This window comes from Phodopus roborovskii, unplaced genomic scaffold (genome assembly GCF_943737965.1).
Source record: "Phodopus roborovskii unplaced genomic scaffold, PHOROB, whole genome shotgun sequence".
Classification (NCBI taxonomy): domain Eukaryota; kingdom Metazoa; phylum Chordata; class Mammalia; order Rodentia; family Cricetidae; genus Phodopus; species Phodopus roborovskii.
Window position 1 is genome coordinate 20,178,107 of NW_026126549.1, and position 121,896 is coordinate 20,300,002.

Genomic DNA, 121,896 nt, shown 5'->3' on the forward strand with positions numbered 1-121,896 from the left:
AAAACCAATGTAAGATTCTACCAAGTTCACCTTGGGGAACAAAGGAGTTCATTGGACTTACTTATATGAGTGAGAATTACTTGCCAGAGCAGCTGCACTGGAGAGTCTTGACCCAGGATGGATGATAGCTTCCCCATAGATGGAGTTCTCCTTGGTTAACCTTCCCCAACCTACATACTTTTGAACCTCCAGATGCCCCAAGAGCATGTATGATCAGGACAGAACTGCATGCAAATGACTAGGATGAATGGATGGGAATTCGGGAGGGTCCTTCTTGGGGGCAATGGCAGGCCACTGGTGAGGGTCTCTTGCAAGTAGGTACAACTGGTCTGACAAAGATGGCGGCTGTTTTGCTTCAAGGATTGCATCCTGCCCGTCTCTCTCCCAAACATGTGTTGTAGTGCCAACTCTAGCAGTGTCTGTAAACCTAAGGTAGCCTGTAGAAAGGATACTGTTGTATTGGATCCGTGGCTGTAGGAGTTAATCCAGCATGACTAGTGTGATGACTGTCTTCACAGAAGAATAAAGCTGTGATGTCAGGTCAGTGTCACACAGGGAGGACATGGTAGAACAGCAGAGGCAGATGGAGGCTAGGCTGAAAGAATACCTTCCTTTTGCTTTGAGACACCCCATTTATAGAGTCCCGTGATAGCAGCTCACATAAACTAAGACCCCTGTGTGAAGGTAAATAATTGACTGTCAACCCAGCAGGATCTACACTCACCTAAGAGACAAACAGGCCTGTCTGTGAGGGAAGTTTCTAGACTGGGATAATGTGGGCAGCACCGTTCCATGGGCTGGGTTCAGACTGAATAAAGGAGAAAGTCGCTGAGCGCCAGCACTCGCTGGTCCGTTTCCTGACCGTGGATGTGATATGAGTGGCTGCTTCAACCTGCCGTCATCACTTTCCTGTCATTATAGACCGTAACTTCAAACGATGAGCCAAACCCTTGCTTTTGCTGTGAATTTTGTATGAAAAGAGCACCTGGCTCCTGGCTTTTCCACCTAGTAACCAATGTGAACTGCCAGGTGTTAGGGAGAAGGTCACAGGCCCTGATGCACCCATGTCAGGAGGTTCCTGCCCCCAGGGAAAGCCAAGACCCAGACTCCTCATTCTTTATTTAGTCCTACCGTGTGCAAACGTGACAACCCCCGCCCCCAGCAATCGGTATGTTTAGTGGGAGGCAGGGGACAGCACGGTGACGACACTGCTCTGTTCACACCAGATGATGGGAAGGGTCTGCGGAAGGCCTCATAGAATATGAGCAGAGCTCCAAAATATGGGCATGGCTTTGCTAAGCAAAGATAGTGCACATAGTTAAAAGCATGACACCTCATTGCGTATTTCCCGTTTGCTGCTCGCTGTATCCTTGTCATAGCTCTGCGTGCAATGGAATCACACTTCTGCTTCCATTCTACAGCTGAGGAAACAAGCCCAGGGAGGTTAAGGACTGGTCCCAGAGAACAGAGCAGCTGATAAGGCTCTGACCCCAGCACAGGAAGTCTCATTATAAATAACCCTGGGTTGGGCAGAGTGAGAGGTTCCTGGCAGGTGGGAGCAGAAACAGCACCCTAGGAGAGGAGTGTCAAGGGCATTTGGGGGAGGTGGGTAGTTTTCCAAGGCAGTGGTTTGGGGGAAGGAGACAAAAGAGAAGCTAGCATTCTCCAAGGAGCCAGAAGGCTCTGCTGCAGTCTTGGCTTGGCGGGTGTTCTAGCACAGTGCGGTAATTAAGACTGTGGGCTGTGCTGAGGGGGGCTGTATCTTCGGTGCGATTCTGGATAGCGTGCTGCATTCAGCAGAAGAGCTTCCATTATGCTGCAGTAAATAAACATCTGAACTTCTTAACCGCCCTAACATCCAGGCTTATGCCTCTCTGGGGTTACATAACCAGCGCAGCTCAGCCGAGCGCTCTCTCTCTCTCTCTCTTTCTCTGCTCTACACTGGCCTCACTGGGATGCGGTGCCCAGAAGGGAGATTGCTGGACAACCTCACGCTATGAATTACATGTTCTAACTCAGAGTCAGTGTGCAATTGAGGAAGGGCTGGAACTTATCATGTGACCTCACTAGTCACGAAAAAAGTTGGAGATGGTGTCTTTCCAGGAGATACTGAGTCAGAGATCCGGAAGAGTCGATTGGATAGCACTAATGATGTCCATATGCTTAGCAACAGCAACCTAACCTTACCCTGGGTGATTTTGTGGAGGACTTAGTTCATCACTCCTGGCCCACCAATACCCCTCTCACACCCATGCATAGGTGGATGCATATGGAGGCTGGAGCTCCTCAGGAGACAGCCACTTAGTGTTTTGACACAGGGTCTCTCACTAGCCTGTGGGTCACCATGTGAAGCTAAGCTGGGCCATCTCTCTTTCTCCCATGCTGGATCACAATCGGATGCAACTTAGGTCCTTGTACTCATAAAGCAAACCATCTCCCCAGATGCCATTTGTCTTTTTTTCCACAGTGGTGACAGATAGAGCTTGCAGCTCAGGTCTCAGGACAGCAGCAGCTGCTAGCCAGTAGTTATGATGATGGCATAATTGTCAAGCTTCACCTGATAAGGCAGGTGGGTGTGCTCACAGTAGTAATAATTAACTTCTTTTGACCAAGGGGATTTAATGTAGCCAGGTGGTGGTGGCTACACCTTTACTCCCAGCACTTGGGAGGCAGAGGCAGGTGGATCTGAGTTGGAGGCCAGCTCAGTCCACAGAGTGAGTTCCAGGACAGCAAGGTTACACAGAGAAACCCTGTCTCAGAAACCGAAAAACAAACAAAATAAAATAGGCTTTAGTTAGAAGGCCTGGGTATAAATCCTGACTTCTGACCTTGGGCATATAATTGAAACTCTTGACTCATCAGTTTTCTATTTGTAAAAATGCAGTCACCGGAGTAACCATACCACAGGGTGCTTGGGAAATGCTGTTTGACCTTTTACTAGATGGCTTGACCCATTAAATTCTCAGGTGGGAGGACCCACCCCTCCCTGGCCTCAGTCTCTCAGGCTCTGAAGTGGGTTCATGGGATGATCTCTGGTAGTCTTAGTCATAGACACAGTAGAATCATGCCCTTGGAGGCTGGGATAATTGGAATCCATAGGCAGAAAGAAGGTCCTAGAAAACCTGGGGATCCCTCTTTCTCTGCAGGTGCTGTGTTTGCTCACAGCTGTGTTTGCTCTGTCTAGCAAAAGCCTTAGTCATAAACAGCAGAAAGAGAGTGACCCCCCCCCCCACCAGCTCCTAAAAGCCTTGTCCTAGAGGCCTAGGCAAGAAAAGGCTCCTTGTGTCTGGGTGGGGCCAGCTATGCATTCCTCCAGTCTATCTGCTTGACGGATTGGTTTCTGGCATGCAGCTGACGGCCCTTATGAAGCAGTGAGACACAGGGCAGCCTTGGCATGGTCTCTGTTTCTTATAAGGCCCTGCTGAGAATGTGAGGGTGGGGGACACAGCAACCTGCACAGGACATAGGGTTCCACCTTGGAAGGTAGCTAAGCCTTGCCCAGCTTAGTCCTGCTTCCGGGGTTTAGGGGCTTGTTCCGGCACCTCACACTATAGCTTGGACTTACATTTCGGAAGAAGAGCAAGCATCTTGTCCTTGCCCTTATTCCTCTGACCCTCCCCTCATACCAGCCTCTGACCCTCTAGGGCAGTGGTTCTCACCCTTCCTAATGCTGAGACCCTTTAATACAGATCCTCATGCTGTTGTGACCCCCAACCATAATATTATTTCCATTGCTACTCCATAACTGTAATTTTGCTACTGTTATTACTCATAATGTAAATACCTGACAGGCAACCCCCAAAGGGGTCGAGACCCGCAGGTTGAGAACCGCTCCCCCCTGCTTGCCTTCTTGCCTTTCCATTACTGCAGTTGAAACCTCTGCCTCTTCCTGAGGATGGCTGCCTCATGTCCACCTTGTTGGCTCAGCATAACTGCCGCCGCCTCGCCTCTAATTGCTCTATATACAGTGGTCCAGACAATATCTTCTGCCACCTCTGAATTTTCTTCTTATTGGCCTGTCCCTCATTTCTCCATCTAACAAGTCCACTCTATGATGGGTCTGACCATGTCTGTAGGTGTCTGATAACATCAGAAATTGTTGGCTCCTCAGTCCCTGGAAAGCCTATTCTGAACTCTGTGCTCACTGGCAAGTACATAATAAGCACTTACTAAAAACAGAGGAACGAGCCAGGTGGTGGAAGCGCATGCCTTTAGTCCCAGCACTTGGGAGGCAGAGGCAGGTGGATAGAACTCTGTGAGTTCGAGGCCAGCCTGGTCTACCGAGTGAGTTCCAGGACAGCCAGGACCACACAGAGAAACCCTGTCTCGAAAAACCAACAACAACAACAACAGTAACAAAAAAACCAAACCAAACCAAACAAAACAAAACAAAACCAAAATGAAAAGCTACAAAGGAATGAAAGACTGAAGTAAGAGGACACAAGAAAAGACCCTGAACAACACATTCAATAATCTTAATCATAGCCACCAATTCCCCAGCACCTTCTCAGGGCCCTGTGCTGTACTCGTGGCGTATAAAGCTTCCATCTAGTTCTGTAATTCTGGAGAAGTGACCCTGGCTTTCCCTTTTTATCAGAGGCCCAGAGAAATCAAGTTCTTATCAAGGTCACACTAAGCAAGAGGCAAAGTTGAGACTGCAAGTCTAGGAACCAGGTTCTCTGTGGCAGCCTGTGCTTTTATACCCTGCTCCTGATACCCAAAGGTAGGAAGCAATCTGTCTAAGGAGGGGTGGGGGTGGGGCTAGAGAGGCTTTCTACTGCCACCACTGTCCTCTCCAGTCCTAGAAGTTGCTAGAACTTTTGCCTGGTCCACCCTCACAGAGAGCATGCAAGGTTAACAAACATCCAGACAGCAGAGGTGGCTGGGGTCTCTGAGTCATGGAATCTTTATGACCTCAGGGGTCAGTCAGCTCCCAGGCCTTCAGGCCATGACCTGAATCCACTTATCAGGCTAGCAGTTTCATCTCAGCTAGCTAGAGGACACTCCAGGCTCAACAAGACTTGCAGGAAGAGCCTGTGGCTGAGCTGGAGGGCTTGGGCTACCAGGAATGCTGCTGAGTCATGTAGCAGGCTCTCGGTGACTCAGAGGCTGCATATGCTCAGTACTCTGGAAGGGGCAGGTAAGGGTCTCAGTCTAGTACTAGACATGGCCAATGGACTATACACATCAGCAGTGGAGATTGCCTAGCTCAGAGACAGCAGGCACCTCCTCCTCTCCAGGCCTTCACTTATCTGTGCACAGGGTACATGTACACGCAGATGATGAGCCCTGGGGTGCTGCTATCTTTAATTAAGGCAATAGCATTGGCAAGAGACAGGCAAGTCGGGGCCTCAAAAACCAGAATCAAGTCGGGATGTTGTGTGTGCCAACTCTCTGGGCTGAGAGTCACAGGTTCTAGGCCCATGCCTGACACTATGAGACCTTGTGTCTGGGTGGGGTGAGCTATGCATTCCTCAGGTCCATCTGCTTGACAGACTGGCTCCTAGTGTGCAGCTGAGGGCCGTTGTGAAACAGTGAGACACAGAGCAGTCTTGGCGTGGTCTCTGTTTCTCATAAAGTCCTGTTGGGGCTGTGAGGGCTGAGGGACATAGTAGCCTGTGCAGGACTGTGATATGATGTCATCTTTAGTGCACCTACCTCCCCACCCTATTCCCACATCTATAAAGGCCAGCTTCTAGGGGACAGGATGGCCTGTCACCACCTGGACTCTTACCACAAGTCTATTCTCTGCTGAGCAGGCTCTGACCCCCATCCCTGTCTCCTGATTCTTCAAGGCCCTGTGCAATGCCACTCATCACTTTCAAGCCTTTCTGAAGCTTCCGTTCGCAATTCATCTCCCACAGATATTAAAATGATGGCAAGAATCTACAGCTGATGACATAAGAAATGTCTGAAATACATTGTAAAAAAAAATCAGACGATAGAATAAAATGCATTGCTCTCCATATATACCACTCTATAAGTAGAAACGCATAGGGAACAAAGTCTAGTGGGATATGTATATATACATGCATGTTAATTATCATAATCTCTGAGTCATGAAAATCATGTTGATCTTTACTTTTTTTGAGGTTTCAAAATTTGCATGCAACAGGAATATTGCTTCTATAAACAAATAATTGAGCTTCTTTTTAATGAAGAACTTTACCTGTCCTTCTCTGACACTGAGTTGATCTGATCTCCCCTAAATTGTCGCTCATGTTTAGTTAGATTAAGTCCCTTCTTCTCGCTTCATGGCTGTGACAAAACACCAGAGGACTCGAAGAAGGACAGATTTGTCTTAGCTCAGAGTTTCAAAGGTCTCAGTCCCTAGTCATCTGAGTCTGTCGCTCCTGGGCCTCAGTGAGGCAGTCCATCAAGGCAGAGTACACACACCCACTTCCTGGTGGCCAGGAGGCAGAGAGAAAGACGGGTCTGAGAACAAGCTGCCTCCTTCAAAGGCCAGTCCCTTGGTGACCCACTTTCTCCTACCAGGCCACACCATCTAAAACCCTGCTCAACAAGAACTCACGGTGTTTTCATGATCCAATCACCGCTCAGTCACACCCTCAGCTGGAGACCAGGGCTTTGTGGGAAGGCTTCATACAGAAACCATTAACGCTACGCCTCATTCTCTGTAAAATGATGGAGATTTTACAGTTTTGGGCTGGCCAGATAGCTCAGTGGGTAAGAGTGCTTATTGCCACCAAGTCTGACAGCCTTAGTTTTATCCCCAGGACCTACAAGATGGAATGAGAGAACCGACTCCTGAGACTGTCACACATGCATGCACAGTGGCATTTTTGCACCTGTACATGTACACACAATACAATTTTTAAATGAGCAAATGAATGTTCTAAAAGCTGAAATAGAAGTTATACATCTTTGGTGCCTAGTAAGACACTACCAGTTCTTGCAAGTGCATCAGCATCATTTAGAAATGAAACAATCTGAATCTAAGTAGCCATGCATAGCCAGAGCTACCACGCTGGTGGATTAGTGCTAAGCTCCCTATGCTTTGATAGTTCATCAAACCATCTTATTTATAGAACTCAAGTTTCAGTCTCTTTAGGCATGTGATTCCCCCGAGCCATCTACCTTCAATGGGAACTGCTATATCCTCTTTAAATCCCACCCCTAGGCTGTGTTCATTGGTCAGGATGGACACTTGACCCAAATTTAGACCATCAGAGTTCCTCTCTGGGGAATTCAAATTTTTATGTGGTAAATTGATATAACCTAAAACTCAACATTCTAAGGCAAATAGTCCAAAGATATTTAGTGCATTTATAACATACAGCTATCATATTGAGCTAATTCCAGAACCTTTCTGCCATCTCAGCGAGAAACCTTTCCTCCAATCCTTGGAAATCACTGATCCACATTCTATTGCTATGCATTTACAGACACTGGATAGTTCACACACTATGTGAACCTTTGTTGGTGGTTTCTTTTACTCAGGGTAGTGTTTTGGACATCCATCTGTGTTGTAGGTACATCAAGACTTCATTCCTTTTTATAGCCAAGTAATATTCCATTGTATGTATTCATCCCCTGAAAGGACATTTGTGTTCCTTTCACCTTTGGGCTATTATAAATAGCACTGCTATGAATATTCACATGAATGTATCTATTTAAGTCCTTGTTTTCAATTATTTTGGGTATTTACCTAGGAAGAATGTTGTGGGGTCCTATGCTTACCTTTGGGAGAGACTGTCAAACTGTTGAGCACAGTGGCTGCCCTGTTGTACATACCAGCAACCAGGCGTTTGAACATGAGCCTTCCGGGCACTCTTGAGGGTAGTTGACATGCAAGAGTGGAAGTTATCCCCAGAGTTGTGAAGGCAAAAGCTGAGCAAGTCCCAGGTACCCCTGAAGCTTGACTTTGTCCAGTGTCTTGGTTACAATGTTGCAGAATCCCTGTTTGCCTTCTTGCTGGTCTGGTTTTGTTACTCAGAGACTTCTGGTGGACTCCTTAATGCAGTGAGGTATTGATGACTCAGGTTATGCTTGAGGGGAGAATACAGCCCACAGAATACAGTCTGTGAAGACTCCACAACTTGGTCTTTTCCGGATCTCCTTACTCCTCCCCAGGCCTGGAGACAGGACCCCAGGCAGAACCTAGATGCAAACTCCAGCCCAGGCAGTTCATATGACTGGAAGGAAGGCGGAAGAGGCTTGTGGTTAAGGTGGGTAGGAGGTGGGGTGTGTGCGAGATGGCTGGGGTTCCCCTGAGGACAAGGTGGAACCAGGAAATCAGAGGGAGGCCAGAGGCCAGGCAGGGGTGTTGGGAGGTGTGGGGGGTGGAAAGGAAAACCCTGCAGGATTGCCAATGTTTAGATGGCCTTTCCTGAGGTAATTGAGACAGCTTGTCTGTGGCCAAACATGGATGCATGTTCTTCAGGTTCTGAGGAGAAGTAACTCCAGTTTCATTTTCTGCATGCAGGGAAGGAATGGAGAGTGATGGAGAGGTCAGTTGTGGAGGTAGAGACCAGGCCACTCTGCTCCTTGATTCTCCAGTCTTACATCTGACCTTCACCATCCTCTCCTCTGCCAGGAGAGATCACAGACAGTTGTTTTCTTAATAGAACCCAGGGAAGCACAGAGCCTCTGGAGAAGGGTCCCCAGAATGTGTGAAGGGCAGGCCTGGCCTAGAGGATAAGGGAAGGGCCTAGAGGGCGGAAGCAACCAGAGTCTGGAGGAGAGGACGAGGATGAGGAGGAGGAGGGGGAAGGAGGAGGAGGGGATGGAGCTACAGGTGTATGTAGGCTGTGCCTATGAGAGGAAGTGATTTCAGAGTTATCATCTATCTATACAGAGAATAGAAAGATAATCTACCCTTCCTCTTTGCATGGTGAATTGAAGTTCTCTCTAGTATTTTTAAACCGTGTGTGTGTGTGTGTGTGTGTGTGTGTGTGTGTGTGTGAGTGTGTGTGTATGTGTGCATAGGTAGAGGACCACTTACTGGCCTTGGTTCTCTCTTTCTACTACATGGGTCCAGGTGCTTGAACTCAGGAGTCAGGCTTGACAACAAGTACATTTACCACCTACACACACACACACACACACACACACACACACACACACACACACCACACACCACTAGCCTCCTTGCAGATCATCTTTTTAGTTTTGAGCCAGAACGCAGAAAACCAGGCTTCACATGGGGCCGTGCTATGTGCTCTCTCTCATTCACCCTAGTTTTCTAGGACCACCTTAACAAAGCACCTCAAATCGGGAGCCTTACCCAACAGAAGCACACTGCCTCTCAGTTCTGCAGGCAGTGAAGAAGTCAGCAGGGTTGAGCCCCTCTCAGACCCGAGTGGGGCTGGTTCCTGTCCTTCTTCTGGCTGCTGGCAGTTTTCTGGCAGTCTTCCTGTGTTCCTTGGCTTGCAGAATCCTCACTCCGTCGTCATGTGGCAAGTCTCCCTCTGTGTTTCAATTTCCCGTTTTTTTAGAAGGACACCACTCATAGCAAGCCAAGGATCCATTCTGAAGACCTTTTAAAAACCTGGTTACCTCTGTAAAACCCTTGTTTTCTAGTAAGTTCACATTTTCAGGGACTCGAGGTCCAATATATCTCTGTGTAGCCCTGGCTGTCCTGGAACTCACTCTGTAGACCAGGCTGGCCTTGAACTCACAGAGATCTATCTGACTCTGCCTCCCGAATGTTGGAATTAAAGAATGTGCCAACACCACCTAGCATATTTTTTTAGAAAATAATTTATTAATAATTTACTTTTATTTAATGTTTGTTGGTATTTTGCCTGTATATATGTCTTGTCAGGGTGTCAGAGCCCTGGAATTGGAGTTACAGACATTTGTGAACTGCCATGTGGATCCTCCAGAGGAGCAGCCAGTGCTCTTAACTGCAGAGCCATCTCTCCATCCACTCCACCATATCTTTTATAAGGGAATACAATTTAACCTATAGCATGATACTTATTGTACAGCACTATCTTCCAAGTGGAATGGCACCAATTTTTTGTTAAGACCAGCTTGTGTCTGCTTGCAAAGCATTACAAGACCCTATCACAAACAAAACAAAACAATGACCACAATTGGGGTTTGTTGACTTTTGACGAGGATACTCTCTCATAGAAGGAGGGGTTGGGGAGGGTAATTTGATCCTCAACTGAATATTCATCCACTCCTTCCAGCTAGTTGCTTGTAAGTCTGCCCTAACTGTGCATGTGCATGGTCTTGGGGGGTGTCAGGGAGAGTCTGGAGTACACAGACTAGGAGAGACTAGGGGAGAGGGGCTCTATCTGTGCAGCCATTATGAAGCCATCACCCATGCTGGGTGCAGACTGTTCGGTGCATCTGCTTAGGGTCACCCATGATCTTGCTTGTGACCCCTCACACACACTCTAGAACTCAGTCTAATAGACTCATTGATTTCCTAGAGCGAGCTTTGGTAGAACCAAACTGATTTGTCATTGGGACATTATGGAGAAGCTGTGAGCATCACGTAGTTCTTCTCCAGGGAGAAAACTCTTGAAACCCCATAAGAAAAGAGAGAGAGAAAAAAAAAAAAAAAAAAAAAAAAAAAAAAAAAAACCAACCAATTATGGCCCATTTGTAACTGTATACATTCTATTAGAGAGACGCTGATGGGAAATGCCTCCCACTGTGTCTAAGCGTCTCTGAGCACAGAGCCTTCAGCTCCCAATTTTATAGGTCTGATAACTGGAAGAATTTTCCATAGCCTAGTGTCTGTCTCCTCTGATTTCATTTCTCTTCTATTAATGTAATGGGGCATGACAAGGCAAGGTTTCCTCCATCTTGTATTCTGGCTGAGGCTGTTTCTAGGCATAGCTAGAATCTGATCTCCTTGATGGAGACTTTCACAGAAAACTACCCAACTCTGTTCTAGGAACCAAGAAGGTCAGGATGTTCCAGCTCACTCATCTTAGCTTCTGCTACAACTGCTCACTTCAAATTTCTCACTCTGTGAAGCCCCTACTGCAGCTGCTGAGTGAGATGCCTGGATGAAGGCTCTGCCCTTAAACACCTCCTGTTCTGAACACTGGGGGCCACACCTAGGTCCCTGAATACTTGAGCATGGTCCCACCCAGCTGGAATAAAGACTTTCAGTTGGCTATACACTGTTTGAATGGTCATCTCTGATGGGCTACCAGTAATGTTTGGGCCCAGTCTCTGGGATCTTGGTGGGACCTCCAAACGTTATGGGTAGACCACCATAGGTGACCATTCAGACACAGTGTATAGCCAATTGAAAGTCTTTATTTTTTTAATGTTTTTTTTTTTTTGAAACAGAGTTCTCTTTGTAACAGTCCTGGCTGTCCTGGAACTTACTCTGTAGATCAGGCTGGCCATGAACTCAAAGGTCCTCCTGCCTCTGCCTCCCAAATGCTGGGATTAAAAGCACACACTGCCACCACTTTATTTTAAGTCTTTAAGAGGCTGGGACTACACTCAAGTGTTTGGGGCACAAGGGATGGGGGAGGCAGCTGACACACTCTTTAATCCCAACCCTGTGTCTGAGTGGTCATCTCTGGTGAGCTCCCTGTAAGATCACTTCTATTACTCAGCATTGAGTAACACTCTTAGAGCTAGCACCTTTGTGTTGCTATACAATATAAAAGTCATCTTATTGGGTATCAAGAGTCCTGAGAGGGTGGGAGAGCTGGCTCAGTGGTTAAGAGTACTGGCTTCTCTTCCAGAGGACCCAGGTTCAATTCCCACCACCCACATAATGGGTCTCATAATGGTCTCTAACTCCAATTCCAGAGGATCTGACACCTTCCCACAAACATACATGCAGGCAAAACCCAAACACACATGGAATGAAACTGAATAAAAAAAAATAAAACTTAAAAAGTGCTGAGAAATAAGAATCAAGACTTAAGCATACATGAGTATATTAGTCAAGGTCCTAAAGGAAGTGATTATATATGGGATTTATTTTCCAACCATGTCTCTTGACAAAGGCCTTCAAGGATTGTTTGTTCACTCCAGGAGAGTAGATGTCTCAGCAGTCCCACTCTGGGCCTGGAGTCCCAGAGAGTTCCTAGAGAGCTGCAGTCTTCAGTCTACATTGGAATCCCTGAGAACATTGGTTCTACCACCAGCGGAGAAATGCCTCAGCTTTAAGGCTACTTATCCAGACCCTATCCCAAAATAAGAAGTAAAAAGGGGACTAGGATGAAACCCAGCAGTAGAACACTTGCCCCACACCTTGGGTTCATTTCCCAGCACCACACAAATGAGTAAACCAATCACTTTAAAAAAAAAAAACACACACACACACACACACACATTTAAACGAAAACCCAGAATTGAGTCTCTTTGGGCAAATTTTTGGATTTTTCTTTTTAAACTACCAGTCTTGAATTAGTCATTGGGGCTAGGACAATGATACTCTGATGGTCCAAGCCTGCTCCTAGAGTTGACCACCAGTGGAGGAGCTTGGAGCAGTTATCACCAGGAAAAGGGAAATGGCTGTAATAGACAACAGGTCTAGCATACTTACTGTAGCATACTTACTGCTGGACAAAAGTCTGAAGGACTGAGCAAACCTTCCTAACCTTGGTCTTCCTGTGTTTAACTGATGCTTGGAGCACTAATAAAATTCAGTCTACCCTTGCTTCCTTCTAGGAGCAACTGTGAGGTCCTAGGGAGAACAAGAGTCACAGTGTCAGTGCACATGGAGGCATTGTGAGGCAGACCCTTGATATCTTTATTTTCAATGGCACAGCCATCCATCCTGCTGATAAAAGGCAGTCTGGGAGAGGTTACAAGGCTTGAACACTGTCACAGGGCCAGGAAGGGTGGAGCTGGCGTTGAAAGCAGTGCCCTCAAGCATGAAGCTATATATAAACTGTAAATAATTTTACAGGCATAAGGGATTATTAGTAACGGCCTGTGCTGTTAATAATAGTAATTTTTTTTAAAACCCTGAAAGGGAAATTCAAATAAATTCAAACAAATGTTTGTTTAGCACCTACTATGGGCTCACCAGGGGCTTGGAAGGAGACATATAACTAACTGTGAAACAGGCTTGCTCTGATCTGTAGAACCATAAACAGGCCCCAGGGGGTGTGGAAAGGGAAGGCCGGGAGGGCTTAGAAGGCTCTCATGGAAGAGGAGGCATTTGAATTGAGCTTTAAAGTTTAAAGTGTGTGTGTGTGTGTGTGTGTGTGTGTGTGTGTGTGTGTGTGTGTGTGTAGGGGGGCACCTAGACTGATCTAAAGAGTTCTTGGATAAGGGTTCAGTCTTTCTATGCAAAATAACTTTCACACCAGCAGGATCTTCAAAAGTGATTGACTAAGTTGAGAGCAGCAGTTACCATGGGAACAGAGGCATGCTTCATCCCTGCCATTAGTGAGCATCCCTGGCTTCTAGCTGTCTAGCCAAGGCCAGGAAGGGGGTAGTGGGGAGTCTGGGTTGCAGTGTCCCTTAGAAGACAAACTGGGCAAGATTGCTGCCCTGAGGGTGTGAGTCTTTAACAGGGAGGCAGGGCTGACACCTGGGCCTGGGAAAGTCAACAAGAAAAAGCCTCTGTCTCCTTAATGACATACTGCAGGAACCCTAGCAGGCCACAAGAACTCAGGGAAAGACTGTTAAGGACAGGATCATGAGTGAGTAACTGCTCACCATGGATATCATTGAGCAAAGTAAGCTTCCCTGGGCCTGCATCAGTCAGCCCCAGACCCACTCAGTCTTCCTTTCCTAAGATCTCCATTGTTCCAGAAGGTTTGTCATCCTTCACACAAAGAGGGGACAGTGTAAGTGCAACCTCGGGTTGATAGGCCTGGCAACAGGAAGGCACTGTGAGAACTTTAATAAAGCAGGCACTGGGGTTGAGTGATGCCTAGGTTCAAATCCTAGCATTGACACCATCTAGCTGTTTGAGTTTGGGTAAATTGCCTATCTTTTCTGTGTTTCTTGGTTTGTTCTTCTGTGGGATAGTTCATAGGACTGTGTGAGAATTAAGTGAGATAGTTGATTTATAAAGAGTCACGTAGATATTTAGTGCCTGGGACACAGATATTCAATAAATGTGAGCTATTAAATTACTGTTGCTTTGTGAGTATGTGTATACATGTCTGTGTGAGAGTTTAAAATCTGTGTTGGATGCTTGCAAATGCATGTTTATATTTGTACATGTGTGCACCCCTACATGTGTGTACCCATGCATATGGAGGTCAGAAGACAGCCTCAGGCTATGTTCTCAGGCACTATCCTTTGTGTGTGTATGTTTGTATGTACTCTTGATAGGCCCACTCACTGGCCTAGAACCTACTAAGTAGACCGCCTGGCCCCAGGAATGCACTTGTTTCTGCTTCTCTGGTGCTGGGATTTTTAAGCAAGTACCACTATGCCTGACTTTTTTTTTTTTTTTTTACAAAACAAAACAAAAACACGGGTTCTGTAGATCAAGCTCCGGATCCAGCGCTTGCAGGACAATGGTTTTACTGACTGAGCTGTCTCCCCAGCTGACACTATTGCTTCTGGTATGAAATCAGAGGTCCCTGCCTCTTGCAGAACCTCCTTATAGTTTGTGCTAACAGACTGTTTCAAGTAAAGTAGACAATGATGATTAAAACAAAGACAGTGCTGGAACCCATTTGCCTCCCATGCGCCTAAGAACTCTTCTACAGAAGGGACATGGCTTGTATTGAATACCAGCCTTGATCATTCACTATAGGTACTATAGGCACATTCACTATTGGCCCATTGAAAATTTCAGAGGAGGAAAGTAATGGGATCTTGGCAATGCAATACCTTAGTATTCTCTCTCTCTCTCTCTCTCTCTCTCTCTCTGTGTGTGTGTGTGTGTGTGAGTGTGTGTGTGTGTGTGCACGCGCGCTTATACACACAGGTCTCTGCAGTGGTCAACGTCAGATATTTTGCTCAACTACTTTCTACCCTATTTTTTGAGACAGCTTCTCTCACTGAGAACCTGGAGCTTGACAATTCAGCTTCGCTGGCTGGGGAGACCCAGAGATCCTCCCATCTCTACCTTGCCATCACTGAGACCACAGGTGTGTGCTAGCATGCCAGTTTTTATTTTTTAAAACTATTTTAAATTTTTATTTTTTTAAACGGGTTATCATCTAATGAGCTCAGGTCCTCATGCTTTATAGACCGAGGCATCTTCCCAGTCTGACATTCTTTTTTACTTCTCTGAAACCGTGATGCTCTCAGGTTGGGGAAATGGGACAGGTTGGAGACTGGGGGGTCTAGAGGATAGTCTGTCAACCTCTTTCTTGGGGAAGCCTTCAATTTGTCTTGATAATCCCACTCTGCTTCTCTGGGATTTTACCTTTTTCTTTGAAAGAATGTGTGTGTGTGTGTGTGTGTGTGTGTGTGTGTGTGTGCGCGCGCGCGCACGCACACGTGTGCATGGGCATGCTCACACAGAAGAAAACTTTGGCTGACCATTGAGGATGGTGGCTTCCAGACATCAAAGAGGGCAGACCCCCGGATGGATAGGCTGGAGGGAGGCCTGAGTCCCTTTAGGTTTTCCTTCCGAAGCTGGCAGAGGCCCTGGCGGGAACTTCTAAGAGCCCAGAGAACAAGTCCTTTCATGTGGCCTCCCTTTGAGCTGGCCTCTGGGTGGGGTTGGGGTCGGTGGGTGGAGGGTGGGGTGCGTGTGGAGAGGTGAGGCCACAGTCAGGTTGGGAAAACAGATTGGGCAGTGGCTGTGAGCACAGGGCACCCATTGTGCAGCAAGCTCTTGCTCTCAATAACTGGCTCTGAAGAGTGTTTCATTGAATACCAGAGAAAGGGGCCATTGAAATGCCTGGGGCTGGGCTCCACGAAGGGTTAACGACAGGGGCTAAGTAGCTGGGGCTCTTGCTGTTCCTGGCTTAGACAGATGTTCCATACAGGAATCCTGACCATTAAGACCCGACTCTGGATTTGGGGAGACCACTCTGAAGGTAGGCAGCAAAGATCAAGAAAATATGTGAATTCCTTCAGAAATGCTAATGGGTATCTCCATATAGGGGAGGAAGAATCCCCCTTACTCCCATGAGCTACACTGCCAAGTAACACTTAATAAGCACCAGGTCCCCTTGTGGGGCTGCCTTCTGGGGACAGTGACCCCCCCCACACACACACACACGTCTACCTCTCCAGGACTTTCTGAGAGGCACTTACCAGGTGCCTCACCACTCTATCCATGGCACAGCCAGCATTCTTAAATCATCCCGCATCTTTCTAATGGTCATTAAGTATTGTAATTACCTCTGTCCTCCTGGATTGCATGGGCAGTCTGGCTAAGAACAATCCCTAAACCAAGTGGCTGAGAAAATCTGGGGCATTTCCTCTTTGGAGGGTCTTTCTCCAGAAGGAGCAGCTGGTCAGGAGATCATGGCTAGGCTGTCAGAGGGCATCAGAAGTGGGGTGCAGCATCTTATACCCAGGAAACCATGCATTGTTTGCAGCTCTGGAGAGGTGTGTGACCAGAGTGACACCTTTGGGATGCAGGCAGCTGTGTGGAAGCTACAAAGAACAGGAAGAAGGTCCATGACTGGGATGGGCACACACACTGGCTTGCTGCGAATAACTTCCAGTGTCACAATGGTGCAGCTCCTCGGTGGCCACAGGACACTTGGAGGACTTGACTGTCTTCAGAGCCCACATCTGCAGGGAGGATGTCCTGCAACTGAAAAGGAATTTCCACTGTGCACTTTCATACTAACCATTCTGGATAAAAACCTTAAAACAACAGACCAGAGGTCGGAGAGATGGCTTCTTTGGTAAGAGTTCTTGCCATGCAAGCATGAGGATCTGAATTGAATCTCTGGGACCCATGTTTAAAAGCTGGGCATGGTGATGCACTTGTGACCTGCTAGGAGGCAGAGCTAGAAGGATCCCTGAGGCTCACTGGTCAGCCAGCCTAGCTGCTCCAAAGAACATGGTGGATAGTGTCCCAAGGAATAACACTGACCTTTGAGGACACACGCATGCGCGCATGCACGCACGCACGCACGGTGAGGCATTTCCTGACTTTCTTACAGTCTCACGTCCCCCATGCTGGGAGATGACTTGGGTGAAGCCCCTGGGTCTGTTATATGGCTCCTTGCTATAGCACCACGATGCTCCCAAATTCCCAGGCTTTTGGAACTCACTTGTCTGATTTTGTTTATTCGTGAATTTCTAATGCTTTTCTGTGTGCCTATGTTACTGTAAAATAGGCAATCACCTCCAGCCACATTTACGTATGTCCTCCAAGCTGTGTATGACACTCATGGACTGGGAATAAAATGATATCCTTGCAAGAATCGTATACAAATTAAGGGGCAGAGGCTTAGAGTGAGGAAGGCTTGAGAGGCTCCCTTCCTAGGCAAGGGATTGAACTCTGCGATACTTCTGATTGTCAGAGGCCTGCTGTAAATCTTGTAAGTCTCTGATATAGTCCAGCCTTTCAAATGCCCTTCAATGAGACAATGTCAGCATGCATAATCAGTATAGGGTCTTTGCCAAGGACTATAACCAGAAGGATTGATCTAGCTACATATAAAATAAGATCATTTTAGCTCAAAGCTGACTAAATATACATATATATCTATCTGCTCCCATGCATGCATGCTGTGTATGTACATGTGTACACACACTCACACGAGCACAGATACAGCGACGACAGAGTCACAAAATAGACTCATTCTGTTTTTCACTTTACTATCTTCCTGCCCTAAGAAGATGCCTTGGAGACAAATGACTAGAATAATGACACTTCTAAGTTGGAAGGACCTTTCAAAGTCCTTTCATATTGCTTTCCTTTTTGGCTCAGGAATCTCACTTCTAGACAGGTGGGCCTCTTACTCCTTTCTTGCTTAGATCTGGGAATGGGGAACTCACTTTTTTCTGAGTCTAACTTCATGGGTGGAAATGAAATCTCTGACAGCTAGGAAGTAACAGAGTTACACCCCTGCCATGTCTGATCTGCATTTCGTGGGAAGATGTTAAGTTTCTTGCAGTGTTTTGATGTGGATGTCTTGTGGGGATAAGGGATAAGAACACACTTATGTGAATGGGAAGCAGCCATTACTTGAGTGAGGTGGGCATCCACGATGGCAGTCACCTAGGAAGCAGGTAGGTCTGGAGGCATCAGAATGTGCAAAGTCTGGCCTGGTGGCAGTGGCACACACCTTTGATTCCACAATATGGAGGCAGAGGCAGATGGATCTCTGAGTTCGAGGCCAGCCTGGTCTACAAAGTGAGTTCCAGGATAGCTAGAGCTGTTACACAGAGAAATTCTGTCTCAAAAAAACCAAACAATAACAACAAAAATGAACGTGAAAAGTCTAAATTAATCACTCAGAGAGTAACACTGAATACCTTAATATTCTCTCTCCCTCTCTCTCTCTCTCTTTCTCTCTCTCTCTCTCTCTCTCTCTCTCTCTCTCTCTCTCTCTCTCTCTGTGTGTGTGTGTGTGTGTGTGGCGGGGGAGCAATGGTGGACTTCATCCCAGGAAAGAGGGCAAGTACCCTGGGAAAGACATAAAAGATAACCTGCTCATCTTGAAAGCCATGTGACCTGGATCTCTACTACACTGTGTGTTTATTTCCACCCTGTGGCCTCTGAGCTTTTGGAAACTGCTGCACCAAATGTTCTGGCCTGGCAGCTTAGTAATGGTATTTAAGAAGGAGCCTTGGGTCTGCATTTATTTCCCTAGAGCTTTGATGGGGAACGATGACTTCTGAGACACATTCTAGGTTTCCACTCTGGTTTTAGGGATTAAAAGAAATATGAATATTGGGAAACAAGAGTTGGGCCCCAGAAGTGTTCCACCGGCTGGTCATCCATCCGTTGCTGATGTACGTTTGTTAAGCAAGCTGCCGGAGTGTGCTTATAAAAGTAATCCCTTAAATTGGCCTGGAGTCTGTGTCTGAGTGACTTTAACCCACAAGAGTCAGTTCTCAGACGTACAGAGCAGAACAATTAACCATCCACAGACACTGAATGCCGACTCTGAGAGGGACACTACACAGAATATGGCAGTGCATCTCATTTGTGTGATTATCCCATTTCACAGATAGAGAGGTTGATAGGGAGGAAAATCAAATAACTTGTTGAGGCCAGGCTCCAAGTAAGTGGAAGGATTTGAACCTAAACAGTATGATGTTGGAGCCACAATTTTGTCCTCTAAAGTATCGTCTGTACATGACAGCCCCGTGGAGATATGCAGTCTGTGATCCTATTCTCTTAGACCGTTTTTTGGGGGGCAGACTAAAACTACAGCCTGTTCACCTTGCCACCTCTTCTTTATGTATGAGCATGGGGGAAGGCCACCTTGGCCAGTGGTCTGGGACAAATGTAGAGACTGCAAAGCCCAGGTCTCTGTGACCTCTAATGACTTGTCGGCTTCACCTTGTCACCCAGGACAACCTTACTGAAGCCCCCGGAAGCACCATTTTAGCAACCCTCCCTTCAGGAGGCTGTGCTTTTCCTGTCCATCCTCAACATTTCTTTTGCCAGAACAACAGGCTGCTTTCCCTTTTGATAAATCTGGTCACCCTAAATATGGGGCTTGGAGCAAACAGGAGCACTGGCCCCACGCAGCCCTCATTTCCAAATGCAGATTCAAATTGGGCTGCTATTTTGGAGGTCTGGTTTCCTTCCATACACAGTGGTTTTCAGTAAGAGAGGAGGAATCTTGGCAGGGAAAAGGTGTTAGGAGGGAAGGGATACCTGGGAGTCTTTGTTCCTAAGATCCTGGCCCTCAAGAAGATCAAATAATAGTCACACAATAGAGGGAAAGAGTCCATGTTAAACAGCTGATGTCCTAGGAGTAGAGATGCTGCCTAAAAGCCATCAAGATGGCTAAGCAGGTAAAGGCACTTGCCACCAAGCCACAAGCCTGATGACCTGAGTTTGACTCCCACAAGTTGTCTTCTGTCCTGGCAGTCTGCAACCAACCCATATAATACACATAGAGAACTAACTAACTAACTAAATAATAAATAAATAAATAAATAAATACAGCTTAATAAAAATGGAAACTTATGCAGAGCCACATCAGGGTCCCGATCCCCTTAAAGGACAGTGTCCAAAATGACAGTCTGCGGTTAGCTCAGGCTGGGTGCTGTCAGGGAAACTGGAAGGATTGCTGGAGGAGACCAACGCCTACTCTCAGCATTCCTCAGAAAGCTGTGAAATGGGTTTCTGTCGGCCAGGAAGAGCCGCTTCCCTATTTCCCCTTCCTGTGTCCAACCGGGTATCTGGTTCCCTATTGGCATGTGCCTGCAGTATGTATCAAAACTAATGCTAACCTCCAGGCTCCTTTCCTCCCCAGTAACACATACTGTCACCAATATCAAAGTTATGGGACTCTTCCGGTCCACAAGCCAGTTCCTGGCTCTTCTTACCTCCCCCCACTCCTCCCCCACTATTTGAATTCCCGGGCTGCTACAGTCTACACCCCCCCCTCCAGGTTTCCTTTATAACAAATAAAACTTGGCTTCTCTCTGCCCCTGAGATAACCCTGGCCATCACCAGTCTGCTACCTTCTCTGCCCCGACCCCCACCCCATAGCCATGGCAGCTCCCGACTCCTTCAATTGTCTCTGGCTATTATTTTCCTACATCCTGAAAGACAGGCACTCAGTAGTTTCATATTCACAATAAACCTTTTTTCTTTGCATCCATGAAGAGGTCCAGTTCAGTGGTTTCACTGTGGCCTCTCACAAGCCAAAGTTGCAAATGGGCCCTTGGTGCTCAGCTAGATTCCTTGTGGCCTAAACAGTACTGAAATCAGTTGCAAACACTTAACAATTGGAGCAGCTACCCCTGTCTCACCATAACCCTTGGGTTGACTCTGCCAATATATCTTCTCAGAGAGGAGCTGGCCTAGGTGATCCCGAAAGCCCATTTGCCCATTCACTCATTGCATTCACTCATGAAACAGGCAGGGGTGAGACCCTACTGTACATGGCAGAAGCCCGCGGATATAAGATTTATACAACACCTCTGCCATCTAAACCAGGGCATGCACCCTACCAAGTACCCTGTGACCACCCAGTACCCTAAGAAGGGGTGTAAGGAAGGCGAAAAGTGAAGGGGAAGGGAGCTGGCAGAGTCAGAAGGGAGCTGCCACTCAAGCAGTACCTTGTTCTGTGATTTAGCATAGTTAGCTCCTTGTCATCTCAGGACCTTGGTCTCTCCATCTCTAGAAATGACCTAGTTGGCTTGGAAAACAAACACGGCTCTTCTAGAGCTGGCTTTCATAGGCTAAGACTCCATGATCAAGGAATGTCTGGCCGGACCATTCCGGAATTGTTCCACTGAATTCCAAGCAATCCCCCCTCCCTTCTCTGGCTAGTCCTGGCCAGGAGCAGGCCTTAGAGCTGGCAGCCGACCGGGCCTGGGCTCCCTGCCCGGGGGCGGGGCCCTTTTCAGAGTCCCACCCCTTCACCTGGGGCTCAGCCCGGCAGATGTTACAACTTTTTCACCCTCCCTTGGGCTGTGTCCCTTCCCAGGCCCGCCCAGCCGGTGTCTCCCTCCCCCTTCTCCTGTGGGGTCCTGCCCACCTCCCTGCGGGGAGCACTGCTTTGCGGGGACTCCGGGTGGGGTCAGAAGCACAGCTAGGGGGAATTGGGGGTCGGGGAGGGAGGAGAAAGAAAAAGCAGAAGCGGGAGAAATTAAGAGGCGGGAGGGATCAGAGGGTAAAAAGGCAGCGAAGAGTCCCGGGATGGTGGAGAGCACTTTTGGGACGCCGCCACTCCACGACTCGGGCTGGCCGGACTGAGCAGGCGGAGAGGGAGCAGAGGCTGCGGGAGGTGGCTCGGCGCGGGCCTGACCTTCCCGAGGCGCCCTGCTGTTCCTCCGCGGGTCCCGGACCAGACCTCCGGGGGGCTCTAACTGCATCCAGGAGGGCGGACGGGCCAGCGGTGTGCCCTTGGTGCAGGAGGCTCTGAGGCCCTGGGAGCCTCGCGCGCCCGGTTCGGTGTCGCGATGCATGCCCTCTCTGGATTCTCCCTGGTCAGCCTGCTCAGTTTAGGCTACCTGTCCTGGGATTGGGCCAAGCCGGGCCTCGTGGCTGATGGGCCTGCCGAAGCCAGCGATCAGACTTCGGCAGCTCCATCGCAACCTCCTCACATTATCTTCATCCTCACCGACGACCAAGGGTACCACGACGTCGGCTACCACGGCTCAGATATCGAGACCCCAACGCTGGACCGGCTGGCAGCTGAGGGTGTCAAGCTGGAGAATTATTACATCCAGCCCATATGTACACCTTCTCGGAGCCAGCTCCTCACTGGCAGGTAGGTATGGCTCAGACCCGCTGGACTAGGTATCCAAATGCCCAACGCACCAGGTTGGTAGGTTACAGACCTGCAGAACAACCCTGTGCTGGGACCCCAGAAGCAAGTGTTATGGGCTAACTTCCCCTGTGACAACCGTTAGATCATCGGTAAAACCTTCGCCTTCTTTGGGCCACAGTTTCCCAACCCTCATATTCAATGCTTGTGACCTACCCTGCTGCTCTAGGACACTCACGTTCCACACGTCTGTTCCTTTCTTCATCAGAGGAATCTTTCACTCTTATTTTGAATTCTGTGTATATTGACAGATGTGGAGCCAGTTGGAAAGTCACTTTCAGTTTCCTTCTCCATAAAATGGAGTGAAGGACAGTTTCTATCTTGAGAAGGAAGGGTGAGAGGTGAATGGATTATACGTAACCTTCCTGACTCTCAATAAATGTCTTTATCACTGGAAAGATTCTGGTCCCATGTCGTTGATGGATCCAAGGGGAGAAAACCATGGAACTAGTGAAATGAGACCTTAGCCTGAGGCTGCTTGCATCATTTTTCCAAGTTTCCAAGTTTTTCATTGGAAGAATCCTCCCAAGTTGTCTGGAGAGACCCCAGGAGTGTTGCTGTTCCCTACTGGGGGTGGAGATTACAGGAGTAAAAGAGCTGGGAACCGGAGGAGGTTGTGGAAGGCAAACTCCCTTCACTTAGGAGAAAATCCTTGGACGGGGCTGAAGCTAGTTCTCCTTGGAAGGAAGCCATGGCATGCTTTGGGATCCCTACTGAGATCTCAGGGTGGGAGCCCATCTCTCCCAGTTTCCTGGGTGAGACAATGAGGCATAGAATCAGGGAGAGGCCAGGTTGGTGCCTTTGTCCAACTTCAGGGTCTTGTTAAAGAGAGAGAAAGAGGGTTGTGAGGTCAGATGCTAGGCTGGTGTCACGGAGCTGGAAATCAAATGGCAGCGTGTTTCCTCTCTCCATCTGTATCCCAGGAACTGTGAAGAGCAGGAAGAGGGAGAGGGGGAGGTTTGTGTTGCACGTGTGGCTTGGTAGTGGTGGCAGACCCTGGCACGGGACAGGGACTAACCCCCCGAAGAGGGAGGAAAATCTGCTTTCTGAGTTCTGCCGTTGTGTTTCTCTCCCCAGAGCAACATGACTTTGGTAAGCAGCTGAATGGGCAGCCAGGGCAGTGCTCCAGGCTCTTATTGGTGAAGTTAACAGAGCATTACAGAGCCAGCCGTTGTCTGCCCTCCACCCTGGGCACTCAGCAGCTGCCTCCATCTGACAGATGCTTACTCCATAGCTTCTGCAGCCAGTCCTGTTCTGTGGACCTGGAGAGAGCCAAAGACTCTCATGTTACTCACTGACAAATGGACTTTGGCAAGGCTTAGCTGGCCCACCACATTACAAACCAGGGCTTCAGGCACCCCATCCTTATGCAGAGACACTCAGCTGGGAGTCTCTACTCTAGAATGCTTCTCCCATCAAACCCAATGGTTTCTCAGTTTGCCTGAGGCCTAGAGAAGCTGTATCATACAGAGATTTTGAGCATGAGGGTAGACCTGGGTTTAAAAACAGTTCTGTCTGTCTGCCAGCTGTCTTTGGGTCACATGGTACTCTGGGGGGGGGGTTCGGTTTCATTATTTGTAGATTGGGGATTGTGATAATCTTCCGTCCATACATATTTTACAACAAAGGTTTAGGTTGGTGAGATGTCTCAGCAGGTACAAGTGCTTGCTGTGTAAGCCTGGTGACCTGAGTTCGATTCCTGGGACCCACTGTGGAAAGAGCTGAGTCTGGAAAGTTCTCCTCTGATTTGATGTGTGCATGCATGCACATCACACACACAGCACAAACATATACACACATACCCACCTACACCACACATACACATACAACACACACACAACACACACACATCCCACATACCACACATACACGTGCACACACACCACAAAATACACACAGTGGGGGAGAATTAAATGAGATAGTGACACAAAGTTTTAAGAATGGCCCTAAGATAAGGAAAAACTGGGGTCAGATACCAAGTACTCAGACTTTGGCTAACTCAGCAGCCTAGGAGTAAGGAAAGGTATGGGATTCTAATTCCCTGCCACATTACAGTTGGCTGATTTACTCGTGACTTTTAAGATACCTTAAGCACATCAATCACATGGGTCTCTGAACAGAGCATTGGAAGATGTGATATGAATGGATAAAGGAAACCCAGGGCTCTGCTAGGCATGTACTGCTGCATCTTGGCCTGGGTAGAAGGGCTTGGGCTCACAGCAGGCACAGGTTGGGGGGGGGGGGGAGCTGGTCTCATAAAGCCTGGGTATAGAGCACTTCTTAGGGATTTCCTATCCCAGCCACTCACACTTGTAAACATCAACTGGTCCCACATGTGAGGAGGGTGGGCAGTCTACTTTGCTTGAAAACACTGCTGCTCAAGCATGGACTCCTGTTCAAGTCTCAGTGCTGCCCCTGACTACTGAGTGACCCTGAGCAAAGCCTCTTCCTTCCTCTGACTTTTGTTATTGCTTTATTTTTTTAAAAAAAGAAAATTATTTTTACTTTATGTGCATTGGTGTATGCCTGTGTGAGGATGTCATATCTTGGAGTTACAGACATTTGTGAGCTGCCCTTTGGGGGTGCTGGGAATTGAACCTGGATCCTTTGGAAGAGTAGCCAGTGCTCTTAACCACTGAGCCATCTCTCCAGCCCCTGTTGTTGTCATTGTTGTTTTTAAGCAGATGAAAAACTTAGAAGAGGACTTAGTTCACTTCTGGCTCCCATACTGTCTGAATTTATACATTCATTTACTTATCCATCCATCCATCCATCCCTAAGTAAACAAGTGAGCTTTAAGTATCACTGGGATGCTAGGAATACAAAGACAACCCTATTCTATGTCATTGTACTCAAGAGCATATACAATTGTAGTCCTAGGACAAAGTAGACACTGAAGATGTGCACCAAGTCCCTGGTGTGGGGGAGGAAGAGGACCAAGACAAAGAGTAACTCATTCTTTGGGTTTTAAGGAGGTACAGAGGGAGTAATAATGTGGTGGCTTCCAAGGAGTAAGGATTTGCCTGGGAGACTAGGACTTGGTGTACCCAGGCTCTGTTCTAAGTTTACAGCTTAGAGCTCAGGGACTCGGGTCTGGAGCCTCTCTCTGCTAGGATACCCAGCCTACTCTTCATACTAGTCATGTGAATCATCGAGCTTTAGTTTTCTTATTTGGGAAATGGGAATAATAATGTGTCCTTCCTAGTTTGTGGTGAGGAGTTGTTGAGCACGATTCAAAAGGAGCATGAAGCTGAAACACACAGCAAGAACTTGGTATTAGCCCTTCCTGCTGTCGTTAACAAGCCCGGGTCAACGTGTAATGCACTAACTTCCTGGCTGTGTAGTCCTAGGTAGCAGCTTACCTGTGCTGAGCTGCTGTTATTCCATCTCATCAATAAGCTTCACATTGATGTGAAGATTTGAGATAATTTTTATAAGTGCTTAGCCCTTTGGCAGTATCTGGTGCTTTTGTTACCGTTCGTGTTGGTGGCACCAGTCCAAGGGCCATCTCAGGTTGCTACTGGGGGTTGGTTATTGGGAACAGTGGTCTCTAGCTCACTTGTGTTTCCCATGTGCCCATCCTCTACCCCCAGGTACCAGATCCACACAGGATTGCAACACTCTATCATCCGCCCACGGCAGCCCAACTGTCTGCCCCTGGACCAGGTGACGCTGCCCCAGAAGCTACAGGAAGCAGGATACTCCACCCATATGGTGGGCAAATGGCATCTGGGCTTCTACAGGAAGGAGTGCTTGCCTACCCGCAGAGGCTTTGACACCTTCTTGGGCTCCCTCACAGGCAATGTGGACTACTACACCTATGACAACTGTGATGGCCCAGGGGTTTGTGGTTTCGACCTGCATGAGGGTGAAAGTGTAGCTTGGGGCCTCAGCGGCCAGTATTCCACCATGCTCTATGCTCAGCGTGCCAGCCACATCCTTGCCAGCCACAGCCCTCAGAAGCCCCTGTTTCTCTACGTGGCCTTCCAGGCAGTACACACACCCCTACAGTCACCTCGAGAGTACCTGTACCGCTATCGCACAATGGGCAATGTAGCTAGGCGCAAGTATGCAGCCATGGTGACCTGCATGGATGAAGCTGTTCGCAATATTACCTGGGCCCTCAAGCGCTATGGTTTCTATAACAACAGTGTCATTATCTTCTCCAGTGACAATGGTGGCCAGACTTTCTCAGGAGGTAGCAACTGGCCCCTTCGAGGACGCAAGGGCACTTACTGGGAAGGTGGTGTGAGGGGCCTGGGTTTCGTCCACAGCCCCTTGCTCAAGAAAAAGAGACGGACCAGTCGGGCCCTGGTGCATATCACAGACTGGTACCCAACATTGGTGGGTCTTGCCGGTGGTACTACATCGGCAGCTGATGGACTGGATGGCTACGATGTGTGGCCAGCCATTAGCGAGGGCCGAGCCTCACCACGCACTGAGATCCTACACAACATCGACCCACTCTACAACCATGCCCGGCATGGCTCCTTGGAGGGTGGCTTTGGCATCTGGAACACAGCAGTCCAGGCTGCTATCCGGGTGGGAGAGTGGAAGCTGCTCACAGGAGACCCAGGCTATGGGGACTGGATCCCACCACAGACACTGGCCTCCTTCCCTGGCAGCTGGTGGAACCTGGAGCGGATGGCCAGCATCCGCCAGGCTGTGTGGCTCTTTAACATCAGTGCTGACCCTTACGAGCGAGAGGACCTGGCTGGCCAGCGACCTGATGTAGTCCGCACACTGCTGGCTCGTCTTGCTGATTACAACCGGACTGCCATCCCTGTCCGTTACCCAGCTGCGAACCCTCGGGCCCATCCTGACTTTAATGGGGGTGCTTGGGGGCCCTGGGCCACCGACGAGGAAGAAGAGGAAGAAGAGGAGGAGGAAGGCAGGGCTCGAAGTTTCTCCAGGGGCCGCCGCAAGAAGAAATGCAAGATTTGCAAGCTTCGATCTTTTTTCCGTAAACTCAACACCAGGCTGATGTCCCACCAGATCTGATGGCTGGGGGTGGCAGGGAATCTCAGCTCCCACTCAGATACTGTCCCATTGCTGTGTCTCTCAGGGAGAAGACCAAGGTTAAGTCTCATCTGCAGGCATGTGGAGGGAGAACACAGAAGCCCTTAGCTGACTGGTGTGGGGCTTGTGGGAGGGCACCAAGCAGGCTGGGATGCCTGGGCCCCTATCCTGCCGCTCTCCCATTGTGTGTGTCCTGTGACCTCAGGTTACCTCCAGCAGCTTCTGCCTCGGTCTCCTCAACTCTAAAATGAGCTCTGGTGCCTGTATGACTCCAGTGTACACCTGTGACTGAGGCCATGGCAGACTTTGCTGACCTTGTCACCTTCCAGATGACATGAGTCCATGGCCTTCTTTCCAGGTCTCTGTGGTGCTCTTGTACATCAGCTGGGGCATGGCTGCTTTGTCAGAGGGATTCAACGAGAACAGATAATATAGGGTGTGAGAATCTTTACATCCCTGGACCCCCAAGATGTAGGAGCCTAGTGAAACACATTTCTTTTTGTCTCCTCCAGCATCCAGGGGAACCTGCCTGGGCCCTGAACAGTTGCATAGGAGAGGGGGAGGGAGGGAGGACGACAGCTGTGAATAGAGTCTTTGAACCAATCATCTCCTTTGCCCTTGGGCACAGTCCTTCCCCCAGGGCCTTGACTTCCCTACTTGCAAAAGGGTAGGGAAATGCTAGCCCTGGCTCGGCCTACCTCACACTGCTGTAGAAAACTGGCCAAGCTAATGGTTGTAGGAGCCTGTGAACTTGATTAAAGTGCCATTACCCACCAGCAAGAGATGCTGGTCTATGTGTGTGTGCACGTGTGTCCTGGGGACCCTGTGAGAGCTCACTGTTAGCAGAGGGAACAGGAAGGAGGGTGGGAAGGGAGTCCTGCCGTGGCTTCACTGTGGGCTACAGGCAAACCCCTGACCCTCTCAGCTACAGTGTTTCTCTGCCTACAGTGGATGAGCCAAGAGTCTTTACTTCTGGTTGTTCTGGGCACCACTGTGCACATTTGCATCTGGGGGACACAGGCTCAGTAGTGGTGAGGAGGGGGTGGTGTTTGTAAAGCTTGATTGCTGCATAACACGGCTCCATCCGCACACTGCGTTCTGCATATCTCCCTTCAGGTTCCAGTCGGCGCAGTGTGTGTAGGCGAAGGCCCTGCTGTGAATTTTGAAAATAGTTATTTTTGTCCCTGGCAAAGGAGGCCTGTTAGGACTCGTCAGCTTGTGGATGAGCAGGATAGGTGGGGTGGGGTGGGGTGAGTGCGGTGCTGTAGGGGTTTGGGTGCTGGTTGCAGGACTGCATCACCACAGCAGCGCCTGAATCCTGCATGAGGGCCTGACCAGGGCTGCAGGGAGAAGGTGATCATTGCATTCTAGGCACTGCTTTACAGCCCTGAGCTTTTTTTTTTTTTTTTTTTTTTTTTCTTCTATAAGATTTATTTTTAATGATGTGTAGATGTGTGTGTTTGTGTGTGGGCATGCACACGTGAATAAAGTGCCCCAGAGGCTAGAAGCCTCAGATTCTCCTAGAACTGGAGTTACAGGGGTATGAGTTGTCAGACACGGGTGCTGGGAACAGAACTTATGCCCTCTGGAAAAGCAGTGTGCACGTGCACTCTTCGCTACTGAGCCATCTTTCCAGCCCCAACCCTGTTCATTTCTGCCTTTTCTCGTCTCCCTTACCTGTGTGGTTTCTCTTCCTTGGTAATGTGGATGCCCAGGTGGTAGGCAGGACCCAGAACTGGCAGAGGTCTCTGGGCCCTAGGGGCTGTGCCATTTTTGCCTGCTCAGGAGGGAAGCTCTAGAAAGGACGCTTGCTAAGGTGATGTCTTAGCCTGGTGTACCCCATAGGGGTTATTCACAATGTGCCCACTGCCCCAGATGCTCCAGGCCTGCTGGGACCTATTCTGGCTATATCCAACGGCTTGCCACTCTGGTACACAGGGTGAGCTTCCCTGTAGACCCAGGCTTTAGAGAACTGTATGGATGCTTCTCTGAGGATGCCTGCCAGGGCTCTCCAAAGTCCATCCCCATCATCTACTTCCCTTCCGAGGACCTCTTTGGGGCCACAAGAGCAGGGCCATACGTGGTGCTTCCTGTTCCCCCATGGCCTCCAAGCTCTATTCCCTGCAGTCAATCTGGTCCCCAAGAATAAGGAGTAATTAATTGGTGCAAGCTGGTGTCTGTTTCTGAAGTCTTGAAGAGCAGGCTTGGCTCAAGCCTCCCTGGGTTCAGTCTTATACTCAGTGCAAAAATTAACAAAATTCTGGGTTCTCCTCAACCAGGATGTCAGCATATCTCAGGAGCTACTCGAGCTTCAGTCTGCAACCCAGTCCCCAGGAATGAGTGGGCAACTAGTGCCTGAGGGTGATGGGTATTGCACTGAGAGCCCAGCTTAGCAGTCAGCATACCTACTATCTGTTCCCTACTATGGTCTGGGTTCCCCCTCAGTGAGCACACCTGAATCTATACTATATGTCAGCTCCCAGTTGACTACTGTCTTCGAGTTATTATTGTTGTGATGAAACACCATGACCAAAAGCAACTTGGGGGAAAAGAGTTTATTTTTCACTCACAGTTTCTTACGATGGTTCGTCATTAAAAGCAGTGAGGGCAGAAATTCAAGCAGGGCAGGAACCTGGAGACCACAGCTGATGAAGAGGTCATGGAAGGGTGCTGTTCGCTGGCTTGCTCCTTGTGGCTTGCTCAGCCTGCTTTTTTTATAGACTCCAGGACTACCAGCCCAGGGGTGATGGCACCACTCACAGTGGACTGGGCCCTCCCCCATCAATCACTAATGAGAAAATGCCCTTCAGACAGGTCTTATGGAGGCATTTTCCCAGTCGAGGATCCTTCCTTTCAGATAACTCTATCTTGTGTCAAGTTGACTTAAAACTAGCTAACACAGCACCTCTAGGCTTTTGCTTACATTACCCGAGTCTCTTTGGAGAGGATAGAGTGGAAGGGCACACAAAGACAGTCCCTAGGTCAGGTCTTCTCTGGGGGCGCTGTTTCTCCCTAAACTGGAGTAGGCCTGTAATCTGGAGGAGTGAAGTTCAGGTGGGAGCCTGCTTTAGCTGGATTCCAGATATGGAGTCCTCACTTCTAATGACCAGTGCCCCAGGAGCCCTGCACCTACCTGCCTGGGCCAGGGCTGTGTCTCTTCTTCCAGGTACTTCTGGATTTCCTGTAACACAGGCTAACATCCTGGCAGTGTCAGGAAGGGACAGCGCTTGGGGAGCCAGAAGCTCCAGGCTATTTCCGTGACTACCACTAAATTGTGCACCCATGAGAGGGGCAGGCAGCCTCTACTCTCTATACCTTGGTTCCCAGCTCTAAGAGATATGTGGCCCCTAGTGGTCTTCTCAGCTCTATATGGGGGTTAATAATGCAGGGCAGAAGTGATGTAGTCCCACAGACCTGGATTTGATTCTTAGGTGTGTACTGTCATGGCTCTGCAAAATGGGACCACTGTATTTACCACATTGCTGCAAGGTTCAAACAGTATTGTGAAAAAAAAAATGCTTAGTACAGGGCCCGACCCTGATGTAGGAGTAACTGCCTCATGTCTTTGGGGCCCAAGAATGAGTGCTTTGTCCCTGACCTTCCCAGGAGGAAGTGAGACCACTTGGAAAGCCCTGTTCGCAGCCTTTCTAGCATAGATAGGAATGGGACCTTTAACTACAGGGTGTGCATCACTGTTCCCTTCAGGGAGGGCTACCTCAGAGCACAGTGCTGCTTCCTAGGCCTCTCTCAGACCTGGCATTACTCTACATACAGCCGCAACTCAGTTGCCCTCTACCCAGACCCTCACAGCATCCCTTCTCTCCTGGCCCAATTTCTACTGAGCCTGTCCCCCACTTTTGCTGCCCTTAGTGGGACAGGCCCCATGGGGATCATTCAGATGGCACGTTTTCTGTGGTGTGTGTTCAGACCCTGCAAGACCCTGTGGCATTTAGTATATGCATGAGAACACATGGAGGGGCTGTCACAGTGTCATTAGGGCTGTAATCCTCCCTCCCATCATTCCCCTGTCTCTTGGAGCTCAGCCCAGCTTCCTTCTGTCCCTCCCACTGACACGAGGCACTGTCTATGTTCATGGCCAATCTTTCTGGCATTACCATGCTGGCTCAGCAAACTTCAGGGTTCCCACCCCTGGCCACCAGCCCACGGCACACAGGCCTGTGCCTGAGTACTGCATGCAGATGGTGTGCACGTGCTGGACTGTTATGCCTACTGTGGTCCTGGGGAGTGAGAAGTCTGGCAGAAACCACCCCCCTCAACACATGCAACCAGCAGCTTAGCCTCATTGCCACACAGGCATGGCTGATTCCTGATGCCTGCCACCACTAGGCACAGCTGCCTGCTTTGAGGTCAGAGAATGTGGTGAATTAGTAGCCATGCCTCCTCATCAGAGTGGCAGTTTCCCTCAGTTTGCAAGTGTCCATCAAAGCCAGTTTCTGCACCCCTGAACTAGTCTCCAGAAGGTCCCAAGAGGTATGTGGACATGCAAGTGTAAGACACACCTCCACGGCCTACTTCTATCCAGCTAGTTCACCATCTGGTGAGCCTAAGGTCCTGGGACCTGCCCATCCCCTAGGCCTGCATGCACAGCAGAGAATGGCTCAGTGAGAGAAGGGGCAGGGCAAGGAGGGTGCCCGGGAGGAGGGCATGAGGCAGAAAGGGAGGAAAGGGAGCCGGAAATAGAACAAACAGATGTGGTCACCACATGGTGTTAGGACCCCGTGGTCCCTCTAGGAGGTAGACCAGTGTCAGGCTGGCCATGCCTTCACATGCCCCCCTGAGCTCCCAGAGTTCTAAAAGCTTTGCTGGCCTCTGAGCCAAACACTGCATTTCATCTGTGGAGAGCGACAGGAGCAGTAGCCAGGCCAGCACTGGTCTGAGAGGATGGCCACCTCTGTTTGCAGGGTTACATTTCCATGGTTACAGCTTTAGCAATTCCCTTTAGTGTTCTACTGGTTTGAAAGCAGTTGCCATGCCCTTGGGCCCTAATAAGTGAGGGTCCCAGTGACCTCGTTTTTAGTTCCTGACATTTATTTTGCAGGAATTACTGCGAATAAGGCCAATACCAGGCAATGTCTATCATGAACTAACCCCCAGCAAGGTCTCAGAGAACAGTGCTTCCATGGTTCAGGGAGGAGCAAGAAAGGATTTCTAGCTCTTCAATAATAATTCCTCCTGTGTCAGTCACTGTGTTCATCTCATTTAAGCCACAAAACAGCCTTGCAGGTGAGGAACAACATTACCCAATTTTGCACGTGAAGAGGTGCAGAGAAGTCAGGACATTGACTCAAAAATCACAGCCTGTAAGTCGTGCAGCCACGAATAATTGATCAACACTGTTTCCCCTGGGCAGTGGCTGGATGGTCCCGGGGATTTTCAAGGGACCAGGCTAGATCAGTGGTTCTCAACCCTTTGTTCACGGACTGCTTTGGGGGTCAGACGACCCTTTCACAGGAGTAGCCTAAGACCATCGGAAATCACGGGTATTTAAATTACGGTCCATGACAGAAGCAATATTTTCAGTTAGGAAGTAGCAATGAAATAATTTTATGGAGAGGGAGAGGTGGGTCACTACCACATGAAGAACTGTATTAGAGGATGGCAGCATTAGGAAGGCTGAGAACCATTGGGCTAGAGGCTCTGAGGCAGGAGGATAGAAATACAGCTCTACCCTACCTCTGCCTTCCTCTGCTGCCTCTGGCCTTGGCCATGATGTTCTGTGCCTGCTTGCTACCCACCAGCTGTGCGGCCCTGAGAGCACAGGCCTCTCTGCTCTGCCTCCGAATTGCCACGTTGGCGGCAGAAACGGGAAGCATATTGTGCACAGAAACAAAACGGAGTGGTTTTTCCTTTTCTGAAGGTGGTAATGGTGCAATTAGTGGCTAAGCCATCACCCCCTCCTCCCTGCCTTGCCTCCTTCCTTCCCCTCCACCTCCCTTTTCTTTTTTCTTTACTGGGAAACGTGGCTGAAGAGCTTTCACTCAAGCTTCCACTGACTCCAAGGAAGAGGGACCCAGGGGCCCCCTATCCTCAGTTGGGTCAGGCTCTTGTTGGTGTTGGAAAATAATTGAAGGTACCACTATGTCCACAAGTGAGGTGAATGATCCAGTGATTTATGAATTCTGATGGGTGAGAAAATTTGCATTTCCAGGTCCTTTCATCTGCCCCTTGCTCACTGGGGATAAATGTTGGCATGAGACCCCTATACAGATACCTGTGAGACATGCTAACGCATTTTTTTCCCCTGAATGGAGGAATGTGTGCTCAAGACCCAGGTGCCCTGTGGGAGTGGTCATGGGCTCACTTTAAAACTTCCTTTTTCTTTTTCTAGACAGTGAGAACTGTTCAAGTTTACCAACTTCCCAGAGCCCATTCATGGCCCTTAGGCCATTCCATCTTTATGGAGTCTTATGCAAGCGCGGCTTTCTTCCTATTGTCTAGAAAATGATGTGGGGTTCAGAGAGCTTCCTCTGTGACTTGCCCAAGCTCACACAGCTAATAAGTGCCAGAACTGGAACTTGAACTCAGACCACTAGTCTTAAAATCCATGCTTTGGGAAGTGATTTGTGGCTACAGGTATGGTATGAAGAGGTGAGGTCATCAGGGAAGATAAACAGTTTGGGAAAGAAGAGTCCAGGACAGGATACATCCATGCCACTGTCCCAGGCCTGTGTGAGCCAGGCCATGCTCACCTCATTATAGTTGCCTTTCTCCAATCCTACCTTGACACGGAGCACAAGCAGAAACTGGGACATGAGCTCCAGGAGACCAAATCTGCATGGTTCCTCTAGGGGAATGGGTGGGGAGAGCTTGCAGAAGAGGCCTCAGGAGGGCCCAGCTGCACAGTGGTGACAGGTAGGGGTGAGAAAGCAGCCAGAGCCTGGGTCCTGCTCTGTACTTCTCCCCTAAGCTGGAGTGACAGTGTGATACACTGTGGCTAAAAAACAGGGAGAGCAGCAAAATAAGGACAGAGGCAGAGTCCAAGTCAACCAGATCAATTCCCAGAGGGCGCAGTGAAACTGCAGAGACTACAAGGGGGAAGGGGAGGAGAGAGATGAATTAGCCATCATTCCCCTATAAACCTTAGAACCCAGCTGTTGCCAGGGCAACGGGGCAATACCTGTCTCTGTAGAAGAGATGAAGTTGCCAGGGTAACTACATCCTGTCTTCCTCAAGGACCATCCCAGAATGTGGCACCCACTAGCTGTTACCATAGCAACTGCCTCTTTGCCCCACTTAATCCCATCCCGTCTGCTAAAAGGGTCCTATAGTTGGAGGTGGGGGAGGTAGGAAGAGAGAAGATCACTTGTGGACTAAGTTTGTTCTCTTCCCCTTCTTCACCCCCCTCAGCACATCACCCTGGGAAAACAGGGTCCACTTGCTCTCGGGCCCACACAGTCCTGCAGTATTGTGCATATGGGGCCAGGGCAACACAGGAGCAGGTTTTGAAGTGGAAGGCAGGCAGGTGTTGGGGAGGCAGTTACCGGGGCAACGGGAACAGGGCGTTTCGGAGGTGGTTGCCATGGGGACCTGGATGCTGACGAAGGCTCGCGAGGCTGTGAGCAGCCACAGTGCCCTGCTCAGAAGCCCTGAGCTCGTCAGTCAAGCTGGTTCTCCATTTGCACTCTGGAGCGCAGGCAGGCGAGTGGCCCCTAGTTCTGGGAACAGAGCAGCAGCATCCCAGTCCTAGTTCCCAGCCTAAATCCTCGCCTGTCTGCCCAGTGCCAGGATGGCCACCATCACCTGCACCCGATTCACAGAAGAGTACCAGCTCTTTGAGGAACTAGGAAAGTGAGTCACACCTCAGGGAGTCTCGGAGGGCATGGGATCAGCCTCTCCGGGCAGGGGGCGTGTGCCTACGTGGTTAGAGCTCTCCCTTGCATGCAGAGGGAGGTGTGCTGCATGATTTGGGGACACCGTGTGTGCACAGGGTGTCCAGAGTCAGGCATTGACACATTTATGTGCCCATCTAGCCTGGTTGTGTGTGTGTGTGTGTTGAAAGGGTAACAGATTGATGGCATATGCACACAACTATGTATGCAAGTACACAAGACCTGGGTACACAAAGATTCTTAGAAACTTGGGGTTTTAAAAGGATTTTCTCACTTGGCTGAGTCCAAGCTGGAATCTTCTCTGTAGCTGAACTTCAATACCTGCAGTGATAGAGACTTCACCATCTCTCACCTGGAGATCCTGACTTTAGACACTGGACAGAGTGGCACACCCTCTCCATCTCCCCCTTTCCCAGTTCCCTACGGGGAACAAGGGCTTCAGTACTGAAGGGGTTAACACAAAAGCGATTGTGGTGTTGGGAGGAGGGGAGGAATAATCAGCAAGCTGGGGGACACCACTGTGGCAGAGGCACAAAAAAAAAAAAAAAAAAAAAAAAGGTGATCCTTTGGCAAAGTTACCCATCGCATTGTGTCTCTGTTGTTGAGAGAAGGGGGAAGTAGAAAAGAAACGGTTCCCTAGGGTAGATCAGCAGGATACAGATGTAAGGGAAGGTTTCTAGATGTTCCCAGCTGGGCTTGTGGGGGTCCTGAGATGGATCAGGAGTCGGGGAGCAGTTTGGCAGAATGCTCCACTGACGCAAAAGTGCCCATGCCAGCCCTGTTTAGTTCCTACTGGAGCAGCAGGAACATGAGGCAAGGGCCCCTGTGAACAGATGTGTGCCAGTGTGAGCGATGGAGGTATGTGTACCAGTGAACAATTTTGAGGAGAGACTATCTATGACTTCCATGGGAAGCAGATGGAGTTGTATAAGAACTGACACTGGGCACAGTGTGAACTGAAAAGGTACGCACATCCTGGTGCAAGTAAACTATGAGGAGATAGATGTGCAAGCGTGTCATCTGTGTGGAAAGCCTAAAAATGTCAGTGTGCCCTGCAAGGGTGCATTGTGTAATTATGCAAGAGATGCTCTTGGTTAGATTGCAGCGAAGGTATGGGCATGCATCTGTGTGCACATGTGTGGCAGGACAGAGCTGTGTAAATATGTGAATATCAGTGAATGTGTGTGTGTGTGTATCTTGTGGAATATGTATAGGAAATGTGTGTGTGGAGGGGTGCACACACACGCCTGTGTGAGGCCTGGACTCCTGGACTCAAGTGGGCGTATGGGTGCTGTGGGGATGTGTGAGCTTATGCTGGTGTCTGCATATGTGTGGGAGGTGGACCTATGGTTGTGCATAAGCATAGCCCCAGAATATTCTCTCTCTCTCTCTCTCTCTCTCTCTCTCTCTCTCTCTCTCTCTGACTATCCAGACACCTACACAGCTTCCTTGTGCAAATGTGTGTTTGCATATGTTTTCAGACTTCCTGCTCTTTGCGTGTCTTTGTGTAGGAGATGGGGGACAGGAATACAGTTTGAAGGCTGCTCTGGTGGACTGTCTTAACTTTATCCAGGACCCCTTTCCAGAGCATATCTAGTGTTCACCGGAACCTAAGAGTTTCCTGAATGGACTGGAGCTGCCTTTCAGGAACCCCCAAAGCCACTTCTGGCAGGACTGCGTCACAGAGCACAACGAAATGGAGTTGAGCTGTGACTTCAGTGATCAGAGTGACACCAAAGTGCTCTTTTCCCCTGATAAGAGATGGGGGATCATCTCTTAGGATTGGGCTCATTTGCCTGAGTTGGCCTTCTCAGCCCCCCTGCCTGCCCGGATGCTAAGAAGTGCTAGGGTAGGGCACAACTTTTAGGGACAGGGAACAGTAGTATGGCCGCGGCAGGGATGCCCCCAGGCCTTGTCCAATCAATTTCAGACCTCTTCCTTTCAGAACTACTGGTGCTCTTAACCTTTTCTAGGTCACTTATTCCTCCAGGAATCCGAGGAAAGTCTAAATAGACATTCCCTAGCAAAAGGCACAAATCTATAAAATGTTGCATGTGGTGGTGACAGGGCTTGTAAGACCTCAGGAGGCCATGTGTGAACCTGTGCTTGAAGATGCTGTGCGAAGGAAAGGGGCTGTGGTGGGCTGGCTTCGTGGCTTGGACATCTGTGTGACACAGACCAGGCAGGGTGCCCTGTGGAAGATGAGTCTGATGCCTTTTGCTCCCCACCTTAGCCTTAGTTTGAAGTAAGGTGGGGATGTCCAGGGAGGGGCTGTCTCACATGACCCTTAGCTCTGTGTGACACTGGGTGGACTGCCGCTCTTTCTGACCTGCAAGCTGGAGCTTTAAAGAGCTGTGAGGGTTATATAGATGGTGTGTGAAGACATAGCCTCAAGCCTCACACACAGTGGGCCTCTGCAGGACTTTGCTGAGGGAGTGGCTGTTGTCCTCAGGGATTGGGCTGGTGTAAAGGAGGAGGCAGAGCCTTCTCAATGTTTACCTTTCCTGTGGAGGGTATCCTGTTTAGGGGGAGATGTTGATCAAGGCCCCCTGGGGCTCTTCTTCCACACAGAAGCAAAGAAGAAGTCTGAGGAGTTCACCCTTCTGTTGATGAGCATGTGTCTTCTAGCCAGGACACTGTGTGGCTACCCAGATACTGAGCGCTCATCCAGAACTCTGTCCACATAACCAGCCTGTTACCCAGCTCGGCTGGGCCTAAAAAGAGACTTTGCTTGACCTATGTCAGGGCTCTGGGTTGCCACAGCATAGAAGAGGGCTCGGACTTTGCCAAGACTTACTGTTATTCTGCCCAGTGGAGACTAGCTTGTTACAAGTGGCCTTCACGGGGTCTGGGGTGTAAGCAGAGATTCCTTTCCCACCTGGATGCAGCCCTGGATAGGAGTTTTTGGAACTTCTAGATGCTATCAGACTAAAGACCCCCTCCATTCCCTGGCACTGAAGAACATGAATTCAGAGAAGCTACCGAAGTTGATTCTGGATCCCCTAGAGGCTTAGGGTGGGGCTGTTTCTAGGGACCCAGAGGTGATCCTCACTCCCCTCTCCCTCTCTGGGATGAAAGAAATGGAAGCACTTGCTTGGAGTGGGCTATAGTGCCAGCTGCAGGATCAGAGTGGTCAGGGTAGCCTTCAGAGTTCCCTTCCACTCACTCAGCCTTCTCTGATGTCAGAGCCAATAGAAAGGCAGGAAGGGTGGTGGTGGTGGTAATGGGGGGGTGGGTAGAGAGAGGCCAGGGAAGTCCTAGAGAGCTCAGGCAGGCCCTGGAGGTAGGAAGCCTCCTCCATCAGCCCAACCTACAGAGATTATTGAGGCAGAGACTTGCTCTGCAGGCCTGCAACAGCTACTCTGGACAGAAGGAACCTCAGGAGAAGATTTTACTAGAGAGAGAGAGAGAGAGAGAGAGAGAGAGAGAGAGAGAGAGAGAGCGCGCTCAGCCCACTCTTCTCTCTAGAAACAGGGATCTGAAGTTGACTCAGGCAGTGCAGGGTGGGGGAAGCTGGTGGGAGTGTGGGTGGCCATAAGGTTGACAGACACTTGGGGGCTGGCCCCTGAGCCCAAACCCCTTCCTCCACAGCTTTTCCTGCTGTACCACACTTGGGTGGGCTGATCTGTGGGCGGTGGCCCTGGCGTAGGTGCTGATGTGCAAGGCCTCTTGGAAGTGCAAGCTCCAGTACACTGTAGCATGTGCTTGGCCATTGTCCCCTGCCCTGCAGAGCTGGAAGGAGAAGGGGCAGCGGCATGTTGAGAGGACACTAAGGCACCAGAGCCCCACCTAGAGTCAGGGTTCTTCTGCACCTAAGTCTCCTAGGAGCAGTGCACTGGGCCTCATGGTACCCTTCCATCCCTTAGCTTATGCCTGAGGGAAGTGGGCAGGGCTTATTCATCCATTTTACAGATGAGCAGACTGGCGCTAAAGGAGGTGGCAGGAAAGCTCAAGGGACTGGGGCCTGGTCCCTGGGAGGTTGTGGGGAGCAAGCGAGGCCCCATCTGGTGCTGCATCTGTGAAAGAGCTTTCCTCTTGCTTATGAGCCAGGGAAAGGGGCAGGGGTCTTGGTGGTGGCAGCAGCAAGGGACAGTGAAGGGGATAACGATGCGCTTGTGTCCATTTTCTGGCCACACAACGACAGCCTGGAGTTTACGGGGATACCTTGGGTAAATCACTTTTCTTTGTGAGCTTCAACTTTGCTGTCAGTAAAATAGGGGTCCTATCCCTGGAGATGTCTGTGGCCTCCCTCAGGGCAGGAAAACTGTAGCTCCTGCACGCCTGCCTTGGGTGGACTGTGGAGACTGCCCATGCACTGCATAGATGGAGATACCTCACAGAGGGTGCTGTTTCATCTGAGGCTACAGGAGGCTACAGTGAGAGGGGCCAGAGGTGAAAGGATGGGAAATGGGGACACAGGACCTGGACGGCAGGGACAGGTGCAAGGCAGGGGAAGGGACAGCCTTTCCTGGCTTCTCTGCAACATCAGAGCAGCAAGCAGGCACATGTTCTATGCATGCTGCAGCCCTCCACCCCCACACAGGCGCCCCCACACAAGCTGAGACACACTGACACTCTCCAAGCCTCCCCCCTCCCTCTTGCCTCCCTCCCTCCAAGGCACAGTGGCAGCGTTTGTCAGCAGCCCTTATAACATCCCTCTGTGTGGTATGAGGGCAGCCTCTGCGCTAATGTGTGAGTGCACACACACCACACACACACACACACACACACATGCACCACACACATGCACACCACACACACGTACACACGAACACACACATGCACACACACACCACACGTACACATGAACACAAGCATGCACACACACACACACATTCATGCACACATGCACGCATTCACACACGCATGCACGCACTCATGCTGGCACAAAACATATAGCAGGAATTCACCTTCCAGTGAAGGAACAGGGATATGGCACTGGGTGGGTGGGCCTCTGGACTCCGTCTTACCATATACATCTCTCCATTTCTATTTCTTCCTCTCCCATTTCCTGTCTCTGGGCAAGGCCTCTGCCCCCACTCAGTGTCCCAAGGTCCAAGGCGTGCACTCTTATGATCATTTCCATGAGCTATTAGGAAGAGCCCACTGAAGGCAAACTAAGTGCTGCCCACCCTGCTGGGGCCCAGGGTGGTGTCCATGACTGCACATAGTATCAGGCAGTGTTATAAGGCTCCTGGGAATTACTTAGCCATAGAATGTTGAGGGTCTTGGTACTTTGGGGTCATATAAGGGAGGAATTTATCTGTGATCCTTGTGGCCATTTCTATACATATTTCTCTGTCCCCCAACTTGGGTTATACTCATCATGTGTCACATGCAGGACTCAAGTGGTCTCTGCTCTCATGGTGCGCACAATCTGGTACAAAGCCAAAGCTAAATCTCTTCTGGACTGACTACTTAGAAGCAGCTGGGTGCTGGCACATGCCTGTAATCACAGTACTTGGAGGACAGAGGCAGGTGGATCTCTAAGAATTAGAGCCCAACTTGACCTATATAATGAGCTCCAGATCAGCCAAGGCTACACCGTGACACTTTGTCTCAAATTACCAAACAACAACAAAATAAAAAAGGGATCATTACCCCCACCTCCAGTCTTTAAAATGCAGCTGAATAAGAGCTAGGAGCACAAACAGTGGCTATGGGACTTGAGATTCTGCAGGTGTGGAGTTATTGGAGAGGGTGCCCTGAGGAGGGGGCACTGGGACCTGGAGGCTGAATGGGAACTCTACAGAAGGAAGAGAGCCTGAGTACGTTCCCCACCACTGTGCAGCTCATGCACCATCTCTGAGGTGTGTCAGCGGTACACATCCTCCTGGGGGGGGGTTCCCACTCTTCTCTGGTCTGCAGAGCCGGTTCCCAAACCTCCAGATGCTAGGTCCTAAGAGGAGCAGTAAAACCCTGTGTCTGTGTGTGTGTGTGGGGGGGGGCTGGCTGGTGATGAAGGGCTGGAAGTCACATAAAACACAGAAGAGTGGGGGAATTTGAACAGGTCACAGAGCCCTCTTTAGGGTGTGGTTTCTCTTCCTAGCTGGCAGTGACTAAGGGGTCACAGAGGTCAGAGTGTGTGAGCATACAGAGAAAGATTTGATCTTAACACTAGAGAGAACTTTCTAAGGATCAGAACTGCTCCTGGGGCCAACACCGTCTGGAGATGGCACTGAGGCACATAGGCAATCTCCTGTTCACAGCCCTTGACTTCCCTGTTATCCTCCTAACCAGCATCCCTGTCCTCACTTAGTAACATACTTGTAAGGATGATTTGGGAGACATCAAGAGACTCGGACACTCTCCATTCTGTTGAGAATAACCCAGGGCACAGTGCTGTTGCTCTATGGATAGGGAACTATGGCCCCAAAGGTCAGTGACTCATAGAAGTGGGCCTTCCTGCCTCTTCCTAACCCGGGGCATGGCTCTCTGCCCTCAGAACCTCTCTGACACCAGAGCAAGTCTCTGGAATGTGTACCACAGCAGGGGCAGGCCAAGTCAGAAAAGGCTGTGAACAAGGATGCCCCTGCCTTCCCCTGCTTTGTCTAATTCTGGCTCAGCCCCTAGGCACTATATATCTATATGTGTATTTCCCCCTATTTTTCCTTTTTGTAACCCATTCAAGAAAAGGCATGTGCAACCAAAACAGGGAATATGTTGAAACTTCTGTTGATTCAATGTTCCCTTCAACAAACAGAATCTGAGGCCTTCTGTGTCCTCCAAGAGACTTCTGCTGGGTTGGCGTTGGAGCTGGGGGGTGCAGGACAGCTCGTCCCCACAGCATCTTCTGAAGCCTGGGAGTGGGCGGTGCACCACCAGGGACAGGAGGAGTGAGGCAAGGTTTCGGTAGCAGGTCCTAGGATGTTCTGGTTGTATTATGTCATGGCATGTGGCCATCTGCTCACAGAGGTGCTGTGGAGACAGGAAGAGAGGGCATGCAAAGCAGAGGACATCCTGGGTCCAGTCCTATCTCGTGTTGCCAGTGTGCCATCTGGAACTGGCATAGCTGAGTTTTGCTTGCTTATCATTAAGAAAGGATTGCACTGCCTAAGAAGAAAGAGAAGAAAAAAAGAGGACTTGGGCGCAACTACATCCACCTTTAGCTTTACTGAGAGGAAAGATCTGCTTAAGGATGCACAGGGCTGAGAGCTGGGGAAAATGCCTCATGTAAGATTTCCCTTTTGCTTCCAAATGGACTCTGCTGGCCACAGCTCTTTCGGGATCTTGAGAACTAGGGGATGCTTGCATAAGCTATGGCCACCCTCCCTGCATACCGCTCTCCTGACACATGGAGTCTCACCCATTTCTTATAGACTTAAAGCCCGCGTCCCCCCCTCCCCCGCGCGCCACAACCATGTAGGGCATTGAAAAGCAATGCATTGAGTCAGAAGGATGGGTCCGAGTTTTCTTGGCCTCTGTTTCTTTATCTATGGACTTTTGTAGAAAGATGTACTGGGCATGACAGCTCCCCACATAGCCATGTGGTTTCCACACTGGTCTAACAGGTGACACTACTTTGGTGGCCAGCCTCAGGTCTTTGCCATTCTATAGCTGTTTTAACCATACCTGTTTTGAGTTCCACATCCTGGGCAGTCAGATCAGCTTGCCTAGGCTAAGTTACTGAGAACAATAGGACCAGGTTTGAACCCTACTCCAGACATCTGTACTGGGTCAGGGTCCTTCTGAGATCACCTCAGCTTGACCCACAGAGGTAGAAGGTTCATAGATCTTAACAAAGGGAAGTTTGGGGGAGGGACTGGTTGGAAGATGCCTGCCACATAGCTAGCATGCCAGCCAGAGAATGAAGAGCTCAAACAATGGGACTAAGATTCTAAAGGCAGGAGGAACCCATGTGTATAGATCTCTGCGTGATGGCTAGAGTGGATCCAACGCTTTGGGGGAATTCACGGGCACCTTTGTGAAGTTGAAGAAGAGTGCAGTCCTTGCCCAGAGCATCATAAACACAGGGTCATTTTAAAGACATTGTAAATGGGCTCATCAAAGTCTAGAGCCTTCCTGGCAGCCCAGCTAATAGCCCTGCAGGATTGGAAGAGGAAATGGCAAGAGGACAGTTGCAGAGAGAACAGGCAGTGGCAGTTGGTAGGCAAAGGGCAGAAGCAGTACTGTTACTGGGGATGAACCACAAAGCCATGTGTTCAGGGTACCAAGTACCCATAGGGTGGGACAGGCAAGGCAGATTAGGCCCAGGGGGTGCTGCCAGGGCTGGGGGAAGGAGAGGCACTGGGTGGGCGAGCCTGGCATACGGATTTCTTCCATGGAGTCTTGGGGGCGGTGACCAGATTGCGGTGGGTTCCCGGAGTGTAGGAGGTGGGAAGACGAGGCAGCGGATGTCGGACATTTGTTCTGGGAGTTTGGCAGCGGGAAGGGAGGGGGAATCAGGCAACCAGGCTGCTGAGTTTAGAAGGCCATCGCTTTTCTTTATCGGGGGAGGGGTGTTTATGAAAGCAACCAATGAAGGGAATTCCTGAGGACTGTCGGGGTGCCAGACAAGCAGACTCCAAGGGTGCAGAGTGCAGGGCAAGTTCATGAGTAGGCTGTACCCAGAAAGTCTCCACAAAGAAATGCTTCTCTCTGCTGAGACCCTGAGAAGCTCTGGAGGAAGGTGAATGACCTGTCTTGGGATGTCCAGGAGGAAGTAGTATTAGGATTCATCATACCCCTCTTTCACACAGGGAAACTGAGGCCCACATGGATAAGCCAGTTTGTAACCAGCCTGGGCAAGGACTTCTTATTTCCCATCTCACGCCCTTGTTGCTGCTCCTGGCTGCCATGGAAACCCTGCAAGGGGTTTCAGGCCAGAGACAATTATGGGCACCTGTGGCTGGCAGCCGGCTACACCCAGGACACCAGGACACCAGCTCAGCTAGTCAGCCAGAAAACAATTTCCCAGTCACTCTTCACAGCCCATTAGCACGTTTCCACATTCTCCACAGTAGAGCCACTTTGCTCAGTCCTCATGCTGTCTGCGTGGTGCTGGGTGGGGCCTCCTTGACTGCTCACATTCACTCCTGGTGCACACACTCAGGAGGGACCCCACAGCTCTGGGAAGAGGCCCCTTCCCCTTTACCAGGCCCCCCTCCTCCTCCTCCCCAAGCTCAGCAGACAGGGTCCATTTTGTTTCCGATGAGGCTGTTTTCATCTTCTTGACTGTAATGATGCCCATACAAGGCATCCTTTCTTGAGCATTTACTATACTCCAGGGACTCCGCTGAACACATTGTCTGTCTCATTATCGCATTTGAGTCCTTGAAGCAACTGCTCAGGGTGGGGACTCATTGTCCGCATTCTATGAGGGGAGGAGGCAGACAGACCAAGATGACGTCACTGGCTAGTAAGGGCCTGGACAATAAAGGTGATTTGAACTCGGGTTGGACCGCTCTTTAGAGCTGCATTTGCCAGCGTGATAGGCTAGGATACAGTACTGAAGCCAGACAGGTCTCTGTGCCACCGAGCCTCAGTCTCCCCTCAGCTCCATGCTGCCAGTGATCAGAAACTGAAGCCCATGGGGTCCACCTACCCCTGTCTAAGTCCTCCCAGAATGGCTGAGATCTGAAAGTCCCTCTGCCTGCATTCTTTGTCACATATGCATGCCTCTCCCTAACTTTATCTCTTGATTGCATGGGTACATTCTGAGGGTGACACACCTCAGAATCAATCACATCCTGGACCTCATGGTATCACAGACCCAGCAAGAGCCAGGGGATCATTAGCATCTGCTCCCTTGTGCCTAGGAGCAATGTACCACTTTTCCCTCTTTACACCCAGGGGCACTGCCTACCCCTCCACCTTGGATTAAGGAAGCACCCCCCCTCCCAATCAAGAACCCAGGAACACTTTCACAGGCATTCTCAAGACCTCCCCCCACCCACTCTGGCATCCCGTCTTTCTCTTCTGGGGCCACTTCTTCCCCCTACTGTCTCCATCTTGGCCTCCTGCTCTGCCTGTCTTTCTGTTGCTAGGCCTTGGCCTGCCTACCCACCCGCTGGCCTCGGTGCAGCTCAGAGCCCTGCCTGGGAGGAGTGGGTTGGCTCCTCCATTTGCCAAGGCTTCCGGGCTGCAGTCACTTCTGATGCAGGGTAAGAATGAACAAGCATGCTTTTCCTAACGAAAGATGAAAGAAGCAGGAGTGTGAGCTGCAAAGCTGGCTGCCTCACTCTCAGTTTGGCCCCCTGACTCTGTCTACCCTGTTTGTCTGATTCCCCCACCATGACGGGTGGATGGAACCCCATTCATCCGCTGTGTCCTGTGCTCAGTGGTCCTAGTCCCAGGCTACATGCTCTGAAGCGACCACCTCTCCTAGTCTCCCAGAGTGGTGCTGCCACTGCCCTCTTTAGGGGAGAAAGAGAATCAGAGGCTAAGTTCAGAGTCACAGGGCAGTAGGGGACAGCCTGGGTGGGACTCTGTGAGCTACAGCCCCATCTCTTGACTCCTCTCTCCTGCCTTCAGGGGAACCAGGAGGAAAGGCTAAAATGCCCTGTGTTCTCTTCTCTGCCTCCCTAGAAATATTCCTTCTCACTTGGGGCTGCAGTTTCCGGATCTGTGAAGTGGAGCTCGTAATTCTGATTTTTTCAGGTTGCTGTGGGATCTAGAGGAGTCAGCAGTACACAGGCTTGAGAGTGTCTGTATCCTGGGGTCAGGAACTGGGTCCTCGGTTGGGAAATTTCTCCTCTGAGTACCAGAGGAAGGCTATGTATCTCTGCCCAGGGGCAACAGGCTCAGGATGTCCTTCGGGGCTCAGCATCCCTGCATGCTGGGCTGTTCTTGTTCAGTGACAGAGGCTTTTCTTGTGGCTCCTAGGCCCCTGCTTCTTGGGTGCCATGAAGCTTCCCATCAATGTTGATTTCAGGAGGTAGAATATGAAATTGGACAGGAAATAACTGCCTGGCAAGGAAAGAGTTAATTCTCTCTCTCTCTCTCTCTCTCTCTCTCTCTCTCTCTCTCTCTCTCTCTGTGTGTGTGTGTGTGTGTGTGTGTGTTTCACTGTTGCAATTGATTGTATCCACCTGACTCACACTAATGGAGGTCTAGCTGTGAATACGCCCGTAGACCGGGTACTGGTGAACAAGGCAAGGCCCTACAGTCACTAGGTAGCTCCTTCCCAGATGAGGCCACTGAAACATTTCCCTTTAAGGCCTCATGGGAAACAAGGTCTCTAGCTGGGCAGGAACCTAATAATGGTTTTCTGGCCCATTCCTGTACCTAGGTAAGATGGATGCCTCTGAGATATCAGTTGTCTCCTTGTCTTCAAATGCCTATTTCTGTCCCCAACGCTCCTGGCTGAAATCTTCCTTCCTGCCCCATTTCTGTTCCCTTCACTGGTGTTTAAAATCACTGTCTGATCTTCCAAGCTCTGTTTATGGAGGTGCTGGGTAGTAGTACTTGACACTGGGTACCAAGTGCTAGATGTTAGGTTCCAGATGCTGAGTGTTGGTCACTAAGTGCTAGATACCAAGTGCCTGACGATGCATTTGTTGGGTGAGACAAGAAAGTGGGTAAGCAGCCCCCATAAAGGCCAGGGTGGGGTGGGGTGGGATCAGAAGACAGACAGAATAAAACCCACATTTAGTCTTCTCACCTGGTTTTTAATTACAGGGCTCCTAAAACTCTTGCAGTTTCCTGAGTATTCAGGGTGAATGGAGTATTTCTTGTTCTGCAATTTGGTCTTTGACTCCAGTTCCCACCACAAACCTCTTATCCCCCTGGGATTTCCAGGTGCTAGAATGGCTCTTATGGGGTGACTCATTGTGGGTTTCTGTATAGAGATGGCCACCAGGAAAACCAAGCGCTGATTGGACGCTTGGAATCTTCAGCCTCATTTCATTCTGTGGGGAGAGAGGACTGGAAATCAAATTAGTGACTGGACACAGTCACATGATGAAGTCTCCACAAAGACCCTGCGTGGGGGGTAAGGACACCTTCTGGGATCGGGAACACATCCAAGTGGCAGCAGAGTGCCACATCTCAGCTCCGGCGGTGGGGGTGGAGCTGTGCTCCAATCTCGCAGGCTTTGGCCTCTGCTCCTGCATCCAGCTGCTCATCTGTATTCTTCACCATGTCTTATATTGTGTAATGAATGAGCAAACGTGTTTCCCTGAGTTCCTCTAAGCCATCATAGAAAATCCGTCAATCTGAGAACAGCAGTAAGAACTTCCAGTTGTCAGCAAAATTGTACGGGAGTATGGGCGACCCAGGGAACCACTTCCTACAGTTGGCACCTGAAGTGAGGGCATAGTGTTGTGGATTAGAGCCCTTAACCTCCAGACCTTCCCTAACTCTAGAGGGCATCATAACTGACTTGTAAGACACTCAGTGGGGATACAGACAGCAGGAGGACTGGTCAGCATAAAAGAAGCCACTTTTATTTGGTGGCCAGTATTGTGGGGGGTGGCTAACAACAGGTTAGCTTTTCCTACACAGGGACTTCATGGAGTACAATGGAGGCCCTGGAGTGGAGGCAGTGTCCCAAGGAGGTGACTGGGGTCTCTCTGCTTTCTTATTGGTGAAGAGCAGGTGGAATGCAGCATCCCAGGGAAGACCTATCACTGTGTGAGGCCTTCAGTGTACCTGTGATTCTGGCCATTCTTTTCTTCATTGTCCTTTGCTGTCATTTCCCACCCACTTACTTCTCGCTGCTCTGTGTTGAGCAGCTAGATTGTGCTCATCTGGAGTCTATGCCAGACTGAAGGCTTCATTTGGGGTCCATTGGCAATAGCTCCTGCTTCACATGTTAATGGTAGAAAGAGAGACTATTACCCAGCTTTTCAGGTAATAGGGTTCAGAGGAATCATCTAAGCATCTTGTGGCTTGGGCATGCTCATCATCTTAGGTGTGGGGGTGGAAGTTTGGGGGCCATTGGGAACTCAGCGTGGCCAACAGGAAGCAGGAGTGAGTGGTACTCAGTGTCAGGTGTTAAAAACCCAGAAGAGCAGAGGCCTAGGTGCAGCTCTGTAATCTGCAGTGCGAACTTGAGCAATCTACATGGAGCTGCACACTGGAGCTCAGTGTCTTGATCCCCACTCCACATATGAGGCCTCTGAACTATGAATTTGCACTGTGTCTGGATGGTTCATACAATGGCGGCACACTTGAGTCTGAGAAGTCTCCCCAGGTTCTCTCTTTTGGTCATTGGTGTGAGGACAGTGATGATGGTGATGCCCCTTAGAATTCTCTTCTGTGATGTGATGGGTTGACAAGCTGTCCTTCGTGGAGTGCAAAATGGTAGCTCAAGCTCAGATCAAGCCCTCCAACTAATTTTCTTCAGTTCTATGCTCAAAATCTTTTTAAATAAGGAGCCAAACACTGATGCATATGCTTTTAGTCCCAGAACTGGGGGCACAGAAACAGGAGGATCCTGGGAATTTGATGGATAGCTGGCTCCTAGGTCAGTGAAAGACCGTATCTCAAGGCAATAAGGCAAAGAGGGGTAGAAGAAGACATATCTGACATCCTTCTCTGGCCTCTGTAGTGCTTGCACGAGCACACACATTGGCACACTCCTGTGCACGCACCACACACACACACACACACACACACACACACACACATACAAAATTGTATCTGTACCAAATTGCCATTTCCTCTTACCAGCAAATACAAAAAAAAAAGCTTAGTAACAAACCACATTGACAAAGGCAGAAAAAATTGTTGCCCACATATATATGTATGTATGTGTATATGTCTGTATATGTGTGTACACACATACACACATACACATACTATATTAGTGATTTTTTTTTTTTGTATGTCTGTGGCAAAACTGCCTGACAGAAGCAGCTCCAGGGAGGAAGATTCACTTGGCCTGTGGTTTCAGTGCTTTGTGACTAGGCAGGCACAGCAGAGCAGCTTAGCTCATGGAAGTAGCAGCACGTGATAGTCTGTTCACATCGAGACAGGTCAAGAAGCAGAGAACAGCTGGGTGTGGTGGTGCTCACCTTTGATCCCAGCACCAGGGAGGAAGAGGCAGGCGGGTCTCTGAGTTCAAGGTCAACCTGGTCTACAGAGTGAGTTCTAGAACAGCCAGGGACACACAGAGAAACCCTGGAGAGAGAGAGAGAGAGAGAGAGAGAGAGAGAGAGAGAGAGAGAGAGAGAGAGAGAATGAGGAGGAGCAGAGAACAAGGCTAAATCCGGATCTAGGTGGACCCTCCTAAGGCTGGCCCCTAGAGACCTGCTTCTGCCAACCACACCTCACTTCCCAACAGTTCCACAGCCTGAAACAGTGCCAGCAGCTGGGGAATGAGGAAGCAAAACACCGGTCTGTGGGGATATTTCAGAGTCAACACATAATAGATACTATTGGGAAATTTGTACAACTTCATTATCAATCAAAATTGCCAGATACCACCTGCCTTTCCTCACCCAATCAAAAACCATTAGTACATGGAACTTATCCCTTTGACTCAGACACACACAGGAAATAACTGTTTTTGGTTGTTGTTTGTTTTTGTTTTTTGACACAGGGTCTCTTTATGTAGTCCCTGGCTGTCCTGGAACATACTAGGTATACCAGGCTGGCATTGAACTCAGAGAGAGAGAGAGAGAGAGAGAGAGAGAGAGAGAGAGATCTGCTTGCCTCTGTCTCCAGGGTGCTAGGGTTAACACAATTCTAATGCACACATACATACAAGGTCATTGGAATGTTGTTTCTAATAGCTAGAGATTGAACCTAGCTCAGCTACCTTTCAGTAGGGTACTTCAATGAGGAAACTAGCCAGGCCACTAGGCTATAGGACAGTCATATAATTACATATTATGTAACAAAGAACCTTTTATGAGGGAGGGCCTTCAAAATATATCAACTACATTGAGTGGTGATGCATGACTTTAGTCCCACACTTGGGAGGCAGAGGTGGGTGGATCTGAGTTCCTGGCCAGCCAGGGCTATGTGGTCAGACCCAGTCACAACGGAAAAACAAAGTTAACTGCAGAAAGAAGCAAACACACACCTACCTGGTGCTGTGTGTGAGGGAAGGATCTGCAAGGAGGGACTCCAGGCCCCAGCAATAGAGGCCATGGTGAAGAGCACCCCTCGCAGGCTGGGGCCTAGGAGTAAGGGAAGGACATTTCAGGGTCTATGTATTTACTTCCTTTGAACCCGGAGCTGTGTGATGTATTACTTGTTCAAAGAACAAAGCTCTAAAGATTCCCAGAGACCCAGATTCCATGGTTCTCACTCCAGGCTTCTAATGTTTTATAACTTGGTGACCTAACTTTTTCAGACCCAGAAGGCTCCTCTTGCATGAGACCAAGGATTTGAAGCCCTGTCAAGATCTTCCTGACCTGTGCTACCCTAAGGCAGGCCCTGCAGCCTTTGCAACATAGGTGGCTCCAAGGAATGGCTCCCTTCCTGTGTGGTTCAACTGTAGGAGCTCTTGGTAGCCCGGGGATACAGCTCTCAGGCTCCTCACTGTATCTTGTTCTCTGTCCTCCAGGGGAGCTTTCTCCGTGGTGCGCAGGTGTGTGAAGGTGCTGGCTGGCCAGGAGTATGCTGCCAAGATCATCAACACCAAGAAGCTCTCAGCCAGAGGTAGGCTCTGGGCTGCCCGCCCACTGCCAGCTGTCTAGGCTGCCATCGTTCTTGCTCTAGACCCGAATCCCAAGCTTGACCTCTGGGAGACACTGTTGACAGGATCAGCGGAGGCTCTTCCTTCTGAGGGAATAGATCCCCCACTTCCCATCCTCAGGGAGCCTAGGCTAGAGACTACAGCGCCTCCCAGATAGGCCAGGCCCTCAGTGGTAATCCCTCTCTCCCTTCTCCTCTGTCATGCCCTTCATGGCTTGCCTCCTAACCTTTGCCACATCTCTGCCCGAGTGTTCGTTCAGCCAGGCTTCTTTTATGGGCAGCCCTTTTCCTCCTCCCAGGCTCTCTCCTCAGGGTTACACCCCGGGAGCAGTCATATCGGCTCAGTCTCCATTTTCCTCTTTCCACTGTTTTTGATTTCCATGTAGCCTTCCCTTGGCTCACTTCCTTCTGTTCACCTCTTTGGCTCCTTGTTCAATCCCTGGTTTGTGGTGACTGTGAGTCCCAACAGAGTGGACAGGACTCACCCACTGCTCTGTGCTCAGCACCCAGGACAGCGCCCTCTGCAGGCCTCAGTGCTGTCAGAGCAACCTGTCTGTGGCTGTTCCCACCACACAGGATTTCACACAGGTGCTCTGAGGTGTGGCCTGCTTTTGAAAAGGACACCCAGCTAGTTCTACCTTCAGGGGCTTGAGGAACGTTTTGTCCCTTAAACCTTAGAATGACCCTGGCCAGTAGCAGCAGCCTTCCCTGGGAGATGCCCCCCATTCAGGCCTAAAACAGTTAAACTTGTATCTTAGTAAGATGGCCAGGTCCAGTGGAGTTTGGGGACTCTGTCCAGAAGAGTCCTGGTCATTCCCAAGTGTTTAGGACAGTAGTGGGTTTATTGGCAATCGAACATCCACCCCAAACAGATGCCTTGAAGACTGGTATGAGGAGAATTCGGTTGGGTGAGATGGGTGGAGATTCATGGGAGAGAGGTACAGTGTCTAAGTGTTTAGTAGGCTGTTGCTGTGTCAGGATGAGGGCCCAGCAGGCACAAGCTTATGAAGATCCTGTGGATGCTGTACAGGGAGTTCACGCTGGGGTTCTTGGATCAGTTCACCACCATCTCAGGGGACATGCATAGAGAGACAGAGGCCATGACTACTGTTTGGGAAGGTGACTAAACATCCTGGGCAGTGAAGACTCACGCTGTTTGTGTCAGGCACTTACTACCTAAGCCTTCTCTGTCTATCTGTTAAGACCTTGACCTCCTTGGAGGAAAGTGACCCTGCCTAGGAGGCTAGGAGCAGGGGAGCTGAGCAGTATAAGGGAACTTTCTCCTTGCCTGCCAGCCCTCTGGCCCAGCAGGGCAGAGAGCAGAGATTCCTTTGGCAGGTCTCTGTGTGTCACTCACCTCCACAGGGGGCTTTAAAGCTGTCACATTTGGCACTATTCTCTAAACTTCTCCTGCTGGCTCTCTGGGATGACTTCCTGCAGCTCCCAGCGGGAGCTGGACCCACCCAGGGCTTCATTTCGCCCCTCCCAGCAAGCTGTGGCTTCCCCTAGGACACTCCACATGGCCTCTTCTAGCAAGTAGTTCCCAACTCCGGGAGATATTTTTATTATGTCTTTTAAAATTAGTTCTTAAGAACAAAACCTTCATAATGTCACTCAAAGGGACCACAAGCAAATAGAATGAAACGTGAAATTTTTGCCTGTTCACATCCCCGCTGTTCCCCAATTCTAGTCTTAAAAACAAAATGCAATTGCCAGAGCTTCACCCTGGAGCTGAATAGTCTCAGTGAGGCTCCTGGGCAGCAAAAATCCTGGCATGTTGATGGCAGCCATGGGCTTCGGGCTAGACCCCGCCAGTTGCTCTATGGACGTCCTGAGGACTCTGGGCACACAGATGTGGTTGGTGCAATGGTCAGGGGTGGTCTTGTCAGGCTCTAGGCACAGACTCACAACACAGGCTCCGGAGTGATCTCTGAGCTTCCTAGGGACCTCGGGAGGCTTTGGGATTCTTGACTTTGTTTTCCCCACACTCTCCTGGCCCCTCCGGTCTTTGGATGATTTCTCTCATATCTTAGGATGGGGAGGGGCCTGTTTTGCTCCCAGTGCCCACCCCCACTTTTCATCCCTTCTGCTACAAACCTGTTTGCAGGAGCCCAGCCTCTCTGTATCCTGCTGTGTGCTTGTATGGCTCTGGTCCTGCCTGACCCTACTGGGATTGTCTGGCTCCAGGAACTAGACTTTCTCCAATTTGGCCTCAATACCCTGAGGAGGCCAGAGAAGGATGAAGGTCCCCCCAAGGTGTCATCATGGGTATTAGGGCCATGTTCTCAGGTACCAGGCAGGGTGTGGAAACTCTGAACTTGCTTGGATGTCTCATCACTGTGGGCTGGGACTGAGTCATGCACTAATTGATTATCAGTGCATTTATTAGCAGGAGCTAACACTGACACGCAGCTATGCCGTTTGCCTGTGCTAGGAGTTTGGACGAGCCTCTCGGAAGCTCCATGCTAGGCTCCTGGAACTTGGCAGTAACCAGGGGACAAGGCGCTGTTCCACTGGGCCTGTTTCCTTGGGAATGAGACATGAAGCACACCTATAAACTAGGCAGAGCGAAGAACTGAGGAGTGTCACCAAGAAATTCAGACTGGTATGGTGGCACATGGTTTTGAGTTCAAGACCAGCCTCATCTATACAGTGAGTTCTAGGACAGCCAGGATTATAACATAGAGAGACTCTGTTTAAAAGAAAGAAAGGCCAGACCTGGTAATGGAGAAGTGACAGGCAGAGGGACACTCTTAGGAAAGGCAGCTGGGGAAGCTCTCTGGGGAAGTGACTTTGTGATGGGATCTGTCTGAGGAGGTGGAAGCAGTAGAAGAAGGCCCAGGGGAGGAACACTCTAGGAAGAGGCCAGAGCAAGACAGAGGTCCTAAGATAAGACGCATGGTATAGCCAGGTGGTGGCAGTGCACACCTTCAGTCCCAGCACTCAGGAGACAGAGGCAAGCAGATCTCTGAGTCTGAGGTCATCTGGTCTACAGAGGGAGTTCCAGGACAGCCAGAAACCCTGTCTCAAAAACCAACCAACCAACCAAGCAAACCAAAAACAAACCAACAAAGAAGCATGGCCAGAAAGAGGTGAATGTGATTGGGCTTTGTGGCTAAGATGTTAGCTAGGGCCTTGGGTTGTAGCATAAATACATTGAGAAGCTGTTGGATACCCAGGAGTGATAGGGCCTTATTTACACACACACACACACACACACACACAGCCTTGACCACCAGAGACAAACAGCTAGGATGGAGACTTGATCAGTCTAGAAGTGATGTCCTCAGAGCTCTAAGTTCTGAAACGGTTTGGCTGCCTTGATCAGTGGCACTGATGAAGGGAGAGGGACCACTCTTTTATTACCAGGCCTCACTTTTCTCTTCCTATACCCAGAGCAGGAACACTCAAGAGAACCAGCCCTCAGTGCATTAGCAAATAAAAACTTGCAAACAGGGCTAGGAAATCCTGCTGGATGTTCTGTTCCCATGCAGCAGATGGGTGTGGCTAACAGGGAAAGTCACCAAGTAGGATGTCTTGTACCGTGCCTGTCTGCCCAGCATCACAGTCTTAAAAACAAGGACGTGGCAATTCCAGCAGGGAGGTCTGGTAATCGGAGTTAACGGGTTCGTGACCAGTGTCTTGCCCACCCCCTGTATAGTTTATCAGTGGGACTGCATTCCTGAGTCACCTCATGTGCAGGGCACGGCACAATTTCAGATTTAGATAGTGCTCTATGCCTTGGAATGTGCTGCCTGGGCCAGAGAATCCCATTCCTTCTGACGGGCCGGGCCGGTCCTTGCCTCTGAAGATCTCTGCTATGGTGAAGTGCATGCTGGGAGGGGCCTGGTCTGGGTCATTACCCCACACCTGAGGGTGTTGAAGGAGGCTGGAAGGGAGGGGTGGGAAGGGTATGTGGAGCTAATCTAGCCTTACACTCCATCACCACTTGCTGCAGCCTGCAGTAGCTTTTCAGCTGGGGAGCTGAGCCTGTCAAATCAGAATTGAACTTAATTGCTTTGCCATTGGTAAAGCCACATTTGAGCATTGATCTTGGCTTCTGCAGTCCACAGAGGGCAGCCAGCAATTGATTCAGTGGGGTGAGCAGGGGAAAGAAGGGCTTTCTCTATCCTCGCCATCCTGCTCTGGAGGGGCCGTCCTGTGGTGAAGTTTTAGTCCTGGGTCAGCCTTAGACTGTAGCATGAGTGTCCTTCTATGGGCTCCAATTTCCCATTAGGACACAGGCAGGCAGGAGTTGTGGTTCTCAGTCAGGTACAGAGAACAGTCCAATCACACTGCCTGACAGGGCCCTTGGCTCTTCCTTCCTCTGCGAAGCCAGAAAAATGACAGTATCCCCTAAGGATTGCTTGAATGGTACGCAAATGTTCTGCCCTGTGCCTGATATCAAGTAAATTCAGGTTGAGAATCTCCAACTAGAAAATCCTAAGAAAATCTGAGAATGGATGTGATGCAGCCAATGGGACATTCCACACCAGAAAACAACTGGGTTTTGTGTACAGCAGCATGAAAAATGTCATATAAAGTTACCCTTAGGTGCTGACTTTGGCAGCACACATACTGCAGTCAAATTACCCTTAGAGTGTGTGTGTGTGTGTGTGTGTGTGTGTGTGTGTGTGTATGTTTCACATACATACACTATCATTAGACTGCAGTCCCTTTTTTCAGGACAACTCATCATGTATATGTATATATTCCAAAACCCCAGATCTCAAGCACTTTTGGTCCCTGTTTCTGAGCATTTTGGACAAAGGATACTCAACCTCCATTCCACATTTGCTAGCAATTTCTCTATAAATGTTTTGTTCCCTTAGCTCAAGGATTAACTACTGAATTCTGGAAGAACGGCACAAAGGACATTGAAGAATGCACGATGGCCACTGCAGCCCTAAGATTGCCACTGGCTTGGGGATTGTGGCACCACAGACCACCATGGCAGACACTGACTGGGGTGGTGGCTACATGGTTCCTAGTAGACTGAGGCAGAAACCAAGCAGGCAACAGAGTTTACACAAGCTCTTACAGGTGGCTGGGAGACAGGGAGTCCTGGACAGAGGTCCTGGCAGGCAGGTGTGCAGCTCTGGGCCAGCCCCAAGGGGGCGACATACTAAATTCTACCCTGTAAGTCTTTGGAGATGTCTGTCCCTGGTTCAAGTGTCCTATGAAATGGAGGGCTGCTGGAGTACAGCTCTTCCGAAGAAAACTACCATAAGAATCTTGCCTCATCCATCCATCCATCCATCCATCCATCCATCCATCCATCCATCCATCTGCTGATTTCTTGAATAACTAGCATGTACCAAGCATTCAAGCAGATGCAGGTGATACAACAGAGACCCTGTCCAAAGATGTTGGTTCTATAAGACATGGAGATGTTGCCTAATCTCTGGAGCACAGAGGAGGGTCCCTACAGGCATAAATCAGGGTTGGCTTCTAGAAGCCAATGACATCAAGGGGCAGTAGGATCTAGTAATGGCTGGTGATATGATGTGCCTTCTGAGTGAACTGGTGTCTCCCAGAGGGGAACCAAGAAGGATAAACTTTGCAGCTCATTTGCCTGGAGCTCATGTTTGAGAGCAGGCCTGGGGGAGTTACAGGGCATTGTTGTATGCCAGGGCTCCAGACCTTGGGGTGGTTGGGCCTCATCATGCAAGAAGGGGTTGGAGAAGGCTCTCCTAGAAGAGCCCTGGGTACTGAGGCCTACAGAGGGAGAGAGGCTCATGTAGGTCCCCACCACCCACTTGCCCTTTCTGGGAACTCAGAAGCCCTGGTATATGGGCCACCTTTTCTAGTGCCTGGGGCCACCCTGGGAGGCAAGGATAATAGAGGCAGGGTGGGAGTCTAACTTCTCCAGGATTTATGTGGGAATCTGTATTTCAGATCACCAGAAGCTGGAGCGAGAGGCCCGCATCTGCCGCTTGTTGAAGCACCCCAATATCGGTGAGCCCTGGGGATTGAGGGGGTCCTGGCACAGTGTGGGGTGGTGGGGAGCAGTCACTGTCTTCTCTGGGGATGGAGGCTGCTGAGGGAGATGGGAAAGGAGGCGTCTTGCTCAGGACCAGCTTGCTTTGGGGGAAGGTGAAAAAAGGACCCTTCTTCCCTCCCACGCTGCCAGCAGCCTCCTTCAGAAAAGCTGTTTCAGGAAAGCTCTTGAAGCTGAAAAAGAAAGATGAAAATAGGCCAGGGGGAAGCTTGGCCTTGACCAGCAAGGCCCACGCCCCGGTGCACCACATGCAATGCCAGCCTGGATCTGTGGCCCTGTCCCGTTTCTGAGTTCTTCTCCCGCCTGCCTCTTGCCTAAGCTTGGCCCCTGCCCCAGAGTTAGACTGAGGGCAATCTTCTGGAGATGCTTGGTCTGTGGTGGCAGGACCATGGGAAGGCCCTGAAACACACTTCATTGCCTTCCGGCCCCTTCCCCTCCAGGGCATCTGGCCTGCAGATCCCGGTCAGTCAGGGAGGAGCAGGACTTTTAGGTCCTGTTTGTCACAGAATAGCTGTGAGGCCCTGGTGGGAATGCCACCCTCTCACAGTCTCTTTCCTCGTCTTCACCAGTGCTTGTCCTCCTTGAGTCACCTGGGCATCTTGGTCAGGGCAGCTTCTGCTTCTCTGGGCCTGAGATGGGCTGGGGTGTGGAAATTCTCACAGTTTCTCACAAAGAGGAAGCTAAGCTGCTGGTTTCCAGGGCTTGTTTTCAGGTGATCTGCCTCTGAGTTCTATGAGGAAGCTCCTGTTCCAACAGCTGTACCTTCTCCCACAGATGGGAAGCAGGCTTCTGCACAGAGCAGGAAGGGTTAACTCTCCCCAGCGAGAGTGTACCATCTGCTATTTTTACCAGAGGTCCCTTCCCTCCCCTGCACAGCAGCCAGAGGCAGGCCAGTAGCAGAGAAGAGGCCAAAGGCCACAGCTGGAGAAGGGCCCTAGCTGGACCCTGCTCTGCTCACCTGGGTCCTCTACCCCCTCTCTGCTGATGGATGGTTTCAGAGAGCTCTGACAGAAACCCCATGCCCTCATGGAGGCTGTTAGCTTGGGGGGAGAGTGCTAAACACATGATGATGATGATGATGATGATGCAGATGTGTGTGTGTGAGAGAGAGATCTGTGTTTGTGTCTGCGTCTCTATCTGTGCATGTGTTTGTGTGTAGTGTCTATGTGTGCACGTTTCTCTCTGTTTGTGTATATGTGCCTCTCTGTGTTTCTCTCTCTCTCTCTGTGTGTCTGTGGTGTGTATCTGTATGACTGTGTCTAATGTGGTATCTCTCTGTGTATGTGTGGTGTCTGTGTATGTGTGTGATATGCATACACATATATATCTACATGTCTCTGTATGTGTGTGTGTGTCTATGTCCAGACCTCTTCAAGGCATTGAGACTGTCAGGAGAAACGAGGGCAGGAATGGGCTGGACTAAACACGACTACTTGTGGAGAGCAGAGTTGAGCATGTAGCCAGAAGAATGTCAGAGCAGAAGCCATAACTCAGCTGGGGAGCTGGAAAGGCCTTGACCTTGCCCAACAGGTCACCCCAAGCTGGCATACTCTTGCCAGAGAAACCTAACATATATAGATGTGGTGCAGGAACCTAGAGGACTTCATGCCTGGAGAAACCTCACAAGATTTTAGCCTGCTTGGCAGTTCAGGCAAGGTGAATGGGCTGTTATCTGCTTGTGTCCACTGCCCTATCCCAGGGCATGAAAGTGGGGATCTCAGCACAGCCTGATCAGCTGTGTCTGCAGACCTTTTACCTTTCTGTTCCTGCCTGGGCAAGGGTGGTACCATCACCTCTTGTAATAGACAGACCCCAGAAGTCCATGCCCATGCCAGAGTGTGGGAAACCTTAATGGGGCTCTTCACAACCCAAGAGTTCAATGAATAGTGTGGGATGGGGAAGAGATAGCCCATTCAGCTATGAACTCCTCAGTGGAAGCATACATTAAAAAATGAGTGAGGTTGTATCCCCATGATCCAATCACTCCTCATAGCACTGCTCACTGGAGATCAAGTCTTTAACACATGAGCCTTCTTGGGAGACACTTCATACCCAAAGCTATAACAGCTTATCAGCAGCTAAGAATGCTTTCACCAGCTGGCAAGTTGGCTCAGTGATTAAGAGCCCTTAACTGCTCTTGCAGAGGAACTGGCCTCATCAGGTGCCTCACAACCACCTGAAACTCCAGTTCCAGGGGACCGGAGGCCTTTTGACTTCTGCTGGTACCTACACTCATGTACACATGCAGACATGTTCACACACACGAAGAGACATATAAATAAAAACAAAAGCAAGACTCTAAAAGAGAATGTATTGGCTTAACACTTCAGACAAATGACATGCGTGTAATCCCAGCATTTAGGAGGCAGGAGGATTGTGAATTTGAGGCTAGACTGAGCTTCGCAAGACAACCTTCCCTAAAAACAGACTAACAATAACTAGCAAGGACAGCAACAAACCAAGGTCTGGGGCTGCAGCTCAGTGGTAGAGCACTTCCTTTACTCTGTTTAATCCCGGCACTATAGAAAAGGACAAGGTCTTACTCTTTCCATTTCTGTGCAACCACCCCCACTCCATCATCTTCTACCTCCTGGCCCTTGGGACATCCACTCAGGCATTGCCTCTCAGCCCACCAAGTTTATGTACGAGTTGAGGGCCATGAGACACTCAAAGGCTCCATACTGAGTTGTAGCTCAAGGCCATCGGCACACACCCAGCTGTGGTTTCCAGTGAGAGGGGAGACTACAACCCTATTGCCCACTTCTCTCCATCTTCCCAGACAGACTTGCATGGGATTTAAGCTCAAACATCTTCTTAGAAAGAACTCCACGGCTTTACACTTTGCCTTTTCACCAAATGACATAATTTGGAGAAGATTCCAAACCAGAGGATGAACTTCCGAATCATTCCAACAGCTGTGTGGCTTCTATTATGCAGGAGGATCCTAATTGTCCCAGCCAACCCCCACCCACCACCGCCACCCCTCCCTTTACACTGACGGCCTGGTCTATGACACAGAGAAGGACTGGCACCTTAGCTTTTGAGAACTGGTTCTTGGCTGACAGGATGTAGCTTCCAGAGTCAGTCCTAGGCCCCAGGCCCTTCTTTTAAAAGCTGGGCAATTTAGGGAGCTCTGGATTCCTGGGAGCCTTGCCTTTCTGTTCCTGGTAAATGAGGTGTGAAGAGATGACAAATTTGCAGCCATCAGGGTTCAGGGACCAACCGCTGTCTCCCTTCACTCCTGCCCCTGGGACACCATTGTCTCTCAGATTGCCAGCAGAGCAGGGGTGTTAATGCAGGGCCAGCACTGAGGGGGTATGACTACACACCTCATGGGACTCTTGTGACAAGCTAGCAAAGTCTGAATAAGGAAGAAAGAAGTTCAGAAAGGCATAGCAACTTGTCCACCCACCGTCACACAGGCAGCTGTGGCAGAGACTGGCACCGCAGGCTCTTGTACCACTCTGGCTTGCTCAGCAACAATACTGAGGGTTGGGACAGGGAGAGGGACCACGCTGACACACAGAGGTCTTCAGTGTTTACGCCTCATCCCCTTTCAGTAATGCTGGAGGTCTTGGTGTGGTGAGCCCATTCCACTTGCTTCTGTCAAAGTTTGTGCTTAGGGACGGAGGGTTGAGGTGGTGGTTCCAGGAGTCTGACAGGGATAGAGAAGGTGGAGACCAGTGAACCACCGTGTAACCAGCTGTTTGGTCCTGCCCACAGTCCGGCTCCATGACAGCATCTCCGAGGAGGGACACCACTACCTTATCTTCGATCTGTGAGTCTTTTTCACATACACTCCAATGTGCCACGGGAGAAGGGTGCCTAGGCAGGGATGACCCATGACTTGGTCTAAATGTTCTCAGGCTGTGCAGAGTTCCCCTAAGTGTAGCAGGCTGCTACCCAAGCTGTGCAAGCTGGTCGTTCTGTTTAAAACACCAGACACAGTCAACCAGCATCATCCGTTTATTTTTGCTTCTCTATTTGTGGCCAGTGATGCTGCCTTGCCGTTCATGGTGGTGATATCAAGTTTCATTTTGAAATCTGGTTTGCCAAAGCTGGAGCAAAATGACAGGCTTCGGTTGTTCTTGGGCGGGCAGTAGCAACTAGTGAGGATGCTGGCCTTGTCTGTAAAACACAGCGATGTTGAATAGAGGGGAGGGCACATGGTGAGGACAGGAGCACATGAGCAATCTCCATAGCTTCCACTCACTTAAAAAATAAAAATGATTTAAAAAGAAAAAGAAAAGTGAGAAATAAGCTAAGCAAAACCAAATGGCCCATGGGCTTCCAGGGGTCTGATGGATCCAATGGCTATTTCTGAGCTACTGTCCCCACCAGTCTGGACCCAGTGAGAGGAGGGAAAGGCACCAGGCAGAGACAGGGCATGGGCGGCAGAGATTCTAAAGTCCCTGGCCCCTGCCCTTCTCGGATGATTTCCAGAAAGTTCCTCCAGGCCAGGTGGCACCTGGAGTCTCAGTGGAAGGGTGACTCCGTGCCTGTCTCCCCAGGGTCACTGGTGGGGAGCTGTTTGAGGACATCGTGGCCCGCGAGTATTACAGCGAGGCTGATGCCAGGTGAGTATCAGGAGCAGGCCGGCAGAGGCGCCTGCAGGGAGTGTACCTTTGTCTGCAGCCAGCTTGCCCAGGGGCCTGACCCCTCCCCTTTCTCTCCAGTCACTGTATCCAGCAGATCCTGGAGGCCGTGCTGCACTGTCACCAGATGGGGGTGGTGCACCGAGACCTGAAGGTGAGCGACCCTGGAGAAGCCAGGCCCCCTTGCTTCTGCACCCCCCTCCTGCCCCCATAACAGGCACCACCTGCTCTGCATTCCCAGAATTCATTTAATTTCTCCACCTTGAGGTGGGTGGCTGTGTTTTCCAGCCGTCAAGGCTGTCAGGTCAGGAAACTGAGTTCAGGGAGTTAGGACTACTAGGCCTCTGGCCTCTTCCCCATGCTGTTTGTGCCAGGCAGGCGAGGTGCATCAGACTGAGGCTGCCAAGTGGGCTGGAAACCAGCAGAACCCAGCTTGCTGCCTTGTAACTACTTGGCTTTTTTTTTTTTCTTTTTTGAAGGTTTATTTACTTTATGTGTATGAGTGTTTTGCCTGCCTGTATGCATGTATATCATGTGTGTGCACCACATGCATGCCTGGTGATTGATTGTGGAGGCCAGAAGAGGGCATTGGACCCCCTAGAACTGGAGTTACAGTTTGTACGCCTTCATGTGGGCACTAGGACTCAAACCCTGGTCCTCTGGAAGAGCAGCCTGTGCCCTTAACCATCGAGCCATCTTTCCAACCCCTTGGTTGGACTGTCTTGCTTAAAATCGCTGGGATAAGGCATCCTGTTACTCTTGCTCCTGGGTAAGAAGTCTAGCACTGTCATGGGCTGCATAGCTTTGCCCTATAAGTACGAACCTCATGGACACCCTCTGTCAGCCTTACAGCACCAGCAGTCAGTAACTCATAGAGCCCTCATTTTACAAAACAGGAAATGGACAGAATCCAAGGGGTTTGTCAAGGATACACATTTCAGTGGAGTCTGAGCAATGACAAGGATTCCTGGCTTGCTTTCAGCTGAGAGCCTGTGACCCCTCTCCCCATAATGTAGGTCCAGTTCAGCTTCTACAGCAGCTACCCCTCTGGGACAAGTATGCCAGGTGTCTAGGAACCTTGGTCGTCAGCGACTATGCACACATCCTATGGGGTAGTCCTGGCAAGAACACGCTTGCTTGTACTCACTGTGGACACCACTCACAGCCCCAGTTTGGAAGGCAAAAGAACTTGGGAGCCCCAGCCATAAAGGAATCCTCCTCAGACTTCTGAGGGCTGCAACCCCCATTCCCATGGGGATTGACTCTAGGCCCTTCTGAGCCTTGATAGCCTCCCTGTCAGCAACCTGAGTCAGTCCCCATCCTTCTTCATGGGGCAGTGCTCTGAAGAGGTCCCGTACCTCTTTCTTACTACCTTAGGGACTCTTTGAGGTCTCTCCTGTGCCCCAGGTGAGTTCCTTCTACCTTGGTGACAAAAAGGTGCACCCAGGAACAAGGTCTTTGTCCGAGGGCAGGGTGGCTTTCCCCAAGGGTCTGTTCTCGTTATGGTAACAGACCATGAGCTGAGAAGTGGCCCAGATTTAGGCCACTCTGCAATCGCTAATTAGTGGTACATTCATCAAATCAGGGCAGGTCACTACTGAGACACAGGGCATGTTGGGAACACAGCCCCAGAGGACAAAGGAGGCCTTACCAAGCCAGGTGAAGGGCCTTATTTCTCTGTGCCATGCTAGCTTTGGACTGTGAAAGGTCGGGAGAGGAAAGGATGAGAACCAGAGCAAGCCTGGGCTGTCTCTAGAATGCTCCAGCCCTGCCCCCAGCAGGAAGTTTGAGCACTAGGCCTGGTGCTCATAAAGCGGAACCCACTGCTGTTCACACACCTAGACTCCCGAGCTACCAGGCAGGCATCTGCCCCTTTTCTCTGAAAGGAGGCCAACCGTCAGAGCAGGGAAATCATCTGGCCAGGTTCCACCACAGCCATGGCAGCGCTAGAATTAGAAGCCAAGACAAAGTGTGGGATCCATACTCTTAGCTTCCCTTTGCCCAGAGTCTCCCTGTGGCAGGAAGATGGGAGAAGTGGGAGAATTTGGGCACCCAAGCCAGAGGCAGCAGCCTTGCTGCCCCAGAGGTCAGCTGGCCGCATCCCCCGTGTCAACCGTGGCCCCGCGTGCAAGCCCCGTTGTCTTTAAGATGGAGTCAGCCTTTGCCTTGACACCTGTCATTCAACAGCTGTGACAAAGTCACATAGCCCCCCCCCAGAGCCCACTTTCTCCATCCCATACACCCGATAACACATAGTTAGCAAAAGGAGCTAAGTTGGACTGGTGAGAGAGAGCTCTTCGGAGGGCAGACATGAGTCTGAGAGCAGGACAGAGATATTTGGGAGGAGAGCAAGCCATGTAGGGAGCTCAGGCAATGCAAAGGCCCTGAGCTGGGGACTAGAGGACTGTTTTGAGGGATGAAAGCAGTCAACGTGGGAAGCAAGGATTAACACATGTCCTGAGGTCCCTGGGGAGACGTCTGGCTGGTGGGAGGTGGATGGTGGACCACAGCACTGTGCTGGTATTAAAAGATGCTGCTGGTTTCTTAATGAGGCTGGGCTGTGTCACCCTGGTCCATCTCAGCTCTCTTCAGCTCCAGCTCTCAATTCTGGGGAGGCTGTGGGAGAAAGAATTTTTCTGTTGCAAAAGCTGAGGGTCTTGCTGTAGTTCCCATCTTGGGAACAGGAACTCAGGATCCTGGATTTGGAAGTGTCAGAGGGGGCGAGACCCTTGCTGTGTGGCCATTCTTCCTTTTGCCCAGGCTGCAGGCGAGGTTCTGAACCTACTGACTATCTCTTGGTTCCCTCTTCCCTCTCCCTTCCTGGTCCTGGGAAGCCTGAGAATCTGTTGCTGGCCTCGAAGCTCAAGGGTGCGGCTGTGAAGCTGGCAGATTTCGGCCTGGCCATAGAAGTGGAGGGAGAACAGCAGGCATGGTTTGGTGAGTGGGTGTGGGGTGTGCAGTGGTAGGGGAGGGCACGGGAGGGGCATACTGTGTGTGCGTGCCCCTGGGAACCCTCTGCTCAAGATGAGATGAGGTGGCTGTTTGGCCATCTAGGGTTGCACCTAGCCAGCCTCTGGGCCAGTGGGAAGAACCTGCCTCTTTCCCTTAGGAGTAGGTATGGGCACAGGACCATCACTAACCAGGCGGCGCGTCTTGTCTGTGGTTGCATCTACTTCTAGGCTGGCAGGAACTCTGTAGGGTTTCCCTGGCCCTGGATGCTAGGTGTTACACAGAATGGACTGGCTAAGCGGCTTGGGAAAGGTCAGAAGAACTTGACAGGTGCAGAGTCCTTCCTGGTGCTTGAGAAAGACACCCAGCATGCCTCAGGATTAAAAATAACGGGGCGTGTTTCCTCCCTCTGGGTGCTTCTTAGTGAGTGATATTGACCAATAGTAAAGACCCAGAACACTTAGGCTGGTTGTGGTGGCACCTACCTCCAATCCCAGCACCTGGAAAGTAGAAACAGAACAACAGGAGTTCAAGGCTAGCCTGAGCTACACATATGAGACCCTGCCTTAAAACAAAGAAAAACAAATAAGAACCAGAGTTCTGGGTTCAAATCCTGGCTCTGCTATTTACGCGGTGTGTGGTTTTAATCCAGTCTTGTTTTCTTCATCTCTTAGAAGAGAATAGTAGCATGTCCCTCAGGGAATCCAAGATGATAACTAATAGCGGGCATGTGAAGTGATTAGCACACCTCTTCAGCAACTAGTAACTACTCCTGAGATGGCTAGTTAAGATATCTAGTTAAGATATCTTGCTGTTCATTATTCCAACATTCTTCTCAGTACTGAGAAGTATTAAAGGTAAGACTGGCTAATCCTTTATTTGACAGATTAGGAAACTGAAGCCTAGAAAGTAAAAAGTAAACACACACACACACACACACACACACACACACACACACACACACACAACTTAGCCAGAGTTAGGACCAAATCTCTGTCGTCTCATAAGCAGCCCTTGAACAGGGTGTGGGGTATGAGCAATGGATCAGTTCTTAAAGGTCACCAGCATGTGGCAGGTAATGGCTGCAGAGAAGGTTGGGACCCAGGGAGAAAGGAGCTCTGTGATTGATTATTTTTGTCTACCCGAGGCTCTAGATGGGGAGCAGAAGGCAGGTGTAGCATATCCCTGTCTGGTCCAGTCAGGTATATAGGCCTCGTCAGTTTACCAAGACCCCTGGGTTTGCACAGTACACCCCCAGCTTTGGGGCAGGGCTGTGTTCTCCAGCTCCAGGGCTATCCTCGTCCCCTCTCCTGCAGGGTCTTGCTCCAGACTACTCACGTGCCAACCTCTGTGTGTGTGTCTGCCTGTCTGTGTGTCTGGGGAGCAGGGTTCGCAGGGACACCTGGATACCTCTCCCCAGAAGTGCTGCGGAAAGACCCGTACGGGAAGCCTGTGGACCTGTGGGCCTGTGGTAAGTCCACCCGAAGGCCTGATTGTCACCCAGGACTACAGGTTCCTCTCTTCTTTCCACCACTCTCCTGCTTTATCTCTCCTCTCCTCTCCTGCTCCTCTCCCCAGGGGTCATCCTGTATATCTTGCTGGTTGGGTACCCCCCATTCTGGGATGAGGACCAGCACCGCCTGTACCAGCAGATCAAAGCTGGTGCCTATGATGTGAGTGTTGCTCCCCTCTCCAGTCCATGCTCGCCTTCTGGTGAGAGCCAGTGGCCTAGGAGACCAGAGATCCGGAGACACATTACTGCCTACCACTGCAGGGTTGCTCCAAGACAGACTATCGGAGCCAGGCTGTGACCACATGGTGCCTGATGATTAGGGCTTAAAAGTCATGGAATTTATTCCATGGAGCATTAGAAGGTAGAGGCAAGTGACAGGCTCCAAGCACTTTATTTATTTATTTATTTATTTGTTTGTTTGTTTGTTTATAATTAATTAATTAAAAAAGATAATGTCTCATGAGACCAGACTGGTTTGAGGCCTCCTGATTCTCCTGCCCCCACCTCCCAAGTGCTGAGATGGTCATTGTCTTGTACCTTACCTGACTCTGAGACCTGCCTTTTTTTTTCTTCCGTATATTAAAACAACTGAGCACTTCTGTCCCATTCTTCTGAATATTTTACACGTATTATCCCATGTAACCATCACCCCAATCTGTGACATAGTCATGATCTATTACCCTTCATTATACATGTAGAGAGGTTGAGGACAAGGAGACTTAGTGACTGGGACCAGAGTATAGCAGTCTGGGTTGGGGGCCCATGCTTCTAAGTACCTTGTGGATGCCTGAGTGGTTGGGCACGAGAACCCCTGCCTGCTCCCCTGCCAGTCAGGGGCTGGAGGATCGCAGGGGTGGCCTGGGGCAGGCTAGGCAAACCTGGCCCCTCTGCCCCTTCCAGTTCCCATCACCAGAATGGGACACTGTCACCCCCGAAGCCAAGGATCTCATCAATAAGATGCTGACCATCAATCCATCCAAGCGCATCACGGCCGCTGAGGCCCTCAAGCACCCCTGGATCTCGGTGAGCCTGGATCTTCATCGCAGCCCACTCAGGAGGCCTGGTCCCTCAGGGTCTTGTCCTTTACCTTGCAGCCTCAGTGTGGGGTTGAGGGGGCTTGCTGTGGGTCTCGGGGATGATATGGGAATGAGGAGGGCTATTCTGGGTTGGCATCATGTTGGGGGTGTCACTGGCATTGGCTGACTGGTGCCAGGATCCTAAGCATCCCACACCATGTGGAAGGATAAAGGATTATCCTCCTTAAGATGCTGTCATTTCTCCTCAAATGCCTTTGGGTCAGTCTGCCCTCACACAGTTCTCTTCCTCTCTCCAGCACCGCTCCACTGTGGCCTCCTGCATGCACAGACAGGAGACCGTGGACTGCCTGAAGAAGTTCAATGCCAGGAGGAAACTGAAGGTAACCTGTCCTTGTTCTTGGCATCCCTGGACTCACCACTGATTTCCTCCATCAGTTTCATGTGCATTTGCTGGACATTCTTGCACACTGGCCACCAAGGGTTTGGGGGAGTGAGCAACAGATCTGACCCCCATCTTACCCTGTCTGCCCTCTGATTGAGAGCACAGACAAGCAGGACTCTACTGGGGCATGGTGAGTATTGTGCCTGATAGTGGGTAACACAGGAGGTCGATGGCATTCCCTGGTCTGGAGGATTCTGGAAAGGATTTCAAGTGGCCTTCCTGGAGGCAGGGGCATTTCAGGTGACTCTTTGGGACACATAGATGTAGAGTAACAAGGGGGAGAGAGATGTTTCAGACATAGCAATTGCCTGAATAGATATCTGCAAGTGTGAGCACTGCTCTCTAGGGGGCCAGGGATGGTTTAAGAGATTTTGGGGGCGGAGCAACATGTGATAGGCATGAAACCACAGTTGAGTGAGGGAGAACCCCAGTTGCTGAGCATGGAAGAAGAATGGATGAGTTCGTCAGAAGTAGGTTAGGGGGCCTGAGAAAGCCACTGTAGAATCGAGGTGGGCTCTGAGCTGAGCCGTCTCAACAGGTTCTACACCCTGCAGGCTAAGAAGGCTTCTCCATGATTGCTAGTTGTCAGTGTGCCTGATGGGGACAGAGAGGGCAGGTGTGGAGGCCTTGACCCATGTACTGCTCCCAGAACTGGAATGGAAGCTCAGGATGGGAACTTGGGCCAAAGGGGTGATGGCTGGCATGTTGTCATGGAAACTGAGTCCCACTCCCACCCCAGCAGGAAGTGTCTCAGAAGAAGGAAGTTCCCCAGTGTGGGAATCAGGGATTCTTGACTCAAGGGGTTACTGGATTTGAAATGGTCCAAGTCAGGTTTTAATGAGACAATATGAGGACCAGTCAGGCCCTGGTTTCCTGCCCCTTACCAACTTAGAAAGGGCTTCTCTGAGTTGATATCCTCCTGTGTGTGGTCCAGAGACCATGGAGGGAAGAATTCATTCTGGGACTAGGTCCTCCAAGCCTAGTAGCACGAGCATTATCTGCCTTCCTAACCCAGGCAGGAAACTTCTGTAGCCTTTAGCAGCCCCTGCTAGAGCGTTTTTGAGTCCATTAGTTTTGGCCAGACTGTGGAGCTTATTAATGTCTGCTGCTGTCTCAAGATCTGTGCCTGCCAAAGCTACTCCTCCAGGGAGAGTGGATGGGCTCTGGACTAGAGGGTGGGGTGGGGTCAAATGGCGGGGAAGGGGCAGAGGCTTTGGCTTGTCTCTGAAGGGCACACTGCCTGCTCTTCCCCTGCCTTCCTGTCCCTTCTGTGTTCCTTTCCTCACCCGTGCCTCTCCTTGGACCCATCTTGTCTGTTGCAGGGAGCCATCCTCACCACTATGCTGGCCACCAGGAACTTCTCCGGTAGGTGGTGGGGCTAGAGTCCCCAGTACATCCTGCACTGGTCTGTTGGATGCCATTGTACTGTTGGGTAGCTGGGTGGCCCCAGAGACAGGGTTGCAGAAGATACCATGATCCAGGCTTAGTTAACCCATCACAATCGGCACAGAGAAAGGAAAGAAGAGATTAAAAGTCAGCAAACTGAGGCCTGGCTAGAGGTTCATTCTGGCTTCCCAGTCCACAAAAGCACTGGGGTTCTCAGGGCAGGCCAGCTAGAGGGGCAGACAGTTATTGACATCTAGTCCAGCACGAAGGAGTCAGACTTTAGGAAGCCCTGTTGTTAAAGCTGTTTGCCAAGAGGCACTTGGCTTCAGCTCAAGCTGCTTCACAACAAGGCAGTAGAGTGACACTTCCCCCCTTTTCCCAGGGTGACAAAAGCTTATGTGCTCTGTCCCCTCCCAGGTCTCAGAACTCAAGAGAGGCAGGCCCTGTCCTTAGCACAGGTCTGACCAACGCAGAGCAGATAGTTTTATTCAGGTTGGGTTACCCAGGAGCCCAGGGCAGGAGACTCCCAGGCAGGGAGTAGCCAAGTCCTCGGGCATGTAGCTCCAAACAGGAGGGAAAGGGATTATTGTCAGAGCTTAGCGACTGCTCTTGGCACACGGGTCAGTGTTGTGCCAGCAATGCTTCAGGCCTCTCCCTAGGGAGTCCTGGGTGCTGATGGCGCAGGAGAACTGATTTAGAGAGTAGAAGCAGCAGAGTTCACTGGAGGGGCTGGGCCAGCACAGACATTTGCATAGACAGACAGGCCAACTACAACCAGGGGTCACTTCTGAGCAGGTGCTGGCTCGGGTCTCTCTCTTAGGAGGGTCTGCCTGTATGGTGACCCAGGAGAAGGCCCAGCTTCAGAAGTAGGCTTCATTCACACTGAACTCTCTCCCGTCATGAATCTGGCTGTTCCTTTCACTGAGCACGGAAAGCTGAGCTTCACAGACAGGGTTTATTTTGTTTTGTTGTTTTACAATTATAGCACCCTGGAGAATACCAGTCTCAAGCCCACAGAACAGGGGCCCAGAGACGTGGGCATTTTTATTTTGTTTTGAGGGTGGCAGAGGAGTGCTGGAGAGATGGCTCAGCAGTTAGGAACATTTACTGCTCTTGCATAGGCCCAGGTTTCTAGAGCTGTAATTCCAGTTCTAGGGGATCTAACACACTTTGTTTGCCTCCATGGGGTCCTGTACACATGTGCTACACATAAATTCACGTAAACACACATAAATAGCTAAATTTAAAAAAAGAAGAAGAAGGCATTTTGGATCTGACTTTGATTTCTAATTCAAAGAGAGAGAGAGAAAGAAGAAAGAAAAGAAAAAATTTGGGGAAATAGAGTTCTAATCATTAAAAATCAAAGACTTGGGGGCTGGAAAGATGGCTCAGTAGATAAAATGCTTGCTGGACAAGCGTGAAGACCTGAGTTCAAATCCCTAGCACCTGTGTGAAAAGCTGTACCAGTACCTGCCTGTAATCCTAACACCAGGAGGCAGAGACAAGGTTATCTGGACAGCTAGTCTAGCAGATAGGTAAACTCCAGGTTCAGTGAGAAGTCCTGTCTCCAAAAGCAAGGGGGACTGGAGGTACAAGCCTTTAATTAATCCCAGCACTCAGGGGGCAGAGAAGCAGGTGGATCTCTGTGATTTTGAGGTCAGCCTGGTCTACATAGCAAGTTCTAGCCAAAGCTACATGATGAGACCCTGTCCAAAAGAAAGAGGAAAAAATGTGATCAAGGGAGGTATCCAACATTAGCTTCTAGTGTCCACGTGTGTTCATACAGACATACACATATAAGCTTTCCACAAAAATAAATCAGATTACACACACACACACACACACACACACACACACACACACACACACAGAGAGAGAGAGAGAGAGAGAGAGAGAGAGAGAGAGACTTCTGTGATCTTTTGAAAATCAGTCTGGGAACTGGGGATGTAATTTGCATTGTACAATGCTTGCCTAGCACTTTACATGTTTACATGTTTAGCCTTGAGTTCTTGTTCATTTGTTTTTTTTTTTTTTTTTTTTTTTTTTTTTTGAGACATGGTTTCTCTGTGTAGACTAGGCTGGCCTCAAACGCACAGAGATCCACTAGCATTGGCCTCCCGAGTGCTGGGACTAAAGACATGTGCCATCACAGCCCGGCTGAACCCTTGAGTTCTTCTCAATCAAAGGCTAGCTTGGTCCACAGAATGAGTCCCAGAACAGCCGGGACTACATAGAGAAACCTTGTCTGGAAAGACAAACAAAACAAACAAAAAATTAGCAGTGTGTGTGTGTGTGTGTGTGTGTGTGTGTGGTGGCACATAGCTGTAATCCCAGGATTCCGGAGACGGAGGCGAGAAGATCAGAAGATTACACAGTGCATTGAGGCCAGTCTGGGCCTATTCCGAAGGAAAAGGAAAGAAAATCAGGGTCTAGCTACACTGGACACAAACCTGTTACAACAGTGAGCACAGTCTCCAAGGAACACTCTCCCCTGCTGTGCGGTCCCACTTGCACAACCTGGAGAGACAAACACCGGTCCTTTAAGGCTTGGCACACAGAACTGACCTTCACTCGCTGGGAATTTTGAGAGGTCACAGGTAAAGTTATAGAGGGACAGAGAGCTGGGACATCTGTGAACTCATCCCTCAGAGCCCCTCAGGCATCGGTGTCCTTACCCCTAACACCCCCCCCATGCCTCCCCAGTTTACTTTTGGGCTTCCTAGAGGAGGACAAATCATAAATGTCACTGAGGGCCGACTATATATATCCTGAATGCTGTGCTAAGCACTTCATAGAGCCATGTCTCATTTAAAGCATTTTTGAAAGGTCTGTAGTGGCCAAATACCAGTGAGGGCAGGACTGGCTATTCATGCTACCTTCTGGCTCCTGCCCACCGACTGCCAGAGATCCAGTCAGGAATTGAAGGAGGAAAAGGGAACTGCATGGTCCCAGCTTCCGTGAGAGTGGTGGCCGTTTTTTTTTTTTTTTTTTTTTTTTTTTTTTTTTTTTTGTCTACCACCAGGACTCAGCCAGCCCTAGAGTAGGATTCCAGAGGTTGAACTTAGGCCTATGCTGCTGAGAAGAAAGGCATGGAATGAGTGTTCTGGGAGGGGTGGGCCCCAGCAGGAGAGACATCTGCTTCTTGTCACCAGCAAAATGCAGTCTGCAGCTGTCCAGAGTGAGTAGGCAGGGCTGACACATGACCTCAGCAGCAGCATGGGGCTAAAATTAGAGAGGGCCAGGGCAGGTGGGGGCCAAAGCAGGGAGCTTCCAGCCCTCAATCCGGCTGCAGGCCTCAGAGTTGGCCACCAACAGCCGTGGTGACAGGGATCCAGAGGGAATCCCCAGGCTCAAACAGCAACCCTACAGTCCCAGGACACATTGGACACCTCTCCAAGCCCCAAAGTCACAGGGCTCTCCCCGCCTGAGGACCGCAGGCCCACTCTGCCGGGCCGTGGAAGGTGGAAGGCGGGGAGGAGGAAGCCTCTCGGTGGCCAAGCCAGCTCTGTTCCCAGACGGTTTACCTTACTCTACTCTCAGCTGCTCTGCTGCATGCAAATGCTGCTCTTCCTCATCCTGGGGACCCTGGTGCCCTGCCTGGTGTTGCTAACACTCTACTTTCTCTCCTCCACAGGAGGGAAGAGTGGAGGGAACAAGAAGAACGATGGTGTGAAGGTAAGTCCCCAGGAGCCCGCAGGCCTGTCTCTGGCAGAGACCTGCTGTCAGGCCTCGGGCGAGACCCGGCCTCACTAATGGTGACATGTCAGATCCAGGACCGCTGTCCCCATATCAACCAGTTTGTGCTCACCATGGTTGCTGGGGGCAGACTGGGGATGGCAGGTGGCTTGGGTTGCCCGGAACACAGTAAAGGGGCAGATCTTGAAGAAGCTTCTGGGGCTCTACGGGGCTGGAAAACTTAACAAGAGGGAACAAAAGGGACAGAAATGGTCACTGAGGTAAACTCATCCTGACCAAGTATGAGGGGCTGGATGGGCCTGGCCTGTGCCTACACTAGTGTAGCCTGTAATCCCTGGCGAACGGGCAGTTATTTCACCAGGCTTTGGGACCCAGAAGGCCCTCTTCTCCACCAGTGCCTGTCCCCTCTGCCCAACTCGGATGCCCAAGCTACCTCTCTCCCTGCCTCCTGGCCCCTCTTTCCCGTTTCTTCTCAACTTCTCCCTCTGATGTCTGGGGCCTAGTCCCTTTGCTCTGTGCAGCCTCCTCCCCTCTGCTACCTGACTGCCTTGTTCTGGACTCTGCATCCACTTACCCGGGACATTAGAAGGTGTGCGGTCCTGAATGGCCACCCAGGTCATTCAGTGTGTGCTGGCGGCTGCACGGCTTCTATTAGAATGGCCACGGACTGCTTGGGACTGCATGGGGAGAATCTGGGCTGGGTGTGAGGTCAGAATTGGGCTTCCCCTTCGCCCATCGCCTTTTCCCACCTGAGCTTCTTAGGGGCCTCAGGTGGGATGTGGACTTGGTGATAATTTCTGAGATTTCGGCTCTGGAAACATACCAGAGTGCAACCCTTCTCCCAAATCTAACTACTTTCCCTTCTCATCTTGTATGCTTGAGGCCTGTGGCCATGTGCTGTGTAGTAATGCTTGGTCAGCCAGCCTCAGCGACTACAATGGAGCTGTGAAGTTCCCAGCAGTTTTACTGACCCTTCCCCCACTTTTTCTTTCCCTTTCCTTTTTTTGATATAGGGTCTCACCATACAGCCCAAGCCAGTCTCAAACTCTCCATCTTTTTGGCCTAGCCTCCAGGGGGCTGGAATTACTGATGTGTACCACTAGGCCAGGCCCTTGTCACACTTAGACATGCTTGGATTTGTTTAGGTGTATAGTATTTACCATGTATTACAGATGCATGCTGGACTCAGTGTAGTAACATGCCGTGTGGATTTGGAGCCTTGGAGCACTAGAGATATCATATGCCCTAAGGTCACTTCATGATACTTTTGCAGTGACATAATTTCTCATGACACATTTCTCAGAATATGCCATTGTCCCTAAGAAACATATGACTGTACAGTTATTGGGTTATTAGACAAAAATCAGTGCTTTTCAAAATTAACTCTTTGGACCCAAATATTCTAGGGAGGTTCTTTTGGCAGCAGATGGAGTTGAAGAGGACTAGACAGGAGAAGTCCCAGTTTTTAAAGGTCCTGGGATCCCTGCAAACTCAACAACTTCAAATGTTAAAGTCATCATGGTGGGCCAAAGAATAGGGTGGGTTACTGACAGCTGGGGCTTGGCTGGTTCAAGTCCTGGGACTGTCCGTCCTCCTGCTTGGCTGGAGGTGAAGGCTAACACATGTTGAGAGTATAAACAGAGCTCATGTGCACCGAAAGCCATTGAATCAGGAATATCTTTCCTGTTCTGGGTGCCAGACTTTATCTTCCCTTGAAAACAAATCATGCTCAAGAAAACACTTGAACACCTCAGACGAAAAGTTAACACACACTTGTCATAGAATTAACATACATGTGGTGGTGGACTCTGGTCTGCTGTCTGAGTGTCCTTGAGCCAACTTTTGCTCCCTAGCTGAAGTGGGTGCTAGAGAGATGTACTACAGAGCACTGCAGGTCTAAAGTGGTTGGGGACCCTCTCCACCCAGCATATGTAGATAGCTGCTGAGCTGAGGTGCCCTGGTCTGCCTGGCTTTTGGACTGGTCCTGGCAGATGGTTGAAGAACCACTGGGGTTGGCGTCAGGAGAGGCTCCCGTTGGGCCAGGGTTAGGGCTGACACTTCAGATCCAGCTGTTCTCACACAGAGGCAGAAGGTAGGAATGGCCATGGCTAAGCAGCACTTAGAGCATGATGCTCTGCTGGTCACCAGGCTTCTTTCCAGTGAGCACAGCTGGACAAAATGCCCCTGCTTCCTTCAGGGTAGGACATACCCAAGTGACTTCTTTAGGGTGGCCTAGATGTGGGTAAAGAGAAACCCAAAGGTTGTCCCTGACCCAGCCACCTCCTTCCTTTCCTAGAAACGGAGGAGGAAAGAGTAATTTGGGTCTGGCCTAGAACTTGGGTAATGGCTCCACTCCATGGGGCAGAGTGTGCAGCGGGGTTTGGGGAGGTGACAGTGACATACTTTTAAGTCCTCAAGTCAAAAAGCCATGTGGTTGAATGGGAGCCTCACTGGTCCTTCTTACCCAGGGTTGGTCCTGGTCCTGCCATCTCTACCAGGAAAGTTGGAGAGTTGTTTCCAAAAGTTGGTGAGATGGTCTCACCAGGGAGACCCCTGGGAGTTGCATCATGCAGACACACCCAGCTTAAGGGGGGAAATCTGTGCTCTTTCTACAATCCTGTGCTGAGAGACAAACGGTTCCATGTGGAGCTTGATGGAGAGGTGATGCGGCCTGTTCAGTCACCAAGGGAAGGGCTGCTCTGCCTGAGTGACAGGAGCTTCTTGAGCCTTTACAGGCTTCTCGGGGCTGAGGCTGACTGTACTGCTGTTCTGCAACCCTTGCCGATCTTGGAACCAGCCTCTGTTTGTGGTTCTGAGAGGCAACTCGACTTTTGCTGACAGCCCCCTTTCTATGCAACTCTCAAGTGCTGGTCAATAGGATTTGTCATTCTTGGAGATAGCATCTCTGTCCTCAAGAAGCAGCGTCCAGCCCTGGCCTCCTTTAGGCCTTGGTTTCCATAGGAGGAGTCCACTGCTCCCAGCCCTCACCTCACTCACTGCCCTGTTGGTGTCCCATCCGTGCCATTGTTGACCTCTCCCCCATGTCCCATCCTGTCACTGTACGTCCGAATCTGATGCAGTCTCTGCTCTGTGTTTCCTCCTCGTGTTCCACCTGGAACCTTCTGGCCCATGGGGGTGTCTTTGGGCTTCTGCTGACAGCTGAGCTGTATGGGCCTGTCCCCCTTCCCCGCACACTGTCTGGACAAGCTGCAGCCATGGAGGGAGGCCAGCATAGAGGAGAGGAGAGAAGAGGAGAGGAGGGGAGGGGAGAGGAGGGGAGAGGAGAGGAGGGGAGAGGAGGGGAGAGGAGAGGAGAGGAGAGGAGGGGAGGGGAGAGGAGGGAAGGGGAGAGGAGGGGAGAGGAGGGGAGGGGAGAATAGAGGAGAGGAGGGGAGAGGAGGGGAGAGGAGAGGAGGGGAGAGTAGGGGGAGAGGAGGGGAGGGGAGAGGAGGGGGAGGGGAGAGGGAGGGGAGAGGAGAGGAGGGGAGGGGAGAGGAGGGGAGGGGAGAGGAGGGGAGAGGAGAGGAGAGGGAGAGGGGAGAGGGGGGGGAGGGGAGGGAGGGGAGAGGAGGGGAGGGGAGAGGAGAGGAGGGGAGAGGAGGGGAGGGGAGAGGGGGAGGAGGGAGGGAGGAGGGGAGAGGAGAGGAGAGGAGGGGAGAGGAGGGGAGAGGAGGGGAGAGGAGAGGAGAGGAGGGGAGAGGAGGGGAGAGGAGGGGAGAGGAGGGGAGAGGAGGGGAGAGGAGGGAGAGGAGGGGAGAGGAGGGGAGAGGAGGGGAGAGGAGAGGGAGAGGAGAGGAGAGGAGGGGAGAGGAGGGGAGGGGAGAGGAGGGGAGAGGAGGGAAGAGGAGGGGAGAGGAGAGGAGAGGAGGGGAGAGGAGGGGAGAGGAGGGGAGAGGAGGGGAGAGGAGAGGAGAGGAGAGGAGGGGAGAGGAGGGGAGACCAGAGGAGAGGAGAGGAGGGGAGAGGAGGGGAGAGGAGGGGAGGGGAGAGGAGGGGAGAGAAGGGGAGAGGAGGGGAGAGGAGGGGAGAGGAGAGGAGGGGAGAGGAGGGGAGAGGAGGGGAGAGGAGAGGAAGGGAGAGGAGGGGAGACCAGAGGAGACGAGAGGAGGGGAGAGGAGGGGAGAGGAGAGGAGACCAGAGGAGACGAGAGGAGGGGAGGAACAGTTGCAACGTTTTGCAATGAAGCCACACTACCCAGCCACCTAGGAAGGTGGGCATTCATGCCTCGTGAATACATGAGATAGAACTCTACAGTGAGATATATTGCCCAGTGTGTGGGGTCCCTGGTTAAAAGACACATGTTTAGGCCTGAGCATACAGATGCCTACTGGATTATAAAAGCAGGAAACCCTGAGTCTAACCTGAGTCTCTCAAGGCATATCCAGTGCTCGTTGTAGCATGGGCCTACACTGGAGGGACCTTAAGTCTCTCCTTTACTTTCTTCATGGGCTTGTAGGCAAGGGACTCCTGGCTCTCAGAAGGGAAGAATCTAAGATATCCTGCACCTTTGAGGAGAGTCTCTTTGGAGTCCTGGGCCAAAGAAAGAGCCATGTCTCCAGCACCTCTGTTTCCTTCTGCATAGCTGTTGACTTCTGAGAGAGCCCGTGAAGACTGCCCCCCTCTAAGGGCCCACATTTGTCTTCTTGGGACACTCAGACCCACATTACTCTATGAACAAGTCTTCAAGATGCCTGGCTCTGAGGACTGAGTGAAGGAGAAGCAACCCACATTGCTCCTACCTCTTCCCTGGACCCCAGAGCTAACACACAGATGGCGCACCCCACAGAAATTAGATTAGGCCAGCTGTCAAGAGCCGCCAGACTCAGGTTCCGGACTTCTGGCTGTGCCTCGGTTTCTCTATCAGCATAAAGGACAGCTATCAGCACAACTTCTGAGAAGTTGTGAACACAAATGGGATGGCCAAGGTGCCCCCAGGGTCATCTGAGAATATTCTTGGAAGTGGACAGGACCTTAGAGCGGACCTGCTTCTGTATAGGGCTCAGAGACAGAGAACCTGCCAGGAATACATACAGCCTTGAGTTTCAGAAGGAACAAAAATGAAAAGGCAAGTCTCCCTGGTGACAGGATGCCTGGAGTGGGGTCTGCTTAAACAGACATGCATGGAGAGCCTGGGGCTCATGTCTAGGTCTGAGCGCCCTACCGTTCCTTAAAAGGAACAGGCAGCCAGCATCTAAGGGCCAAGACTAACTTCCCTGTCAGAGTGAGGCATGGTAGACAGCCTTAGTGGAAGGCAGGCTTGGCCTCAAACTTGCATACTAGATTGGTAGAGCCAGGGACAGGTGTTTGAGGACCCCAAACTTTCCAGGCTACGTGTTGCTGACCGGAAAGGACCACAGTAAGGACGGCCCTGAGGCCATCCTCCTTCCTAACCTCCCTGCTGTTTTCACGCGGTGTCTTTTCCTGTCCCATCTCTTCTCCTTGTTTTTCCAGAAAAGAAAGTCCAGTTCCAGCGTTCAGTTAATGGTGAGTGTCCGCCGTCTCCCAAACTCCGGTAAATGCTGGGCCTCAGACCCTCGCTCCCTCGCTCCTGCAGGCTGCACAGGAACCCGGGGCGGGGAGAGAGTGCTCAGGGCATGCGTGGTATGTGTGCATTGTGTGTGTCATGTGTGTGTGTGTGTGTTGTTTGCGTGTTTCTGTTGACACCTCCAACTCCACGGCCCAGACCAGCAGGCCAACAGCAGATCCAAGGCCTTCCTCCAGTCCAAAGGTGGATTTGAACCAAGTCCAGCCCTTGGCTTCTTGCTTCTCCCACCCCCTCTGCTCAAGAGCTCATCTCAGGGCTCGGTTTGTGCCTTTTGCTGCTAGGGTGGGGCTCGGTGTGGCCAAAGCAGCAGACATCATGGAGGCTCCTTGAGCTTGTGCAGGCCACACAGCAGAGGAACCACAGCCCTGACTCTGTCAAGAGTACCAGGGTTGACACGGTGGCCCGTGCCCTCTCCTTCTGGTTCCATGGCTGTCTTGGTTGCGCGGTTTTTCTCCCCTCTGAAAAGCCCACCCTCTCTCACACGGGGCCTGCCTCTCTCTTTCTTCTTCTCCTGCCAGTGTGTGTATTCCTCCCCCATTCTGTGGCTCCCATGGTGTCTTTCTGCACCCCTTCTTTGTCCCCTGAGCAGAAAGGGCCCAGGAAGCCCCTCTCAGCCCTCTTGAGAGGCCAGGGATCTCCTTGCAGGTACTGCTTCATAGGGGCCCTGCCGCCTCAGCCACAAGCTTAGCTGGGTCCCCTCAGGCTGGAGGGTCTGGCAGGATTTGTATAAAGCATCTGGACGGCAGAGCCTGGGGAGCCACAGAGCCCAGCGAGTCACCGGGCAGCCAGGTCGCCAACCCGACCCAGCCCCTCCCTCTGCCAGGCTTTCCTCACCACCTTCTTCTTCTCTTTGGCAGGAATCTTCTGAGAGTGCCAACACCACCATTGAGGACGAGGACACCAAAGGTAGGGTGGCCTGCCAAGCAGACCCCTCACTGTTGCTCCCAGCCTGGACTTGGCTTCTGATAAACAGGATGTATCTGTGGACATGGCTTCCCCAGACAATGGCCAGCATTGGGGGTACTTGCATTAGGTTCTGGGTTTGTTTCACCACCTATCAAAGGGGGGAAAATTAACATTTAAACCAGAAACACATAGGAGCAGCATTCATTTTCCTTTTGAAATAAGTCATTTTTAGTTTTTTTTTTTTTTAAACTGACTTCATTTTTAAAACATGAAGCAATAAGAATAAAGGAATAGAAAACAAAAATCCAGAAAGTTCAGTCAGCTGGAACACATGAATTCAAAACCAAAGACCAGTAAAACAAAAGATGCAGGGTTTTGTAGCTCACGGCCTATTGTTCTGAGAAGCGCCCAGATCAGCCAGCTGGGGTGGCACATCTGTAGTTACAGTGCATGAGGGGACAGCAGAAGAATGAGCAGAGGCCGGCATGCTGGAGCCTGGGCTCGTAACACCCCCATCAGATGGATAAGGGAGCAAGAAGCTCCATGTGAGCAGGAGTCCTGAGAAAGGAAATAGCAAACAAGCCGTCTTTGGTTCATGGACGTTTGCTAAATAAACCAAGGGTTCCATGTGGACCAATGTGTGCATGTGTCCAGCCTGCAGACCACTCTCGGCCAAGGATAGCCACGCACATGTCCCCACACAAAGTCACAAGCCTACTTAAAACACGACTTCTTTAAAAGATTCCTTTATTTTATTGTTACGTATATGAAGACTTTGGCTACATGTGTAAGTGCACTGAGAGCTTGTGTGGTGCCCTCGGAGGCCAGAAGAGGGCACTGGACTCTGAAAATGGAGTTATGGATGGTTGTGAGCAGTCAGGTGGGTTCTGGGAACTGAACCCAGGTCTTCAGCCAGTTCTCTTAACTGCTGAGCCATCCCTCCAGCCCCAAAATGTGACTCCTTTTGTTTTGCAATTATTTTTAAAAATTTATGACTGTATTGCATAGTTCTTGTTCGTGAACATTGCAGATGATAACATTATTTCATAGCGTGAGAAGAGCAGACCTAGGGTAGTGGTTCTCAACCTTCCTAATGCTGCGGCCCTTTAATATAGCTCCTCATGCTGTGGTGACCCCCAACCATAAAATTACTGCCACTGCTACTTCATAACTGTAGTTTTGCTACTGTTGCGAATCATAAGGTAAATATCTGATGTACAGGATATTTAATAATGTGACATTTAATAATGTCACAGGTTGAGAACCACTGACCCAAGGCTTCCCACAACCTCACAACTTACCCTTCCATGAACCCTCTTCTCCAGCCAAGAATACAGGATGGGGAATTTGGGGAAACTGGCTTAAGGTGGGGCTGGGATCTGACCCCAGGCAGTCTGCATCTGGATCCTGGCGAGCAGACAGTGTACTGGAGGCCTCAGGAAGTTATTCTGGGAAGGAGCAGTGTGCCGAGATTCTGCCCAGGAGACACAGACCCTTGAAGGTTAGCAATGTCCCATGGTCCCTCCTGCACCAGTACTTTCGCATTTCCCAACTCAGCAGTCTGCACCCTGTGGAAGGAGCCAGAGATGCTCTGCGGGGAAGGGTTGTTGAAATATGGAAAAGGGTTGCTGGTCTGGAGGAATTTCAACTGTACTAGTTGAGGCAATTTTTCTTTTTTTAGGGTTTTAGATATTTTCTGTTAAAAAAAAAAAAAAGTATACAGTGGCTTGGCAACAGAGCACTTGCCTACCATGCAGGAGCCCTGGTCTGAACCCTAACAAGTTGGGGGGGGTGAGGGAAGAGATCGTGTTTATATGGCAAGCATTTTATAATGTCATAATGGGATGCGGGATGCAATGAGGGCTTGCAGGCAGTTTCCACACAGTCTGATCACCATCTGATCTTGCAGAGAGCTGGGAGAAAGTCTGTCTGTCAAAGTCCCTTTCTGGTCATTCCCAAATTGTTGGGGGAAGCCAGTAAATTGGTGCTCTGCCGTGGTTCATGAACAACCTTGCAAACACATTCTTTTAGAGAAGTTACTGCTAGCATTCACTCATCATTCAGCTGCGGAGCCTGTCCTTCGGACATGCCCAGCCCTACCCTCAGGTCATAGGTCGCTGGCAGGCTAAGATGTTCACCATATGGGAGACTCTCAGCCCCAATGTGAAGAGATGGACTCTGGGATTCTATTCCTGGCCTTAGGTCAGATAGAAACCATGGAGGTGATTTGGCTCTACTCCATTGGTTGGGTGACCTTTGGCAACTTACTCAACCTCTCTGAGTCTCAGTTTCCTTAATGATAAACAGTCCTGACTTCTGATAGTTCTGTGCAGATGAAATAACAGCTACACGTACAGTACATGCACAGCATTTGGCATGTGGTGATTGTTAAAGAAATCTTCATTTCTTTTCTTTTTTTCCAAACTGGAGATTGTGGCTGAGTGACAGGAAGCCCCGTGACATTTTCCTGGAGTGTCAATTTGATTCAAAGACTATTTTAAGACAAATATTTATATGTTAAACAGACAGACTATTTGGAACAGAATACAAAATGTGTATGCACTGCTAATGCAAAATAGAAGCTGTCAGTGATCTGTTCCACCTGGATGATGACTCTGGGCTATACTGTGAGGCCTCAAATTTGCCAACAACCTCCTCCACTCTAAGGGATTCAGCGAACAGTTTGTGTCAGATTTTAATTTACTTCCTCCCTTTATATAGAAGGAAGAAAGGCCCACGTGGGTTATGGTATTAGTTATTTTTTCCTGTTACTGTGGCAAAATAGTCTGTCAAAAGCAATGTAGGGAAGGTTTGTTCTGGCTCATAATTGGAGAGCACTGTCCATTGTGGTAGGGCTGTGGGAACGGAAGGCAACAGGGACATTGAATTTGCAGCCAGGAACCAATAGTTGGGAAACTGAGGCAGCTACCCATGCTCAGCTTGGTTTTTCCTTTCCAGTCAGGTCATAGGATAATGCTGCCCACATTCAGAGTGTACCTTCCCTCTTCATGTGAACCTTTGTGGAAATACCTTCTGGGACACACTCAGGGTGATTCTGTGGCAATCCTAAATCCTGTCCATTTGAGGATCAAGATTAACCATCATGGTTACTAGCTGAAGATCTGGGAACTTGTTCCCTGCCCCAGCTTCCCCTCCTCATGCACAAAAGGTCCAGTGGCCTGGTGTTCAATGACAGCAGAGAAAAGCCCTTACACACAGCCCCTACCCCCACCCTCAGCTCAGAGGAAGTTCCTAGAGTACATGCTCTTTTCTTACCAAGTGAGAAGAGTAGTCAGCTTGGTGGACTCTGACCCAGTGTTACAGTTAATTGGAAATGTGATTTGTCAGAACAACATCCCTGGAGGGAAGTGAGGGACATGAGTTGTTCAGAGCACCTCTGGTTTTGTGCAGGGCCCTGCACTCTGAGCTGTACCAGGCTCTGTCAGGCTTCCTCCCCATCCCCTTGCCTCTGAGTGTAACCTGTTCTCTCTCCAACCTGAAGAGCTTCCCCCAGAAGCTGGGTAGACACTAGGAAGTAGTCATGAGTGCAGGCCCCAGCTGGGCCTCAGAGTGTTGTGTGACCTTAAGAGAGTTCTTTTGAGTTCTTTTGTTTGTTTTGTTTGGTTTGGGTTTGGGTTTGGGTTTTTTGAGATAGGGTTTCTCTGTGTAGCCTTGGAACCTGTCCTGGAACTAGCTCTGTAGACCAGGCTGGCCTCAAACTCACAGAGATCCACCTGCCTCTGCCTCCTGAGTGCTGTGATTAAAGGCATGTGCCACCACCACATGGTCAAGAGATTTTCTTAACCTCTATGGGGCTTCAGTTTTCTTGTCTGTAGAGGAATGTTCCAGATCATCTGGATGAGGAGACTAGCCAGCAGTATGAAGGAAACAGCTGGAAAGCTGCTTGCAAAGCAATAGGAGTTGTTGGAGTCCCAGGAAAGGCCCTTATCAGAGTGGCCTTCAGGCACACAAGCACCAGGCTCTAGCCAGGTCTTCTGTCCCAGAGGACAATGCTAGGGAGATTCTTGCTTTAATAGCTTTGACTTTTGGAAAACTCAGTGTCCTGGCATCTGAAGGTATGGCCCACCTAGCAGAGGATTCATGGAAGCACAATGTTCATTGTGACTCCAGACCTAACACTGTACCATCTGAGACCTTGGTCACACCCAGAGACGTGTTTAGAAATTGTCAGGAGCTTTGAGGACAGTTGCAAACTTGCAGTGAACCTGGAAATGACATCCTGAGAAGAGGCCTGGTCAGTGGAGGAAGGAGACTTGGGAACAGGTGCTCACTGGGGAACCCCAGGAAGCAGAAAGAGGAGCTCCTTCGTGTAGGAGTTATCAGAGGTAGACTTCAGTCTGGAAGACCCCCAGGCCCACATATGGCCAGGTTTATCTAACAGAGTGGTGGCCTTTGCAGCCCATCACTCCAGCAGGACCTGTGTCCTATGACTCAGACCTCCAGGAAGCATGCAGCCCATCTAGAGCCTTGAGACAGGGCTTGGACAAGCTTCTGCTTCCTAGTTTGCAGATGACAGGTGTGACAGCTGTCAGTGAGTGCCAGGCCTAGCTCTGACTACTTGAGTTCAGACACGATCACTCAAATGATGCGTTGACATTGAGTGCTCAGAACACAGGTGCTCCCAGGTAGGGCTGCATGTGAAGGCTCTTTCTACCGATTCCCAGAATAACCCAAAAATGTAGGTGCTACTGCTACCTCCATTGTCCATATGGGGAAACTGAGATCCAAGGCAGTTCCTTGCAGCTATGAGGTGACAGAGCAAGAATCCAAGCCTAGAGAGTTTGACTCCAAAGCCCAGGGTCTGGACCACTTTGTCACATTCCTTGTGGTGGCAGCAAGAAGGAGGAAAGATGCGAAGGGGACAGTCCAGGAAAGATGTGCTGGAGGGTCCCAGGGCACAGGCAAGGGCTGCGTTGTCCCCTCTGATCCCATTGAGGATCAGACTAGCACCATGGCTAATCTGCAGTTCCTGCTGGCCAAGTCCACTTGTCCCATGGCCCAACTCTGCTTTTGCAAAGAATGGTATAGCTGACCAGGAGCCCAGGTTCTGAAACCCCTAAGAACAGGTGTAGAGGTAACTTGTGCAATTCCAGAAACAAGGCAAAGATGACAGCCCAGACTCTGGTTTGGAGCCATCTGCTCATCCATCCATCCATCCATCCATCCATCCATCCATCCATCCACTCACTCTACATATGTGTATTGGGTACAACTTCTGCCCCGTGGGCTCCTGACAAAAAAGGAGAACAACCCTAATGATGAATGACACCCATGATCTGATAGACATTCCCAGCATGGGAGATTCCAGCCAGAGTCAGAGCAGGCTGCTGGGAGCCCCGTGGTGGCTACATTGCTGGAACATTGCTCCTTCTGCCAAGCACACACTCCATGACAAGGTCTATGCCAGGTATAGATGTGGGAAGAGCTCAGTTGTGCTGTGAAACTCTGAAACTGCACGGGCTAAGTCCCTGGCCACGGATGTGCACACTCACTTGTTCAGTCTGTACTGTAGCCTGAAGGGGTCATGCCATCTCCAGATTTCAAGGAAGCCCTAGCCCCACCTCCACTGGCTGGCACCGAGTTTAGAGATAGGCAGTGAGTGCCAAGCAGCTGTGTGGGGTTAGTGTTATGAGAACATGGGGTGCGAACATGTGGGCTGAATCACCAGGGTCCCGTAGAAAAGGCTCTGGGCTGTGAGCCAGACTACGCCATATGTTCCGCGCCCTTAGGCAAGTTGTGACCCTCACTGGGCTTCCATTTCCTCAGTAGCCCAGAAAGGACTTTAGGTTTCTGGCCTGCAGAAGTTCTTCCAGGCTGGATGCTCTCAGAGTCCATCTCCCTGGGGTCTGAGATGGGAGCCTGAGGCAGCGTAGGCAGCTGGCAAGAAAACAGGCAACTTGGAGATTCTTCCAGGCTGGGTTCTGAGGCTGGGAGATGCCAAGACCTGCTGGACCCACCTTCCTGGGCAGTGTGACCTCTGTCTCACAGCAGAGTGGCCAGGTTTCGGGGAGGACGGGAGGAGGGAAAGAAGGCCTGCCCTGGACTAACTAAGGCAGCTTCTACCTGTTCAGCTCTGCAGATTCCTTCATCATTGAGGGTCAGTTATCTCCTCCTGTGCTGCCTGCCTGTTAGGGGTCTGGGAGGGGCAGGCAAGGCAAGCTCAAGTGAGGGCTGCAGGCAATGGCTGTGCTAGCCGTGAGCACCTGCTGTGGGATGGGCTTGGGGACACTGCTTCACGCTCACCTCCTCATCCCACCCTCAGACCAGCTCTGAGAAGAGCACACTTTTGTCTCCATCTGACAAGCTAGTCAGTCTTGTGGCCCTCAGCCACCACAGCCCATAAGGGCCCGAGTTGGGGTTTGGATGAAGTTCTGTCTGGAGTTGAAACCTGAGTTCTTGGTGCTACCACCTAGCTCTGAGTGAATCTCATTCCACAGGTAGGAATGCTGAGGGTCAAGCCATCACACATTTAATAAGGGGACTGGCATTTAACTCTCTATCAGAAAATCAGCTTTTGTTTTTCCACGGCAAATGGGGGAAAGCAGTTGACCCTGGAAGGTTGTAGACAACTCTGCCTGAATCTTGCAGTCACTTAGAGTGAGCGAAAACTACCCAGACAATAAGGGATGAGTAACTTCAAAGACGGTCCTTTGTGGCCCCACGTTTGCCTGAGGGGGAGCCCTGGTTTGTGGAAGCCAGTGGTCAGGCAACAGCATTATTTTGATTCACACAGCAATTCAGGATGGCTATTTTGGAGTCAAAACTTGACTTCAAACAAGACCTAGAATCTGAATGCCACCATGGTGTTTGGGGGTCAAGGCTGCCAGCTGAGGCAATGCCTCTACCTTCTGGAGCTCCTGGAAATACATTTCCCCCACTTTGAGCCTCAGCCTCTTGGTGAAATGGGGCTAATGATCTCTCTCCCCCAGGGACAACATAAAGGAAGTGTGAAATCATCTTTGCACAGTGTCAGGTCATCCCAGAGCCTGCCTGGCACGTTCTGGGGATTCAGAAACTGGCACTTGGTCCTTCATGACTACCACTGCTGTTATTATCTGTGTTCCCTCCTACTTTACAGTGCGCAAACAGGAAATTATTAAAGTGACAGAGCAGCTGATTGAAGCCATAAGCAATGGAGATTTTGAATCCTACACGTGAGTCAGCCAGGCTCATTCTGCATGTTCTGCCTGGATTGGGTTCAGGGGTGCTAACCGTTCAGGGGTGCTAACCGTGGGTAACGGAGCTTACTCATTCTCTGCATGTGCTGCAAATGAGATGGAGCCTATCCGTTCTGTTCTAAGCTCAGCCCTGTGCTCATACACTTACCCATTCCTCTCCCTGCCAGCCTTATCCCAAGAGGAACTCCAATAAAGCTGCTTTGTCCCCTCCCCAAAAGAAGGGTGGTCTGGGAATGGAGACAGGAGCTTCTCCATCCTGCCCAGTGGGTCTGAGTCTTTTCGCTGGATCGTCACAGGTCTTTGACCTCAGCTGAGCATGAACAGGCAGGGACCCAGAGGGTTTACACCATCAGTGAGTAAGAGTTAGCAAATTGATCCTTAAACTTTCTGGGGAATAAGGCACAAAGTCTTAAACAGAATATCCTCTGCTCACATGCCTGCTCCAGTCCGAGGAAGGGGCCACAGTGTGCATAAACCGAGCTTCAGCGCCCTCTAGTGGTCATCACACTTTTGCTGGTCTCTGACTGAGAATGGATGTTTCAGGTGTAGATTTTGACCAGGGCTGATGGGACTGTCTGGACCTGGCAATCCCACACCTACTTTTTGGTGGGCAAAAGCTTCCAACCAAGACAGAGTTACCCTTGCCAGTTTCTACACACATATGATACACTTAGAGCAGATAGCCTTCCTGTCCTTCACGGATGCAGAGAGCCCAGACAACCCTCCATGAAGTCCTGAAGGAGGGGTGGGTTGGAGGTAGCCTCAAAGGCTTTGTCCATCTCAGTCAAGGCCGGGCCAGCTGTCCTCTTCTGAGATTCCCAGTCCTAGTGTGAATGGGAAGCTTAGCCTGTGCAGGGGCATTTCCTGTCCCTGGCTTCTTTGCTATGGCCACAGGGGTTTATAGTGTATCTCAAACGGTCCTCCAGGTATGTAAATGGCTCCTCATTTCTGCCCTTCCCTGCCTAGCAGTCATTCCAGAAGATTGATGCCTGGAAGGGGGCAGTCATCTGAAAACACCCAACCTCCCTTATGATGAGGGTCTCCCCAGCCATATCCTCAGCTTCATCTTTGATATCGCCTTCTTAAAGTGTATTATTTTGTGTGTCTATGTACCACATATGTGCCTGGTATCTGTAGAGGCCAGAAGAGGGCCTGCGGTTGCAGATGGTTGTGAGCCACCATCGAACCGAGGCTCTCAGGAAGAACTACCAGTGCTCTTAATTGCTGAGCCATCTCTCCAGCCCCCACGGACATCAGCTGCTTCTTCTCCTCCTCCTTATTTTGTTTTTGTTTTTCGAGACAGGGTTTCTCTATGGTTTTTGGAGGCTGTCCTGGAACTAGCTCTGTAGACCAGGCTGCATTCGAACTCACAGAAATCAGCCTGCCTCTGCCTCCCCAGTGCTGGGATTAAAGGCGTGCACCACTGACGCCAGGCAACATCAGCTTCTTTAAGGCTCTTTCTCTTATTTACAGCAGAGGCAACCATCAGGGTGCTCTAGTTATAGGGTGACTTTGTTCAAATTAGTACAATGCACCCCCCATGCACACACCTGACTTGGGGTGCTGAGGTCCCGTGGTGGAAAGGAAAAGGCATCTCACTCCTACACCCCAAGAGACAAGCTAGGAAAAGCCCCTTGGGTCACTGCCTGGGGGGAGGGTACAGTGTGGAGAAGAAGGAACAGGCTTACAGCATGACCGCTTCACCCACTCCTGGTACTCTCCGCTCCCAGAGGGACATACATGCTGGGGATCTTATCATCAGTAAGTGGCAGAACCAGGGCCTGAACTTGGATGTGGCTGGCACCCCCAATCCTGTCCCACACTTCACAGTGTGCAAACTCCTCCTTTGTTGGTCCCTCCAGGAAGGTGTGGGCATTCTTGTTCACCGGCCCACCCTCCAAGGGGGCAAGGAGAAGTCTTCTCAGGTTCCTTTTTCCTCTGGCTTCCTTCCCCTAGGAAGATGTGTGACCCTGGAATGACAGCTTTTGAACCCGAGGCCCTGGGGAACCTGGTCGAGGGCCTGGACTTTCATCGATTCTATTTTGAAAACCGTGAGCAATCCCTTCTCTCTGGGGTGCCTGTTGTCTGACCTCCTTCCGTGTCCTGCTGGATGGCACAGCAGGGTGACGGGCAGGGCCTCAGGGGCGGCTCAGGAGCCAGTGAAGAGGAAGATCCCATGTGGACAGGGGTTGGTACCTTCTTGATTCCCTCTCCATTGATTGCCAGCTGGACTGCCAGCTGTCCTTCCTGTGGCTGAGGCTGGGGTGAGGCTGGGGTGGGTCCCCAAGGCCAAGGACACATATAAACCTCCCTATCCCCCTCTGCCTTCTAGCCTGGGAGAGTTATGTGGAGGTCTTTGTTCCCCTTGCTAGACAGGGAGCCATCACTAACTCATGCCACAAGCTACAGTCATCTGGACACTTGGGGCCATCCCAGATGTCCAGTTGGTGACATGATGGCTCCTGGGTTAGGATACATATGATCTTGTAGATAGGGAGGTCTAGGGATTTCACACTGCTGTGCCCTGCCTGTGTGTCCAGGTCTCTGTCCTGCATGTCTGTCCTTCCTGGGCCTCTCCTCTGCAGGAGAGGTCTCAAAAGCTTGCAAAGAGGGTGGGCAGGGTGCTGAGCCTGGGCCTGAGCCAGTGAGCTTCCCGCTTGTCTGTGTCTTACCCAGGCCAGGGGTTAGACAGGGACCAAGCCAAGGTCAGGGTATGGAGGATGGACCTCAGGAGTGGTATAGTGAGCCTACCCCAAAATGACAGGTACAAACCACACACTTGCTTTCTGGTGTTTCTAGGCACCACATACAGCATTGAATCAAACAGCAAGAAAGCCCTTCCCAGTTGATACTCATGGAGTTCATAGGCAGAGAAAGACTCAGTTCACCTCTGACAGTTCCCAGTTTCCCTCTTTTTTCAAAGGGCACCAAGGGCTCAGATGCCTTGTAGGCAGGAATGTGGGGCAAGAATGACCTAACTCTTCTCCTCACTGGATTTTCTGTTTCTTGTTTACTTTGTGTGACCAATTGTCCACTGATGATAGTGCTGGGAAGTTTTATTTAAAATAATCACACCAGGGCTGGAGAGATGGCTCAGAGATTAGGAGTGTGTACTGCTCTTTCAGAGGACCTGGGGTCAGTTCCCAGCACCCGGGTCATATCATAACTGCCTGTAATTCCAGCTCCAGAAGATCTAATGCCCTCTTCTGGTTCCCATGGGTCATTGCGCTCCAGTGTACATAACCACCCCCCCAACAAGCACAGAGACACATAAAAATAAAACCTTAAAAATAAATGAAATAAACACATTATGAAGCTAACCAGGAATATGTCGTCACGAAATAAGCACAGATGGTGCTCACATACGGTTTAACAAACAAAGCGCAGGTGGCACCACGACAACTCAAGGTGAAACGCATTCTGTCACTTAGGAAGACATTTCCACTGTGGCCATCTCCAAAGCAAGCTGCAGACTTAGCTCTGTCTCAATCCATTGCCCTTCTTTTGCTGACAGGGTCCATTCTGTCAGCATAGCAATAGGCCGCACCCCTCTGGCTGTGTTTTATAGAGTACTGAGATTCCAAGCATTCTCTCAAAAAAAAAAAAAAAAAAAAAAAAAAAAAAAAAAGGAAGAAGCTACATTGTCTTAAAGAATCAGACGGGATTCTCCATGCTGAGCGACGGAGACTGAATTCCAGTAAGAGGAAGCTGGACCTTAGGTTCTCACTCTCTCATCCTGTGCACAGTTCCCTATATCTGAGGATCACCATGACTGTCATTATACCCGGTCAGCACCTTTTGCAAACTGCAGTCCTCTAGTCTCCACAGAGCTGGGCAGAGACCACCACCAAGGGGTTCAAATGCGAAAAGCAGTCCATGTTTCTGGTCTGCTCATGCAGCAGGCGCTGACTCAGCACTGGCTCCTAGACCCTATGCTTAACCCTCTAAGGAGGACTCGCAAGGGTGTGACCCAGTACAGCCTCTCACCCGGCACAGCTTCCTCCCTCCCACTGCCTGCCCTCCCCTGCCCAGCACCTGGTCCTGTCTCCCACCTTGTCCACAAGAATGGTGTCTGGGAAGCCGCTAATCTGGTCAAGTAATACCGTATCACGTTAAAGTCCCTGGGATCCTAGCCACGGTCAACAGGGCGAAGCTTGACCCCCGCCACTAAGCTCCCCCGCCACTAAGCTGCTTGTCCCTTCTGGAATGGACCTGGGTTGTCCTAATCCGGCCACTGTGAGCTTGTCTTCTGCATTCCCCCCGCCCCAAAGAAATGACGGGGCTTGAACCAAGTCATAAAGTGGTTTTGGATTAATTTTCCAGACATAGTAATGGATGTACTGCCTCTAGCCTCATGCATTATATTCAGGGACATTTAGGGAGGTTTCATGCACTTTGGAAAAGAGAAACTTGGTGATCTTTAGTCTCTAAGGCAATAGTTCTCAACCTTCCTAATGCTGCGACCCTTTAATACAGTTCCTCATGTTGTGGTGATCCCTAACCATAAAACTATTCTCATTGCTACTTCATAACTTCTAATTTTGCTACTGTTATGAACCATAAATGCAAATACCTGTGTTTTCTGGGGGCCTTAGGTGACCCCTGTGAAAGGGTCATTTGATGCAAAGGGGTCACAACCTACAGGTTGAGAACCACTGCTCTAAGTTTATTCTAAAAGTTTACATTTTCTGGGCCAGAGAGCTCAAAATCCCGAGTGTGTTATTCTGCTTGTCTGAGACTTGCTTATTGAGGACCCAAGCACACAGTGACTACAATGCTAAAGGGTGGGTGTCATTACGTCCTTTTTTTCAGTCTAGGGGGAAAAAGACAGCTTACATTTTTCAGGGGATATGTAGTTAACAAATTTTGTTGGGTAGCAGAATCGGAGTATGAGGCTGGGGGAGAAATGCTGGTGTTACAGGGTCTCAAACTGTGGCAGCAAGGGTAGCGTTGGGCAGTCCACATTTGAAGCTAGCTGTTTACATGGTTGGAACCAATATTTGGGCTACACTAGGGGAGGACACAAGGCTTCTTGTCAGAGTGAGAACCGATGGCCTCTGTCTGCCCCTGGGTCACTGTCTTTCTGTGCTTTTGTTTTGTATCTTGATGAACAACTCGAGAGTTTCTAGAATACTATGGTGATGTTGAAAATGGAGGTGGGAATCATTTTAAAGCACCCTGGTTAGTTGCCATGACAACAAGATCTTCCTGTGTCCCCCTAACCCTAGAAAGAGCTGTGACCTCACTCCATGGAAACCCATACAACCCCCCTAAATCGAAGGCTCAAAGAGTCTACAATTCCATTTCCCCTGTTTCTATAATTCAACAGATGGCAATAGAGTTGCTAAACAGGGTGGGGCACATCTAGACTACAGACATTTCGTGTGGTTTACAAGCTGTGTTACATTTGAGTAACATAACAGTGGTTAAAAGTGAAGGTTTTTCATATGAAAATCCAGAGAGATCTCCAGACTCTCTTGAGCAATAAAATGTGAAACACATGGTACCCAGAGGAGCTGTGGGCATGGTGCCCTTGAGATAAGACCAGGTGTTCTATTCATCACAGACCCCATCACTCCCTACTGTCTCCCTGACCCAGAGGTAGAGGCTTGGCTGCCATCTAGCATCACCCAGCTTAACTTCTATCATTTAAGTTCTGGCCTAGTCTCAGTACCAATCTGTATTCAATGAAAAAAAAAATCAACCTTATCTGGCTGAGTAGATTGTCTGGGCTTCATGCTTTTGTGTGTACAAGACATTAATTCTAAAATTCCACTCTCCCCATATCTGAGCAATTTGGCACCGCTAAAGCCCATTGTACCTTACCTGGGATGTGGCATCCTGTTACCTAGGTTACCTAGCAGTTCTGCCCTGACTCTCAGGTAGTTGATCCCTGTCCCAGAGACTCCCCTACTGCATACCAGTCAGGCAGAGGTGTCCCTTGAAAGGGAAGCTGGAAGCTGTGAGCAATGGAATGAGGCAGGAAGTCCCCTGGGTTGCATTGCCTCAGCCCCTCCCATCGTCCCTGCCTCCAGTGTGGTCCCGGAACAGCAAGCCTGTGCACACCACCATCCTGAACCCCCACATCCACCTGATGGGTGACGAGTCAGCGTGCATCGCCTACATCCGCATCACGCAGTACCTGGATGCAGGTGGCATCCCCCGCACGGCCCAGTCAGAGGAGACCCGTGTCTGGCACCGCAGGGATGGCAAATGGCAGATTGTCCACTTCCACAGATCTGGGGCACCCTCCGTCCTGCCCCAGTAAGAGTCATTTCTTCTTGCACCTCTAGGGGGAATTAAGGGTGTTGACCTGGTGTGGGGTAGGGGTGGGGGCAGAGGGGCATGCCTAGGGGAGCAGGCCGTTGCCTTCTGCCTCTGAATCGCTTGCAAAAGAGAAGTTGATAAGACTCCAGCAGGGAGTTCCTGCAGATCCTGGGGAAAAACTGGGTGGAAACCCTGGGAGGCAGTATTGACCGTGTCTAAGGTGGTGGACTTACTGTGTCTTACAGTTGAAGGACCAGGCCAGGATCCCTGCGTTGTTGCATCGCAGAGATCCACTCTTTGTCCATGGAATGTGGCTGCTGGTTCTCTCTTGGATTTTGTTGGAATTCTCCCTGTCGTATCACACTACCATTGTCATCTCCTGCATCACGAAAATCCGCTCCTTCACAAAAGCCATCACAACATCAAAGCAAATGGCCAGCTCTTTCCAGCTCCATCTTTCACTCTTACTCTCTTCCTGCCAGTGGGGACCTGCTTCAGGCTTGGGTACCCAGGACGCTGGCTCCAGGAACCCCACCCCACAGCCACTGTTGTTGGCCTGGCCTAGCTTTGGCTGTAGGTGAGGAGGCCCCAGCTGTGTGTTTACCAGGAAGTGAGGATGAGGAGGGCAAGTGTGATACAGCCCCTCTCTTCGATCCCTCCCCTTCTGGGGTCCCCAGGGAAGCACAGATGAGCTCCTCAGTCTCCAAGCCAACTCCTATGGCAGAGAGTAAGAGAGGAGTTGATGCCAGGAGCCCCTGCCTTGACCTACTGCTCTCATCTGTCCCCATCCTGTGCTGGCCCTGTGATGACCAGACTGTCCACTACGGGGGAGGGGGTGGGCTCTCCTCCCAGGTACCCCACTGACTGTGCCAGTCCTTCTGTGAAGTCTGCCTCCATGCAGTGTTACCCTGCCCACTCCACCCTCCAACGTCCTTGGAGAATTCCAGCTTCTTCTGTCTGAGAGATCTGATGGTGTTTCAGGGGCAAAGCAAGCAACATTTAGGTATCACTTCTACTTGGACGCATGCCTTTCTACAGCCAAACTTCTGTGTATTTCATAAATGGATTTTGCGTTAACGGGTATTTATGTATAACTAGACCTCAAGAAGAGTTGGATCAGGTTGGGAAGTGGGTGGGGAGAGGGGGGAGGGGAAATTTTAACTCTGTTCCAGATTTTTTTTGGGGGGGTTCCTTTCTGAGGTGGCCTCATCCCCCCCAGGGAGCACAGCTTCCTTCCATTCTCGTCCCCATGGTCAGCTGACAGGATTTCTTCCAGGGATAGCATGACTAACTTATAGTGAGTGAGCCGGGGCTGGGGAGGCCACCAGGATGGGAAGACTCAGACTTGGCAACCCGAAGCTGGAGTCCTCACTACTGTACTTCCCAGGAATTCTTTCCCCATTTCTTAGTGCCATTCCCCCACCCCACCCCACCCCCCGCTACCTCCTGACACATCCTTATTGCTTCTCTTCACTTGAACAAAACAGACCATCAGAAACTTATTTTCCTACTTGACGCTGAACCGGGCTGGCGTGTGCATTGCTCTAGTGCGCTTGCCTGCCTGCCTTCCTGCCCTCCCGCCCTCCCCCTCCCTCTCCCATTCTCTCTTTCTTCCTCTCCCTCCCTCTTCTTGGCTCTGATATGGAATGCTGTGTCTCATCCACGGGGATCTCCTGTCTGCACCGTTTTCTTTGCATGACTTTATATGCAGTAAGTATGTTGAAAAAAAAAAAAAAAAAAAAACAAAAAAGAAAAATACTCAGCAAAATCAAAAGACATGTTTTGGACAAAATAATAATAATATCATTCGAGGTTGTATCCTCAGTGTCCAACTTGGAATTACTTTGCTGCCTCTGTGCTTTTGGTCTTTGTGTGGCCGTATTTCGCCAGCATGAGACACTGTCCCCTCTGGAGGATTCTAGGGGAGGAAGAGCCATGTGTCCAGGGGTTTGGAGACAGCATTGATTCTCTCAGCTTCTCTGAGGGTTGATTGGAGCAGAAATGGAAGGGATGTTTAATCCAGAACTTTCTGGTATTCCCCTTTCCCCCACATAGAGCTGTGTGCTGGCCTCTTCTCTCAAGTCCTGCTGCCCAGGGAGCAAGTACAGGACAGGAGAGTGGCCGTGTTGTCTAAGCCACCCCACTGTAGTCCTCTGCCCTTGGTAGAGGCACTGCTGCCCAGGTCCAGGGATGGGCCCTGGTCCTGCCCCAGAACCAGGCTTCTCCATAAGGCTCAGTGAACCCATTGTCCCCAAAGGTAAAGGAGGGTGTGGCTTTTCCCAAGGGATGCTGCAATTACCAAGCAACATCCAATTCCTTATTCAAGCCTCAGTTTCTCTACTATCAGTGTTCCTACCCAGAATGATGGAGGGTCAAACACGATAGCGACATGAAGCCCACCCCACTTCTGAGAGCCTGCTAGGTCTGTCACTGGCCGGCCTCCTCATGTGCCAGGCCTGGCCAGTCACTGTCCTTTTCTCTGTCTGGCCCCCATTTTCCTCTTTGGTGCCTGTCTGTTGCTTACCAGCAATGGACTGCAGCAGAAACAAGTGTTTGGGGACTTGGGTAGGCTTTGATTCCAGGCTCTGATTAGACCTGCTTTGGGTGAGTCCTTGCCCCTTGTGGGGCCTCAGTTTCCCCAACCAGGAGATGCTCTGCCTTCCGTTGGCTAACGTGCTCCCTGTCCACTATGTGGCTGTCACATGTGGGAAAGTGGAGGCACACCCCTACCCCAGTCTGAGGTGGCCCGCTCGGCAGAGGCCGCTCCTGTGGGTGGGCAGCCAACTGGTATAGACCTTGGGACACAATGACCCCAAGGAGGCAGGCAAGGGAACTGGCAGGAAAAAAAAAAAAAAAAGAAAAAAAAAAAAAAAGAAAAGAAAAACCTGCCCAGAGCCTAACCTTACCAGACAAGCTCCATGCTCCTCCCAAATACCCTCAAGACAAAAAGAAGAGAGAGAGAGAGAGAGAGAGAGAGAGAGAGAGAGAGAGAGAGAGAGAGAGAGGAAGGAAGGAAGGAAGGAAGGAAGGAAGGAAGGAAGGAAGGTAGGTAGGTCAAATCAAAACTCAGGCTCTGGTCAGGGTTATAGGAAAAGCATCTCCAGCCTTATGTGCCACAGCTTAAATCCTGCCCCATGGCTTCCCGGCCGTCAAAGGGAAACCCTTGGGGGAATGTTTGCTAGGCTCCCGTGCTGGTTTCTTTGTTACTATCTGTTTAGGGTTTTGTTTCAGTTCTCTCTTCCTCTTTCTTTTTTAATATGTGGCTGTGACTTGAATGACCACTGCTCAAACTTTCTGCTACTGGGGGTAGGGGACGGGGTTGGTGGGGTGGGGGAGGGGAGAAGAGGTGTCTGTTTTATTCTTAGTGTTTTCAGTGCAATAAATAGCTACGAATTTATGTGACTCCTTGTCTTCTTGAACTGGCCAAGGCACAGAATTCTCGGAGATGTTTTTGTTTCAAGTCTCCCCCATTGCAAAACGAAAGTCCTGGTCCGTCTTCAGATGGATTGGAATAGCTTGGTTCATATGCTTAAAGCTGAGTCAAGCTTTTTGTGATTATTTGGACCCAATGTTTGCAACCTTAGGACCAAGGATGGAGTCTGCTTCCTTTCAGGCATTTGGGATAACCTTAACAAGAATTAGCGGGCTGGTATGGATTGTCACAAGAACCTCCACAGTGAGAGTATAGACCAAGGTACAGATTAGCACGAGAGCACACAAATATTGTCTCTGGTCTGCATTCATAGCATCTGGGCATTGCAGAGGGACTTGAGAGCTTGCTTAGGCTGCTATTGCAGATTCTCACCACCAGGTGGCAGAACATGAGTGGGTTCCAGGCAAGTGTCATGGCATACTCTGGGCAATTCCAGTTGATCACAAAAGAGCTTTCGAACTCTCAAAGTGTACCAGTTCAGATTAGAACTGTGCTTTTACCTCATTAAGAGCATGCAATGCTACAGTTCACAGTGTGTTTTCACACCACTTGCCCTAGTTACCACAGCTGGGGGAGCAAGGAAGATAGCAAGACTCAGAGAGCAGCTTGGGAACCCTGAACCAAAACTCACCCAACGTTTAGGTCGTCTAAGGATCCCCGTTCCTCCGCTCTGTGCCTTTCCAACTCTGGGCATCAGCAAATAGTGAGTGATGGTCTGAGACAATCCCCACCTTTTGGCTCTCCGTCCCCCTTTAGGCTCATCTTTATTGTCTTCTCCTGTAGTTTGCACAGACTTGGTTAGGTCCCAGGCTCCCACAATGCCCTCTCCCTACCCTACCCATAGGCCTAAGCAAATGTCCCTAGATCCATGTGCTCCTAGAAGGCAGGAGGGCAGCAAGTCCCCACTCAGGGCAGTAGGCATTGCCATTCTTGCATGAACCAACCCCACCCAACAAGCATGTTGCTGGGATCGAAGACATGCAGACATGCCACAAGCATCTGTAACAGCAATGACAGTCACTTACTGGGGGCTAACCAAGGCCACACATGTCCCCCACTCTTTTTTTTTTTTTAACTTGGCTGCTTTCAGTCCTCAGCATGGCACAGCCCTGTGACAGGCCACACATGACTGAGGGGGCTGTGCAGCTAAAGGATAAGGGAAGTCGCCCAGTGAGGCTGGGGTGGGGGGAAGTGAGTTGGATCCTGAGCCACAGCAAATGCTGACTTTTCTGGGATGAGCTGGAACCAGGTTGGGGTCTCAAGAAGACTTGAGAATGAGCTAGAACTATTTCTGTCTTCAGGAATCCCTGACACTAGGTCAGACTACAAGAACCAAGGCTCAGGACAGGATGGGTGGAGGCTGGACCCGGAGCTGGAGGAAAGAGGAGAGGTGTGATTTGAAGTTTGGGGGCCGTGGAGCCCCTTCACAGGATGGATGGGAGAGAAGTCTAGACACAGGGCAGGAGCAACTGGGTGCATGTGAGTGTGGGAAGGAGACTTAGGAAGAAGTTGTGGGGACCAGAAATATGAGCGGCCCAAGAGAGTCCTGAGCCTACTGCAATGTTGTTGTGCCATTCCAGGATATAGGCAGGTCCCCAGCAGTGGAAATGACCTCTGCGGACCAGGGGTGTAAATCCTTCAGAAAGCACCCCCTAGTGGTTTCTGGGGGTGTTTATTCAGGAAGAGGTAGAACAGATACCAGCCTTTCTCCTTGTCCTTTCTACTCCCCCACCTGGACTACCAAGGTCACTTCCTTAGGGAAGTCTAACCCAGACACCCCACTTCCCAGACCTAGGTGGAGCAAGCTAGAGGGGGGCTGTCCTATCACCCAGGAGAAAAAGGATGAAGACTATGTCCTCTCTTAGTATGGCTCTTGGAGAGTCATAGCCCTCTCTGCACCTCCGTTTCCTCATTATAAGCATGACCTGGAGGAGCTGGAGAGATGGCTCAGCAGCTGGGAGCACTGAGTGCTCCTCTAGAGGACCAAGGTTCAACTGTCAGTAACTCCAGTTCCAGGAGACCCAACACCTTCACAGGCATACAGGCAGGCAAAACACCAAGGCACATACGATAAAAAATGAATAACCTTGAATCCATGCTTCTAAAATGTGGGACAGGGTTGGCTGCTGTAGATTCACTCAAAGAACCCATTCAGATATAAATATGTACCAGTCCCTCTCTCGGAGAGTAAGATCTTCGAGACTGGGTAGGGGCCCAGGCAGCAATGTTCTTACAAGCCCTTGGGTTAGGGGCTCTGCTGTGATTGCCGGTCTCAGTCTCCAATGTTGTGCTGGATGCCCTAAGATGCCGTTATGAGATGACCAGTCCAAGGCTTCCCACTTCATCTCCTCTCACAACCCCCACCCCCTTAACTCCCCATCTCAGAAGAAGGATTTTGATAACAGGGCCCTCCTGTCCCTCAAATTCCTGTACCCCAAAGCCCCGTGGGACCCTGACTGTCATCAGCAGAGTAAAGGCCAAGGCAAAGCTTGGGCTCAGGTTTTCCTTTCTTTTGAGAGAGGATCTCATGTAGCTCAGGCTAGCCTCTAACTTGTTTCATACCCGCCCTGACCTCTAACTTCCTGAGTGCTAGGCACGAACCACCATGCCTCACTTTAGGTTGTGTTCCGGTTTGAACTCAGAGCCTTAGGCATTGAGTTCTATGAGACTATGGATTACAGTCTACTCCCATCCTGGCTTGGCAGGGTTATTCTGTCCAGTTTACTAGAAGAACCAGGTTCCTAACCATCAGCCAGGCCTGGAGAAGGGATGGCATTGCCTTCTCTCCAGGCAAAGCCCATCTCTGGAGAAGGAAGTCCGTGGCAGCGGTATTCAGCAGAAGGCCTGCAGGAGTGGATGGGAGCAGCCAGTTTTCTTTTGTCCATTCCTCCCCCAGCAGGCACCTTGGGAGAGAGTCCATGATTCCTAATCAACTTACTTGATTTACAGATGGGAACACTGAAGTCTGTTGACTTAGTACTGGCAAGCCCTGGGCCTGATGGCAGCTTGTCCCAGGCTCTAGAATTGTGAATTCCTGACCCTCTCCTCCCTGGGCTAACTGGAGATAAAAGCTGAGACACTGAGACTGTGCCTTGCCTGCATAATCTTACCTAACAGGTCTCTATGCATTCAGTTTTGTATTAGGCACTTTGATGATCTTTTATTTATTTATTTTTTCCAAAGTGTGATCTAGGGACCTAACAGGTTCACATTTAATCTCTTGCAAAAGGAAAAGTAACTCCATCTTACATCGGAGAGGCTCTGGGTTTGGAAACATGAAGTAGTGGATTCTCAGGGCTGTGGGGCCAGGATTTGACTCTGACTATGTCGCTCTGCCTTGGCTCCTACTTACGGCAATCCTCTAGGGGCTGCAGCTCACACAGTCGCTGTGGACATTAATGGGAAAAACGTTTTTCTCTCCGCCCAACAAAAACAAGCCTGGATGTGGGTGCTGGGAGGCGGCCTCCCCGTGTGTGCGTGGATCAGGATTGAGGGGGTGGACAGCTGCCCAGTCCCTTGGAGGGAAGTGCAGGGTTACAGGAAGTCAGGCGGAGGTAGGGGGATGCTGGCCAAGGACATGCTGTGGGCAGACATTCCTGGACGCCTTTCCAGGGCAGGACTAATGTCACTGGGAACTCAGGCCCTGGAAGGAGTGGCCTGAAGCTAAAGAAGCCAAACTTTCCATGAGCCACCAGCAAAAAAAAAAAAAGAGTGTTAAGGACAGCCCACCGTAATCCTCAAAGCTGAACAACCGAGGACCCATGGGTATTCCCAGGGGTCTGCAGCTCTCTCCACTCTTGATATTGTCCCCAGAGCCATGATAGAACTGTGTTCAGTTTACCACTCCACTGTCATAACTGTGAAAGATCAGGACTGGGGCAAGGCCTTCAATCAACAGATATATGCCCTGGCTCTTGCTGGAGCCTCACAGCATCTCCTCCTCCCACCCTGCCCCACTGAAGCTACCCCATCATAGGGAAAGAGCTTGGAGCTCGGAGAGACACAGAGACGTCCTTTGATCACATGGCTCTGGCAGACAGAGCTGAGAACAGGCCAAGCCTGTGGCTGAGTCCTCTGCATAGCATCCTGCCACATCCTGGAGTGCTCTGGGGTCCAAAGAGTATGAGACAAGACTCTCAATGGCATAGAAATAGAATTCTTGTCTCAGAAGGACACGGGTGCCACAGATGTAAAGGCTTGGCTGTCTGGACTCACCAGATGTGGGGCTGAGTCAGACTCAGGAGTCAAATGTGGCTGGGAGCTGAGAACAGCTCGTGTAGGAGGTTGGCCAGGATTCGGATGGCACAGTATCAGGGTGCAGGCATGGTCTAAGCAGAGGATAGCCTGGGTCTGTGTGGGCACAGGCAGAGATGAATTTGCTGGGCTGGTAGAGGGCAGCAGGGGTGGGTGGGGCCTATTAAGAACCTGCTAAGGTAACCAATACCCCACAACCCTCCCACCATTCCATCCCACAATTTGGGAGAAGTGGGGGGTCTCAGCATCAAGATCTTCCAGTCTTATGCCTTGGACACCAGATGCAGCCATGACTAGGAGCCCAAGGCAAGGCCCTTAAAACCATGGCCCCACGTGAGCAGAGTGAGTCAATGCCCATATGGATGTGGCAAAAAAGCTGCAGGTCAGGGCCCTGCCAGAAAGTAGAGGCTGTACCTGGTGTGGTAAGAGGAGCCTGCCTTGGGAAACATCCTACATCACCCTTTGCCCACGTGGAGGATCAACAAAGGGTGGGTGGACCTGGCTCTTTGTAAGGGGAAATGTATTAATACTCAACAACAGCCACCTTCCTTTCTTCCCCATCAAAGCCTTACAGACACCCGGGTCTGCATTAGAAAGGCTTGGGGCTCTTTCATGTGCTGAGGCCCTGCCTCCCGGAAGGAGCTGAGAACACCAGGAGATTCTTCTGCTGAAGCCCAGGACTAGTCCACCAGCACCAGCCTCACTTGAAGGGATGCTGCCATGGCCTGCTACTCTCCCCGCTTTGGGCAGGTCTCTCCCCTCTGGGCTCCATTTCTCTTTACATATAATGGGAGACTGAGAATAGCATTTACCCAGAGGCATTACAAAGCAAACTCCAGAAGTCAGAGTTGAAAGAAGCAAGTGGCCAGCCTTGGGCCCCTCCTCTGTCCAGTGGGAGCTGGCATATGCTCTGTGATGCCCACTGTCCTCAGTAGCAAAGAGTCAGGGAAGGAGGGTGACCTCACTTGGTATTTATTGACAATCAGCCAGCAGAACACAAACGGGCTGAGGAGATGCCAGAATGAGGTGGGCACAGAGGACGTTCACTATGCTGCACCAAAGTGCCCTGCTCTGCCGGGAAATGCAATGGCAGGACACCTGGTAGCCACACCTGAATGCCATCTCTTAGGGATAGAGGCTGCCCTCATGTCAGGAGCCCTGCAGCATCAGACTCATGTCGTATATGGACCATCTCTGAGTCTTGGTTGTCGTTGTCATCAGAAGCCACAGGAACAGGGAAAAGGATTCTAACTGGAGCCTTCACTCCTACCTCCATGGCAGGTACTCCTTGGCCCTCCTGCCAGCCCAAGGCACAACATCCACATGGTGAAGGGTGGGCTCTGCCTATCTACTCCCACCCTAGTGCCTAACTCTAGCCATTAGGACCTCTCACCTGTCCTTCAGAAGCCTCCCATTCCTATACCTGTCCCTAATCCACCCTAAACAGACCTAAAAGTGATACGTGGTGCCATGCAAGCCCCCTCCCACCCTGCCTTTCTGGATCCCCCTTCCTGCTGTTCCTCGCTCCCTCTCATAAGCTGTGAGCATCACCATCCCCAGCCATTCTCTGTTTCTGCTCTGGCAGGCTCAGGTTCTGACCCCAAAGCACCCCCTTCTGTCTGTTTTGCAGTCCTTCACATTGCTCAGACCCCTAGTTCCCACCTCTTCTGGGAAACTTGGCCTTAACACAGGAGCCCACAGGGAGTTTTCTGTCCAATTCATATGCTAATAACTATGTCTGGGCCTTGGAACCCTCCAGGCTTCTCACTACCTGAAACCCCAGGTTTAAAGTTGGTTTGTATGGAAATATGTCTTGTCAAAATGTCTGAACAAAGATATTAAATATGGTGCCCACTGCCACAAGAGAAAGGGAGTTGGCTGACTGGTAGCTTGGGAACAAGTCCTCTTGGCCATGTGACCTTGGCCCAGCTCTCCCCTCCCTGGCTTCAACACATCCCTCTGTAAAGTGAGGGCTGAGCCGGATCATTTCAGCTTAGAATGGACTACATATTGTGTGTGTGTGTGTGTGTGTGTGTGTGTGTGTGTGTGTGTGTTCATCTAGATAGAGGACCCAGGAGAGGCAGAAGCCACAAAGAGGGACTTATACTGGGGACTGGCATTGCTATAGCAACTCCCAACTGCCTTTCAGAATCCCAATAGGCAGAGCTGTCCCCTGAAGGCCCCAAGGAAGGGACTGTGAGGCCCTGGCCATCCCTCCTGTTTGGTTGTCTCCAATCTCACATCATGGACTCTTCCTCTTCCTCTGCAATCTCGCGGTCCACCTCAATAGCCGTATTCTCGAAGCTGGTGATGCCTCCATATTTGCGCATGTGTACCATCAGTGGCTTTGGTGACTGGCTCCCAGCCAGTGTGGCCACATACATGCCGGTCCGGTTCTCTTCCAGTGATGGGCCCCAGTCTATAGCTGGCCGGCTGGCTTGCTGAAGCCGCTGTGGCAGAGCAATGATAATGGGTGTTGAGTGTTTTCCATGGCCAGGCACCCAACAAAACTTGCCTATGCCCAGTGGGAACCTGCTCTGCCACTTCTGGACTGGTGTCCTCGAGGAGCCATCTGTAAAACTCCACACAGGGACATTGTAAAGGGGATATAACTAGTTGATGCTGGGAATAACGTGGCTTCCAAGGCCATGAGACAAGACGCACACACACCTTGACAAGCATCTAAGCATAAACTCAGGAGTCCACTCCAGCACTCTTCTGCTGAAAGCCAAATTCAGATTTGCTGGGGGCTTTTATGAAAGACGTAGCAGCCAGAACAGGCAGGGCTGAGGTGGCCTCCCTGGACACTTCTCAGCATCATGTCCAGGAAGGAAGGAGCTGACTAAGCCTATAATTCTAGAGACTGTTCATCCTTAGCCACATTTCCAGGGCCCTCTGCCCATCCTGCCAGAGGAAGAGCCCTGTGCCCTGAGAAAATGGAGGCCACTGACAACTGAAGAAACCCACTGGGTACAGGCTCCCAGGGCACAGAGTGTGCAAAGCTCTTGGTCTAGCACCAAGGTGGTGGCATTTCTTGAATTGTCAGAGCCAGCTCCTCATAAGCTTGCCAAAAGTCTCTCCTTTCTTGGAATGGAATCTGAATGTTTGCCATGCTCTCTGTGCCCTCCCCTGCCTACCTTCTTGTACCAATTGGTTGCTGTCAACTTAACACAAACCAAATAAACCCTTTCCACACCAACTCTCTCTTGGTCATGGTGGTGTGTGTGTGTGTGTGTGTGTGTGTGTGTGTGTGTGACATGTATGTGTGTGTGGGTGTCTGTGTGTGGGTATGTAGATGTCAGTGCAGGTGTTTATGGAGACCAGAATAAAGTGTCAGATCTATTGGAGTTGGAACTACAGACAGTTGTGAGTTACCTGATGTGGGAATTGAACTAGAATCCTTTGCAAAATCAAGTGAGTGCTCTTAACCACTGAGCCATGTCTCCAGCCCCTACAGCTCTGCTTTTCTGACCCTTAGTCTAACTGGCTCCTCTTCTCCTCAAAGCAACCTTATAGGCAAGTGTTCCTGTCCTAGTGGAGAAACCAAGGCTAGAGGGACAACTGGAGTAAGGCCATTAGGGCTGCTGCAACTCCAACCCAATCAGTGGGAGGAAGAGCCCTGATCATGAGAGGTTGCTCCTGTGTCTAGCCACAGATCCCATAAACCCAAGCACTGACTTCCCTGGCTCCAGGCTGACCCATTCTGCTGTTCTCTGCACACACCCGGCTCTCTCAAGCAAGGGGTGGCTGGCAGTTCTCTGAGAGGCACAGGATGGCTCTAAGTTCAGGGAAGAGCTTAGCCCCAAGCCATATAGTGGTTGGAAGCATAGCATTGGCTGGACTTCAGAGAGTACCAGATAGGCTTTCCCAAAAGAGAGAGAGAGCGTGACTGCATGGGGCAGGCATGTGGCAGCAGTGAGCTAGGGCACAGGCCTGCAGGAGGGCAGAAGACTGCTTTATAGCTTATTTCCTGCCATTGCCCATTTCTGGCTAGCGCTAGCTTAACAATGGGATCACAACGTTCCTAAATTCTCAACAGTCAGTTCTCAGGACCCAAGGCTGGCTGACCCCAGCACCTTCTGATAGGTCAAGAGCCAAGGCTGGCTGACTGCAGAACCTTCTGATAGGTATGTGCCTGTATAGGGTGGGTCCCCAGGCTCTGTCTGACCCCTATCAGACTCACTTGAGCTCCATTCACTCACACAATGGTCTCTGACCATTGGAGGACTCCAGACTCATAATGGCCAGGATGCCCCAGACTCAGAGATGGGCAGGATCACCTTGTGGTCAAACATCATGTCTGCTGGTCCACACTGGGTTGCTATCTGTCTCTTTCAAGGCCTGTTGGCTCCTGTGCCAAATGCTCTCTTTAATATAGTCTATATTATAATTTTATAATATAACATATCTTATAATTCTATCCTTGCTACCTATAGACCCAGCAGGAATCCTGAATGCAGGACAAAGGGGATAGCCTACTTTCTGGGGTCCCTCACTGGCTGTGGTTTCCAAGTTCAAGTCCTGACCCCTACACTATCACCAGTGGTCTTTGGATTCATTCTCTCCAATTCTAACACCAATGCCCTACATGACCAGAGATTCAGAAGATCATGATCCCAGCCCCAAGTGAATCTAGAACACATGGGCCTCTGCAGACTACAAGAATCCTGCCAGGCTATGGATGTTGGTGCAGGTGATTTTGTTTTTGTTTTTGTTTTGTTTTTTTACACCGAGGGCTGGGCCACAGGGTTCCTGCCTACCTGTAGGTAGGCAGGAGAGGCAGACTCACCTCCCAGAGTGAGCCCTCCTCTCGAAGCACAGCCACCAGCATGCCAGCTGGGATCATGAGGCAGGAGAGCAGGCCCATCAGGATGCCTAGCAGCTCGGCCCAAGCAGGGAAGCGATAGCTGCCGTACTCCGAGGGCTGGTACTTGACGATGCTGTACACCAGCAAGGCCTGCAGAGCGGAGACTCCAGCATCACTGGGCCTTGAGTGGGACCCAGAGTACAGCACGGCTGGGTCTGAGAGAGCCTAGCTGGGACCCATCCCCAAGCTGACTTAATATGAAGGTTTGTGACAGCCCAGGTCTGACACACCCTAAATCCTGAGGCAGCGTCTCTCCTAGTTGCTCCCACCCTATGGCAAGCAAAACAGTACTGAGGCCCCCTCCCAAGGCCCCAAGAATTAGGAAAGCCCCATCCACTTGTCAGAATAGCACAGCTCAGAAAACTGGGGCTTGGAGGGGGATGTGTAGGCGAGGTCCTCATGCCTATCCCACAGCTAGGGCGACCCAGCTGGACTAAATGCAGAGGGACCTGCACTTGGCCTTGGGGCCCCAGCCAACCACCTTCCCTCCCAGCCCTGGTTACCAGGAGTGTGGCTGGGGACAGAAACAGCCAGCAGGCCCTGAAGTAGAGGCCTGGCTTGAAGCCCAGCATCATGTGGATGTCTCGACAGAACCTCTGGGTGCCTGCATGGGGGGGAGAAGGAGTGTCCCCATGATAGGTCCCTCTGGTGCCTGTGACCCCTCCATGCCTGTTTCCCTGTCTGGCCGCTAGCACAGGGCCCCACCCTGTTCTCTCACCCTGAGGAGTGTCAGCCTGCCTCTCCCAGCCCTTCTCACCGTATACCCGGGTGACAGCGAGGCACGTGGTGATCACCACCACCATGAGTCCGAAGCTGGCGCTGTAGTCATCCAGAAGGACCAGCCAGTACATACCCCCCTAGAATACAAAGCACAGCACTGGACCTCCAGCCTCGGTCTCCTCAGCTGCAGCCCATCTCCTTCCAGGAGGTGAGTGGGAAGCAACTAGAGTGCCAGATCTCCTAACGATCCATTTATGGACGAGGAAAAATGGGTTCAGAGAGGGAAATTCACTTGTCTGGAGTCACTCAGCAAGTGGAGGGGTGAGGTTTAAACCCAGGTCTTTCACGTTTACTCGAGAGCCGGAATTAAACCACAGACCAGGGTGCCTGCCACAGGAAACAAAGCCCTGTGGGACGAAAGCAACTACTGCTGCAAACACAGCCCCTGCCCAGCTCCCGAGCTTGTGCGCCCCCTGCAGGCCACTCACATCGGTGGTGAGGATCAGCCCCATCAGGTACATTGCTACACAGATGAGGCCAGAGAACACTGCCTTCTTGGGCCGCAGGTAGTAGGGGAATTCGTCTGTCACTGCAGTCACTATGGTCTCTAGAAAGGCAAACTGCAAGGGGCATTGAGATCAGAGTTCTACTCCACACATACCAGCGGCCACTCCCACGGGCAAGGCTCACCTGGCTATCCAAGCCAAGAGTCAGGAGCATGAAGAAGAAGAGGAAGGACCAGAAAGGTGACAGGGGCAGCATAGTCATGGCCTGTGGGTAGACAACAAAGGCCAGACCAGGGCCTGGGCCCAGGGCACGCAGGGTCAGCAGCCTGGGGTACACAGCATGCCCCATATGCATTCAAACACATAGGGTATCTTGTGTCCATGTGGGCACATTCTCACCTACCACACCCAAGCCCAGAGACAAGCACTAACCAGACTCTAACATCCATCACTTTCTTAGTTTCCAGGACTGAGGGTGGCGCGCTGCGGGTGCTCAGTTCGGGACTATTGAATATGAATTAGCAATCACGCACAAATATACACAGGGACCAAATGTCCCGCCTAGTCAGAACACAGGTCTGCACACACTCATTTATACAGAGAAGCCCACCAGCACACATACTTACACTCATCCAGACACAAGACACACTGACTCACAGGCCACTGGCACCTAAGATTCACTTTCACATGCACATCTCAACCCAGGATGTGATCTGTTTGCACTTTCACACGTACATCTCAACCCAGATGTGACTTGTTTGGACAAACAAGGCCTGAAAGAGAAGGCAGCCTCGTACAGAAACTCTTTTGTCTCCAGCAGATTGTTGTTGCACACTCTTGCACACACATGCATTTACACACAGATGTCCCCACACACAAGTGCACGTGTATGCGCGCACGCACACACACACACACACACACACAGAGAGCTATACCATATCTTGCCCGTCTGTCTAGTCTTGATAGCATGACCTGTGGCCCAGCTACCTCTCACCCAACCAAACCTTCAGATGCTGCCCCCACCTACCTGCTTTGGCCACTTGGTCCACAGGCACACCCAGCTCCTGAGACATGTAGCCCAGCACCGAGAAAATAGCGAAGCCAGCCAGGATACTGGTGATGGCATTGCCCACAGTGACAATGAAGGTATCTCTGCCAGGAGAGTCCAAACCCAAGCCAGGGTGAGCTGGCCACAACCTCAACCCGAGAGAGCCTCGTGGGCAACTGTCCTCCTGAGTTTGGCCCCTGGCACCGGGAAGCGTGCAGGCACTGACCTGTAGATGTTCTGGTGGAATGTGTTGTAGGAGGCAAAGGTGAGGAGGCCCCCAAAACCCACTCCCAGGGAGTAAAATATCTGAAGAGCAGCTTCAATCCACACCTGTGCCAAGGAAAGAGGGACAGGGAAGGCAGGGAGGGCCCAGGAGAGGAGAAGGATGGGCGAGGATGAGAAATAGGTTCAGCAAGGAATGAGGAACAGTCAGGGCCACAAATGAGAGCCAGGAGCAGGCCCAGACCCAGCACTTACGATGCAGGATGTGGGGAAGTCCTTCCCTCTTTTCTGGGACTCAGTTTACCACCCAGGGTCTAGTAGATGGTCTCTAAGCCTGGTCCAGTCTTGAAGGAAGGTGTGACTAATGCAGAGTTAGCAGCAGATTGGAGTTGAACATAGGCCCATGTAACCACTTTACCCCCTGCCTGGAGTCAGAGGGATCTGAACTGGGACCCATCTTTACCACTTTCTAACTGTACATCCTGGATGAGTACTGCTACCTCTCTGCACGCCAGGTCCTTTGTCTGAGGTGAAGGACCTAGAATGGTGCCTACCTCACAGGGAGGTACAGCGAGAGTCAAATCATTATAAAAATGTCAGGTATCACCAATGACCAAGAGTGTCAACTGCCAGGACCATGTTGTGATCATCACTGGTACAAAGTGCCCCCTGGGCTTTGGAGCCAGACAGATGTGAATGGGACCTCAGTCATAAGACCTTATATCCATCACTAATTCTTGCAAGCTTCTGTGTGTGTGTGTGTGTGTGTGTGTGTGTGTGTGTGAGAGAGAGAGAGAGAGAGAGAGAGAGAGAGAGAGAGAGAGAGAGATGGAGAAGATAATAACGGCGTCATAGGATTTTAAGGAATAAACGAGGATGCACAGGAAGGGCTGGTACAGTGCTGCTCCTGGAGGCTCCCCGCCCCCCCCCCGGGAGTCACGCCCCTGCCCCCCTCTCCTTTCATGCTCCCTGCTCACCTTGGAAGACAACAGGTGGTGAAACTGGGGAGTGAGATAGAACTGGATGCCCTTCCAGGCCCCGGGGAGGGTCACTCCACGGATTAACAGCATGAGCAGGATGAGGTAGGGGAAGGTGGCCGTGAAGTACACCACCTGGGGGAGAGCAGATTAGCGTGACAGAGGACCCTCCACACAGCTCAGCCTGCCCAAATCCTCATCCCAGATACCCACCTCCTCAACTTTTGGTGGTCCTGAGTCAGGAACAGCCACCATTCTGGATATGTCTCCCACTCTCTCCAACACTAGCCCAGTGCTGCTACCCTGCTTCCAAGGCTACCCCAGTCCCATTCCTAAATCTTCCCCTGGTACAGACTAGCATTATTGGTGGCCAGTCTCTCCCTCCTGTGCCTAGCCTGTGCCACACCCAACTTCCTGAGCATCCCCTCAGCCACTTCTCTCTCCATCTCATCTTCTGCCTGGACGGTGACCATGGCGGTCCCTCCTTTCTAACACTTTTTACCCTGCATTGCATAGTGATGTCCTCGTGCTTTTATGGCCTTTGACAACGGCCTACTGCCTTTCTCTCTGCCCATCATCTGTGGTGCACTGGTCCCTCCTCATATCTAGTTTGCCTTCACCTGCTAATAGGAGTCCAATTTTCCCTATTTGGGATTCACTTCATGTCCAGCTGCAGTGGTGGGCTCATGAACAGGCCACGCCAAACAGACAATCCTTTCCTGCCACAGAGATCGAGTGTGGGGTGGGTACACAGCTTGCCTTCCTTATACAATAAGGTAAGTTCTATGAGATCTACAGACTGGGGAGGAAGACTTGAATGGGAGAGAGGAGGTCAGAGGCGCAGGCTGTGGTAACAGCCATGGAACCCCGAACCTACTCATGCTAAAGTTGTCTCCCACCTGGGGTGGATGGGGCTGCTTTCCAGTTAGTGTAACATCTGGGTACACATCACTTGCACTCCAAGAGATCTGATCTATACACCATCCAACAAGCATTCCACAAACCCTCACTGAATCTCTGCAAAGTGCCAAGCTCTGGGCAAGGATGCCAACTTGAATAACCTATGGATGTTGCCCAACGCAGGCACCTAGCCAAGAGAAGCAGGGAGGCCCAGTGTCCCTATTAACCTCCACGTCCCCCTTCAGGCAGAGCCCTTCCAGGTTCTTCTCTTCCCCTCACTGGGTGAATCTTATCATCTTCTCAGCCTTGGCCAGCACCCTACTTCCTTTCCAGCCCCTGAGTTTTGGCACCCAGCCCCCTAAGTCTTACCTTTCCCGAGGACTTCACCCCCTTGAGGATACAGAGGAACACAATGACCCAGGCCAGCAGCAGGCAGAGACAGAGGTTCCAGCGAATCTCCCCAGGTTGGCCGATGCCCTGGCTGCCCTGAATGTGCAGGACATAGCGGCTGCGGAAGACAACAATCCGAGAATCCTCTGTTCACCCTGCCACACCCCATCGTACCAGGAAAAAAGCCATGTCCAGCCCCCCCCACACACACACAATGTGATGTTTGCAAATCCCTCCCATTTTTTCTCAGACTGGCTGAGTCCAGCTTGCCTCTACCTCTCCCCACCTCCTTTGGGAAGCAAATAGCAGGTGTAGGCTTGATGGATCTGGTATTTGCACACCTACGCACACATGTGTATATATTTACATAGCCACATGCACTCCATTCAGGAGCTTGGCCATGGCTGTGCTCCTCTGAGCCATGGTTCATATTGGGTAGTCCCACTTCCGAGGCTCCAAAGCCCACAGTCCCCCCCCCCTTTGCCCCTTGGTTCTTCATGGTAGCAGCTCTCTCTAGTGCTAGTTTTAGTGCCTTACCTTTCCATGTGGGTCCCTTGACCCTCTACAAAGTCTTCTTATTAAACTCCCTTCACTTACCCCTTTTGGGAGTGCCATCAGCCATTTGCCCCCTGCCTATACCTCACCTAATGTGATCAGCCTTGGTATTGCCACAGAGACCCTTGGCAGTCACAGTGTCCATGTCAAGTTCTTAAGTTTTGCATGGCACACTGAAACTCACAGGTCCCACTTTAGCAGATACAGGCCCTCTGGCTGGCCTAGAAGTAAGTGGACTGCACAGTCAAGCAATTTGGGAGAGGAAACATTTCAAGACATGAATCTATCGGGAAACCCTTTGCAGGGGAAGGAAGGGGCTATTCATCCAGAGACTGGGCAACTCTAGAATATCCTGGAACAAGACCAAGAGTCAGGAATCCTTAGTGTCAGCATCGCTGTTAGTGAGCAAACCTCTGGCCCTTGTTTCTCAGCTAGGATAGCCTAGTGAGCCACAATGTCTTATAAAGCCACCTTTCAAGGGCTCATGAGTGCCTGGCAGTGATGATGGCGTTATCCATGTTGCCTTCCTTGCTTAAGTCTCCCAGGCAACCTTTACCTCACCCTGCTCTTACACTAATCTGAGATAGTTCTAACTTCGTAAGGCCCCTGCTCTATGTTAAGTGCTTTACCAACTGACACAATAGCTCAATAAATGCTTATCAAAAAAAATGAACACATGAGTGAACGACTAAATGGATAATGTCCTATGAAGCAAGTATGGTTATTACCTCCACTGTGACAGTGGAAGAAACCGAGACTCTAAAATGTCACTTTTCACAATAGACACCACTCTCATCAATAAATGGACACTTACTGGAGCTAGACCACAGTTTCCATGCACTCTGTCCTCCAGTCTGCACGGCCACCTTCTGAATTATTTACCACAGTTGTTCTGTTCTAAAAGTAGCTGGCTAGGTAAGGAGCCAGGATCAAACTCCTTTGTCCCCCACAGACCAGCACAGCACCCCACCTCCTGCCCACCCTCAGTGGCTACCCCAGTCAGGCTCACCTCCAGTACTCCTCACTGGGGCTGGTGGTACCGCTGAGGTTAAGGGGCAGGACCTCATTGCCGTCCTTGGGGCCTCTGTGCTCCAGGCAGTGCTCCGTGTTCCACCAGTTGCCACAGTGCTCCCAGGGCAGGTCGCTGGTGAGGGAGGCGAAGAGGTAGAAGAGGACATAGGCGATGATCATGTTGTAGTAGATGGCCACCAGGCCTACGATGAGCAGCATGGCCGCACCTGCACCTGGGGCAGGGCGGGATAGCATCACCTTCCTGCTAGAGTTGGGGAGCAGGGAAACTGCTTCCCAGGGTCCCTGATGGCTCAGCACAGCCAGAATCACTGTGGCCTTACCTTTGAAGAGGGGGCTGATTTTCCAGACAGCCAGGGGACCCAGGCTGGAGAACTGGCCCAAGGAGAGTTCAAGAAAGAAGAGGGGAATGCCACAGATGGCCAGCATGAGGAAGTAGGGAACAAGGAAGGCTCCTGCAGAGAGGTAGCAGATGGTGGTGGGATTCAGGCGAACCAGCCCCCAAGGCTCCATACTGGCTGAGCCACCGCTGTCCCTTGACAGCAACCATCTACCACCATCCACCACAGGTGGATGGAGCATTTCTCCCAAGGGTCACTGAGGTTGGGGGAGCTAGTGGGTATTTACACACTTTGTAGCTAGAGAGCTCAGGAGCGGCTGGGCACAGAGCAGACACTCCAGAAACACCTGCTGCCTGAGTGAATACACGAAGAGTGGATGAATGAGTTATCTTCCAAAGAGTGCCAGCTCTACACCTCCAGAATCCGGCTCCATTGGTCCCTTCCTCATGAATGCTGCTTCAGATGGTCTGGCTGACACCTGAGATTTCATGGGCCTGGCGTCCACCCACCCCCCGCTTTTCTTCACACATAGACAGCCACCTCCTTCAGACAGCTGCCTACCACCAGCTGGCTCCAGTAGGGCTGTAGTCACACAGCTAGCCCTCTGCCCTCCCTCCTGAAAAGATGTGGGTAAATGTCCCAAGTCACACTGATCACTTTCCTTACAATTCTATATGGATTCACTCGAATGATCTTCTAAGAGGCTCTGGATGGCTAAACCCTCCAGAACAGAGTCATTCCAGAAGAGTCTATCTCTGGGCTCCCCACCCCAACTTCATGGATGAGGGATGCCTGTCTGAGGAAAAAGTGGGGTCAACACGCAGAATAGGGAAGCATGAAGTGAGCCAGGGGAGACTCCTGGGGTCTTGGAGGCTGGTGGTGGGCTCACAATTTTGCATAGTCTAGTGTTACCTGGATTTCTCTTTGCCAACACACACTTCTTAACAAGTTTGGGAGAGGGAGTTGGAGATACAGCAAGAGCTCTGGAGAAGACAGTTGGAAGGTTGAATCTGCAACATGTGACCTTGGACAGAGAACTTGGCCTCTCCAGGTCCTAGCTACCTCAGCATTTCTAAGGTCCCTACCTGGAAGGGTTGTTATCAGGGCATGAGGCAGACACCAAGTCCAAGACCTAGTGGGTGAGATACTTAACCCTAGCCTTTGTTGATGAGACTTAGAATGTTAACTTGATGGAGAATCAAGGACAAAAAGAGTTACTTGTAAAATAGCGTAGATCTTGTGCTTGCAATCTGAATGGAAAAATCCAGGAGAGAAGGGAATACTGAAGATTCCAGAGTGGGAATGGTGGTTGGGGCAGGGCCTTGGAGGAGGTGTGGAAGGGGACAGGAGACAATGCAAAGTCTATGAGTAGTGACAGTGGGTACCAAACTTTACACCCACTGTGGGCAGGTAGGCAGCTCCTGGGTATTATCCTGGGGATGGCAAGGTGGGAGGAGGGGCTTGGTGATTAAAAGGGGCAGGCAAAGCAAGCTCATTTCTATCCTAAGTTCACTTCAAAGGTTACCCTATAGCCCCCAAGCCTTGGCCTGTCTCCCCAGCTGCTCCCAAGAGGTCCCCAGGCCCATACCGCCTCCATTGGTGTAGGCTCGGTAGGGAAACCGCCAGACATTTCCCAAGCCCACACAGTAGCCGATACAGGACAGCAAGAAGTCCAGCTTGCCCGTCCAGTTGCCCCTGTCTGCTGCGAAGTCCACATCCAAGTCCACATCACCCTGGTCACTGGGAGTCATCAGCAGGTCTGGGGTGACAGGCTGCCAGCAAGAGAGAACAATGCAGAGAGGGTGAGGCCAGAGTAGAACTGGGAACCCGAGCCAAGACTGTGGAATCGGACAAGGCTGAGTGGGAAAGCTCTATCAATTCAGCTAATCAAGCTGTTTCACCTGGACTCAAGAGGCTCTAGCTTGGAGGTCTTCAGGGACTAGCAGGGTGGCTCAGGCCTTAGGAAGCTGCCTGGCCCTCACCTTGGCTAGCAGAAACAGGCCAAGGATGATCCGATTTTAATACCACTGCCAGTGATGATCTTTGTGGCTGTCACTGTGTGTCAGTGATCACAGCACTAAACATTCTACTCTCATCACCTGAGTCAACGGCTTGTCCACACTCAATTCCAAGCAAGAGGAAACCGAGGCTCCAGGAGGGGTCATGACCTACCTAAGGCTTTTGCCTGCTTGGCTGTTAGGAGAACCATATCTGTAATCCTGCACTCATGATGCCAATGGTACTGTCTTTACCCACTTGGAGGTTATCTCCATCTGGGCACTGGGACAGTGTGAAGCATACCCAAGGGCAGGTAGGCAGACTGGAGGGTGTTCAGGAAAAGGGGCTCCAGGGGGACAGAGAAGAAACCAGGGTAACCATGGTACAGGAAGCAGAGGACTTGATAGAATATGGGCTCCCCTGAGGAAGGGAGTCAAATTCTGTCTGTGGCTCAGAGAACCTAGCAGGGACTGTGGGTTTTGCCTAGCACTCAGAAAGAAACCTCTTATGTTTTGTCTCAGAAAATCAAAGTCCAACTATGATTAATGGAGAGGAAAGTAGAGAAGAGAATGAGGCTAGCTGTCCTGACTGTCTCCTCCCATGATTCACTGTGGTCAGAGAGATCCCCTGAGCACTCTCCCTGTGGCTGGCACTAAGAGGCGGAGGTCAGATCCAGGCGTTTGGAATCTTGACCCCAAAGAATGCATGTTGCCCTGTTGGTGAGTTACTCTGGCTTTGGTACCTGAAGGAAGCTTGGAGGTACCGGGAGAACCACCTAAAATTCAGAGAGCAACTCCCAGGAAGGGGATATAAGTAGGCCAATCAGTAAAATCTCCAGCCATAGTATATAGCACAGGAGAAAAGCCCCTTCCCTCAGCTTTCTATCCTGGGAAGGCCTGGGAACCAGGGCACCGATTCTGGTCCATGGTCTGTGCTAGTATACCATAGTTTTCTGAGCCTCAGTTTTCCCATTTAGACAGTGTGGAGATTGGGCAGATTATTGTTTCAGAAACATATCCTTTGAGACGCTCATAGGAATTCCATGGAAGAATTCTCCAGTCAAAAACTGGGTTAACACAATCTCAAATGCACACTTGCAGGATCAGACAGCTCATTTAACGGGCCCAGGCCATTCCAATAGGGACTAGAATGCAATATTCCTAGTTTCTGTTTAAGGAAAGGGTCTCAAGTGCTGGTTACCTTCAGAGGTGTGAGTCTAGACAGCACCAGGGAGCCCTCTGCTTAGAGGTCTTGGTTAGAGTCTCACAGTGACTGGGACCCAGCTAAGAGCCTCTTCAGGGACTCAGAGCCAAGCTACTACCCAGATGAGCTTCCTTCCTAAATACATTCCACCCAAAATAGGTAATGGCAGAGGAGGCTTCTCTAGGTACTGGCCACATGAATGTCCCTAGGATCAAGAAGATGGAAGGAGGGCCGGGGTGTGGCCCAGGGGTAGAGCATCTGTCTTCATGCACCAGGCCTGGCTTCTGTCCCTGGCTGGAGAGTGGAGGTGAACAGTATCACACAGCTGGGGATGTCTGCTGTATGTCAGGCTGGGCAGTGAATCCTGTGGCTACACTAAAATTACAGTGTTGGGTTGGTTCAGTGACAGTAGTGTGACCCGTCTTGTCTGTGGTTAGGCAATGGTGTCAGGGACAGCCTGGCATGAGTGTGGGTGATGGTGACAGACAAAATGAAAAAGGTGCTTAGAACTGAGATAAATAATCACTGGAAGTGAAGGTTTTCCGCTGTGGCCTAGGACATGCTGTGGTGAGGGTGGCAGCACCTCCCAGACTTCGTGAAGCTCTCTCCTCCTCCCCTCCCCTAAAGCGGCCTCTCTAGTTGTGAGAACCAGCCTTTGGGGACCCTAGGGCTTTTATAGGAACTGCGAGAGAGAGTTGGTGGCAGGCATCTGATATGACCCTTGTCACTAAGTTGCAAGGTAGACCTCTTACCCAGAGATACCCTGTCCCTTTCAGGCCAGCTGACAGGAGGGCCCAGTAATGAGGCTCTTCTGATCCCCTCAGAGACACTGCCCTTTCCACACTCACAGAGCAATCCTATCTGTTTCCATGGCGACAAGAGTTCTAAGAGCAGGAGGCTGCCAACTCGTCCCCCACCTCCCCCAATCAGAAAGAAGCTTGCTCCTGTTCCAGGGCCAGAGGATGGGGGTCCCCCAAAGATGAGCCAATCAGGAACTCACATGGAGCCCTAGCCTCACCATCAGGTGAATCCCAGGAGGCTTTGGGGCTGATCCAGAAGCAGCAGCCAAGTAAATGGGGCAGGGCCAGAAGCTACCTGGCTGGCTTTCCATACCCACCTGGTTGGGAGCTCCTGTTCCCTACTCTGGATCATTTAGGAACACACTTTTGAACATGCACCTGCACCCTCTCTTTTAGGGACCAACACATATGGGTCCCCACTCCCAGGCAGACCACCAAGCCTGGGTGGGGCAGGGGGATCTTTTACCTTCTTGGAAAGACAAAAGGCATCCTGGGTCCCATTTCACTGCAGGAAACAGAGCTCCAGAGAGGAGAGGGAGGGGCCCAAGGTCAAACGAGAAGTCAAGGGCAGAGCATCCTAAGACTAGATCCCCAGCCCAGCCCAGCCCAGCCCTGCCAGATGCCGCTCTGCTGACCCTTGGTCTTGCTCATACATGCCCTCTTCTGTCTGAGACTTTGGAGTGGGGAGCACACCAGCATTGCTCTGCTTGTTTTAGGTGGCTCCTACTTCCAGGTAAGTCATGAAGGAAGCAATTGCTCCTGTGCCTCAGTTGTGGTGTCTATGAAATGGGCTAGTGGAGTCTAGTGGGTAACTCAAAGAAGAGAGGCTGCAGATGCTCCTCCCATGGGGCACGCAGCAAGAGCATCCTACCACATGGCTGCCTCTATCATGGGTGGCTGTGACACCCTGGTTCTTGTGGGAAGGGACAGCAAAGTAGAGAGAGGGGGAACGAGGTCAAAACCCAATAGGACCCAAGAGGCCACAACTGGCTTCAAGAAGTGACTCCCACCAGCCAAAAGGACCCAACTACCTCAGTGTTTCCAGGCCTGTGAGTATAAGGACAGAAATGGTGAATGAAAGTGTGTGTGTGTGTGTGTGTGTGGTGTGTGTGTGTGTGTATGTGTGTGGGTGTATGTGTATGAGTATGTGTGTGTGTGGATTATGTGTATGTGTGTGGTGGGGGTTATGTGTATGTGTGTCTGTGTATCTGTGTGTGTGTGTGGTGTGGTGTGTGTGTGTGTTTGTGTGTTATGTGTGTGTGTTATGTGTGTGTGTTATGTGTGTGTGAGTGTGTGTGTGGGGTTATGTGGGTGTGTGTATGTGTGGGTGTATGTGTATGAGTATGTGTGTGTGTGGGTTATGTGTATGTGTGTGGTGGGGGTTATGTGCATGTGTGTCTATCTGTGTGTGTGTGTGTGGTATAGGGTGTGTGTGTGTGTGTATGTGAGTGTGTGTGTGTGGTGTGGTGTGGGGGGGTTATGTGGGTGTGTGTGGTGGGGGTTATGTGTATGTGTGTGGTGGGGGTTATGTGTATGTGTGTCTATCTGTGTGTGTGTGTGTATGTGAGTGTGTGTGTGTGGTGTGACAACAGTAGCCAGTCCCTGTGAAGTCTTCTCCTGTGTAGCTGCCCCTTCCACTTCATAGCATCTCTACATCTCACACAGCCCAGTGGGTGAGGGGCTGTTTTTTCCACAGCGGAGATGGATGGTTGGAGAATGGACCTGACCAGCCACCACCAAGTGGCAGCTTCAGAAACAGTACTCAGGAGTTCCCTTTCCCTGTCTAGTAAGGCTGATACTTTAAAGCTTATGGCCAGAAAACTTAACCTCAGGACTCTCCCTCCCCCACAAACAATTGGGAGGTCCAGCCTGGCCAGATGGGGAGATCGAGATCTACCTGACATCTCTACTGCTACCCCACCTCCCGTTCTTTCCTCCCTTCAGCCCTGACCGTGGACTGCCAGGGGTCTCCACAGTGGGGAGAGAGCGTCTCAGAAGGAAAGGGAAGGCTGCAGTAAAAAGGGACAAGGGAGGGGCCTGGCCCTCAGGGCCCTGTGCTTAGGACTCAAGGGGGTCCGCTGGAAGCGGACAGAGGCCCTCGGGTATAGAGTGCCCAGGAGAAGCCAGGGTGAGATCCCAGCCCCAGCAGAGCCCCTTTAGCTTTTAACACCCCCACCTTGTCAGGCCCAAGAACAGATAGGGTACTAGAGGGGGGGCGTATATGACCCCAGCCACCTATCCGCACCCCCTGGGGCTGCAGACACCTGTTTGCAGGTCGGGACACAGTGAATCTGGACCCTAGCACTACAACCGGACCCACCAGGGGAGATCGTGATCCCGCCCCTCCCAGTAATCCATCTTGGGAGGAGGTTCTCTAGCCTTGAACAGCGGGGGTCATCCCTTTGGCCCTGTCGATCCTCCCAGCCAAGCTCAGGTGCGCTCCGCCCTCGTGCCCTACCTTGCGGAGGTGAGCTCCCTGGAGCTTCTGCATCTTGGAGAGCTGGCGCTGGCGCTTGCAGGAGCGCAGAGAGCCAGCGAGGCGGGAGCCGAGCGCTGGTCCTACCGCCGCGCCTTTACCCCCGCGGCTCCCGCGCACGGGCTGGGGAGGGCGCAGGCGCTGCCGTGAGGCCGCTGCGGGCGTGGGGCGCTGCGAACGCCCTGACTCTCCCTCCTCGGCTCCCTACGCTGGGGAGACACCCAGACAGATCCAATGACGGACAGAAGGCAGCTGGGGGATGCGCGCGCCCCCGCACGCAGAGATGCGGATTGGAGCGGCCCGAGCAGGTGGGGAGGGGGTGCGTGACAGAAACCATCGGCCGCAGCTACAGTCTCCTGCGTGACCTTGGGCAAATGACTGCCTTCTCTGGGCCTCCCTTTCATTAGTTGGGCGAGGAGAGATGCAGGCAGAGTGCTCCTGGACACTAATATTCATATATGGGATTCCAGCACCCGACCACATCTTCATTGCTGATGACCTTAAGTTTCTTCCTGGGTAATCTCTTTACTTTATGTCACTTTACTGAGGTGTAAGGAATTCACGGAGGCCAAACAGAAAACAACGGGCATGGAGCTGCCACACGATCCACACTCAACTAACGCCTGTTTCTGACTGTTGCTTGCTCACACAGCCATCGGCAGTTGTCCAGTAGCCTATCAGCACTTATCCGGTACCTTAAAATGATCCTGGGCCACAGAGTTTTCTCAACTGTGAGAGGCAGGTGTTAGTTAGCCCTTCCATTTCACAGATGAGGAACTAAAGGACAGGTAAGTTAGTTAAACAGGGCTGCACAGTTAGTGTGTGTGACATAAGACAGTCAGGCTTCACAGACTTCCCGCAGACATAGTAGCCTTCAGCCCTACTCATTTTCTTGGGATGAAAGTGCAAGTTTTGGGGGAGGAGGAACATGCAAGTGTCACCATGTTGATGGTAGCTTGTGATGAGCTGGTAAACCAAGTTCCTGCCTACCAGCACTCTGGCCTCAGGGCCACACATTTTTATCTGTGACCAGGGCCACCAGCCAGCTGGTATCTATCTGGCTGAGCTCTCACAGAGTGCCTGGGCATCTTTTGAGCTTTCCACTAGGATGGAGAAATGATAGCTGGAGTAACTGAGCAACCAGTGCACTAGTTTGCTGGGATGGACCACTGTGGGAAAACAGACATGTCAGATCCATGCCCGTTAAAAGTACCCCTTTAGACATTTACCATCCACATGCTTTCTGTCTGCATCAGGGGGAGGGAGGCCTTCAGGAGGTGCAGGATAGGGTCTGCTCTGACCTCTGGGGTTTAAGGAGAGGGCCCCAGAGTTCCGAGCTGGGCTAGGTGGAGGGCTCACCTCTCCTCCCCAATCTCTGAGCTACTCCTACTGGAGTCCAGCCAGTCAAGGCTTCCCTGATTTAGGAGGAAGGAGTTTCCCCCAGGTACTCTGCCCCTAGGAGCCTCAGGAGGCCAAGATGGTTAAAGGGCATTTCCTGAGCCCTGCTCTATCATGATGAATGCTCATGTCCAATATTCAATTATTAATTCTTCCCCACAGCCCCAGAAAGCTGGTATGTGTAAGTCAAATTGTATACGAGGAAAATTTCAGAGGAATGATGTCATGTGTCCAAGATCTCAGAGAATCCCTGGGCTTTAGGAATAAGCATGGAGGGCCTATGGCCTTGCCTGGAGAGGAGCAGAGGCTTGGGGGCTCAGGAAGGAGGCTCATGCAGGTCCCCTCCCGCCTCCTCCTCTCCCTTTGGCACTGGAAAACAGGCCTTTGGGAGGTCCAGAGGTCCTTGGCCACAGGGGCTAGGGTAAGGCATCTGACTTTGGATCCCAGAAGACTGGCCTCTTTCAGCCCCGGCACAGCAGCACCTGGTTGGGGGACAGGGACAAGACTGAAACGTAGTCTTCCTTGAGCAAGTATGATGACCACTGAGCTTTGGTTACAGTCACTGAGGGTTACAGTCACATTGTGCAGGCGGGCTGGGTCCATACTTTCCAGATGGGGAAACTGAGGCCTAGAGAGGGAAGGACTTGCAAAAATCAGTTGCCAAGCAGTGGTGGTGCATGCCTTTAATCCTAGCACTCAGGAGGCAGAGACAGGTGGATCTCTGTGAGTCCAAGGCCAGTCTGTCTGGTCTACAGAGACCAGGACAGGCTCCGAAAGCTACAGAGAAGCCTAGTCTCAAAATAAATAAATAAGTAAATAAATCACTTAATTAGCTTGGGGCAGAGCCACACTTGGAATATTGGATGTGAGTCCATCGATCTCTCTGCCACCATCTCCCTGTTACCAGCCTTGGGCAGGAAAAAAAGAAAAGCACTAAGATTTTCTGGCAGATGTTGCCCAGTCATTCATCCTATCCCCTGAAGCCCCAACTTTGCAATCATGCAACAACCAAGGTTTTAATGGCCAGACATGCTTGATTATTCCCTGTCCCCAATGGGGGGGGCTTGGATGCTATCACTCCTTAAATGCTCTTCCTCTCCCCTTCCTTCCCAGCCCCTTCCTCTCCTTCTCCAGCACGTCTTCTGGTCTCACCACAAGCCAGAAGTGAAATGGAGATGTGTGTTGATTTAAGGAGAGTGTGAGATGAAAATGTACTTCCTTTATTATATAGGGAGATATTTTTAAATGCATATAAATAAACATTTTTAATTTGCTGAAACGTTCAGGTTTTGCCACCGTAGAGCATGTGTTTTGCACTACCAGGAGTGGTGACTGAAAAACGAGGCTGCAGACTGCCAGTCCATCTGGTGCAGTGAGGAGGATGTCCTTCTAGAACAGGCTTGTGGGCCGGGATTGCCCTCCAGGACCACTCTGGTGGACTGCCAGGCTGTGTCTCCCCATCCCAAGGCCAGTGCATTTTTACCAACTCAGCTATATCCCCAGGCCTCCTGTGGAATGCTCTTAGGTGACAGGAAGACTGTATCATGCTTGTAAACATAGACAGGCAATGTCTCCTTATCATGGAGTTCATTAAAGACCTCCTCCAAGCTTCTGCTGCTATGCATGCACAACCCCTCAGCTGCTGGAGCCCACCTCTTCCAAGGCACTGAGCTTCCAATCAGGAGTCTCTCTCTCTAGAGCATTTCAGAGGCCTGATAGCTCACACGTACTTCTGGCAATTGATAGTGGCTTAGTTCTTTCACTGGACAAGGGTTCTCAGCATGGAGCTAGGGATCTATGGATCCAAGGAAACTTATACAAAATGGTGCTGCCATGTTCTATTCTCATTTTCTGGTGCTCTTGACCAAGTTTTGTGCCTTCGAGGACCAGCCCAAGCCAGGTCTACTATTGGATCCTAGACCCCCAGCAGCAGCTCGGTCCTGCCACCCAGCAGAGGGACATGTACAGCTTCCCTGTACACAGCAGCACCTGCTGTCCCTAGAGGAGAGCTGGGACACCTCCATCTCTGGGGTGGTTGCAGGGCCTGATGCAAACTGAGGAGGTCTCTTTCCTTAGTCACTGCTGCACCTCAACCTCTCCTGGAACTTTTTTAAAAAAAAATCTGGACAGGGTGTCAGGTAGTCCAGGCTGGCCTTGAACTTACTATGTAGCTAAGGATGAGCTTGACTTTTTGATCTTCCTGCCTCCACTGAGCAAGTGCTGGGGTTACAGGCATGTGCCACCAGACCCAGTTTTTTACAGTTCTGAAGGCTGAACCCAGGTCTTAGTGCATCTTTTCCAACTCAGCTATATCCCCAGCCCTTAGGTGACAGGAAGACTGTAGCATGCTTGTAAACATAGACAAGCAATGTCTCCTTATCATGGAGTTCAAATACCAATGGTCAGGTGATCCAACCCCCAACCCCCTGAGCTCCCATGTGAGTGACTACTGCAGCCCTACTGCCTGTTGGGCAGAGGTCTTCTAGAG

General features: G+C 50.8%; 3 protein-coding genes across 5 annotated transcripts; 2 read left to right on the top strand and 1 right to left on the bottom strand.

Annotated features, from left to right (window-relative positions):
• The first annotated feature begins 21,586 nt into the window (after positions 1 to 21,586).
• Arsi (arylsulfatase family member I) lies at positions 21,587 to 28,111 on the top strand. Its single transcript, XM_051200889.1, has 2 exons — positions 21,587 to 22,241; positions 25,892 to 28,111. The coding sequence occupies exons 1-2, from the start codon at positions 21,931 to 21,933 to the stop codon at positions 27,297 to 27,299; spliced, it is 1,719 nt and encodes a 572-aa protein (XP_051056846.1). The 5' UTR covers positions 21,587 to 21,930; the 3' UTR covers positions 27,300 to 28,111.
• A 6,859-nt stretch (positions 28,112 to 34,970) lies between these two features.
• On the top strand, positions 34,971 to 93,066 carry Camk2a (calcium/calmodulin dependent protein kinase II alpha). Of its 3 annotated transcripts, XM_051200760.1 has the most exons (19): positions 34,971 to 35,126; positions 50,625 to 50,719; positions 56,654 to 56,713; positions 60,480 to 60,534; positions 61,268 to 61,333; positions 61,433 to 61,505; positions 64,186 to 64,288; positions 65,688 to 65,771; positions 65,879 to 65,973; positions 66,714 to 66,836; positions 67,147 to 67,230; positions 68,615 to 68,657; positions 72,313 to 72,353; positions 77,826 to 77,858; positions 78,777 to 78,825; positions 85,925 to 86,000; positions 87,981 to 88,075; positions 92,060 to 92,288; positions 92,537 to 93,066. In XM_051200760.1, the coding sequence occupies exons 1-19, from the start codon at positions 35,065 to 35,067 to the stop codon at positions 92,538 to 92,540; spliced, it is 1,470 nt and encodes a 489-aa protein (XP_051056717.1). In that variant the 5' UTR covers positions 34,971 to 35,064; the 3' UTR covers positions 92,541 to 93,066. The 3 variants fall into 3 exon arrangements, with proteins under 3 accessions (XP_051056717.1, XP_051056718.1, XP_051056719.1); XM_051200761.1 differs by lacking the exon at positions 77,826 to 77,858; XM_051200762.1 differs by lacking the exons at positions 77,826 to 77,858; positions 92,537 to 93,066 and having other exon boundaries at positions 92,060 to 92,292.
• Positions 93,067 to 101,122: 8,056 nt separating this feature from the next.
• Slc6a7 (solute carrier family 6 member 7) lies at positions 101,123 to 118,357 on the bottom strand. Its single transcript, XM_051201192.1, is given in 15 exon segments — positions 101,123 to 101,275; positions 102,174 to 102,428; positions 104,768 to 104,935; positions 105,349 to 105,449; positions 105,603 to 105,702; positions 106,054 to 106,185; positions 106,256 to 106,368; positions 107,099 to 107,223; positions 107,346 to 107,449; positions 108,319 to 108,453; positions 109,588 to 109,726; positions 111,173 to 111,407; positions 111,516 to 111,647; positions 113,122 to 113,305; positions 117,993 to 118,357. Coding segments are annotated over 15 exon segments (2,109 nt in total). The 5' UTR covers positions 118,026 to 118,357.
• Between the last annotated feature and the right edge of the window lie 3,539 nt (positions 118,358 to 121,896).

Bases quoted from the DNA above. Each gene is read 5' to 3' on its own strand.
- Camk2a (XM_051200760.1), top strand. From the start codon at position 35,065: ATGGCCACCATCACCTGCACCCGATTCACAGAAGAGTACCAGCTCTTT. The intron at 35,127-50,624 runs GTGAGTCACACC...TCTGTCCTCCAG, and splicing joins CTCTTTGAGGAACTAGGAAA to GGGAGCTTTCTCCGTGGTGC. The intron at 50,720-56,653 runs GTAGGCTCTGGG...TCTGTATTTCAG, and splicing joins CAAGAAGCTCTCAGCCAGAG to ATCACCAGAAGCTGGAGCGA.
- Arsi (XM_051200889.1), top strand. From the start codon at position 21,931: ATGCATGCCCTCTCTGGATTCTCCCTGGTCAGCCTGCTCAGTTTAGGC. The intron at 22,242-25,891 runs GTAGGTATGGCT...CTCTACCCCCAG, and splicing joins AGCCAGCTCCTCACTGGCAG to GTACCAGATCCACACAGGAT.